General features: G+C 39.0%; 3 protein-coding genes across 3 annotated transcripts in view; 1 reads left to right on the top strand and 2 right to left on the bottom strand.

Moving 5' to 3' along the window:
• The window catches only part of LOC139739416 (uncharacterized), a 19,190-nt gene extending 1,388 nt beyond the window's left edge, over positions 1–17,802 (bottom strand). The window contains exons 1-3 of the mRNA XM_071650031.1: positions 17,437–17,802; positions 3,245–3,368; positions 1–70 (exon numbers count right to left, since the gene is read on the bottom strand). The exon at positions 1–70 is cut by the window's left edge and continues 1 nt beyond it. Of these exons, the coding sequence (XP_071506132.1) occupies positions 1–70; positions 3,245–3,368; positions 17,437–17,794 (552 nt within the window). The 5' untranslated portion in view covers positions 17,795–17,802. The remainder of the gene's footprint in view (positions 71–3,244; positions 3,369–17,436) is intronic.
• Positions 17,803–60,722: 42,920 nt separating this feature from the next.
• On the top strand, positions 60,723–115,720 carry LOC139739392 (uncharacterized). Its single transcript, XM_071650012.1, has 13 exons — positions 60,723–61,249; positions 85,591–85,642; positions 101,937–102,008; positions 102,810–102,845; positions 103,578–103,631; positions 107,625–107,711; positions 109,265–110,062; positions 110,649–111,119; positions 111,497–111,607; positions 111,847–111,975; positions 112,204–112,350; positions 114,612–114,784; positions 115,259–115,720. Exons 1-13 carry the CDS (start codon positions 60,782–60,784, stop codon positions 115,718–115,720), a joined length of 3,060 nt encoding a protein of 1,019 aa, XP_071506113.1. The 5' UTR covers positions 60,723–60,781.
• Positions 115,721–119,788: 4,068 nt separating this feature from the next.
• On the bottom strand, positions 119,789–123,072 carry LOC139739390 (ZP domain-containing protein-like). The gene is made up of 5 exons (XM_071650011.1): positions 122,917–123,072; positions 121,826–122,220; positions 121,385–121,481; positions 120,691–120,904; positions 119,789–119,973 (listed from the first exon to the last, which is right to left on the bottom strand). Exons 1-5 carry the CDS (start codon positions 123,070–123,072, stop codon positions 119,789–119,791), a joined length of 1,047 nt encoding a protein of 348 aa, XP_071506112.1.
• Between the last annotated feature and the right edge of the window lie 21,107 nt (positions 123,073–144,179).

Below are 144,179 nucleotides of genomic sequence, written 5' to 3'. Positions count from 1 at the left end.
TTGATGATGGTGGAGAAAGTCAACGATGTCCATTAGAGCTGTCGTATTCATGACGATGTCATGGACCGCACTAGGACAAAGAAAAAAAAACACAGTGCAATTCAAATCAGTCCGTGTTAATTTCACATTAAAGCAAAGCAGTAAAGCACGTCGCGGACATCCTTATAACGTATGCCCCCCCCCCAAAAAAAAAAAACCCAAAAAACAAAAACCATTACAAGGGGACCCTGCGCAACAATAACTTTTAAAAGGTGAATCAATCCAAACACAATTTCAAGGTCTGAAACTATAATTCATTACTAACAGAAAAACCCATCAGATTTGCTTCAGTGGTCAAAGAGAAATGAAGATCTTTGTAGAGCATATCCTTCCCTCCAAGTTCTGTCCATTGTGTTCACACATTTATATGCAGTTTCAACAGCATCCAAGTGCTAAACTTGCAAGATAAAGACCCACGACATGCTTTACGAAGATGCACATTTCTCTGTGACCACTTAACCAAATTTAATAGGGTTTTCTGCAAAATATAGGTAAGATATTATGTTTTCAGACCCTGAAGTAGCATATATAATAGACAGTTTAATCATATTGAAAGTTATCAATGCGGAAATCCGGGTGTAATTTTTTTGATTTTTTTTTTTGGTGGGGGGGGGGGGGGGGCATACTATAGACCCACTGGCGTAGCCGGGGGGGGGGGGGGGGGGGGGAGAGGGGTGGCGATGGGGGCGGTCGCCCCCCCCCCCCCCGAAGCTTTGGACCGAGGATTTGGGAGGCGGAAAAAAATTGCGTGTATACTGTATGTATGTACATGAAGCGGGTTTCCCTTTCAACCTTTCATCAAGCAAGACCATATATATTTTTTTTAATATTTCACTCAAAGTGTGCACCAGATCGTTAAATTTCAATTAAAGAAATGCAACATCTCTCGTGCTTGGGAGGGGGTATCCCCTCCCAAACCCTCCCCCTCTGCGCCCCTTTCTCTAGCCTTAGTACAATTTTTTAGCTTTACAAAAAAACAAAAATCTAAATAATTCTGAGTGCACAAGGCTTATCACTTGCGTTTCGAAAACTCAAAGTTCCCTCATGTATAAAGGGGGATATCCCCTTTTAATCAACCCTTTCCTCCCTCAGTTCCCCGGATCAGTTCTTTTTTTAAATAATTTCCGAAATATTTCATCAAATATGCGTATACGAGATATCTAAATTTCAACTTTAAAAAGGCAAAAGCTCCATCGTACGGGAAGGGTGGTGATAACACTCGCCCACGCCTTCTCCCTGCTCGCCCGCCTCCTCCCTCCTCCCCCCCCCCCCCATACATACAAGTAGACTGTGGCTACACTTTGAACATACACAGTTTTCAAAATATGCCATAAAATGTGTGCGCCAAAACGTTTAACTCCAATCATGAAAATACAGAATCTCATTCCACAGACTTGCGAAACTTCTCTGTTAGACAAATTTCCAGATATTATAACAAAAGTGTGCGCCATGATTGTTAAGCTCCCTTGAACATAGAAGAGGTATCTTGTCACCCTTCCATTGCTTGATACCCACTATAAACTTAGTACACTTTGGGGAATGGCAATATCCGAATTTTCCACAAAAAGTATGCTCCAGATCGCTTATTTCAATTCTAAAAACGCAAAAGCTTCGAGCGAGCGGGAGGGGGAATCCCCCTCCCACACCCTCCCCCGAAGCTCTACCTCACGAGACTTTATACAATCCGTCATACATACCGATGATGCACATATGGAATAAGAGCTATATTCCGCGATTTTAACACTTCCCCGAAAAAGCCCTATTTATTTCCATTATTGTTTGGCACTGAAAAAAAATTCTAAGTTACACCAAAATTTGCACCAGATCGCTGAATTTCAGGTCTGAAAATACAAAGTCACCTTCGTGTGGGAGGAGAAATGCACACCCTCGTGTACGTGCCTTTTCAGTTTGATTGCTTAGCAGACAGCGTACATGATATTCATTGTGAGAATTGATACAAGAAGTTTATTTAAATGATACTATTTTATAAGGGCAAATTGTTCAATGATAATCTACATCAAAATATATTGCTACCTTAAACAAGTGGGATTGTTTCAAGTCGATAAACACGAAAAGACATTCATCAAATTGCACCATTTGCAATATCAAAATGCAAAAAGTTCTCACCTCCCACACCCTCCCCTCCCCCTCGCTCTCTCCGCTTGCTCAGGCTCGGTTGCGTTCGTGATATTCAGTTTAAGAATTAATACAAGAAGTTTATTTTAATGATTGATACCATTTTATAAGCAACTGTTCAATGATAATCTACATCAATAAATATACTGCTACCTCAAACAGGTGGGACTGTTTCAAGTCGATATATCAGGCAAAAACATGCATCAAATTGCACCATTTAAGACAAAAAAAAAATGCAAAAAGTTCTCACCGTGGGAGGGGGGACACGCCCCTCCCACAACCTCCCCCCTCGCTCGCTCCGCTCACTCGGGTTCGGTCGCTTTCATGATATTCAGTGTAAGAATTAATACAAGAAGTTTATTTAAATGATACCATTTTCTAGGCAATTGTCAATAATGATTTAAATCATTACACTGCTACCTTAAACAAGTGGGACTGTTTCAAGTCGATATAACAGGCAAAGCATGCATCAAATTGCACCATTTGCAACATCTAAATGCAAAAAGTTCTCACCGTGGGAGGGGGGACACCCCCTCCTACACCCCCCCCCCCCCTCGCTCGCTCTGCTCGCTCGGGTTTGCATGGTCGCGTTCATGATTTCAGTGTGAGAATTAACACACGAAGTTTATTTAAATGATACCATTTTAAACCAAAATTGTTCAAAAATAATCTACATCAAAATGTGCAGCTCCCTTGAACAAGTGTGGGACTGTTTCAAGGCGATAAAACACGCAAAAACAGGCATCAAATTGCACCATTTACAACACCAAAATTCAAAAAGTTCTCACCGTGGGAGGGGGACACTCCCTCCCACACCCTCCTCCCCCCTCGCTCGCTTTGCTCCCTCGCAGACTAACCGCCGCCCCCCCCCCCCCGACCAAATCCTGGCTACGCCGTTGTATAGACCCTTACTTCAGTTCGCATGTAATCGTGTAACCGTACAGTCTACGACGATAATCGCCGCGTTACAATATCATGATTTTATCATAATGTCATGATGTTTTATGTGCACGAATTGTTATCATAGTTTAAAGACTGTTTTCATTTTTTTTTTCTGTTTGTCACATACCTGAAGACAAATACTGCGCAGCTGATCTTGTGACCTACGCAAGCGTCTTCCGCAGTAGGGTCCATTATATCTTCAGGCGAGTAAATGTCCCAGTTTACTTTAGCGCTGTATCCTTTCTTTCCATCTGAAAAACAAAAGCCGTAAGCTAGATAATTCAGAGTATAAGACCATCCAGCAGATATGAATGTAATCAATCGAAGTGCTGCGTAATTGTTCTGACTTATGGAATTGCAGTTGATTGCATGCTTGCTTTCATATTTATTTGTATTTCATTAGCTGGATTCATGGTAAAATTTCTTGTTCTCACCACAGTCCATGGATATTATTTTGTTTGGTAGACCACATTATTTTTGTTAGTTTGTAAAAGGGGATGGCTAGTAACTGATCAGCGGGAATCAGTGGGAATGCTGGGGGATGATTGTTCCAATCCTTGTGAGATTCATTTAAGAGTACATTATATATCTATTGTTGTGTGAAAATTATTTGCTTCAGAATGGTCTCATATTCAAGTAATGTGCAGTTTAATGTTTCCAGGTTAGCATGCGTGTACAGTGACGGGGCGATCGTTAACGATCGCCCTAGTCCCATGGCATGGCAATCAAAATGTCTTTTAGAGATCATCACGGATTATCATTTGACTCGGCTTGTAAGCTCTCCTACGAGGATTACCAAAAATACTGGAACTATTTTGGATTTGATCATGACGAAAAATGAAGATAAAGCTAATGATTGTGGAGTAATTAATACTCATATAAGTATGAGTGACCACTATATGGTTTATTTCTACCTGGGATAAAAAAATGAGTTCGCAATGCGAATCATTGTCACAATTATAAAGTTGTGCGTAATTATGAATATTTTGATGTGAATACCTACATCAATGACGTCAATCAGATCACATCGAAAAGATTGAAAGTTGCAAAGATGAAAATAGCGCGCATTGTTTCTTTGTATAGAAACTAGTCGAGGTGATTAAGAAGCACACCCCTCTCAAGATGACTCTATGGATGACATTACATCATTACATCAGATCTTATTCACAAGAGAAATTCAAAGAAGAAACTTGCAGTAAAAACAAAGTTAATAGACACTGATTGGCAGGAATACAAACGGCTGAGAAATCAAGTTAAAGATCCGCCAAGCAAAGGCTGATTACAGTCATAACGAAAAATGTAAAACTCTGCAAAAATAACAATCAACAAATTTGGAAGTCTTTTAAAACTCTCATGCCAAGCAAAGCAAGACAAAGACGGAGTAATTTCTATTGAAGGTGAAAATGGTCTAACCCACGACGGACAAGAAATTGCCAATGAATTTAATAATTTCTTCGTTGATATTGGAGTATCAATTCAACGGCAGGCATCACAGCATGCCAAAATCACCACGTCAACCGAAGAATATCAGAAGTTTGTTAAATGCAAGTTGGTAACATTTAGTCTAGAACCCGTGTGTGAACAAGATATTCGAGATACACTCAGCAAAAAAACAAAGAAAAGAAAAGTAAACACTTTTTAAAGTTTAGAATCTCATAGAATATTTGGCTGAAAGCTAACATATTATATACTATATAGATTGAAGGTAATTTAATTGGCTATCAACGTGGTAGGTCAACAAAAAGGGAAACTTAACGCACGAGTGAACACCATTGTTTTTCTCTTCCAGGGCACAAAAGTAAAAATTGTAAAACTTAACAAATTGTCATTCATGCGTGTGTGCTCTTCAATAGAACAATAAGAACAAGCAACAAATTTCACTCAAAAAGAAACATGAATTAAGTTGCAAAAACAAACCTTTGCTCTCTATGTTATATTTAAAGCCTAAAAGACCAAGTGAATGAAGGCTAGAAATAATGGAGGAAAATAAAGCATCTTATGTCAGATCTGAATTCAAATGAAATAAGACATGTAAGAGAAGAAGTAATAATTAACACAAATGGTACAAAGTTGAGCTTTTTTTTTCAAACTAGGAAATTGTAAATAATGTTTGGTTCTTGAAATTGTCACATGGATTTTAAATCACTAGTTTAAAAGAAATAAATGAAGAAATTCTGCTCATTTAACCATCTTTATAATATTTACTGATAACCAATTGAAATACCTTTGATATGATGTAATAATAATAATAACAATAATGATTGTATAGACATTTATAACGCGCAACATACCCACTCAATGATGCTCAAGGAGCTCACAATCAATGTTTAAATCCGACAATAATAACATATAAGTTCCAACGGCTGCAACATGTGCCTCCTCACAGAAAAGTAGCCCAAATGTGCAGTTTATCTTTCGCTTGAAGTCACTGACAGTGTCACAATCCTTCACGGAGTCCGGGAGTCTATCCCAAAGGCGGGGAGCTGCTGACATAAATGCTCTGTCTCCCCATGATCTTTTAGTTTTTGGGATGAGAAGACAAGAGGCCTGAAGAGGAGCGCAGTCCAGATCGAGATGGTTCTATATGGAGGCTGAGCAGAGATGAGATGTATTGTGGGGAAGAGAACTTCAGAGCCCCGTATGTGATGAGGAGGACCTTGTATAGGTGAGCCGTTGTTCGTCAAGAAGCCAATGGAGTTGTTGGAGGACTGGTGTGATGTGAGCAGATCTCCGTGAATACATCACCAGACGTGCAGCATTCTGAACACGTTGGAGCTTTTGTACTTGGCACTTGGGGAGGCCATACAGTAGAGCGTTGCAGCAATCTATGCGGGATGTGATGAATGCATGCACCAGCTGCTCAGCAGCCTTAAAGGGAAGATAAACCCCAACAGCAACGTGGATTGAGTGAAAGCAGCAACATTAGTAGAACACATCAGTGAAAGTTTGAAGAAAATCGGACAATTGATGCAAAAGTTATGAATTTTTAAAGTTTTGATGTTGGAACCGCTGGATGAGGAGACTACTAGAGGTTATGACGTATGAGTGGACAAAAATACCAAGAAAATATAAAGAAAATTCTGCAAAAATCAATTTTTCATGAAAATTACAAATTCCATCAACTTGATATTGACATATGTTAAGGGTAGCAATTATTCCCCCTGCTTTCTGAAAGCGGTTGGTCCATTGCTCTTTCATAATTCTAGAAAAGTGAATTTTTGTTGAATTTCCTTTATATTTTCTTTGTATTGTTGTCCACTCATACGTCATATCCTCTAGTAGTCTCCTCATCCAGCGGTTCCAACACCAAAACTTTAAAAATTCATAACTTTTGCATCGATTGTCCGATTTTCCTCAAACTTTCACTGTTGTGTTCTATTAATGTTGCTGCTTTCACTCAATCCACATTGTTCTTTGGGTTTACCTTCCCTTTAAGAGTCAGATACTTGCGGATAGCACGAAGATTTCGGAGGCTGTGAAAGCCAAGTCTCACAGTGTTACACACTTGCAAGTCCATTGTCATATTGGAGTCAAAGATTACTCCAAGATCACGAACCTTGTTCATATGGAAGATTGATACTGTCCCAATTTGAAGACTGGGAGTTCTGAACTTCGCAAGGTGCTGTTTTGATCCAAACATGATAAACTCAGTTTTCCATCATTGAGTTTCAGGTATAGCTCTCTTTCATTCAATTTCTAATGTCCCTGATGCAGGCCTCGACACGAGCAATCCAGCTATTCACTTCTGCTTGCAATGGTGGGCAGGAGAAGTATAATTGTCTGTCGTCTGAGTATACATGTGGTAATGGAGATTGTGCTGCATGATTATGCTGCACAGTGGAAAAAGTGTAAATATTTAAAAGTTGGGGGCCAAGGACCGATCCCTGAGGAACAGAAAAATCAAGATGAGCTGTCTTTGAAGTCGAATCACGAACACACACCATCTGTGATCTGTTTAAGAGGTAGGATAGTAACCACTGGAGAGCCAGTCCACCTATGCCAATGTGTTTGAGTCTTTTGAAGAGCACAGCGTGATCGACAGTGTCAAATGCACTACTCAGATCCAACAAGATAAGCCTAGTCACCTTAATTTCCACTGTCCATAGCGGTGAGAACGTCATTTTGCACTTTTAACAGGGCAGTCTCAATGCTTTTCTCTGTCGGCAGACTGGAAATCATCTTGAAGGTTATTGTCATTCAGATAAGCTTGCAGATGGATAGATGCATTGCGCTCAACAACCTTGGAGAGAAAGCTGAGATTTGCCACGGGACGGTACCTTGCCAAGTCCTGTTTGTCAAGCTATGCTTTTTTAAAGAGAGGTTAAACTAGGGCCTATTGCATTGATGCTGGAAAGTTAGCACTGCATAGAGACTTATTCACAATGTCTGTAATGTACGGCACAAAGTCATCAATATATGGATCAAATTCACATGACGATGACGATGAGCTCATGATGTTTGATATGTACAAATGTGTATATAAACTGTTTCCTGCTACACTTTATGAGAAATTCCCATTTGTCGACGATGTGTCGTCAAGGGTAACCTGTAGCACAGATAAACTCCTTTTAAGACTTCCAAAATGTAGTACAGCCTTTTATCAAAAATCCTTTGTTTATGCAGGCTCAGAAAACTGGAATAAGCTCCCCGAACCTGCTCGCTTTATAAATAGCATAGAATCATTTAAATACTACCTTAAACACACATAAAGGGGTTGCTTATCCCTGTCTCTGACCTATTGTCGAGCACCCACTTTTTGAGTATCTCATCACCTCTCTTCTCCCATCTCTTCTCTAAAGTACACGTGCTTCGGCCACAACATTGAAAGCAAGCAAACATTTTATCCCTGTAAGGAGCAGATGTTGCACAATGGAATGAACGGATTCTAAAATGTGTTGAGGGCAATTAAAAGCATTGCACTGACCACTAAGGGGACCCCTAGCTGTTCATAAGTCACCCTCATTTCCTCGCGTTAGAACAGCAGGATGAGTGGCAGCCGCCATACGCGATTTTGAATCATTTCCTCTCTTCTTTCTTGATGTTTCTACGTGCATTTATTTTGTTTTATCGTATTTCCAGATATTTTTAGATGTGCGTTCACTTCATTTTTATGTTTTACTGTATCACGTGTCCCGTTGTTAATCTGCCATGATTATTTATTTCTAAACAAATTGTTCTCTTATTGTTGGTGTTGTCACTGTTGTTGATGTTGTTGTTCATGTTCCATGGATTTTTAGGAAAACAGAGCCCTGAGGAAGACCGGCAGTTAGTCTATTTTAAATCTGTATGATTGTATAATATTATTTTATTTAAATACTTGATGTGTGTGACTACTTCATATCGTTTTGAAATGTATATGTCTATTCTATGCTGTTTATATATTTTATGCTGATCAGGCTACTCTGGATAAAGAATTGCAATAAATAAAATAAATAAATAAATAAAATGACCTTCTCGACCTCAGTAATAGATGCTGGGGAAAAGTCAGTCAATGCTGGAACAACTGGTGATTGACTGGACTGTCTTGACTGATGTTCCTTGTCAATGTCAGTACGGATCTTGGTAATTTTGTCGAAGAAAAACTGAGAAAATCTATCTGCCAGTATCTGGTCAGAAGAGGTATCCGGAAGAATGGCCTCATTCTTTCGATGCATCAGCGTGTCAACAATAGTGAAGAGACGTCGTTGATTCCCCGAGCACCCTGCAACACACTCTGAGTAGTATTTAGTTTTTGCATTTCGAATTGCAAGAGACACAAACTGACGCTGTTTGGTGTACAACTCACGGTCTGTATCACTCCTGGCCGGTACTTCTCCACATGCGTTCAATGGTTGATTTTCATAAAAATCTTCTATGAAACATATGACCTCGAAAAAGTGTTTACTTTCTTTTTTTTTGCTGAGTGTATATTGATGAATTTATCCGATAAAAAATCATGCGGTAGAGACAACCTACCTTTATCCTTATTAAAACCGGTGGTGGACACCATATTAAAACCCTTGGTTTACATACTCAAGGTTCCAATATAAGAATAAAATAGAAGAAAACGTGTACAGCTTTCCAATTATACGTATTTTGTATATTTGTATTTTCCCGAAGATTTATATCAGTATCTGTGTTACGAAAAAGTGATGGGCCTCGGGCTGGCCCTTTCATGTACAGGTATGCGATCTCCACATGCCTAACTTATGACTCTCTCAAACACGGGACTTCCAATGCAAGTTCTGCCTGCGATATTATAGGCCTAGATATATGAAAGGTGGTATTCGGGGTCAAGTGGCAACTATCATAGAGCTACAAAAACAAATCTGGATTTTTGTTTTTATTTTTTGAGAGTATGTATTATCACAATCTGACGAGTCTAATCAGGGTCTCCACTACTTATACATCAGTATACACTCACCGTAAAGAAATATTGTGAACCACCTTTTTAGTATGCAAATGGGCAGGAAAACTTTTTTTTTTGTTTTACCGAAATTTTATTCGGTAATCAAAACATAGCATACAGTTGAGTAAATGCAGATGATAGCACAGGAAAACAAATCGACTCATGTTTGGATTAATAACACATACACATTTCCTATTCAAACTTATGATGAAAGCGGAATATTATTTCTGAACTTTATTAGAATGTGATCTGGAACTTTAACATGACATTATGCAGGTCCCTATGTATGTGTATCATACACACATACAGAAGTGTACGAGTCAGGAGGCCCTGTCCTCACCCTAAAGTTCTTGACATCCCCCATTCCATGTGGCAGCAGGGTGCCATACTCCAGGATTTCAATAATGCTTCCATCGTACACCTTTATCAAAGGAAACATAATTGCCAGTCCTGTGACAACCATCGGGGCATATCACTTCTGTCCATAGCCGGAAAGATTCTTGCCAGAGTCCTTTTCAACCGCCTTATCTAGCACCTTGAACAGGGACACCTTCCCAAAAGTTAGCGCGGATTCCGCGCGGGCACGGGCAGAGGCACAATGGACATTATCTTTGCAGCAAGACAGCTTCAAGAGAAGTGCCAAGAACAGAACAGGGATCTCTACACCACCGTTGTTGATCTCACAAAGGCATTTGACACAGTCAGTAGAGAGGGTTTGTGGAAGATCTTGGCCAAGTGTGGATGTCCACAGCACTTCATTACTATGATATACGTCTGTTCCATGATGACATGATGGCCCGTGTATAGGATGATGGTGAAACATCAGAGGCCTTCCCAGTGACAAATGCTGTCAAGAAGGGCTGCGTACTAGCGCCAACATTCTTCAGCATCATGTTTCCTGCCATGCACACTGACGCCTTCCATGACTGTGAGGAAGAAATATCTGTCAGATACAGGAAAGATATGAACTCTTCAATCAGCGCCGACTGCAGGAAGTAACAAAGGTGAAAGAGACAGTCATTAGAGACCTTCTTTTTGCCGATGACTGTGCTCTCATTGCCTCTGGTAACAGTGCACAGGCAAGCAAGCGACTACTGACAGACTATATAGTTTTGGTCTTGTGACAACTTCGCGATTGGCCTCACCATCTGCACCAAGAGAACCAAAGTCATGTATCAACACTGCCCTGTCAAGCCGCAACCAAGCATCACAGTAAAATAGTGCAGTGCTCAATATGATGTTGTCAGGTTCACATACCACGGGCAGCACCCTTTTACGTCAGACCAACATTGACGTGGAAGTAAAGTGTAGAATCTCCAAGGCCAGCAGTGCTGTAAGAGTGCTATCTTTATGTGTCGGTAGCGTGGTGTGCACTCTTAACTATGTAGTATATGATGTCAAGCCACAGTCGAACATTAGTCCATGCAGGAGACAAGGTGGTAGTTCCAAGATATACAATTGTTTATTAAATATAATAATCAGGAATTCCAGAATGGTGCATAATATTAACGAGGGAATATTGTCGGTAGTATATATAAAGAATACTGTTCCACTCCTTCTTGGCACATGACCGAACAGAGTCGGGGCCGGAGTAAGATTGATTCCTCAACTCCAGAAGCATAAGATATATAGGGACATGGATAGAAGTTAAGAGATTAGTAGGAGAGGGTCTCTGATGTGAGGATTATAGGTTCATTGAACAGTACTGTGTAAGGGACTGACGGTGGGAATTGTAAACACAGTTAGTCTGAATTTACTTAAACTTGATTGAGGACAAAGGGAAGGATTAACTATTGAGTAGAGATTAACCAAAGTAATAAGAAAGATGGTTGGGTTCTGGATGGAAGTTTCATTGGAGGTTTGATGGTCTTGTTAATAAAAGGATATGAGACTATAAAGCTGGGAAGTGTACATAGGGTTTTGGATTGGACTGGTCGTATATTTAGACAGTATAATTGGGGCAGGAAATGGGGATAAATTCTTTACTTGGTCAATCAAGAGACACTTATAAATTACATGAGGTTTGTTCTGTTTTAAGGTATAAACTCCCTATTTCTCCATCTTACATTCGTCCAATCTTTCAAAAAGAAACGTCCTCGTTTCATAATTATATACTGCAATATTTAAAGAGTTCAAACGACTGACAAATGAAGAAATTCTAATACATTTACGGAGAGAAAAAAAATTATAAGAAAACACTGTTGACATGTAAACATAATAGAAATGATTGCTACACAAAACATAATCAAATTGAGTAGCATATTAATAATTAACAAATGAGTGAAATAATTAAAAAGAAGATTGATGTGTACATAAATCTTGCAGATGAGGTATAAAAAAAAATCACCAAAGAAACCTATTTTCCAGGGGACATATCATTGTCTTGAGAGGTGTAGGAAAAACAGCATGGCCTACACATAGCATAGTAACCAATACATACCGAGGTAACAATATACATTAAATTTAGAATTAACAAAAATTATATTACCGTACGTTAAAAAAATACTTAACATAAATGACAAAACTACAAACTAGAATACACTGATTGCATACATCTAGTCTTGTGCACAGCAAATATGTTGAAAAATGAACAATATAATCATTAAAAAAAAACACTTAAGAAGAGGAACAGACAGAGGAGGAAAGAGAATGAAGCAATTAGATTAAATGACCTAAATTATACAGAGTTGGTGTCTTTGAAATGCACCATGCAGGAAACTTGTAAATAATGATGTTGGTGAACAACATGTAAAAAGATATCTGGCATCAAGAGTAATTCAAATTGTGTAGATAATATTATGTATAAGAAAAAAGTTGGGCAAACTACAACCATACTTAACTAAAAAATTTATGCTAGAAAGTAAAAACACTTATTAATCATGTTAAAAAAAAATCTTTAAGAAATAAAACACAATACACATGCTAACAATGAAAAACCTAAATACCAAATAATGCTACAAATTTACATCAGAAGTTAAACCGACATTATTGTTGAGCAAGAAGCAGAAATCAGGATATAAAACGGTCAAGAAAGGGGCAATTGAACGTGACAGAGAGTGAGAAGGAGAAAAGGGAAAGTATGGACAATGCAGAAAAATGAATGAACAGCCATGTGGGACGGGGAGGAGTGAGCAAAATATCATTGAAGGTACAAAAAGAATGTATAAAATAGAGATGACATTAGAAACTAAGTTTCACTACTAAGAAATAGGAATTCAAGTGCCCACGAATCGGAAAGGATAAGGGAACTTGCCATAAATGCTCAATGAGGCGTAAATATAATGAGAATCTTGAAATTTGAAATTTGGAAGTAAAAGGAAAACAGGCTCATTATATCTTGTCGCAAATATGACATCATAAATTATGAGGGATCATAATCAGTTGGGAGATTAGGAAGCTGACTGCTGTGTGTCTGAAAACTATCGGTATGTACCACAGCGTGTGCATCGTAAAAGAGGTGCGATGAGGCAATGGACATGTGAGAGGGGACCACAGAGTCCAAATTCGTGAAGTGGCTGGGAGAGGGCCGAGGAGAGTGAGAATGGGCCAGAGATGGGGTCAGGGTCTGAAATGTGTGGGTCTGCGAGGAAACAGTACAGTGAGCTTGGAGAGGGGGTTGGTAGTCGGGCAAATCAGGAGGAGAAGAGGTGGAGAAAGGGGTGGAGCTGTCCGAATCAGTCCCAGTGGAAGATGATGTAGGGGCGTCGGAGTCAGAGTCAAGGGGATGAATGTCGCAGTCAATAGTAAGAGGGGAAAGTGGGCTAGAGGTTGGATGAGTGCATTTCAGAGATCGGATTGGAGTTGGGGGAGATGGGGATGAGGGGTGGGAAATCACTACACATGTTTGTGGCAGTGAGGGAGGCGGGAAAACTGAGGTGCGATATAAATTGCAGGCCTCACAGTGAGAGCAGAGGTCCGCAATGTCTTTGCGCATCCCATGCCAGTAGCAGAGCCCTTCGATAAGCTCAATTGTCTTGGCTGTACCGAAGTGGAGAGCTGACATGGAAGTATGCATGACAGACAGGACAGTAGGGATCACAGAATAGGGAATGACAACCTGTTCTATCATTATCCCAGAGGGATGTCTCTTCCGCCGAAACAACAGTCCATCACGAATTACGAAACGCTCAAATTGATGCCGGAACTTGAACAAGCATTCCTCGTAATGAGGGATGGCCGATTTGGGGGGTACATATCCAGAACGGATCCAGGCAGTAACCTGCCGGATGATGAGATTCTGGTGCTGAGCTTGATGAAGGCGTACACCATGTTCTAACAGAACACTAAAAAAGGAGGACAGGTTAGTAGGAGGTGCGGGAGGAGAGGGAGGAGATGAAATTGACGATGAATTGGCACATGTTGATGCCGATGACGGAAGTGAAGCTACTTCAATCGGTATAGCTGGTGATGGAGATGAGGGAGGGGATGGATTATGACCTCTGTCTATTGTTGAAGGGAAAGATGAAGATACAGGTAAATCGTCATGGCCACCTTTGTAATGACCACCAGGAGAAGGAGGTGGGGGTGGAGAAGAAAGCTTTCTCACACCGGGGGTATCATGTGGAGGTGGGGGTGGAGAATGAAGTCTGGTGGAGGTTGGTTGGGGTGACCGAGGAGGGAAGGAATCATCCCGAGAATATGATGTGTCATGAAATGATGGGGTACGAGGGCGATGGGAATGCTCACGATCTCGGGGACATGCATGAGACTGAGAGCCAGTGGTTCCAGATAAAACCCCAGGAGAGAGTGTATTAGGGCCATATCGATAATGACTTGAATCATCATAACGATGATCGTGACCATACCGACTGGTTGAAGAGATGGATTGGTTAGAGTAGTTAGAGTAATGATCAGGGGAAGGAGAACGCGAGTGATAGCGATGATGTCGGGAATAGGAAGAACTGTAGTCATGAGAAGGAGAACGAGGGCGATAGTGTGAACGAGAATGGGAGTAGGATGAATGGCGCTCCGGGGAGGGAGAACGGGAGTGATATGGGGAGCGATAGGAATGATAGGAGGGTGAATGGGGTCGAAAACTGTGAGATCGATCTCGAGAGTAATTATGATCCCGGGAAGAATACATTGTATTGAAAAAAGAAGTATGTGGAAAAGAAGGAATATCAATGTACAGAATCAATATAACCAAATGTCTAGAGTACCAATGAGGGGAAAACAGCCAACTAAAGATAAGAACACCAACTACAAATAAGACGGCAAAAAAAAAATATCTAAATGTTATTTACACAATGGTAACACAAAAATGTCAATAAGGCCACGTTACCTCAAGGAATTCAAGAGAAAAAAAATGTTACAATTATTACGTGTATCTACCAAAAAGTGTGTTGTCTAAATAAATTGATTCAGATTAACATATCATGGTTCAAAAAAATTCCAATATAATTTGAATGCAAACGAGGGGGTAGGAATGATAGTGTTCAGAGTCCAAAGTTGAAAAGGAAGTTAAATCAATCAGTGAACTTAGCTGCGACCATCAAGAACTGGAATTATTATGCAAGGATGTGGAGAATCTGGAGGACACGTGTAGAAGGAATCAGCATGGACGCCGTCTGCTAAAAGATATGGAGGTTATAGCGGAGATCCTGATCAGGTAGATCCGCCAATGAGCTGAAGACAGGCCGTGAGCGAGACAGAAGAAGATGATATAGGGTACAATGACATCAGATAGGATGAAGCATCTCACACCAGCACAGGATTCGATGACAAAGTAGATATAACTGGGCAGGCCACTAGCGATGGACGTTCCAAGAAAAAGAAGGGGACAGAGGTAGTGCAGGCATGAAGAATGTCAGAGGAACTGGTAGAGGAAGCGTGTAGGCAACCACAAAGCGCGTGCAGGCATCCACAAAGCAATATAGAAACTTGTATCCAGTCTAAGGACAGCAGGAACACACTAAGGATTCAGTTGTAGAGTCTTCCATGCAGAAACATACACTTGTAAGTCCGAGCGGTTGCGATGGCCACCAGTTTAAACCGCTGCTACCACTGTAAGAGTGCTATCTTTATGTGTCGGTAGCGTGGTGTGCACTCTTAACTATGTAGTATATGATGTCAAGCCACAGTCGAACATTAGTCCATGCAGGAGACAAGGTGGTAGTTCCAAGATATACAATTGTTTATTAAATATGATAATCAGGAATTCCAGAATGGTGCATAATATTACCGAGGGAATATTGTCGGTAGTATATATAAAGAATACTGTTCCACTCCTTCTTGGCACATGACCGAACAGAGTCGGGGCCGGAGTAAGATTGATTCCTCAACTCCAGAAGCATAAGATATATATGGACATGGATAGAAGTTAAGAGATTAGTAGGAGAGGGTCTCTGATGTGAGGATTATAGGTTCATTGAACAGTACTGTGTAAGGGACTGACGGTGGGAATTGTAAACACAGTTAGTCTGAATTTACTTAAACTTGATTGAGGACAAAGGGAAGGATTAACTATTGCGTAGAGATTAACCAAAGTAATAAGAAAGATGGTTGGGTTCTGAATGGAAGTTTCATTGGAGGTTTGATGGTCTTGTTAATAAAAGGATATGAGACTATAAAACTGGGAAGTGTACATAGGGTTTTGGATTGGACTGGTCGTATATTTAGACAGTATAATTGGGGCAGGAAATGGGGATAAATTCTTTACTTGGTCAATCAAGAGACACTTATAAATTACATGAGGTTTGTTCTGTTTTAAGGTACAAACTCCCTATTTCTCCATCTTACAGTGCCTCCGACAAAAACAAATGTCTGGGAGCAAAGGGGTATCAGCGCCTCAGCATTAAGCTCAAGGTGTACCAGGCATTACTCATCACTACACTTCTCTACGCCTGTGAAAACTGAACCATATACAGCAGACATGCCCGACAGCTGAACCACTTCCACACACCCTGTCTCCTCAGGGTTATGAAGATCATATGGCACGATCACACTTCCAATACAGAGATCGTCACCCATGACAATATGCTCAGCATTCACACCCCTTTAGGCACAGGCAAGATGAGCTGGACATGTCCTGCGCACGGATGACCAATTCAACACAATCCCAAGGACCTTTTGTACGGTGAACTAGCAGAAGGGAAGCGCCAAGTTGGTCGTCCCCCTGAAGGCCACCCTAAAGAGCTCCAAAATTCATGTCGGAACTTGGGAGGACCTTGCCTTACGCCAACCACTATGGCGCAGTCGAATAGCAGTGGTGTCAAGTCAGCCGAACAGCATCGCAAACCACAGCCGAAAATACCTAACCACCCATCGGCCCAAAGTGTGGAATCTGCTGCCGACAGTTCCGCGCTCAGTTTGGACTCATTAACCACCTCCGAATACAGCAGGCCAATCAAATCAAAAATGAGAGAAAAAGTCATGGTCCTCACCGATACCAATGGACGAACATCAACAACAACAACAACAACAACAACAACAACAACACACACACACACACACACACACACACACACATATATATATATATATACGAAAAGAAAAAAGTCTTTAATTCGATCACGGAATATTGAATTGTTTAATACGAGTAATCTGAATGATCTCCTTGAAAGTCTACTGAAAGGAAAACGCATCTGTCTCGTTTCTGTAGCCAAATTATCAGTTGCTTTCAGTAACATCCATCATGTCCATTGAATATCAAAAGGGAGGGAGAGGTTAACGAACAACAAGCAAACACATGCAGTACTAGATCATCGCACCATTATGTTCTTAATATAGGCCCTACATATCAATGATTAACTATGATGATGTCACGCGGAAGTGTTTCACGCATCACACCATAGTACAAAAATTTGAGGTGTTTCTTATGAATATAACAGAGAAAGAAAGAGAGAGAGAGAGAGAGCGAGGGAGAGAATGAGAGGAAGGGAGAAAGGGTTGGCAGTCTCGTAGGTATAGTATTCTTGTTCCTTGCTGCTTACCAAGTTGGTCGGCGATCTCAGCCATTGCTTGTTCGGTATTCGGATTGTCCAGCCCTCGGTTGTCAATAGCGAAGATGGACTTCGTCACGTCAGCGAGCTTACGATACATGGTGTGTCCTCCACCTTTTTCTTGGCCTGCAACCTGGAGCCACTTGCTCCGCCGCAGTCTACCCGTCGCGGCATACTTCAGGGAGTTTATCAGCGACGTCTTGCCACATCCCGTCCGCCCAAATAGCCCGATGAACATCTTCTCAGGAAACGAGATACGGTCTGGGCATGCGACACTGCTGCCTGGTGTGTAATTTTGCACCTCTTCTCGGAGTTCTTGAATTTCTTCTTTCTTAAGGCTGTCTGCCATGTTTTTATCAAAAGTGATGATTGCGGGAAAATGTCAATAGCAAGCGTATGGAGACTATAAAAGTCGATTAGCAGCTATGGGCCTAGAAGCAGTCTCTTCACAACGTTGGCTACAGGTTGGCTCTTGTCTATTCGTACTTCGCCAACTGACATCTGAGCCGTGACCCAGACTTTCCTACCTGCTAGACTTTTATATTGAAGCAGGAAAGCTCCAAGGGACTAATGATATAATTTCCAGTTTTACTCTTATATATCCCAAGAACAGTGATGTAACTTACGGCAGTCGGCCACTGTGTTCAAACGTTCATTATCACGTGACAGTGCTCCTTACGCAATGAAACAGTTTGGGATTTCCACAGCTCAAGGGTAAACTATTTCCCAATCCCATGCATCTTTTTTTCCCCTGTATTGTCAATTCTTCACCCAGTGACAGTGAAAGTAAAGCAAGGAAATGGGAATACCAGATGCACATTCTCCCTGTCACCCTTACTGCAGGTTGATAGGATTGGGCCGTAAAAGTATTCATAATAATATTCTCAACAAATAAATCACTATCATCTTCAAAGTAGCTATCAAATTCATAGATTGTCGAGTTGAAATGTCTTTTATCTCTTTACATATCCCCTACCCTTTCTATTCTTCGCACAAGACATGAAGTAAAGGAAAATTAAGTCAAATCAGTGATGACCACCTTTAACTAAGGAATGTTTGGGGGATTTTAGCTCCAAATTTAGTCTTATGTTCGATTAAACACAGAATCTTCAATCTCAGCTTGCATATTTAACTTTAACTTTATTCGCTTCCATGATTCCAAGAAATGCTAATACGAAGATCAGCCCTAGACTCGACTTTCGCTTTGTAGAGAGCCTACTTTATGGCTACTATCATGAAAAGAGCGGAAGTTGCATTTAAATGTCGCAACTTGACCTTAACCCGTTGAGGACGGTTATATTTTGCTACAACACGCATTTCCCATAGACACCTGCCCGAGTATACTCGGGACTCGTCCTCAACGGGTTAATGGGTATTCCCAGCATTCAAAAATTTCTTGGCAAGAGGCAATACAGGACTATTGTTACTGTTGGAACACTCATGTATTTCAAGCCTTAAATTTCGAAAGACAGAATTGCTGTAATCAGTTGCTGTCTCCAGGCATTTATCTACGCAATATCCCGACTTTGTTTGTCATTATCCTGGTTAGACGCCTCCCACAAAATACATATTTTCGCCTGCAAGTGGAAATACTGATAAAAATCCCAAGCAAGTATTTTTTCAAACGCATTACGTATATACAAATAAATAAAAATATATATATATGGATGAAAACGTTGAACGATGTACAATTGGCCATTTTCGGGCTTTGCGATATTCAAACCCTTGTAAAATTGTCACCTGTGGGTGTTTTTCATAGTTTTATGTATCATTTGGTAGGGGAGGGTTGTGCCTTTCAGAAAATATACACTTTGTATTGTTGTTACCGCATTTCCTTAAAAAATAATGCCTTAAAGCTGAACAAATTGACAAAAATACATATTTTATGAAAAAATCCCAGAATCAGACGTCGCAATTTTTGTTCTTATCCAATTCTACAGCTTTGTTTTTTCTTGTGAGTAAGCCCACATGCTCCAACTATTTAATCAAGTACTTCTGCCATGAACGTGTTTATTATTCATCTTATCAGGAACTTTTGAATTCACTCATGTCTGAAAAAGAACGTCTCTGAATGAATTATCTTTTCCTTGACGCAAAAACTCCAGGATGAATATGAAAACATGTAAGGCCATATTTATTTAGCGTATTATCCATACTACCATTCCATCAAAATTTGTGAGTGAGCTGTACAAAGTAATCGCGTGGTGGCTCATTAAAGCAAATTATACTGAATAGCCATCAGAGATGTTCGATTGGTTAATGGTGTCATTAATGAAAGTTGATTATGCTTGAGATAAAAACTGGTGATCAGTACGTCAGTGTGAGCCAGGCGATTATGATGATTGGCAACAAGAGCAACATACTGTCCATAAAAATGAGTTCTGGTTGAAAATCCAAATTGGCAAACGTCTCTGATCAAAGCGAATGTCTCTGATTGAAAATCTCTAAAGGGATATTCCCTCATCTGACACGTACACACTGCATGATACTTTATTTGCGCGCTTATAGTACGCACTGACGCGCCATCTTGGAATCGAGTCGGCATAATTCAACAACGGAAATGCCCACAAATCCTGAAAATGTGAGTAATAACAAAACCTTTCCTGGTGTTTGTGTCGATTTATAACAGTTATCATTCCGTAGATTTGCCAATTAGTATCATCTGTGAAATTATGTATTTTAACCTTTGGATTATAAATAAATTAAAGAAGGATGGACAGTAAATATGTAAGATTCTACATGAAGATCAAAGACCGCACGTCTCTGAGCAAAATGAAAAACGTCTCTGATAATTACTGTTTCATGAAATAAAGACATCCATTCTACAAATTATGAGAACATTAAAGTAAAATTAGGTCTGGATGGGTGCGGTTAGTATTATAGGAACAAGAAGAACAAAGTTTACACGGGCGTGTCATAATATTAAGAAAAATGAAGCTTCCTGAAAGATGTTGAAAATATGTAGAAGAGTTTCAAATGTAAGGTTTTCTGTTGATTGAGCAAGTGTAAACACATTGCCTGGACAGAAACTGTGTTTTATGACTAGTAATAGGTCAGTAGTCTATAATTATAATGTAGTAGTCACTTTGAATTACGTATTTTTTGTGAGAGAAGCAGAAATGTAAGAAAAACAGGATTAGGTCAGGGACGTTCTCTGAACAAATGAGATCTGTTCTCAAACCAATATTAATGACCCATCATGGCGAATTGCTGCCTACGTTTGTAGCACATAGGTTCCTCAATCCAAATATAATGCTAATATCTTGTAAAAATCAAACCCATTAAGTACTGATAAGCAAAGATGTTTACGTCAGAGACGTTATACGGGACGTTTTACATATTTTCAACTACTACAATTGGGAGTCGATCTTTCATTATTCCACAGTAGATGGCCCTCGTATACATACATTGTTCTAGGTAATTTGCGCAATCTAGAAACAATGTTGATTTTATAATTTTGATCAGAGACGTTCATTTTGTGCGTACATTGCTCCAGTGCATGGTAAGTTAACTTTAATATCATTTTTACTCTATTTTTTTTTCTTACAGCAAGATGGGAAGACCGGATGGATTGTAAACACTCCGAATATCCTGTTTAGGATCTTTAGTCTCAGTCATGTTCATGGAGCCTACAAGTTCCAGACCACGGCCGTGGTACTGGCAAGACCGGACGGATATCTGATTGGAGGACGAGTGCCATCTGTTTACACAATAATGACTTTCCCAACCCCGGTTTCAGGTGTCGCAAGCGACACAGTCGATACTATGCACTTATTGAGGACATTGAATACCAAATGAAGGAGAAATTCAGTTCAATGTTATAATGCCGACTCCGTTTTTAATGCACGTCACTACGTTTGCTTTTGAGCCTGTGAAATTTGAGGCTTTCGCTAAGAAGTAAAGGTTCAAATAATTTGCACCCAATTTGAAACAATGGCAGGACACACTTGAACCCTTAATTATGTTTAATTGCACCCTTACTTAACTGCCTTTTTGAATTTTTGCCAATTTCTGCAAATAAGGTTTTTGTACAGTGGATAAGAATATGCAAATGAGTGAGCTAACCATGTCATAACCTCTCCATTTTCCATTGATCGTGTACAAAAAATAACGAAAATTTAATGTTTCTGGCATTGAAATCTGAAACATAATGCTATTCGTGGTCGATTATATACCTTCGGAATAGTGTTCAGTTACATATATACCCGGATTTAAGCCTGGGGCATAATTATGTTTGAATGAAAAACTGGAAATTTCAAAATATTATGTTCAAATGTTATGGCAAGTAGTGAGGGGATGACATAGCACATAGGTTCCTCAATCCAAATATAATGCTAATGTCTTGTAAAAATCAAACCCATTAAGTACTGATAAGCAAAGATGTTTACGTCAGAGACGTTACGGGACGTTTTACATATTTTCAACTACTACAATTGGGAATCGATCTTTCATTATTCCACAGTAGATGGCCCTCGTATACATACATTGTTCTAGGTAATTTGCGCAATCTAGAAACAATGTTGATTTTATAATTTTGATCAGAGACGTTCATTTTGTGCGTACATTGCTCCAGTGCATGGTAAGTTAACTTTAATATCATTTTTACTCTATTTTTTTTTCTTACAGCAAGATGGGAAGACCGGATGGATTGTAAACACTCCGAATATCCTGTTTAGGATCTTTAGTCTCAGTCATGTTCATGGAGCCTACAAGTTCCAGACCACGGCCGTGGTACTGGCAAGACCGGACGGATATCTGATTGGAGGACGAGTGCCATCTGTTTACACAATAATGACTTTCCCAACCCCGGTTTCAGGTGTCGCAGGCGACACAGTCGATACTATGCACTTATTGAGGACATTGAATACCAAATGAAGGAGAAATTCAGTTCAATGTTATAATGCCGACTCCGTTTTTAATGCACGTCACTACGTTTGCTTTTGAGCCTGTGAAATTTGAGGCTTATACGCTAAGAAGTAAAGGTTCAAATAATTTGCACCCAATTTGAAACAATGGCAGGACACACTTGAACCCTTAATTATGTTTAATTGCACCCTTACTTAACTGCCTTTTTGAATTTTTGCCAATTTCTGCAAATAAGGTTTTTGTACAGTGGATAAGAATATGCAAATGAGTGAGCTAACCATGTCATAACCTCTCCATTTTCCATTGATCGTGTACAAAAAATAACGAAAATTTAATGTTTCTGGCATTGAAATCTGAAACATAATGCTATTCGTGGTCGATTATATACCTTCGGAATAGTGTTCAGTTACATATATACCCGGATTTAAGCCTGGGGCATAATTATGTTTGAATGAAAAACTGGAAATTTCAAAATATTATGTTCAAATGTTATGGCAAGTTGTGAGGGGATGACATGCTCATTTTGCCATTTGCAGATTCATAATGACCATTCAAAAACTGTTTACTGAAGAACTAGCGAAACTTCAAAATGTCACAACCTTCTCATTTTTGTGGAGCCCGTATGATTTTCTTTCTTATCAGCGAATAAATTTATACATTTGGGCTGAATTTCCCCTTGAATGAAGCTTTTTCCTTTGGAAGTAAGGTGAAATATTCTAGTGATATTTTTGAGGTTTGTAAGCCAAATACAGGAGAAAAGGAAAAATACTAACGTCTGTGATGAAACAAGAAAACGTCTATTAAGAATGTCCCTTACCTAGTTTCCACTATGAACACTATAATGCATCGCCTTTGAGTTGAAGGAAGAAGGATTAATAATCCCCTAACGATGTGACAGATAAAATGTGATGTCGTTATGTTATCATTGTCAACCTCTTGAAAAAGGTTTTCAGTTCACTTTTCGTCAACAAACAGTTGCTATACCATACTGTCGATATTCTTTTGAGTTTGGTGTTGTGGCAAGTGCATTACATTGTTTACAATTTATATCTGCCATAGTATGAAAAAAAGCGTAGCGAAATTTGATGCTTCTAGGATAAGCAAAGGTTAATTACAGCTTTCTGAGACGACATCATAACAGTGGCCCAGGTAAGGTCCCTAATGAAAATACAAACTGGCTTATACTCATACAATTATATTTTAGACTAAGGGGTCAAATTAAATTAGTATCAATAAATTTGTGTTTACCTTTTTTATAGATTTGGACTACAATTGAAAGCAAACATATACAAAATTAATAGCGTGTGGGCACACCTGCATATACACCTGAAGGTAAAATGCAAAGTAGTGGTCATCATAAACAAAAACAATTCTCGACATTTAGGCCTAGGTAAATGATTTCTCAATGAATGTGGAATGTCCAGTTGCGAGCATCTTTTAAAATAGGGAGTTTGATGTTTAATTTTAGTGATAACTTACAGCTGAAACGTCCCTGATGGAAAAGCAAATGTCTCTGATATAAATGAGTAATTAGGTAAAGTAGTTGAAATTGCAAATTTTTCAGGTAATTTTGTTGTCTGTCATTAAAAGGTGTTGTAAGATCTGAATGATATATCAAGAACAGGCTTGTTGTTGATTTTTGGTGCAGAAATCGAAATTCCTCTTACAATTTGGAGATTCGTAGTTATAATCAATTAGTATGAAAAATAATTCAAGGTGAAATTACCATTCTGAATTGTTGACAAAAGATTAAAAGACATGTGTTTAATAAAGGAAAATGTTGTTTGCTCACAAAACTCTTAAATATGGATCAAAGGACATCATTTGTATTGCCTATGTCTGAGGAACGTCTATGAGTGAAACCAGAACGTCTCTGATCAAAACATGGCTTACTTCCAGCGTCTGTATAGGGCTTTTATGGTGATTTGATCAAACGAAATGCACTAATTCATTATTAGTATCTACTGAACATTAACATTTAAACAAATGAGACCCCTGCTACATGTTTTGTTCAAATGAGATGAAAGTGAAGATAAGACTATGAAAATCTCTGCTTAAATGACAAAAACTCCACTTTGTCTTTAACTTCCATGTGTATTAGCTTTTGTAAACTTCACAGGAGGCAAACAATATTTTAGGAACAAATTAACACAGTCTTCGAAAGTATGAACAAGATTAAACTATCTTCATTTGAATGTTTTTTCACCGTTCATTTGAATTTTAACTAAAACGATGTTTATTTTAGTCAGAGACGTTCGCCATTATGTCACAGTTCTATTTAACCTTGAATAAAAACAACACCCTTGGAGATATCCCAGTATAATTGGGTTTACAAGAAAGCTGACAATAATGACATTTCACTGAGATGTATCTATATCAATGAGTCACATGTTTTAATTTTGACCCCTGATTTGCCCAATTGTACATCGTTCAACGTTTTCACCCATATATATATATATATACATATATATATATATATAATAGATATACATATATATATATATATATATATATATATATATATATAACAGCAATTAGTTTCTGCTCGGAGTCCAAGAAAGTATAGATTCACAACAATAGTTCAATAGGAAAACTCCGTGAGAGACGTAATTTTGACGAATTTTCGTCCATAGGGCTTTGTCAAGTCAATGGACGATTTTATTTGGAAAATAAAACCTGCCATTGACTTGACAAAGCCCTATGGAAGAAAATTCGTCAAAACTACGTCTATCACGGAGTTTTCATATTGAACTACTGTTGTGAATATATATATATATACGTGTGTATAGATATGTATAACGTGAAATTGTCGTGGCCACGTATGTGATAAGTGCTACATTGTGTGGTATAATCGTGTAAGGATGGAAGAGCCAGCGGAAGTTGCAGTTGTTCAGGGCATAATTGCATTATGCAAAAATATCTTCATCTTTTTTTTCATTGTTCGCTGATGCGAGAACACATGCAATTGCATATGCGGATTAATTCAAAACGGAAATATTACTACAACACATCAAAGAAGTGTTAGGAAAATCAGACTCTCCTTCTAAGTGTCATACATTTTGAAAGTTTTTAGCTAAATCTATGTTCTGTCACAGTTGGACGGAAAGGCAATCGAAAGATTTATATCTTGAACGGCTTGACCCAAATTTTTAAAACTTCACTGATGCGTTCTGACAATTTTTCTGCATTCACTAAATCTCCACATGTTTGGGTGAATTACCCCTTGCTACAATATCCAACATGAGAAACTGGTTCTTCTGATGTCACAGAGGCGTAACATTGAAACATGCTTTAATGCCATTACTTACCGTCAAGTATAGGATTTGAGGATGCCAATGTAGAAGTTACAATCGGATAAAATTCTGTAAATATTGTGTAAAGTGTTTAAAGCTTTGATTTAGAAATATAATGTAAAGGAACAAAGTGTGTGTTGCAAAATCCCATGTGTGCCAAAGGGGTCACCTTGTTTTTTTTTTTTGCAGCGGAAGAAGAAATAACCACTTGTGGGATTCCCAAGCTCGGCAATTTGCCAATTGGCTGATGACATTTCACCGACGTAAAAAGAAAGAAAGAAAGAAGAGGAAGAAGTGTGCCAGCTACCCTGCACACTAGCTCTTGCCCAGTTCGGGTTCAGTTCTATCTACAACGTTGAGTATGGAGCGTGGTCGAAGCTCGACTCACAGCGATCTTACAATCGGCTTTCTCTCCATATCGGCAGAAAAGGCCGTAGATCAATTCATTTCTAATGTCCAGAAGGCCAGACCAAACCTGGTGTGTACTTTTAGAAAACTGTCGTCGAATGATCTCCTCGGTGAAGACAAAAGCCATGAATCCTTTGAGGCTGTAGTGCTTATGCACTCCATCACACAGGGGAGGAACTCCATTACAGATGTCGCGGACGCAAGATACAATAAACTCCTGCCTCAACTAAAAAAAAACTTGGGTAAGTCGAATAGCGTACTGAAGAAAGAGAGAGAGAGAGAGAGAGAGAGAGAGAGGGAGGGTGGGAGGGAGAGAAGTACTTCACGCACGGTTCCACTGTATACAGCGTGTCCCAGAAAAAAAAACCGAAACCGGGTTTATATGCAACTTTTTACTATCGAAATCATACATTTTCTTTATGAGATATATATTAATGGAAAGATAAACCATTTTCTTTCATATGATTGATGTACAACTTGATGTTCATTGTTCATGCATGACTGAGTTAGAACAATGAACAGTGGTGCTGCCAAATTTTAATTTGCACGGGCAAAGGGCGATTTTAAGTGAATTTTTCAGACTTTTAACGTTACGTTTTCGAAAAACAAAGTTCATTAGCTAATATTCATAGTTTCTTCTTTCATATGAAACCTAACGCGTCAAATATGAATAACGCATGCTTGAGAAAAATTTGCATGAAAACATGCTTCATTTCTACCGATTCATACGGATAGTCGAAAAACAAGCATTCAGCTCTCTCGACTTAGCATTAGACAATGGACTCATCTGCACCATTGAATTCACACAAAACAACCGTAGTGCTACTGTGAATGTTGTTCGGGGGGGGGGGGGGTATTTAAAGAGAATGCTGTATGAGGCGGAAAGCCCTTTATTGTCATTTATTTAGAATAATCTATGAGACATAACAAAAATCATTGAAGACTAATATCGTGAGTATGCTCAGGCTGCACGCAGTCCAATGGCTATGCGAAATCAACGTGACAACAATGATACACATTTTGATGATTTTGTGCCCCAAACTTATTTCACTGTTTTCATTCCTCTCTACATTTCCCTCACACGTGGATATTCCTTCATCACTGACAGGGTTTTTAAGTTTTTTGAATGGGGAGGTGAAGTAAAAAGAGAGGGTACATCACTTTATTTATCACTGAACTTGCGCTTGTAACAATTCAAAGGTGCAAGTGCAGGGCAGAAAGTCGTCTATTTTTTTTTTTTTTTGGGGGGGGGGGGGGCGGCTCGGAAGGTTTTTTTCCCCAAATATTCCGCTGATGAACACCCTTTGTGCTGCAGTTAGCTGCATGGTCAGGCCAGCTCATGATCATGTGCAAATTTTACGACCCTATTCACAACCGAACCGTCAAAAAGCCCTGGTCACAACTCGGCGTGCGAAGGCCATTGTTATCTGCCAAGTTGGGCATGTCGGGAAAGCTAACTGGCTCCTTATTTACTATATATCTATCTAGATAAAATGGAAGCATATTTTCAAATTAAGTTTTCTCGAGCAGGCATTGATAATTTTTTATGCATGGGGTATCATATGAAAGGAAAAAGAATGGATATTAAGGCTATGATTCTTTTTTTTTTTTGAAAAAGATTGCTGAAAAAGTCTGAAAAACTCATTCAAAGTCGACATTTGCTCGTGCAAATGAAAATTTAGTAGCACTACTGTCTATTGTTCTGACTCAGTCATGCTAGAATATGGAACTAGAGAAGCACTCTGAGACTGCAGACCTCCGCCAAGCATGCAGCTCATTTCCACCCGCACTGATCTTGTTCTTCCACAGAGATCAGTGATTTCCACCCGTAAGTACTGCATTGTGTGCTGAAAGCCGCCAGATTTCCCCAATATAGAAGCCTTTGTTGCGTCATAAACCCTCAGCTGCACAGCGCACCTCGCCCTAGCAGAAACCTGGGGGGCGTTTCATCAACGAGTTCGTCGGGGGTTTTCACCGACGAATTTGCTATCAGCCAATCAGACGCAAGGATTTACACTGACAACTGTTAAAAGCTAATGAAATTCTTGGTCTGATTGGCTGATAGCAAATTCGTCGGTGAAAACTCCGACGAACTCGTTGATGAAACGCCCCCCAGAGCACGCACTTTAGTGCGCTCACGCAAACCTCAAATACGCACAGCCTGAACTCCCAAGTTCATTGACCTACCTGCCAAAATATCAAAAATCCTTCATAAATTCCCCCAAAATTCTCGGATCACTACCAAAAGTTAATCGTTTGTTACTTGTGTCATTCTCATCCTTTCCTGCAAGTTTCATCCCAATCCGTTAACTACTTTTTGGGTTATTTTGCGCACGGACAAACGAACGAACGAACTAACTAACAAACGAGTCAGACCGCAACGCGGCTGTTAAGGTTGAGCTCAAATCAAAAATTAATCGTACGCGCAGGTTTTTGCGCATGTCCTTCTCGGCACCTGAGATTCTGCGAGATATTCAGAGACGAAGTGCATGGTCGACGAGATTCACTTAGGGACGACATTGAGATCTACTCTCCGTGACTAATTGACATGATTTGTGAATATTTGATATAAATCACACCTTTTAATGCTTACATCATGTAAAATGAACTTATGATACCATATTATTGTCACTGCATCCTACTGACATTTTTAAAACGATCCTAAGACAGATTATGACAAGGCTTTCTATTTATTGATCACCCGACCCGTTCCAAGGTTGAATCACATATCCAACGTTCTAGAGAATCTTGTTATAATAGCACAGTAAGAACTGAATTGGTCCCTCGCTTAGAAAACTATAAAAATTGAAAGTCTCGTCGAGTAAAAATCGTGATGTGGCAATTTGAGATACATGCAGGATCATGCGCTCCCAGGGTATCATTAGTTAAATTACTCAGCGATGTATACAGTGGATTGATATGAAATAATTATTGTAATACACAATAGAGAGCCCCAAAGAACTTATTTGTGCAAAGTAACGATTAGATCTTTTATTATTGATTAATAATAAGCTTTTCATTAATGCAACAGTTACTGTATCTAGTTGAGTAAAGAAATCCAAGCCAAAGTTGAGCTGTCGATCAGAGTGGAGTGTTGTTCTTGTTGTTTACGTGGAGATCTTAGTTGCAGTTGCCTGAATGTGAGGAGCCCGAGCGGGTATACATACATTGTGCGCACGCACACACACACATAGGGTCCTACACTTTCATCTACACACAGAGTATTACTGTATGTACGGTACACGTTTACTGTCCTTCCGCGCCGTTCAACTCTCCACTCAGAGGGAATTAACCAATCAGAAACGCGTATTCGCGGCAAACTGAAATCTCGTCATAAATTAATTGTACAACGCAATGATTTATTCGATCACCTGACCCGTTCCAAGAATCAGTCCACATGAAGTCATTATATTTTCATAGTACGATATTTCCTCTTTCATTTCATAACTCTTCCATTTTGGTCCACGTTTATTTCATTGTTCTAATGTACCCCCTAAGAAAAATGGAAAATATGCAAATTTTATGTTTTATAATTTCCTTGTTCAGTATATTTTATATGTCACAACCTTTCAAGTGGTCGAATGTCATCAAAGTACAACTCTTCAGCTTTTTATCAATGTACAAATCATGTAGATTGGTAATGTCGTTTAGATTTACAGGGACTCTAAAAATGTGGTCTTCCAGCTCATTACGTATTCATGTCCGCGAGGTCCATGCATACGCGTACGATAAATGCGAAGGCTTTTCAGGGTGTTGCGGTCTGACTGAAACCAACGGTAACGAAAACATAACCTCCCCCCTTGGCGGAGGTAACAATGAGTTGTGCATCAAATGAAAGAAGAGAAGTGTATCTTTCAATCCATGTACAACTCAGAAAGCAAATATCTGATTATGATCGCAAAGATTTACAATGAAAACTCGGTTTCGTTTTGTCTGGGACACACTTTATAACCCTGCATGAGAATCTTTATTATTTCCCTTCCCTATCCTGATAGCAGAGACACGTCAGAATGACGTCTATTTCACGTCAGCGCTGTCGTCAGAAAAACGTCGTAAACTGTCGACAAAAATACGTAATTTCGCTCAAATGGAAGATGTAAAAAAGATGTCATATTTAGACGTCAGAAAGGCGTCGTAATATGTAGTCTTAACGACGTATATTAACAAAGATAATGGACATCATTAAACGTCTTAGACTGACGTCAAAATGTAACTTTGCTCAAATGGAAGACGTCAAAAAGACGTCATATTTGTGACGTCTGTCTGACGTTTAGGTGGTCATACAAAGACGCCTTAATGACGTTAAGATTACTACTTGAAAGACAAAATATCACGTCAGAATAACTTCATAAACCTGTCGTTTACACGTCAATTTTCGAACTTTTTTACGTGTATCGGTACAGAAAAAAGACGTCGTAAAGACGTCACTTTGACGAAAATAAACAAAAGAAAAAAACGTCAGTTTGACGAGGTATATTAATTACTATGTTAATTACACGATCTAACAAAGATGTGGGCATCTTTTGGTACGATCCTACGAATCTAACCTTCTACCCCTAAAGTCTTAAATCCTATTCCTATGCCTATGCCTACCACCTTTCCTAGTTACTGAACAGTTGTATCACGTTTCTATACGGTATAATTGAGCAAAAAGTTGTAATGCTTCATGACATGGTTACTAAACTATACCAAAATTTTGTGAGAACCCAGTTAGATATGAAAATATGTCTCCACAAGTCAAGGTTGAATTAGTTCGAATATTTAGATAAGAATAGAATGTACAATTTCTGACACAGTTTAAAGTTAAAAACAATATAAACACTGTAGTTATCAATGTTTTTTGCATATTAAATTTAATCTCATGAATATTCATTATCGATACAGCAACAAATCGTATGACGTCGTTATGACGTCGTTACGACCAGTCACAAGCATTAAGACTGGTAAAAATCACGTCATATCAATATAATTATGACAATTGATCTAACAACTGTAACATATTCAGTTTTAACTTTATAAATATTTTGATGTCTTTTTTCTATTTCGATTATTTTCCAAATCATAGATAGTCTCTTATGTTGTTAAAAAAAAAATCATTGCGATTCCATCATTCAAACTCGATTACAAATTGAGTATGTCGTTATTGTTTTCTAGCTGCGCATTATTTCAAACATCTTACCAAAAAGTACTATTTATTCTATTTAAAGGGGATGGCTAGTAACTGATCAGTGGGAATCAGTGGGAATCAGTGGGAATGCTGGAGGATGATGGTTCCAATCCTTGTGGGATTCATTTAAGAGTACATTATAGATCTATTATTGTGTGAAAATTATTTGCTTCAGAATGGTCTCATTTTCAAGATATGTGCAGTTTAATGTTTCCAGGTTAGCGTGCCTGGTCAGTGACGGGGCATTATTATTTGTTTTATTTAACGCCTGAAATAGATTCCCAGCTAACATTCGGACGTTTTCTGAACGTTTTTGAAACGTTCCAAATTCGTTATTTGGACGTTTTGTCAAAACATTTTCAGAACGTCTTTTTGTGGGAGGTTTACAACGTATTAAAAACGTTTCAAATGGACGTAATAAAACGTTTCTTAAACGTTTAACAAAACCAATAAAAAACCTTAAGGAATTTTTAAGGACCTGCAAAAAACCTTTGAAAACCGTCTAGAACGTTCAAAAAAAAAACCCTTAAGAATGTCTAAAAGGTCTTATGACCCGTTCCAGAACTTTTAGAGAACCTTTCGTATCTGTCTAGAGCGTCCAGAAAACCTTTTAAGAACGTCTAATGTTTATTATCTTTTGGATATTAAAAAAATATAGTTATGAGATTATACAGGCACAATTTGGGATTAATGTACCCTAATCCTAATCCTATCTAATCCTATCCTAACCTGTTCCTAATCTGTATCACATTCTTTTCTATACCAGCAAAATGTTGAGATGCATCCTTAATTTACATTATTTATGCAAAAATGCACATAAATCATCAAAAAAATATATATGTGCATCCAGCAGAAATACCTTATTTGGTAGAAGTAAGCTAAAGAGTATGTGGAAACAATTTCTGCAAAAAATGATTTCATACCTATGTAAATAAACATAAAATTTGCATAATTATGTACAATCTGCGTTTTTGGAAAGAATTTCTAATCTATTAAGAACTGCATCTTGTAGTACAAAGTTTGAACCTTGGATGGATGTTCTTTGGGTCAAAAGCAAATGATTCATCTAAAGGGAAAAACTGTCCCTATGCAAACAACCTGTTATTTGCATAATATGCATATCAATACCTATACATAGATAATCGGATAATCATGTGACAATGTCTTAAGTCGCTTTGAACTTAGTATCCAAAAGGTAGTAGAATAAGACAATATTCTCGCAACAAACCTCTTCAGTTGCTTGAAATGTTTCCATATTATTTGATTAACTTATACATTTTATGCATAGATTAATAATAAAATAAATAGGTATACAAGACGCGAAATTTCGAAACATATCGATATTTAAAACCATTTTTACTATCAAGTTTTCTTCATTGTATAAATGCTTTGCAGAGTGGGAAATATAGCAATCGATAGTGACACTCTTTAAATATGATGATGCAAATATCACATTAGGGCCTACACTGGAGCAGCACTGATATAGGCCTATGCAAATCAGAACAACATTGCTATTAAAGAAAAGGAACTTTTTTTCCTTTCAAACAGTACACAACTGAGATCATGATTAGAAAATCCTTACAAAATTACTACCATTGGGGAAAGTGTGAATTCTGATTTTCATTGTATTTTGTAGTCAGCCAAGCGAATAAGAGGCTTTTCACATCGAACTGATTATAAACTTGTGCAAACTATGAGGATGCAAGGATATCTGCACACATTAAGAACTTACAAGCTTGAGTTAGAAACAAAATCTGTTTCTGAAAAAAAAATCCCTCAGTATACTACGAGCTGCTATGGCATGGAAACTGTGCTAGTAAATTTATATACAATAACATCGTGAGAAGGCCATAATTTATGCAAAAATTGTCATGTGAAGAATATAGGAGATGTTATACTTCATGTCAAATGATCTTAGTCTCTGACTTAAATCAGTTCATTTCAACAATAAATCAAAGCAGAAATAATATGTTCATAGCCATAAGGGAGTATATTAGATGGCCTTTACATAGGATGTGATTTGGCGACAGATCGTCACATGCTACTGTTTGCGAGGACCGTAAATGTCATATTCTCCCTGGTTGTGATTATTTTCTCTTAGGATAATGTACTTCCCTGGCGGTCCAAAGAATTTTATATTCCACCACATACATGTACCAGCAAATATCTGTATAGATGATCATGACCTACATGGTCTTGGAAGATTTAACTGATTTTGTGTAAAGATGTCAGAGGTTAAAGAAAAAAATTGCTGATCTTACTTAAAAAACTGCTTGATTTATTGCCCCATCATACGTCATCCGTGGGCCAAGTTTGGTGATATTTGCTTAATTTGGCTTGAGTTATCGCGAAAACTGTTTCATGAGTCGACCTTGACCATTGACTTAAGTATATTCGGGTATTGAAATACACAGTATGCTAATTAGGTGGTATTTGCATAGAGAAATAGTCTTTTGATATTTCAACCATTTCCTTTTGACTAAAGGATATGCATACTACTTTGGTAGTTTTAATCATAGTGCTCCATAGTAAAGTCCCAAAATTGTCGCCACCGGCCAGCACTTCCGGTGACTTTAAACTATTTGTTTGTTTGCTTGTTTTATAGATACTTTATTTTCTGCAAATCAATATACATAAGTTACATAATCATGAACATGTGAGAAACATACAAAGTAGGCCTAAATTTAAAACAGAGTCGTTTGACTTGCATAAACAACGATATAAACGGAAATTAATGATATGATGTACAGTATAATGCATGCCTATGCAGCAGGGATTACAATAACAATTGTAGTTAAGAATCTATTTTGCAGAGGGCCGCCATTGTATGCATTGCTTGAAAAGATGGCCGGCCCGAGGAAAAAGTAGGGACGTACTAGATAAGTATCAATACAAATTCTGCTGCGAAGATAGCAGGGGAAAATAAACTCTGATGTGTGATGGTGGTGAATGTGCGTGCAAGTGCTTGAAGGTGCACAAGGGCAGATAGGCTGGAGTTTGGAATAACAGAATTGGTTTTCTGGAAGAGGGAACGATATGCCATGTTGCTATCGGGAGACCAACATTAGTCGTATAAATTATTTGTTTTTAGTTCGTTTTTGAAGTATACTGCAATAAAATGTGCTTCTTTAAGTTTGCTTTGAATGAAAACAAGGAGGCATACTGTTTCAACTCCTCAGGACGAGTGTTCCATGTATCCGGACCGTGATGTCTGATCGACTTTTGAGCAAGTAGAAGCTTTGGATTACTTAAATGAAAATCATGGGAACGACGGGTATCTAGGGTATGAATGAATATGGTCATTGGTTACTAGGGTATTATGAAAAAAAAATGGTAATAAATTTCGAGTGTGTTTATACATAAATATGGCAATTAGGTATAAATGTATATGGGCCTTTAGAGTTTTTAGGCGATAAAATATGGGATCAGTGTGAGCCAAAATTTGAATGTGTGCACATACGAAGAGCCTTTTTCTGGAGAAGAAAAATTGTGTTCAATTTAGTTTTGCTACTATTGCCCCATACAATATTGCAGTACATTACATATGGTAGAAATAAGGTGTTATATAACATTATCAAAATTTTATTCTCCTTAAACACCAGTTGCTTTAGATATTGCTGTTGTAATATTCTGGACATGAGTATTCCAAGTTTGATTGCTATCTAGGGTCACTCCTAGGAACTTGGTTGAATGTTTCTCAGCAATGATTGTATCATCAATAGAAATAATTTAAGAAAGTGTATAAAACTTGTCTTATCAATATTCAATGGAAGCTTGTTACTTCTAAACCATTTCGAGATGTTGCTTAATTCCATATTTAGTGTATCACAAGTGTTATAATGTCCTTCTGGGAATAAAAAAAAACCAAAAAAAAAAAAACACCAAAAAAACGTTGGTGTCGTCTGCAAATAAGATGAAGTTTAAACGAGGAGAGGAATTGATGATATCATTAACGTAAATTTTAAAAAGTAGGGGCCCGAGGATAGATCCCTAGACCCCTGAGGGACACCACATGACACGTTAGAATATGATGAGTGACTGGATTTAAATGCAACATATTGTTTTCGATGACTTAGATAACTTCTGAACCACGACAAAGTAATCCCTCTCACACAATAATTATGTAATTTTTCAATTAAAATGTCATGATCGATAGTGTCAAATGCTTTACTAAGATCCATAAAGACTCCAATTATGTGCTCCTTTTTAGTAAGCGCATCAATAATATTGTCGATCCACATATTGTTTACCCACAGTGAAACACGAGCGTAGTGGCTTTTCGGTGTGTAGTGCGCGTTAAGTGCGCACAGCGCCCCTTCCACTATAGAGTTCAGTGGTTCACACCCGGACACCGTCACCGCGGGCAAATTAGCGCGCTAATTCAGAAATAAAAAAAATATTACAATATATTGCAGGGAAAGTTGCAAGTTATGGCAAAGTCGATAGGGGAAGGTGCATTGTTAATCAATGATTGACAAATGATTTTATTGACAGAATCTTGGTTTGGAAGGTTTTTTGAGGGCTTATCCAAGTAATCTGATGAAAAATAGTAGAAATGTCATGATGAAATAAATGACCCAGATACACATAAATCTAGATAGGCCTACTCTTAGCCGGCGGGTTGATAACGTCTTGTTTGTTTGTTTTTTCACTTCCATCTGAGAAGATGGCTGGATAGCCCATGGTCTTCCATGGGTCCAGTTGGATGTGAGGTTGGACCACTTCACCGGGTTAAAAACCCTGCTCTTTGCGATGAATGAATGAAGCGGGATCTTTTACGTGCATGAGTTGTGACTCTCTCATACACGGGACCTCCATTTTATATCCTATCCGAGGGACAGAGTGTTTGCCTCTTGCTAGAGGGGACGGTATGCTTACACACAACATTGCTCAGTCCGGACTCGGGTTCGAACCCGGGCCCGTAGGATCGTGAGGCAGACGCGCTACCAACTGAGCCAGCTCACCGTTTACAGTGGACTCCCGTAATAACGAAGTCCTCGGGACCGGCAGTTTTTCTTTCGTTATATCGAAATTTCGATATAACCGAACAAATAAACAATTGAAATTACATAGAGTGGATAACGTTGAGGCATGATCTTTTACTTTGTTGTAAACGGAATTTCGTTATAACCCTGTTCGTTATAACGGGATTGCACTGTATAAAGTTTTGACGGACCATTATCAATTCCCCATGTAATTGACAACGAAAGCATTTTAGCAATCTAAACTGGTTAATCAGAGCACATGAACCAAAGACAAAGTGCTTGACAATTCAAAAGGAAAATAAACCTTAAATATGCAATCTATGTGGATTTAGTGAATGCAGAACGTGTGAAGAAAATCGGGCAATCCATTTAAAGTTAGGATTGCAAAAGTCTTGGTTAAATCCCTTCGGTGTCATCGCTGGATAAGGAGACTGCAACAATTCGTCACGTCACAGTAGGGTAAAGGTGCAGAGAAAAAATTAATGTAATAAAGGACATTCAACATCTTCACTTTTCTAATATAATGAGATGGCACATGACTTACCTCTTTCAGAAGGCAGAGGAATGATATCTGATTATCCTTAATGCATGTCACTAACAGGTCGAACGAACATATACGACTCAGAAGAAATTACATTTTATGGAATCCATGTATATTTGAGGTAAATTTCCTTTCAACCTTCTGTAAATTATGGTTATCTGGCATGGATTTTCCTTAACGTGGGATGTATTGTTCTGCTGCTTTTACTATTATTGTAAAAGTCTTAAATGAGTATCATTGGTTAATAGAGTAATATGATATCAAGCTGATGATAGCTCATTATTTGCAAAGTCTCACTCAAACACTTGAATCAAAATGAATCTTCTTACGCCCCCACCAAAAAAAACAGACAACAACAACAACAAAGAACAAACAAACACTAAAACGAACAAACAAAAATAAAAACTAACACAAACAGTGACAAGAACTGATTCAGGTAATTGCTTGCACTTAATCATTGCCTTGATTGCCCACGATTTTTTTTTTCAGAAGTAGGCCTACGTAATGTGCTTCAGGCTCCCGCCAATTCTCCTCCTCTACCATGCAGGATCCAACCGTGTAGGAGTCATCGTTCATTCCATACCAAGCTTTAACCCTGTAACCAAGGATGCTTTGATGATGATCTTCAGGCAGTCACAGCCGACAACCTTTGACTGCTCCGCCTGCGTCATCCAGTGTGGTGATCCAGCTCAGATGCCTGCAGGAGAATTCACCAGATTGACTGATTTTCTCGACAACATCAACGAACACTCTCTGCCTGTGCTTGAAGCATCCCCTGAGACCGTAAAGAAACACGAAGAAGTCTCACATCCCTTGGTCTTAAGCTGTCAGGGGACCAGAGATGGACTCGGTCAGGAAATGACGACGGATCAAGACAGCAGGATTAGGAGAGTTGAGCAGGATCGGCCTAAGACGGAGTCAGACGTGTCCTCAGATGGTGACAATCAAAGTTCAAGCCCCTCTTCTGCCATCGGGACTGAACAGGTTTCTCAGGCTGAGGTTACTTCAGAAGTCGCTGGTAGTTCACCTGTAGGTTCATCGTCACCTGTAGGTCCATTGTCAGCAGGACAGGATGAAAAGAAAGATATGCTCTTTTCACCTAGCTTTTCCAAAGAAAAGTCCACTCATCTGGTTGCCTTCATAGACGTGACATCTCCTCCACTTGGTAAATCTCTGGCAATCGAGCGGTATCTATCGGGGAGGACCATGATGTATTGTGAAGATCTAAAAATGGCCTCTCCGAACCGGCATTTGTTTGATATCTTCCTCGTACACATTGGGGTAATTCATGAATTTGACAGCTGGCTGAGGTCTACTATCACCAAAGAGCTGAAGAGTATGTATATTCTTATCATCATAACCATACTTCACTTACGATTGCTTAAGTTTAAATGGGCAAATAATCAGAGCTAATGTAGCCGTCATTCAAAATCCTTGTTCCCTGAATAAGTTGCATCCCGTTGGTCATATCATACTGACAACGGTAAATGCAGTATAATGTGACATTTCAGTAAAATTGTGAACATCTTCTTTTTGAAAAGCCAATAAATAAGTTTGTTAGTAATACGTATTATTTTTATTTTACTGTATTCTTTTTATTTTACTGTATTCTTTATGTAGTTTTTATGCAGGGCCCTTATGTAAATCATCTTTTTTTCAAACTGAAAGAGTTACCCTGTGAAATTTAAACGGAATAATTTAATAAATAAGTAAATAACATTCAGGGAAACAAGACAGTCCTCACACGTGGGTCCCAAATCCTTGCCCGAATTGTCCAAATTACCTTGCGTGCTGGAAAATCCATACACGCAACAAGCCCGCGAAATTTGCCCGGAAAGGTGTGACACGTTGACAGGGCCTAATAGTCCATGGGCCAAGACCCGAAAAATGCGTTATTGGTACCTTCCATTCGTACTTCCAGCTGGTGATGGAGTTGCGTGGCATCAGATCTCTCTTTCTTTCTTCTCACCCCCTTCTTTTGTCTCATTGACCTTCATTGTCCTGTCAATGTGTTCTTAATTTCTGCTACAATACTGCGTCTTTACATTATGTGACAATTGTTTCCGTGTCTGTGTGTGTTTTTTTTTGTGCCTGATTAACAACAATATTCTGGTAAACACCGCTAAAAAGAAAAACAAACAAAACAATGTACCGTTAAGTTCCAATATAAAAGGGATTATCTATACTGTTTTTATACTACCCTCTCAACAAATACATCAGTTTTAAACAAAAATCACTCTGTTCATTTACATTATTACTTATTGTAATGTATTGTAGTGTACCGGTACATTGTTTTTGCATTATCTTTCATTGTTGGATGGAAATAAAGTGACATTGGCGTGACATTAGCGTTTTCACCATAGCGTTTTCACCGGAAAATGATGAATAATTGAAAAATACGGCAATTTTTTTTTTTAGATAAAGTCATATACACTGTATCATAAGCTTTGGATATTCCCTTCGCCGTCTTGAATAAAGACTAAGCGCTGTGGACATCATAACCCTTTGGATATTTCCTTCGCTGCCTTGAATAAAGACTAAGCGCACCGCGTTTACAACAGAACACCTGTGGACATACAGAAGACAGTGCTCTTCTTTGTATAGCAGTTAGTCTCGATTCAGAAGTATGGGGATATAACAACGAGACCAAATTGGTTAAAAATTCATTTATTATGACTAAGCTACTCATTTGGAAATGCTATCATAGCTTGATAAGCATATCTATGCCCGACAAACAAAATGACACCAAAAAGGTTTTGCCACCTCAGATGGTACCAATATCTGGCCTGGCCCATGGACTATAAAGACTCAATAAACAAAGATTGAAATTCAAGCGGTACTACAACTTGTGCATACCGGTGTGGGATGGTTACACTGAACGATGAGCATCACTAGAAAGTTCTGAAATATAGAGTCATCAGAAGGATTTTTTTTTTATCTGTATGTTCTGCCTCTTTACCATAATTTTTATCTCAGTATATGACACGCATTATCAACAGCGTATGCAACAAACTTTTTCATCCACAAGCAAATGCATCCAGTAAATTTGTCATCGGGTAACGCGATAGAAAAATGGGTTTTTGGGAAGACAATTACCCATTCTATAGACCGATTCGAGTGACTGTTCATGGAAGTGCACCCTCTTATGGCGACGCCATAACTGGGGGCCATCCAGGCCGGGTCGGCAAGCGCCCTGCGCTGCGTGCGTGACAAGGGTGTCAGCGGCAGCCAGTGCTTTTACCACCCGGCGCCAGCCGGCCAGCTAGCTATCTCTGGCGCTGGCAGCGATCGACGCATCTGGCTTTGTGACAACTAGAGTCTACTTTTTTTTTTCGCTAGCTAATTAAAAAAAAAATTAAACAACTTATACCGACTATGAGCGAATGGGTAGATGACATACGGCTGTAGCCAAAACATGAATTTCAAGGTAAATATCGGTACGATCCGTGAGTGTTTGTAGACTCTATTTCTTTGGCGATGACTTGGGTACTCGCGTGTAAGCCCCATATATTCACATTTGTGTATAAGAGAATAAAAACCGCTGGGGAGAACTATGGCTAGGCGCAGGCAGACGTCTTGCTAGTAAGCCTAGACTGTTGAGAAGTTAACTGATATAATTAAATACAAATAATGAATAAGAATCTTGAGCTAGATATGGCGCTATAAATTGCAACCTATCAGTCAACTTAAACCTTTTTAGGCTTTTGCCTTTACTCGGGAGTCTCGGGCCAGCGGGGTAGAATCTGTCTAACGTTAGATCTTGTCTATATAGAATTCTAGGCAAGAGTCCAGACTAGATCTAAACCTATTGACTTCTAGAACCCTACATCCTATATCATTTTCGGTTGTCGATAACTTCAGGCAAGCCTAACTAAGTAAACCAAAAGGAATACAAATCTAGGCGTTTCTAGCCGTATAAACTTAATTTACGTTGCCTGATGTCAACAACCAAAACTACTGTTTTAGGTCTAAGTAACCTTGCATAACATCACGCTAACGCCTAATATTATGATCTACAAAAGTGATTTTCAAATCATACTTTCTTAATATTATTATGAAACGGATGTTTGCCACCATCCTTGGTTTAATATTTATAAGTATCACTTTATCAAAAATCAAATTCAGAGTTACAGGCAAAAATTGAATATGGTCAATTCAGTGCTGAACATTGAAGAAGTGAAAACAATATAAGAATTTAACGCATCTTGAAACATTTATTTAGCTGTAGTGTAGGCTGTAAAATGTTTGTCATAATAATATAGTATAGCCAGGAAGTGTATTCTAACTTTTGCAAGTAGTGCACCCAAGCATTAAAAAAAATAATAAATCAGTGAATTATCAAAATCTTTGATCTGAACTTGTCTTCTAAAATGGACAACATATTTTACGAATATGCAGTGAAAGCCTAATTAAATAGAAAATCTATTAGGCATAGTTTGTTTCGATATCTATGCATTTTTTATACCGTTGTATTTCATTTAATTGTCTCTAATTGTATATTTATCATGCGTCAGTGGTGTCTGAATTTCACACACTGCCGTGCAGCTTCCATAATATTTCCATTTTTTCTGTTATTTGTGCACCCAGCAACTGCACAATATGTTTTCCTGATCCTTCCTTTGAAGCTTTCATTGTAGATCAATATGTCTGAATCACTCAATTTGTCCAAAAGAAAAGCATTAAAAGCCGCTGAAAGACTTTAGCACAGTGAGTAGACAATCAAAATATTAGCGCGGCGGTAGCCGGTCGCGGCGCAGCGGCCGCACCCGGCTAACTATGCGCGATGGGTACGATAGGCTGCTTGAGCTGCAAGTGCAACTCGCTGGGTAGCTAGCTCGCTGGAAGCCCCCGTTGGCCCCCAGTTATGGCGACCTTTATAGCGCCGCTAGCGGCGGTAGGTGAATAGGTCATCGAAATTGAATCGGTCTATAAAACAGATGACACACATGTCTTTTCGTGCGTCAGTCGGAATATAGTGTGCATGTGGTAACTATGGAATTTACCCTAAACCCACTCGGCTTCGCCTCGTGGGTTAAACATTACATAGTTACCTTATGCACACAAATCCGGCTGACGCACTCAGACCTCTGCGTCATTTGTATATTGTGCAGAACATTGTTGCTATTGCAATAACGATATGATAACCAATAGTATAGCGGGCCACCGTATGATTATTAAAAAAGATACTTACAGATAATACTTTACCTACCTCCTGCAGGTTTCTTGGATGGCGTGAAGATCGATAACGTGTGTGCTTTACTTTCTGATGAATCCATGTCCCGGGGGTTGCCCTCGCAAGCCATCTTAGGTAAGCTTTATGTACTTCTCTCTATTGATATTTAAATCTAGATTTTCAAGATATTTCTTGTGGGATTGTCCACTCATGTCATCGCCAATATTTTGAGCAAGATCTCCAACATACGATGGATTTTTTTTTTTTTTAATTAATACATCTGCAATTTTAAGGAGGATATAGCGTGCACATACAAGACGGCTACGTACACCGATTTTTCAGGCGTGGTCGATCATTTTTTAGACAATGATTATTTTTTTGTTTTTCCATAACCTTTTATTGATTCCATTTTCAAAACAAATTCATGAAAAATCTAATGACATATTTTGCAAAATCCACGATTCAGCATAACACAATTATAATGAAATCAAGCTAAGCTGTACTTTCAGCAAGACAATACATTCATAAAGAATATACAATTCACCGAAAAAAATAACAACATGCACTGCTCACTTACTTTCGTTAAAGTCAAATCGAACTGTACTTTCAGCAAGACAGTAAATTCATAAAGAAAACAAACACTTAACACGTCATAAATCTATACAAACACTAAAGTGGAATCGATTTTCCCCTTTTATCAGCCCCCGGTTATAAACCAATACCCCCATCAAAACCATTCTTCCTAAATATACCTCCTCCCCTCCCAACTACCCTTCCCATCCCTTCCCCCTTCCCTGTGGACATCTGGCTTCGGGTCCTTCCATACTTGTCTTTATACTTTCAAATTTTCCCATTTACTGAAATGAATGGTGAAAGTTCCCCTCATTGATGCTGATTTCCTTTCCTCAAATCTATCCTCTAAAATATTATTTTATTTCATTATATGTATGCGGCTTTCCATATTCTCTACTTTTAAAAATCAAATATTTAACCAAAATTAAAAAATGATTTAACAATTGATGTTTTCCTATATTGCCCTCCTTCCTCCCGACAAGAATTTCTTCCCAAGTACAATATTTCAAATCAATATCATCTATCATTCTCTCACATAATTTCCAGATTAACTTCACATGCTCACAAGTGTAGAATAAATGTTTGTATGTTTCTTCTTTTTCACAAAAAGAGCATAAGTCTCTTGCAACAATACCGAGCCGGAAGAGATGGTGATTTGTATAAACAACACCATGCGCCAGTTTAAATTGAAACTATCGTAATCGGCTATAGTGTACTTTGTCTTGGCCTTAAAAATATGCTTTCTATCTCCTTAACAGAAAACCCACAATTTTGTTTAACTCTATCAAAAACCGGTACTGCACTTTCTTTTTCCTTAAGAAATTGCAAATACATTTGTTTTGATCTTAGATTGTTTATGTCAATTGTTTTCCCTCCTATAATGAAATCAGTTTCCAAAATATCTTCTTTTTTTATACGAAGGATGACCGATCAATTGTATCTCTCATATGCAACTAACAGTACAGTCATCTATCTGCTGACTGCATGTTCATTCATGGTGCATACTGCTTTCCATTCATGCCTACGTACTGTGAAAAAGATGACTACAAATCCATACACCCTTCATAATTTTGCAGAACTAAAGCAAAAATTCGGAGTGCGAGCATTTACCTACAGCCAGACAGCAACCAACATCAACATCAATGGCTTCACTGGAAAAAGCTTTGAAGAGTGGATACGAGGCTGCCCGGGGAGGAACAAGCAGGCCTCGAAAAGTCCCCAGCAGCAAGGGAATACATTTGTTCGATTTTGTACACAGTTGTTTGACTATTTATGATCATGAATCAGCCAGATCCTCTTTCTATAATATCATGCCTAGTGACAGGATAATGACGGTAATTATTCATGGAATAATCTTTATGGAACTCTCAGGCAGTTCTTTAATGCCCATTGACCCTCTTTTTCTTTAGTTGGTCAAAAAGGAGAACTTTTATCATACTGTTTCTCTGTTTTGCTTGGTGTAAATGGAAGAATTGGAATGGTTTTACCCTTTTCATTTAATGAAAATCAAAGCAAAACAAAAAGCAAACTAACTATACAGTTGTGGGTATTTCTGGGTATCTCTAAGACATTCCCTTGTATTAAAGCAGTCTTTGCGTATTGTTTTCCTTTCTATTCCTTCCCACTCCCCCTGGTATTTACACAACACGAGTACAATGCACCTTAAAATTTTAAATGAATAAATAGATAGATAAATGAACAGATAGATAGAAAGATAGATAAATAAATAGATAAATAATTGAGCAACTGCTCAAATGCGGGCAAATGGAGGTTTTCAGTGTATCTGTGTGTTGTATCTATTCGCACATCAACATTCAGTAACGCTGTTGATTGATGCATTACGTACTTTACTGGGTATCATGTTCATGCATGTACACCTACAAGTGCGCTTGCATGTTTCTATGTTCCACTTATTTGTTTCTCCTGGACCATGATACCGCAATATTTTTCTCTCCCTACAAACGCTGTACAAGCCTAATAGCTTTTTGATAGATTTCTATCACTGTAGTGAGTAACATTTAGCTTATCGCATGGGAAAGTTAAGTTCTCTTTGATTCCTCTGCATTACTATGTCTTATTCCCACGTATACCAAAGTATACCAAAGTAGGCTCAACATGCGAATCATGTTCTACTTCGGAAACGGAATGATAGCTCGGTCACAACAATGGTTCACATTTTTGTATAGTTTTTTTTTTCTTCTTCTTTTTAATCACATAGGCATACCCCGCTTATCTTGTTTGGTACCATTAAATCGCCTGGTTTAATCTTTTATCTGTTCTCCATTTCTTTTTCACAAACGCTGATTACTCTGGGCTTACAGCCAAACAAGCTTGCTTTCATGTAGATCCCGTCATACTTCTCTTTGTTCAACCCCATTTCGATTTCGACCAATTATCATCACAATTGCTGCGTTATTACCATGTATATTATTTGTTTTTGCATATTGTTGACTTGTAGTATTTCTGATGTTATATTCATAAATGAGAAGTATGAAAATAGATGAATTGACTTGAATTGAATTGAATTATTCAACGTCATAATATCAAACCTTCAGACTGTATGTATCAGGCATTAGCAGTAGCCCACTTACACTAGAACTGGTATCTCCATTATTTTGTAATTATCATGTTTACAACCGTTAGTTTGTTAATAATTACCGGTTTTGTTTAGAAAAAAGTTTTAATTTTGTTTCATATTCGTACACGAACGTGAAATTAATGTGAGTCTAAATGTAAACATGGAATGAATTTTGCAACACTATCGTCTAGTTCTGTAAGAAGATGCCCAAAGGAAAAGCGACATTTAGAGATTATATGCTATCGTGACTATGGTAGAGAATGCTCTGAAATCCTAATGACAGAAATCAGTGGGAAAAAGAACGTCATGATACGCTCAGTTAGAATTTTATGTGCATTCATTTTTTTTAAAATGGCAAAATTCACCTCTTGATCACAGTTTTATATGGGGCATATGCTAAGAAAATTGTTGTACAGTAGGAATTATTTCAATATAGGATGCATAATTATAGAGCCAGTAATGCGTAAATTCGTTATTCCTACACAAATTTGCATCCTGCAATAATGGTAATTAAGTCAAGTTAGCTACATTGTGCCAACGAGCGCTATTTCGGGCCGCTGAAATGTTTACGGGTGAAAACATGTATGTAAAGGCGGGTTCCCACCATACGATACAATTTAACTTTGTAAACAGGGACCTGGTCTATGAATAGCCAGGTTTTGAACCTGTATCTTACTTGTACCTTTAAATAGGTGGAGGTCTCGTAGATAAGAGGAACTCTATTTGCAAGAAATCTTTGCCTGTTATGCTGTCATTATCATTTTGAATTCTGTCATGTTTATGCGTTGGTTCTTTCATCATTGCCATGTTCAGAGATTGTCTGAGTAATCTTTCCAAAATGGCTTCTGATCAATGCTGATCATTGGACTTGTTGTGTTGAGTATAATGAAGATTTGAGAAATTTAGTACATTAAGGTATAACAACTCAATGTATTTTGTCAGAGACCTATCTTTCTGGCATTGTAAAGAGTAAGGTCGAGGTCGAGAAGAACGAGGCTTTGAAAATAGAAAGTTGGGATGGTTTTGGTATAAGCCAGTTCGTAATTAGCTCATGTACACATTGGTACAAATGACCTTTCTTTTTTCTCAGTTGGTTAGGCACTTCACTCGTTTTCAAAGCGACATAATGCATAAGCTTGCCCGACGTAACAATTTATGAAATTCATGTTCAAACAAAGAATGAGCTTGCGTTTAGAGCAGGTGATCAGAATACTCCATCAGTTGACAATTTAGCAGGCATCCATTTCATTGTTTTGTATTATATGCAATAACAGCCTATTTCCTTTTATACTGCGAAATACCATTCTTGCTGTCAGGTGGATGTGCTGGCAAGCGCCATTTAGATAAGGATCACATGAATAATCATCGCATCACAGATGCTTATCTCAGTGAATTTACAAACCAAAATGCCTGTTGGTACAAATGACCCTTTTCTGCTCATGCGCAAAGTGGAATTACGAACTGGTCTATTTGAGCCGTTGGTACCAACACATTAATAATAATAACAATAATTCACAACATTTATATAGCGCGTTATTACATAAAATGTCTCTAAGCGCTATGGGAAAAAGAAAACAATAGAAAGGGAAGAAGAGGAAAGAAAAGAGAGAAAGAAGAAGAAGGTACAGTTTCAGAAACGGTATAAGACATGAGACACAGTCATAATACTACTCAATAAACAAATACGTTTTTAACATGGATCTAAATTTGTCTACTGAGTCTGTTTGTTTCAAGCATTCAGGTGAACTGTTCCAGAGTTGAGGTGATGCTGATTGAAAAGCTCTAGAACCATAAGATTGTGTATTGACAGGAGGAGGTATTAAAAGTGATTTGTTGTTAGACCGCAAGTTCCGGGAGGGTAGGTATTCAGTTATCAACTGTTGAAGATAAACCAGTGCAATATTTCGCAAACATTTAAAAGTTAACAAAAGAATCTTGAAGTTTATTCGTTCGCGAATTCTTAACATATGCAGTTCTCTCAGTAGTGGGGTAACCGACTCACGTGAACGACGTTTAGCAATAAGCCTGGCAACTGAATTTTGAACTCTCTGCAGTTTGTTGATTTGCGCATCAGGCAGACCATACAAGAGACTGTTGCAAAAGTCAATGCGAGACATAACCAGTGCCTGAGCGAGTCTCTGGGTTGTCTTTTTCGTCAGAAATTGGCGGATGCTGCCAATTTTGTGTAGGGCAAATTAGGCTGATCTGCACACATTGTGCACATGAGTCTTCAAAGACAGATAGTGATCAAATATGACACCCAAGTTCCTTGCATCTGTGCAGCATTGTATAGTAGTATCATCTAAAGAAATCGTACTCATTGGGCTTGAAATCCTGTGCCTGCTTGTGAAATGTATACATTCTGTTTTGCTTTCATTTAGCTTCAAACCATTCTGTATGGACCAACTCTTAATATCCGAGACACATGCACTGAGTCTTTGTATAGCAGTAGACTAATGCTGCTTCTTGAAGACAAGGTAAATTTGAGTATCGTCTGCATAGGTCATACACCTTATGTCATGGTGCTTGATGACATCCTCTAATGGAGATGAGAAGAGTGTAAAGGCCAGTGGGCCAATCACAGACCCTTGGGGAACTCCGAAGTTTAATGGAGGAGGTTACTTGTAGTCCGGGTGCCAAAGCCACTTTTTGGGCCTAACCTTGTTTTACCGTCCACCCAATGTTTTTTGATGGTTTTGCCCTATTTCGAGGGTGCTGAATCCGAATCTGGATGATGCAACTCTTGCATCCTTGAGGGTTTTAAGATATTCAAGATGGCCGCCAAAATGGCCGCCCAAACCGGAAATTCCCATGTATTTCCTTCTAAATGGTGAGAAATTGAGAACAATTGATGGTTTTGCCCTATTTCGAGGACGCTGAATCCAAATCTAGACGAGATATGAAACTCGTCACGCTGACGAGTTAGGTGATACGCTTGGGGTCATCAGGTGTCGGTCATCTGTGATCGACAAAGAAAAGAATGTGATATAGGCACCTTGAAGTTATATTGAGCGTGCATGCAAAACCGTTTCTCTAACCACTCGGCCACGGGACATCCCCGGAAATGGTAAGGCAAAAAAGAAGTGTATAGATATTACAGGGGGAAAAAGTCAATGCCCACTCAACAATCGTGGCCGCGTGAACATGTATTGCATTGCTAGACGGAAAAGCGGCCTTGTAACGACTGAGGTCGCTATGCCATTTCTGGCAACTTGGGAAAAATACGTCCCGCAGACATAAAACCTATAATCGGCTGGTTTTGATACCTTGCCTTTAATCACAATTTTCAGTGTAATGACGTCATCAAATTACAAAACAATGACATCGTCTTGAAAGACAATTGTTCAAAGTACAACACCTCAGTCGTCGTCATTACATACTATGATCGGTTTGACAAAGTCAACCTGCAAAATTTGCTGCAGTCGAAGCAATGTGGTCTCCAACACACAAAAAAAGAGGGATATGGCGTGTGTGTGTGTCTGTGTGTGTGTATAGGTGCGTTTATATACGAACGTGATTTCTACATGGACGAATATGTAATACAAAATTGAAGAAAAAAAAACAGTAAAGTAGCTAAGTATTTTGTTTCGTGATCTTGTGGGGTTCGAACCCGCAACCTCACGTCTCTGAGACGTCGCCTTTAACTACTCGGCCACACGTCTCGACGGGAAAATATGAGGAACGTTATGGACTTGAAAGACAGTTGTTCAATGTATAACACATTCATCGTACGTTGTCAGTTTGCTATTGACATGACAATCTATCACACGAATATGAGGCAGGCATTAGTACCTGTATGAAATTATTATAGGCATGGTTATCAAATTGCCCTAAAATTTCCTTATAGTTGCCTTATTTTTACACACAGTTATGCTATCCCTTTAAACTCGTCACAGTTTAATTAGAATCATTAACATCATACATTAGTACCATATTCAATTCCATAGCTGATAACGTTTGCTAATCAATTAAGATTAATTGTCTAGAATGTGTCATATGGCCAACCTGTATACACACGTATATATACACACACAATGCTAAATGTATGTATCAAACATCTGTAACACAACTTTGAACTAACTGTAGGAAGTATCGCTGCACTTATCATCCATACTTTTTATCACTATCTGAAACTCCACAAAAACCACTAATTGACAAATAATCATCAATACAGAAGACTGAATACCTTTTTTACAATGTATAGCTTGTTACATGTATAAATCAGCACAAAGTAACCACGACTACATTGTGTTACTGAATTGATATGAACAAATTTCATTTTATTACAATATACTATATCAGTTTGAAAGCCCAGCCTGCAAAGTTTTGCAGCAGTCGAAGTAATGCAGTCTCCAACGCAAAACAAAGGTATACTGTGTGAGTGTGTGCGTATAGGTGTGTTTACATGCAAACGTGATTTCTACATGGACGAAGGTGTGGTACTCCATTGAAGAAAAAAAGTAAAAATAAAAATTATATTCTTTCGTGCTCTTGTGAGGATCGAACCCGTACGTGTGCAACCTCACGTTTCTAAGACGACGCCTCTAACCACTCGGCCATACGTCTCGACGAGAAAATTAGAGGAACGTAAACTTATGTACGTGAAAGATGAATCAGGAATCGTTTGGTCCGCATTCCATTCTCATTTTCAGTTTTAAATTGCAAAATTGTCAACCTCATGAGGAGATTTCAAAGAATAAAATGCATGATTACTGCAGCTTATTGTCACATCTACAACATACTTAAGTTTCAAAGGAAATGAAGCAAAATCAGCTGAGATAAAGGTGCTTAAACGTTGTCAAGTCAATGCATGGTTTCTAAAAAAATCACCTCCCATAGACATAACACGTAAACTTGTACGATTTTGCATCTTTACCTTTAAACACAATTTAAAGCTTGATGACGTCATCAAATTTCAAAACTATGACATGGACTTGAAAGGCAAATGTTCAAAGTACAACATATCTGAATTTGGGATAATATTTAGCTTAAACAACAGAGATACGAGCAAATGAATCTCAGAAACAGTACCTTAAAAAAATTAATTCCACTTTTTTGATTTCAGATGACGATGTGATGACGTCATAATGTTTTATGGAAATAATGATACTTGAAACGTTATGTCCAATTTATATGCTTTTGTAATATGCAATAAAAACATAGGGTAACCAGACGTTTTAAAGAGCTATGGCGAAATAAACAAAGACATGTTTTTTCACTATATTTGCACATAGACGCGCAGGCGAAATTTGAACTTTGACGCAAGTGCAATGCTTTGTTATTTGTCAGAAACGATCAGAAATCAATGGATATTGTTACTCAAAGTATCAGGAATCCAAATCAGTCAAAAAAAGTGCATTTTCATGTTACTGACGCGCTGTGCACGCGAAAACGCGCGGACGGACGCGCACGCGCAAAATCGTTTGAAACGCTTAAATTTGTCTGAAACTTCGAGATTTCCCATTGGAAAGTTGTTTTGAGCCTTTTAAAAGTTTGACGCGCGCTTACGCGTCCTAGATGACGTCCTAGGTAATTAGGATCAGAGAAAGAAAGATAGAACGTGACCTGAACTTTATGTCCACCGAAAATGATACAGAAATGACCTTTAGTTATGAAGTTATGATCGATCATGTAACATGGTCCGAAAATCACAAAATGGCGCCTAGATGACGTCATAGATATGTTACTGTCATGAAAACCTTATTGTGGCTAGATATTGTCATGAGACATGTTCCCTGAAAATGTCATGTTATTCCGTAATGTCATTCTTGAGATATTGATGACACAAAATTGTCCAGAAAGAAAGAAGAATAAAAAGAAATAAAGAGAGATTTTGACAATCACAATAGGTGATACGCTGATAGCGTATCACCTAATGATGCAAGTCTTGCATCCTTGAGGATTTTGAGATATTCAAGATGGCCGCCAAAATGGCCGCCCAAACCGGAAATTCCTATATATTCCCTTTTAAATGGTGAGAAATTGAAAACAATTGATGATTTTACCCTATTTCGATGGTGCTGAATCCGAATCTGGATGATGCAACTCTTGCATCCTTGAGGGTTTTGAGATATTCAAGATGGCAGCCAAAGTGGCCGCCGAAATGACCGCCAATTAAAACCAGAAATTCCGATGTATTTCCTTCTAAATGGTGAGAAATTGAAAACAGTTGATGGTTTTACCCTGTTTGGAGGGTGCTGAATCCGAATCTTGATGATGCAACTCCTGCATCCTTGAGGATTTTGAGATATTCAAGATGGCCACCAAAATGGCCGCCAAAACCGGAAATTCTCACGTATTTCATTCTCAATGGTGAGAAATTGAAAACAATTGATGGTTTTACTCTATTTTGAGGGTGCTGAATCCAAATCTGGATGATGCAACTCTTGCATCGTTGAGGATTTTGAGATATTCAAGATGGCCGCCAAAGTGGCCGCCCAAACCGGAAATTCCTATGTATTTCCTTTTAAATGGTGAGAAATTGAAAGCAATTGATGATTTTACCCTATTTCGATGGTGTTGAATCCGAATCTGGATGATGCAAATCTTGCAACCTTGAGGGTTTTGAGATATTCAAGATGGCCGCCAAAGTGGCCGCCGAAATGACCGCCGATTAAAACCAGAAATTCCGATGTATTTCCTTTGAAATGTTAAGAAATTGAAAACAATTGATGGTTTTACCCTGTTTGGAGGGTGCTGAATCCGAATCTTGATGATGCAACTCCTGCATCCTTGAGGATTTTGAGATATTCAAGATGGCCACCGAAATGGCCGCCAAAACCGGAAATTCTCACGTATTTCATTCTCAATGGTGAGAAATTGAAAATAATTGATGGTTTTACCCTATTTTGAGGGTGCTGAATCCAAATCTAGATGATGCAACTCTTGCATCGTTGAGAATTTTGAGATATTCAAGATGGCCGCCAAAATGGCCGCCCAAACCGGAAATTCCTATGTATTTCCTTTTAAATGGTGAGAAATTGAAAGCAATTGACGATTTTACCCTATTTCGATGGTGTTGAATCCTAATCTGGATGATGCAAATCTTGCAGCCTTGAGGGTTTTGAGATATTCAAGATGGCAGCCAAAGTGGCCGCCGAAATGACCGCCGATTAAAACCAGAAATTCCGATGTATTTCCTTTTAAATGGTAAGAAATTGAAAACAATTGATGGTTTTACCCTGTTTGGAGGGTGCTGAATCCGAATCTTGATGATGCATCTCCTGCATCCTTGAGGATTTGGAGATATTTAAAATGGCCGCCAAAATGGCCGCCAAAACCGGAAATTCTCACGTATTTCATTCTCAATGGTTTAAAATTGAGAACAATTGATGGTTCTATCCTATTCCGATTTCAAAATGGCCGCCAAAACCGGAAGTTTCCACGTATTCCAATTCTAATGTTTCGCAATTGAGAACAATTTTATTTATGATTCTACCCTATTTCGATCACTGTGCTGAATGCGAATCTGGACGATACCACCCTTGCATCATTGAGAGTTTGGAGATATTCAAGATAGCCGCCAAAATGCTCGCCAGAATGGTGAGAAATTGATAACAATTGATGGTTTTACCCTATTTCAGGTTTTCGTCAATGGCAAAATCTAAACCCAACCATACTCTGCTGATAAACGAACGCATATTGTACATCCCAGTTTGAACTTGCTGTACTGTGAAACCAGCTTTACCGGATATCTTGGAGTTTGTAAGATACAGCTGTGCCAGGAATGAATCCTGCAAGACTACAGATGCGGTTGAAAGTTTGAAAGATTACACTGTTTCATCTACATATCATGGATACGTTTTGAACACTAACAATCAGTGGACAAGACATACCCATCTCGATCAAATAGTGATAGTGATGTAGAGAAGTATACCGAGATTCCCAACATTACCTGTTTTAATCCATGAACAGTTTTAATCGTTTCATCCATGAACACTCACATTGGTTAATTGGTTTATATTGGTGGTCTTGATGACATTGTTGAAGACAAGAGTTGGACATTTTTATAGTTCTGCTTCAAATTTTTCTTCAATATGATGTAATATCATATATAATAAATGTGGCGACAAACCTCGTATCTACAAAATGTCACATGTTCAGGAGAGAAAAACAAAAACAAAAACAAAAAGCAAACAAACATGGCAGCCAAAGCACTATAACAAATGAGAGAACTTTTCCTTTGACATGCCATGGTAGCTTCATTTTTGGGGTAAGACAGCTAAGGTTTGGACAGGACATCATTAACTGATTATCTGACTGTTTATTCAAAAAAGTCATTTTCACTAAAATTTCAGATACAGGGTCTTGTCGACCAAGCGACGATATCATATATACACACGAGGGGATGGAAAAATCACAGGTAACTCGCAGTAAAAACAAACGAAAACATGTAAGGTATTAGTTGATAGTCCAGTACTTACGAATATCATAATCACGCAGAGTGCTTTTGAAATTACCCTTATATTGATATTATCTACTATAGTGGTCATGGATGCAACCATTTCTAGTGACGTAATCAGAATATGCCACAAGTTTCATAAGAGTACGCGGCGAGACTCATAAAAATACAAAAAAAATTTCGACACCAAATACCAGCAGGCCATAATTTGATATTACTCTTATAGCCAAAAAGGATTAACTTCACATCAGTCTGCAGAGCTCTTATTGGCTACCACAGGCATTACTTTATAACAACTGTGCATAAAAAATTCAGTCTTATCTTTGTGTTTGTACGTTTCAATATGATGTCAATATTATTTTTCTTTCCATTGCGTGTTAAAGTTCCGTTTGAGACATATCGGAATATCTCAGTATATTACAATACCATTGTGACAGTCATTTTGGATGCCATTAATTGTTGGCTGATTTGACAAATTTGCTCAACCGAGTTGAATTCAAGAATACGGATTATTGCTTTTAATCCCTCGTTTCACGTTATAGCACAATATTTTACAATTTATAAGAAAATATCAAGGAATTTTCGTTTATACAGGACATTTGTAAATATCTCAAAGCCTTCAGCATCCTCGAAATGGGGTGAGACCATCAATTTATTTTCAAATTTTCACCATTTAGAAAAAAAATATTAACATTGGAATTTCAATTTCTGCCAATTATTTTGGCGGTCATCGTGGACATCTGATAACCCTATAAGGAATGCAAAAATGGCAACAACAAAATGTCGAGGGTGCTGAATGGGGTCTCAAAAATTTCAATATTGACAGTTATTTTGGCGGTCATCTTGGAATTCTCAAAAACCCCAAAACACAAGAGTTGCATCAACCAGGTTCGGATTCAGCACCCTCAAAATAGGGTAAAACCACCAATTGTTTTCAATTTTACACCATTTAGAACGGATTAGGGGGCCTACATGGGAATTTCCGTTTTTGACGGCCATTTGGGGCCATTTTGGCGGCCATCTTTATCATCTCAAAACCATCAAGGATGCAAGAGCTGTATCCTGCAGCTTCAAATTCAGCAAACTCAAAATAGGGTAAAACCATCAATTTGTTTTCAATTTTACACCATTTAGAAGGAAAAAGGGGGTCTACATCTGAGTTTCCATTTTGGGCGGTCATTTTGGTTTCCATCTTTATTATCTCAATTAGAAACCCTTAAGGATATAAGAGTTTTATCAAGATTCTGATCCAGCACCCTCGAACTAGGGTAGAACCATCAACAGTTTTTCAATCTCTCACCATTTAGAAGGAAATACAGGGGAATTTTCGGTTTTGGCGGCCATTTTGGCGGCCATTTTGAATATCTCAGAACCCTTAACGATGCAAGAGTTGCATTATCCTGATTCGGATTCACCACTGTCGAAACAGCTTCGAACTATCAATTGTTTTCAATTACTCACCATTAAGAAGGAAATACATAGGAATTTCCGGTTTGGGCGGCCATTTTGGCGGCCATCTTGAATATCTCAAAATCCTCAAGGATGCAAGAGTCGCATCAGCCAGATTCGGATTCAGCACCCTTGAAATAGCTTAGAACTACCAATTGTTTTGAACTTCTCACCATTAAGAAGGAAATACATAGGAATTTCCGGGTTTTGGCGGCCATTTTGGCGGCCATCTTGAATATCTCAATATCCTCAAGGATGCAAGAGTCGCATCAGCCAGATTCGGATTCAGCACCCTCGATATAGGGTAAAACCATCAATTGTTTTCAATTTCCTCACCATTTAGAAGAAAATACATGGGAATTTCCGGTTTGGGCGGCCATTTTGGTGGCCATCTTGAATATCTCAAAACCCTCAAGGATGCAAAAGTTGCATCATGCAGATTCGGATTCAGCGTCCCCGATATAGGGTAAAACCGTCAAAAAAGATTGGGTGGACGGTAAAACAAGGTTCAGCCTTTGGCACCCAGACTATTGTGACTCAGAACCACCAACGACGACATACTGGGTTCTATTAGTAAGGTAGGAACGGAACCATTCTAGGGCAGTGTCACTAAGTCCAAATCTATCGTGCAAACGGCTAAGCAGGGCATCATGACTCACTGTGTCAAAGGCAGCCGAATAATCCAATAGCAGCAGAATTGCTTCTTCACCTTTATCTAGAGAGAGAGAAGAATATCGTTTGTGACTTTTAGCAGGGCAGGTTCACAACTGTGGTGTGACCGGTAGCCTGACTGCATCTCAGAGTAAAGATTGTGCTCAGACAGGTGATCTTGAAATTGAGACAACACGAGTCTCTCAGTAATCTTTCCGAGGAACTGAAGATTAGAGACCGGTCTATAGCTCTTAAGTTCATCCGGAGTAAGTTTAGATGACTTCAGGATCGGAGTTATATGAGCATGCTTCAGAGAATCAGGGAAATGACCATCCTTGAGGGAAGCGTTGACAATGGATATAATAACCGGAGTTAATTCATTGACACAGTTCTTTAGCAGCCAAGCAGGAATTGGATCAAGTCGACTGGAGGTTGATCGAGACTCTAATAATTTTCTGAACTTGGCTCTGCAGTATCGGTGAAAAAGCATGAAAACAGTGTCGAGTGCTTTGAAAACTGATGTGAGATAGATTATCCGAGGGTAATTTCTAAAATGACTTGACGAGGACATCGATCTTGTCGGTGAAGAAATCAGAAAACCGATCGGCAACAGATTCGTTTGGGTCGTTATCAGATGGGAGGACCTTTATTGGCACTGGCTGAAGTCAGACGATCAACCCTCTGGAAGAATTGATGAATGTCACAGTCGTCAAGCTGCTCGGAGTAGAACTCTCGCTTTGCCTTGGCAAGTTGCTTGCTGTAGAAATGACATTCATTCTTAAGGATCTGGCGATTGATTTCAGTTCGGGAGTGATGATATCTTCTCTCCAGTTGTCTTACTCTCTGCTTAATATGGCGAAGACCATCACTGAACCAAGGGGAATGCGGTCTTGAAGTTATACGTCTAGTGATCAGAGAGGCATGCTTCTCTAGAAGAGCTTGAAGTACCCTGTTGTACTGGAGAACAAGCTGATCAAGATCTGAGGCGGGTGACTCATAAAGTTCAGACTCAAGAATATCTGCCCGGAAAGCCTGGATGTCAATATGCCTAAGTTTTCGAAAACTAATATCAATTTTCGATGGATCCGGCTTCTTGATGTTAACATAACAGCTGACAGATGAGTGGTCAGATGGAAGAAACTGCGATGATTGAACTTGGGAAATGACATCATCGGAGGCTCTGGTAAGAATTAAGTCCAACGTATGGCCCTTCTGATGGGTAGGAAAGTCAACGTGCTGTGTAAAATTGGCTGATGATATCAAGTCCAGAAACAGAAGAGCTTCTCGATCTTTATCATCATTGACGTGAAAATTAAAATCACCACAGATTACAAGATGGTTGGATTCAGATGCCAGTTGTTCAAAAAATACTGCAAATTCATCCAAAAAGATGGATGAAGTTGATCTTCGGTTCTTTGTTCTCTGTGGCCTGTAAACTACAACCAGACGAAGAGGCTTTTGACATTTGGCAGAGATCAAAACATTGATGTATTCGAAAGATTGAAGTGTACCCACATTTTTTTCCGAGGACAGTGTAGCTTCGATGAAGGCATATGCCGACACCACCAAATGATCTCTTCTTTCGGGGTGAGTGAATAAACTGATGAGAAGGGAGGTCAGTGGAAAAATCAGACAGGGCTCGATCATCATGTGCGTCTCCTGTGAGCCATGTCTCAGTGAGTGCCAAGATATCCACATGTTGCGAGATTACCATGTCTGACACCATATGAATCTTGTTAAGAGATCTGGCATTCCAGAGAACCATCTGACAACGTCCGTAGCCTGGTGGTGGGACCTTTGGATCCTGGGAATGCTTGTTGGTAGTGTCAGCATGCTTACTTTTGTGTCTGCCTCCTTTACAGCCTCATATGGGTAGGGCGTCTTCTTGAGATCCCTAGTGTTTTAATGGTATCCCAAGTACCCAGGTCAATTCGTTGGATGCAATGTAGGTCAAAGAGTTCAGATCGGCCGTATGATACTCTTCGATCCAGACTCTGTATCCTGGGTACAATGGCCTGTGCAGAAAATGCTGAAGAAAGCCCATGATCCTTAGCGTTTTCACCAGGGCCTGGATTGGGATGTACATCACCAGCTTTTGTCAACTCAGTGCGAAATGTGCTGGTGGAGTTGCTGTAGTATAGAATCCTTTTCCCTGCATAGTGATGGCGGTGATGGTCATGGCTTCTATTCACTGTCCTGCCATGAATAGATGAAGAAGCATAGTCCACATTCAAGCTGATGGACAAACACAAAAGAACCATTGAAAGAAGGCTAATGGTGCAAGGCATTGCTGTCTTCAGTGTACAGTTGAGTGAACACCGATGTACTGCACAGAAGTAATGGCTCCAAGTCCCTGCAGTACTGTGACCAATACAGCCTAAAGCCAGACAAGTTGATTTCCAAAATATCACGTTCAAATGCAAAATCCCGGCACCAAAGTTGTCTAGCAGTGTCAGCAAACTAGTGAAATCAGACTGGCAACAGCCTTATAAAGATATTCCAGCTGAAACTGATAAGCAGAGCAAAAGTAGAGAGAGCTGTGGGAGGCAGCTGCTAGGCGCACTCACCACACTCACAAAAAAAAAAAAAAAAATGTTAGTACATGTTAGTAGTCATAATACGTTCTCTACCAGACACACCCTGATCGCGTATTGTTGTCATTTTTGTCCAATGCATCTTTGAATGACTCTTTTGATTTCCTTCACATCCTTTTCACTTCAGTTTTCTTATCAATGCTATCATTTTCAGTATCGTTGTTAATTTCCATTATAATTTTGCCTCAGAAAGTCGATGCGAATAGCAACATTCTGAATTTATCATTGTTGGTACAGACCTCCACTTTCCTGCTTCAACAGGGTGCCGTAATTTAGATGGCAGATGCCGTAATGCCACATTATGATACATTTACATCATATACTTATTAGATTTAAAGAAAATTGTCTGCAACTCGCAGAATCCGGGATTTTGTTCTGTTGATAACAGCCCACACAAGTCCTGTATACAAAACCCAAGGAGTCGATAGGTGCGATAAAAACTTCTCGTTGCAATCAATCTTCATGAGGTAGATGCAATGAAAGCATAGGATAAGAATTATTCAACTGAGGAAGTCATACAGGGCACTCCATTGGCCGCGGAACGTTGTATGAGTGTGTGTGCGGGAGGGACACCAGCCCCAAAGCCACCCCCCCCCCCCCGTGTCCTCGTAGTCGAAGGTGTCATCGCTACAGGGAATGTGTAGCTGTCAGATGTGTCAGAAATTTTGGCAAGATTGTCCAAATGAACAATGAGAAACAAGTGCATAGAGAAACTGAATACTTGGCTCTTGACATGTTATAATCAGTCATATTGTTCGTTCTCATATATGACATGATTCAGACATCCAACAGTTCATTAAAAAAAGTCTTAAAGTAAATCAGCAGGCAGTAATCACACCGGATATTAAAGGACAAGTCCACCTTCATATTATACATAAGTATTGAGAGAATGCAGCAATATTAGTAGAACACATCAGTGAAAGTTTGAGGAAAATTGGACAATCCGTTCAAAAGTTACAAATATTTTAAGTATCTGCACAGTCACTGCTGGAAGACAAGACTACTACAGTGTATGATGTCACATGCGTACAACTATATAAGGAAAATAAAAAGAAAATTTCACAAAACTTTACTTTTTGAATAAAGTGCACGTTTCTTCGACTTGCTACTGACGTATGTTAAGGGTAATATTATTCCCCCTGCCTTCTGAAAGAGAGAAGTCGAGTGTTCTTTTGTTATGCGAGAAACATGGAAATATTTTGAATTTTCTTTATTCTTCCTTTATATCGTTGTACTCATGTGACATCACAAGCTATAGTAGTCTTTTCATCCAGCCGTGACTGAGCAGAAACTTCAAAAATTCATAACTTTTTAACGGATTGTCCGATTTTGCTCAAACTCTCACTGATGTGTTCTACTAATATTGCTGCATTCACTCAACCCACATGTCTATGAAGGTGAACCTGTCCTTTAATTCGAAATGTAAACATGAGAATCGTCGCAACCATCCGTGCAAACGTCAGTCATCACTTTTTCCCCTCCCCTTCATCCCATTATTTCTTTCCATGGCACTCTCAAATTGCTTTCGATGAAGATTTTCTCTGATTACACGTGACGCTGCACTGCTATGTCATACTTAGTACGATGTACTACACTTTACAGCATAACTGTGACAGGGCTGGCGCAGTAAACAAATTTCATAACTTAATGACGAGTCGAACGTCTTCATGAAGAGGCGCCACCTACGACAGCAATTTTACACTCATGATCGTGGTGACTATAGGAAACGGCCACCCCAAGTCCGTATGAACGACAATACACATTGGCAATGAGTAAACAATCAAAAAGTCTCCAAATTCAAAACTGGAAAAGAATTATACAATAGCCGGCTATTAAGCATTAAAGCCTGATTGTCAAAAAGAAATATATGTGTTTCGTCTTCAAAAATGGACAAGCGATCTGAAGGTGTTACTTTAATATTTCAAATGATTTGAGCCTCTGGATTTCAATCATAGTATGGTCGTATCTAGCTATTCAAAGGTTTTTACTGATTTCAATATGAAAGCCATAAATATGTATTAGAGAACTATTCGGTTTGTTCTTATGATTTAAGCTTTCACATTGTTAACACAGAAGCCCCCAAATCTACGCTATCAATATCAGTGTAACACCAATGAAGCATCGATTAAAGAAATTATCGCCATGTCCCTCCCTGTCCTATATTTTCTTCCTCTTCCCTTCCTCTGTCAATACTCTTCGTCCCCCTACCCCTTCCCATTTCCGTTCCAATTCCCATCCTCTCTTTTCCCTCTCCAAGCCTTCCTTACCCCTCCCACTTTCCGCCGTCCAGTCTCCCTTCCCCTCCCCAGCCACCTTACCCCTTTCATCATCGTTTCCCTCCCTCATCACCCCACCCCTCACCTCCTCCAGCCCTCGCCCACCTCTCCCCCTCTAGCTTACCTTGTCCTCCAAACACTTCCCAATCCACGCCAATATTCACCCCTTCCCCAGTTTTCCCCACCCTCCATATACCTCTCCCTTCTTTTCCCTCTCCTCCCAATAGGTCGCTCCGCTTTGCATCCAGCGACCACTTAAAAAAAATGAGAAAGAGCTCATCTGTTTTTCAGAGTGCTGGTTCTGTCTTCCGTGGAACGCAGATCACTTTCAGAAACAGAGGTGTTGCCCAAGTCTCCTCCGCTGAAACCAAGTGATTCAGTATGGCGAAGGCCAGTCAGAATGTGTGTCCGTGTGCTCTTCATATCAAAATTCTCTACACTGCATTCGCTTTTCTTTGTCTATTTACAATGGCTATGTTCATGCTGGTTTTCGGCTATGTTTCCCATTTGCGCGACACCGAGAAATGCATCCCCGATGCTCCTGGCCGTGCACTTGTTCAGGGCACCGCTACCTTACACCAAAGTCTGCACGGCAGTGACGCCAAACACGACGCGATGCGTAATGGTACCGGAAATGCACGGCGCGCGATGGAAGGGCTGTTCGATACTGATGATATGTCAAAGAACTTTGATGGGAATAAAAGGATCATCGAACTCGCATTACGGAAGGACCACTCTCACCAAGAAAAGGAAGCTGGGAAGTCGGAGAACAGTCGTTCAAAAAGAGATGCCGGACGGTTGGAGGAAGGGAGAAGGCACGTTCTTGCCACTATTCCCATTTCTATACCGGTGAGTTTCTTCTATACGATATCTATCAGACCAGTATAAAGGTATGTATGAATATAGCAATTTTAGTTAAACTTTCCGGCAAAACTAAACTGGGTAATGATAAAAATCAAAATGGAAGAGCACTAGTGGTAAGCACTAAGATGCTATTTTAGCTAAAACAAAACATAGAGTACAGTTTGTAGTAAAATGAAATGAAATAAAATAAAATGCAATGAACGTACATTAAATTTCCTATACTATTATTGACATTGATTTACATTTCTAGATCGTCAGCGACCCCTCCAGTTCCTTCTGATATTCTTTCCACTACAGTTAAATAGGGACAAACTTTGCTTTCATTAGGGGTGGATTGGGATGTCCGTACAAATTTGGATTCACCTTTTCCCATAAGTTCCTTTCTTTCCATTCGAGTCTGTCTTGCTCTTTCTCTTTATTCCTGTTACATCTTTTAAAGTACGATCCATATCTGCCAATTTCATAAAGAACAATATCAAAGAATACAAAATGTTTCTAGAAATTTGAATAATCGTACAGTTTATCATGCTCCAATGTACAAAAACAAGGTTTTTATGTAAAAAGTAGACAGAAAAAAAGCTAAAAAAGAGAAGAGAATGTATAGTCTTGTTTTACGGAAAAGGTGAATGTGTCAGTACAACATCGCGAAGTACAGTCTTAGAACGATACCGAATGATTATAATATCATTATGCATAGGCCTATAATGAATGGTGAAAAAGAAAAGCATGTGAAAGAAAAAGAATATCGCGTGTAGTGTACAGTTTCCATCCTTTTCGACGGAAGACGGAAGACGGAACAGACGGAAGACCAAGAATGAGGTCATTCACCTCTGTCAAGTTCGACTAAGTTCTTTTACTATGCCAGATCTAGCTACTATACCTTCTGGGTGTTTGATTAAAAAAACAAAACAAAAAAAAACATTCAAACACTGGAACCTTTTTTTTTTCTCTCTCAAAAGATTATGTTAATAGGCGCAAAGAAAGGCAACACAGTCTAAGAATGTGTCCATTGAGTGTTCCATGTTATCCCATTCAGGTTGATTTTGTAAACTTGAGAGACGAATTGTGTTTACTGAGTGAGGCCAATCAAGAATATGCGTTTCCATGACAACGAGATAACGTGACAACCTGTATGATGATACTTTAACCATCTACCTACCTAAAACATCGGCTGGTGACAGCAAATGGGACGAGGCTTTACGTCGAATCATACGTATACCTATACAGAGCGTATAAAAAAGTAATCCAACTTTGGAGGGTTACCATTTCATAATTATCACCTATACGAAGAGCATAGTATTGGTTGTGAGAAAAGGGGAACTCTGGCTCTTTCCATTGATACCTAATTATGTTGACAATTTTCATGCATGACTGAACACATGAACTGTAAAGGCAACAAAGACAAATCAAATGACTTTTCCAAGTTTGTGTGTTATTGTGAAGGAACAAATGAATGCATGTCTCACTACATGGATGAGATCTGTTAATGGAAGTTGCCAAATAGGCTTGCAGCCTGTACGAATGCAAGTTTGTGTTTATAGTTTATGTTTATGGTTTGTCTTAAGGCTTTCTCCTTACATTGTATGGTCCATAACCTTTAACATGGTCATTTGTCCGATAACTTGGTCGCTCCCACATAGGTCAACCCACACAGTCCATTTTCTCTGTTCATATTCAACACACAACTCCCATTGACAACCACGTCTTGAATATGAAGACAGTAAATGGATTCATTCATTCATTCATTCATTCATTCATTCATTCATTCATTCATTCATTCATTCATTCATTTATTTTTCATTTCCAACAGAAACATATAAATATATTACAAAAATTGAATACAGTGCATAAATTTCATCATACAGAGTAAAGGATAAATTTACAGAAAACTTGTAGGTATAGGAAAATGTTGGAAATGGGGAGGAATGCTAAAAAGCTGAGCTTGTAGGCTGCATTCCCCCCACACGTAATACAAGAAATTGCTATGATCGATAGACTGATAAGCATTGAAAATGGATGAAACAAAGAAACTAAGACAAAAAGACCTATAACCTAACTTATCCGAAACAAAAACCCTGAACAAATCCCTATACACTAAGTCGCTGTCATGCCGGAAAAGAGAGGAGAGAAACAAAGTAGTATGTGTGTGTGTGTGTGTGTGAGTGTGTGTGTGTGTGTGTGTGTGTGTGTATGAGAGAGAGAGGGGGGAGAAAGCAGCTTAATGCGTGGAGTGAAGATAAAAGACAAAAAAAAAAATAGGACACGAGAGGATAATGGTTTTGCCTTAATGAGAATGGCCACGTCATCGGCAACATGGTCATGTTGAAGGTTATGAACCATAAAACGTTAGACATGTTAGAAGAAAACCTAAACGCGAATCTGCAGTCGTGCAGGCTGTCCGAATGATTTGACCACTTTCAATGGCAAATCATCCATGCAGTGAGACATTCATTGCTCGTTCACAATAACGCGCAAACTTGGAAAAAGTGAAATTTGTCATTGTTGTCTTTAAAGTTCATGACATTTGTCAACATGATTAGGTATCAATGGAAAGAGGAAGGGTTCTCCTTTCCTCATAACCAACATTGTGCTCTCCATAGCTGACAATTATAAAATAATAGGCCTCCAATGTTGGATTACCTTTTTTTTCTGATACGCATTGTATAGATCTTTCTTCATCGACAAGCTGTAGAACGTACTTAATGACCCAAATCCTATGCAATATATATTCATGCACATCACTGAGACAAGACATCAAAGATAAATGTATTCGATATTTGAGTTGGAAGAGAAAGAACAATAAGAAATTCAAAAATATAGGTAGGCAGTGGATTGTTGAAATTGAATATGTCTTTGCAGATATTGAAAACAATGTCAATCACATAATGCAAATTAGACAAGCCATGATGTCATCGGCTCACAACTCATCCATTTGTTTCGACATCGAAACATTATGAAATCCGATTTTTCATTTATATAAAAATTCAAAATACCCCAAACAAAAACCCCATCATAGAGATGAAATACAATTTGATGTGCAGGACATGATGTCCTCAAGCTCAAGTTAAAACAGAAAATCTCAGAAAAGGTTTGGGCACAAAGGAATTGGAGAGGCCATGATTTCACCGGCTCTTCTAACTTTCATGTTGTCGAGTCCACAACATTTATAATTATGAGCATAATTATGATATCGAAAACTCAAATGTTTATTTGTGGAATTTCTGTCGGCGGGATTGAAGTGTGTTGGAATAAATGCCTTGTCTTTAAATGATGAAATAAATGCTGCTCATGGAAAAGTGAAAAACTATGAGATGATAATTATTTATGACAACAGCGGCTAAATGAGGGGAGTGGGTTATAAGCACTCTTAAATGCAATGACCAACGGTGAACAGGAATTTCATATGGCAAGTTGGAATCTTTGTTGTTGTTTTTTTAACAAAGTGCGAACAAAATTAATCCTGTCATACCACACAATGTTGCTATACCAGTGAAATGCCAAGTTTCCAATTTGTTGGGAAGAATCACAATCCATCCAGGCGAAATTTTTGATTCAGATTTCATTCTGGGTAAATAGATTACAAATGTTCTTAACAAGTTATTCTAAAACTGTTGAAAAGAAAAAAAAAAGAAAACTCAGGTCGAGTTACACTTTCCTTTTTTCTCTGTCAGACAAACACTTTCTACCAAATAGTAAGTCATTGTTAATTCTATCAATATTGGCATCTGTAAAAGGCGAAGGAGTGAACGCACAGGGATACAAAATATAAGACGTACTTCCTCTAATGAAAAACAAAACAAAACATGAGAAAGACATCGTGTAGGAACATCCTAACAACCCCATCTCCCACTCCCTCTCTTTCACTCTCCCTCTCCCTCTTCCCTCCCACCCCCTCCTCTTTCTCTCTCTCTCGCTTCTTTCTTCCTCAATGAATGTTTTATGTTTCCGGTATGTGCCTACCGAAGTTGCCGTTATTCTCATCTCACCTTTGAACTTTATAACCCATCTCATCCGAACTCGGGTCATGAAGAAAGGACCGGCTTGTCTGGGTTAGGTTGTTAGGGAAACCACTCACAGGAAACAATCGCAGCTGAGGATAAAAAAAAAAGAAGTTGTGCACAGACGCTTGAAATAGTTTGAAAAAAAAAAAGAGAGATTTATCGAGGAACTATTTTCTGAAGACTGGTTCATGTTATCATCCAAGGGTACGACCTTGACTGTACACGTTGCTGAGTGAAATGTTTACCCACGATGCCAGCATAGTCAGAGTTCATAGCGACATCATCATGAGGTGTTGCAACTGGGGAATTACTAGTTGTTTTCAAAGGAAGTAACGTCTGTTGCGACACGGATTGTCGCCCCCGGCTCGGGGCGACAATCCGTGACGGAGTTGGCGGCACGGATTGTCGCCCCCGTCACGGATTGTCGTCTGGCGACAATCCGTGACGCTTGTGCAGTTCCCAGTTTTTGACCTCGAAGGCGACAATCCATGATGGCAAAAAATTTGTTGCGACACGGATTGTCGCCCCGTCAAGGATTGTCGCCCCGGGCTCGGGGTGGTTCCTCCGGTGTTAAGCTTTGGTGGGATGGGTATGACTGGTAAGTTATGCGTATGTGTGTGTGTGTGTGTGTGTGTGTGTGTGCGTGTGTGTGTGTTTGTTGTGAGCTGCATGATATGTGCTGTGTATGATATGTAGGTGCGTACAATAAGTGACTTGTGTATGAGTTTCCGTATTGTTGTGTGTGTGTGTGTGTGTGTGTGTGTGTTTGGAGTATAATAATACAATTATATGTAGAAACTGTGCATGTGTGGTGATTGTATAGTGGTAGTGGTTTGTTTGTCTGTGTGTATACGTGTGCCTGTATGCGTACGTGTGTATGTGGTATATAGTGACGTATGTGTATATCAAAGGGTATGTGATGGTGCGTGTTTGTGGGCGCAGTTTTGTGCCTGCATGAGTATCTGAGGGGTTTGGTGTTCGTGGGCTACGTAGGCCCTACGTATGTGTGTTGTGTGTGAGCGTTCGTGTGTCTACGTAAGGCCCCAGTCACATAATGCTCTGCGTCCGGCGTTACGTCCAAATAAGTCATTTTTTTTTTTTCTGCGGACACCCGTGGATCTCTTACTGTCACCAGAGCATTTTTACAAAACATACGGGAAAAAATATGCGGGCGATACGGAGAGATACGACCAAATGCGAATACTTGCGTCCACCTGCGGATATTCTTACGAATTGGCACGTAATTTTGTTCTTTCAACTTGCATAAACTTTCGAATAGTTCGGAACACTTGCGACTATTACGGAGAGTTGCGGATATTTTCGGATAGTTACAGATTGTTATAAATAATTATGTACAATATGACGATCCCTGCCAAGTCAATGTATTATGACAGCAAATTTATCACATATTGGACTGTCTTACATTGTACACTGGGGAAAACTGAAATTGAATTTACGTACAAGTTGTGAATAGTTTTCGCATTTCTTTAATTTGCTTTACAGTAATGAAAGATATATGAAATTTTGAACATGAAGTTTGAATTTTATTTGTGCAGCTCAAATATGGATAAACATCATAAATGTAAAGACTACATAACAAAATTATACCTCAAATAGAATACTATCTAGATAGATAAGTTAAACAGACTGAAGAAACTATTACTTACAGTCATGGAATAGACAAACTGTGGTTACGCTGTCATTGTGCAGCGATATTCGTGACTTTCTGGGTTATGTTAAGGAAATTGTTATAATAAAGCAAAGCCTATTACATTTCCAGAAAAAAACAACATTAGGACATTCGGACACCCCTCCCACACCCAAATACAATTTAAAAAAAAAAAGTAATATCCATGGAGCGTAAAGTGGGTAAGACTATATGGAAATACTAAATTCGTTCTCATTTTATATCGTTTATCGCTGTCCCACACCTTCCCGGCCAGAAAAGTGAAAAAAAAAAATGCTGTCACCTCATCCCCAACCCAAAAATTGCTTTCCGAGTTTCGAAAAATATACATTCAAATAGTACAAGGAAAAAATATTCAGCACCAATGGTCAAGCGATGTCATGCGTATATGGGTGCCACCTAAAATGACCATGTGGGAGAAATGTAGTAACTTGACTTTGCGGTTCTGCCTCTCCACCGCTCCGAGTGTGTTGTAGCATTCCTTCAGGTAAATGCGCTGCAGCTTGGCAACACGAGTTGTGTGGCTTCCCACGCGTCTCTGTGTTCCCATGCGAGTGGAAAACAGAAAACGTCGAAGGACGTAATCGTCTACAGCATCCCCTGTACAATTCCCTGTACCTAGAGGTTCGTTGATCCAAAAATGAAATTCGGAATAACGAACCTTCCAATAAGGAACCTCTGACTAAAGGGTGCTGTTCGTTATTCCGAAGGTTCGCTATTCCGAAGGTTCGTTGTTCCGAAGGGTCGTTAATCCGAAACACGCAAATTCCCTATACCTAGAAGTTCGGTAATCCGAACATGAAAAGGGGTTCGTTAATCCGAAAATTTGTGGCGTTATTCCGAAGGTTCGTTATTCCGAAGATCGGTTAATCCGAAAATGAAATTTGGAACAATGAACCTTCGGAAAAACGAATCTTTTAAATAAAGAGCCTTCGGAATAACGAACCTTCGGAATAACGAGCTGTAACCGGACTGAAGAGCCTTCAGAATAACGAACTTTTGCAATAACGAAATGTAACCCCCTCCCCACATACACACACACACACCCGAACCGATACCACATTCCTTCCTGATGAAACGACTTCCCAATGTTGACAGATAAGACATAATGGACCGTATGCAGAAAAGCAGCATCCGCCCGCACGCAAGCACCACTCCAAATTCATAAACAAATCCGCCAAAGAAACTCATCAAAGTCAAAGCTGCTGATAAAATCAATATCAACGTTTATGCCAGCAACAGCTTACTAGGTATCCCTCCCCAAGCGCAGCTAAAAAACACATACGCAAAAAGCTGACATTATAAACACATTCTTCCATCATACACACGCACACACACACGCACACACACACACACACACGCACAAACGGACACTAAATTATCATGTGCGCGCGCACATACACACTTCCTTGAAACCTCACCATGACTTTTTACGTGGCATGTTTGCATGGATGTAGCCATGTAAGTTATGTGTTATTATAGTATTTCAATGACTGTGTCCAGAACGATATTACCCAGCAAAATGTGCTTCGAGGGCGGGCGACAATCCGTGCCGCCAGCCCTCATCACGGATTGTCGCCAGACGACAATCCGTGACGGGGGCGACAATCCGTGTCGCAACAAACGTCACCGAGCGTGACAGTAGTCAATTCAGGGTGTGTTCATGTGCACATCTTTGTGATAGTGAGATTATGGAAGTACCAGTTATGTTTTACCCTCGGCAAAAAGAAAGGAAAAAAGTGAATGCTTTTTCAGTATATATTTTTCATAGAAGATTTTGATAAAAATCTTCTGTGTCATATAGGCCCTACTATGTCCGTATATGAAAGGTTATCTAATTGGCTAGCAATCTGGTAGGTTAATACAAAGAGATATTCTACGCATAAGTGAACACATTCGTCTTTGTCCTCCAAGGCAGGAAAGTGACCAAAAAAAACATTCATTTGCAAATGCCTTTCAAGATAGTAAATGATAACAAAAGACCAAACTAACCCAATCAGAGACATGAATGATTGACTAGTATAAGTTTTCTTTACCTTGTAATCTCTTCATATCCTCAAACAATAGGAAAGTTTAAAGTAAAGGGGGAAAATAATTCTCTGTCAACTCAATTTCAAATGTACGCAGCAAAAGTCTTAAAATGAACCGAACTTCTGTATTTCATTCTTTCAATTGAGAAATTTTAGAATTCATGAGACAAATTTAAAAACCAAGTACTATTTTTTATTTTCGTGATTTGAAATGACATGTCAAGTTTCTGCCATTTTTGTTAATATTGCCTCTTTTCTAATGTCATATGAATCTGGATTTGACAGAAGACATTCTCCATTATTTTTGCCTTTCTTTATCATTGAGGCTCCAAAGACATAATAGAGATAAGTGATATTTGCAAACAAAGTTCTTCTTGTGTTAAGTTTGTCGTATACATGTACCTGTTTTCACAGAAATAGTTATGCGTATATAGGGTACATGTAGTTTTTCTCTTTAAAAGGACCAAATCGTATTAAGCCTGGTTTGTCTTTCTTATATTCATTAAATGGAGGGTACGGTATTGGTGGAGATGAGAATTGGGCTTTTAACTTTAACAGAGCATACCATTTTAAGAGGTATTCAAAGTTTATTTGATGGAAATCGGGCTTGGAATGAAACATCCAAATACAAAGTTAAAAAAAGCGATCGTATTGAAATGTGGGTCCCACACTTTCTTATAATCGCTCTGTTTTGAATATCTCAGCCATTTCAAAACTAATTTTCATCAAATAAACGTTAAATTTCTCATGGAATTATATGCTCTTTCATATTTCATAACAGATTTCTTATTATCTCACTGTGAAATGTTAGAAACCAGAAATTAGGTCTCAACCAAAACTACACGATCCCTTTAAAGTTGAGCAAATTCAACACCCTCCACTCTCAAACAGATTCTACGTAATACATACTACATGTGACTACACTGTACACTATCATACTAATTGCTGTGTATACGCCTGTATTTATGAAAGCATAACAGTTTCCTTTTCTTAACATTTTGCCATTCATGTCATTAGCGTTTGGTTGATTTCAGCTGCACAACGACAAATGACGTATCATTAATGTATACACATATACCACACGCTATATACAGTATATCAAAACAGAAAAAACAAACAAACAAACTTGCCCATGACATGCGATAGTATTGGAACGTGCATGAGATGGGAAGTCGCAGTACATACAACATGGGTGATGTTCGTTACTCCGAAGGGTCGTTATTCCGAAACGCTCAAATTTCCTATACCCATAGATATTTGCTTTAAATTAAGAAATGAAGAAAAATTCATTTATCTGAACATTTGCGCATTATTCCAAAGATCAGTTTATCCAAGAATGAATTAAGGTTCGTTTAGCCGAAAATGGATTAACGTTTGTTCATCCGAAAACAAAGAAAAACATGCATAGTAAGGAACATTAGGGGAAACGAACCACATTTCATTTTGGTATTATGGAACTTTCGGAATAACAAACCTTATTTCAATTTCAGATTATAAAACAGACCTTCGGTTCTTTGAAAATACTCCACCTTATACAAGCAGTACAAAAAAAAAAAAAAAACGTATACACACATGATTATTCTAAGGTGCCCGGTCATTGCGCCATTACAAATTAAGAAGACACCTACTAGTAAATATGGTTGTTTGAAAAAATAAATAAATTGACAACAGTAACCTTTCCTCATACATCTACCTTTTGATATAAACAATGAATTAATTGCTTAATATCCCAGCTTTTGCACGCAACGAAATGGGATGCACACCCACTAGACTGACAAAATATGACAGCAGAGGACTTTTCTTTCATCGCTGGATTATAAGACTACAGCGGTTTGAGACGTCACTCCAGGACACGATACAAAAAAAAAAAAAGATTGTAAGGAGACTTTACGCCTTTGTTTTTTCATGAAAAAGACACATTCCCTTGTCAGAATACTAACACATCTGACTCTCATGGAAGACCAGCAAGTGCAGCCATCTTTTTGGATGGAAAAATGAAATACACAAACAAACATATAAACAACCGCACACATGTTCAGGTTATTTCATCCTCTTGATTTCTGGAAGAGGTAAGTCAAACGTCCTCTTTTATTTTGCTAAAAATATGAAAACTTTTTCTATGTTATTTTTTTTTTCATATTTTCTTCCTTGGTAAAGGGCTTTCCCTTTATGGTCATCATATTTTATTCATAACACCTGACTTTTTGATGATGTTACCATGTTTAAGTTATACATTCAAAGAATGAATGGGGCGGACCAAGAAATCGATATTGAAAGAAAAGAGAAATGACGCAGAGAAGGAGAAATTACAGAAATACTCGTAGTAGATTTGGAGAATCATTATAGACCTATGAGGAAGATGTTTCATTTGAAAATTTGAGTATAGTTTTCACACAACATTCTGACTTGTTTGTATCTCTCGACTCGATAACATATCATTGCCTATAATGGAGAACGATTTGGAAGAGAAAATCTTGTACAAAGTCGACAACAGTTGCCAATGATACATTTTCTGTTTAAGACCCAGTGGATACGTGTACAAATTTAAGTAAAATGTCTTATCAAACTTCATTCCTGCACGAGTTAAGGGTATGTGCAAACCTAAAAGAGACGGTGATAAGCAGTGGGTCAAGGTGACACGATGGTATCATCACTGGGAGGTGAGATGAACCTCCCTCCGTACCATCTTTTCAAAGGGAACGCACAAAGGGCATCTCTGTTTACGATTTGCCTCCAGCCACCCACCTTGCATGGAGGAAATACATCTAGTGCAATGTCTCGATAAAGAGTTTAACGTAAACAGTGATCGACTCGCCGTCGTGGTACTGATATACTTCACACAAGTACTCAGTAGTCGATATGTTAACGTTTCTACGACGGCCAAAATCACCACGTTCATGGCGTACACGGCCTTCCTTATTTTTTTATTTTTTTTTTTTTTTTACCCAGAGGGGGAAAACATCCCTACATCCGTATACATGTACATGTATATATTTTACTCCCAGTGTTCATAGACGTTTGTAATCTGGTTTATTTCAAATGACTTGTAAGCACATCGGCGTTTCTAAAGAGTTAAGAATTACGTTACATCATAACTCACATCCATTGATCTATTTTGAATGAGCATCGGAGAAACTAACTGTATAGTGAATCCATTATTTTCTCTTACCTTGCAAAGTGCTAAAAGAGTGTCAAGGTAGGCTTTCCTGAATGACCTTCTTGTTCTGACTTTGCAATGGAGTTCATTCAGTAAATAGAAGAAAACATGTATGAACTCCATTAAAACTTCTGCCATGATCACATCAATGTTGTTTTCCTGAAATAAGGATGATGAATTGCGGAAATTACATTAAATTGGCAACAAATAACACTAACACTTCAGCAGGTATACAATTCTCTGTGTCTTCAAATGACCGTTTTTATAAGTTACTTAGAGAAGATACGTCAACACTCGAATTATGCAGGGATGGGTGATGATAGAAATCTGTGTCCTAATTTGTCATTCCTTCTTTTTAGCAGCATTAGATACTTTGCAGAAAGAATATGTGTGCCCAGCCAGTGCGATATGTGGGGATAAAGCCAATTCTTTCGGTGACACTTCACATGCTGTTATCCTTAGCTAGTCAAGAGCCTGTAATTACCAAGTCTTTGATGGTCAATGGACAAACCAAAAGTGACATGATCATTGTGAAGATACATCCTTTATCCACATTTTCTCTAGTCTTCATTGGAGGAGGATGTATGCGAAAATGTGAAATGACACAGTTATTAATCTTGTCCGAATTCTACGCTCGTACATTCTTTTTATTCCTAAACAGATTACAGTAATTGTCTAGTTCCGAGATAAGCGTCCTGTGAACCTAAGCAACGGCTTAGGTTTACTTTTAACATTTGAAACCAATATTTTGTCCCCTTCTAAGATTCCGTGTCATGTTTTAACCTTTCAATTTCCATTAAAAATTGAACAGGAAAATCATACATAAAAAATTGTTCTCCCCTACTGGATTGATGATGGCTGTATTCTCGTTTATAGTAGTGCTGCGAAATCGTTTGGTGGCTAAGAAAATAAACTGAATTTGTTGTAAGAAATAATTAGCTGCTGTTCCTGTGAAATTATAAGTTCATGTACATTGTCATCGAATAAACGTCATGAAATGTCAATGACAAGAAAGAAACAAAGAGGTTAAATTCTTAGTTCAGCTCTGACAATGTATTTGACGTATCTTTTCCGCGTTTTTTGACCCAAATGTTCATCCTAAATTGAACCACGACCCTTGTTTTATAACATCTTTTCTCACAGTAACACAACTGTATATCCCTTTCTACTTCTTCTTTTTAAGTCACAATGCAGACCTCGTGTTATAGCTCCGCCCCTTCTCTCTTCCCACAAGCTGGTTATAGTGTTAGTTAGGTTAAGCATCCTCTACTCATCCGATATTTATTCGAGTCGTAAGGTGAGCAAACACGGAGTGGCTCCGGTAAATCCAACCACCATACTAGCGGATCCAATTAACATTCCCCAAACCAAAGGATGGTGCTCCTGGGATGAGGTAAAAACCAACACCCGGCGCAGAGTGCAGAGGACATTACGTGTGCAACACGTTTGCAGTGACGGAGGTTTGAACATGTTGAAGTTTGAGTGAGTACTGTTTTAGTTTGTCGAAGGGACGCAAGTTACATGCGCCAAAAGTAGTACTGTAATTGCTATAAATGAGCAATTGGGTATCCCATATGTTTGTATTGACATCTGTGCAATGTTCAGTGCTGACCTGTATCCGTCAGTAGGACGAGTGATTCGACTATCGCAAAAGAAAAAACAAAAAACTCCAGCATTAAAAGTACAGAAATCTAAAAACATTTATATCTCGGATTTTCTTGATTTGTCATGTGCTTCCCTTTGCTAGACAGAGTAAGTGCAAACGAGTACTACGAGATCTTTCTTCATTTCTTACAAGTTCGTTATTTTACCCCGTCTTCGTGTTCAGTGTAAGCTGATAATTTTTACACTGTCAGTAAATAAAGTAACTGCGCAATTTGGTTACATGGAGCTTGGTATTACGATAACTGGTAAGTAGACAAAATGATGTATACGATTCATATGTAATGTCATAATGCTTACGAGTTTTGGCGCTTTAATGATGAGATATATTAATGATCATATAATCATTAGTCGTGTTTTGTTACAATTGTAATGGTAAGTCGATTACGTATCGCTTTGTAGCAGTAAATAATAGATACAACAATGCAAATATGATTTTGCAAATTCACAAACCTATAAAATTTAGCTTCGTTGAAAGGCTTTCTCGCTCTGTCTCTTTTGGCGACAAAGAGGGAGATTGGAACTAAAGAATTTGGCATATAAACAGTTGCTTGAGATAAAAGACAGAGGTCTGCAAACTCGTATCCGAGCAATTACCCCCAGAGGGCAATTACCCTCCGGCTAAATACTGGTTGCTGGTTAGGTTAGAGTAACGATTAGGGTTAGGTTTAGGGTTAGGAGTTTGGGTTAGGGTTAGGGTTAGGGTTAGGGTTAGGGTTAGGGTTAGGTTCAGGATTAGGATTAGGGGCAGGGGAATTCGTAAGGGTCCGGGGTAATTGCCCAGGGGGTAATTGCCCTAGACCCCTTGAAACTTGAAAGAGATTGCAGGTCAAATAGGCTGGTGTTAGATGCGAGATTTCAAGACAGGGATGAATGCAGGTGGGTAAGGGCAAAGCAGAATTGTCAGAAATTTCTATCCCTGACATATAATCATCATGAATGTCAAAGGACGTGTCTGCAGTTGTCGATTGGAGATATAAAAAGATATAAATAAGAACATTTTAGGTATACTACATGGTCACTTCAAATTCGACAAATTGTTTTGCCATTCATGTGGCTTAGCGAACAAATTGCAAGAACGCCCTTTTGAGCCGGATCAGATTAGAGCTCATTATCAATGGACCAGTGTTTCCTATTGTTTCTTTGTTACAGTCAGATTATCAGTCATTACAGCACACACATGCACGCACGCACACACAAACAAAAACCCAGAACAACAACAACCACAACAAACCTACCCAGGGTAATCGTTCGTAACTTTAGCCTTCGAGGCATAAGACAAAAGATTTCCGCGACACATTGAAATCGTGTATGCAATATTCGTCTGTGTCTGAAGCCAAAGTTCTTGCCTCGAATGAAAACTAAAATGAAGACCCATACCAGGGAGGTGGAAGACCACCTCCCTGCCCATACCTACCTTACAAACTGTTACACAGATCCTCTCACTTCGTAAACTAATCGTGTGTTTTTTTTTTCGCGTTTTCTATTTCCTCTATCCCTTCATCTCTCTTTCTCGTGTTCATTTCTTCAGCTAAAGGGATATCACACGGAACGGCTGATGCTTGTAAACTTAGCGACTTTGGGATTTCGCCAGGGTTCGTAAAAGGTTGCAAAAGGTTCGTTAAAAGTTGCAAGAAAATTCGTAAACATATTTCCTTGTCGCAAACAGTTTTTCTTATCGCAAATAAATTTTGAACATTTTCAGAAAACAGTTGCAAGCGTGTGCAAGACAGTCTTTGCAAATGGTTTAAGACGGTTTCGCTGAAGTTCTTCTGCTTCGTCAAAATGCTACCGACACGTGACCGTAATCATGGTTACGGTATAAAATCTAGCCATTGAGAGAAATTTTGCTGTAGGTCAAGATCATGTAGTTGCTGCAGGAGCCTTTCATAATTAACCGAAGTCTGTTCTCTGCAGCAACCACTCTCTGGCCCAAACAGGATTTCTTTTCCTCGTACTTCGTCTTTTCTGTTATTTTTCCTCATCTTTTAGCAGCAGGAGCTAGGCAAAGCGGTTCTTCAAGGGCAGCACGGAGGACCGCTTCGTGGCAGAACTTCATTTCGGATTCTGGAAATCCATTTTGAAAATATTCTTCGATTATAGTCAGAAGAAATTGGAATGATGGGGAAGGTTTGCTCACCCTTTGTATGGGGTTGGGTCCATAGATTCGCTTGGGACTTTTCCAGGAGTTAGTAAAATTTCTTACAAGCAAATCTTACAAGCAGAAGTTCCCAAACGTTTACAATTTATAGTGGCAAATAGCTGCTTATCTCAGCAAAAACCGTCGCTAACATTTGATTACGGTCGCTAATAGTGGCCAACTGACTTTTGCATACACTTTCAGAAACATTCGCTCAAATTATGCTAGTTGTTGTTAAAAATCGCCAAAAGTCGCTTAATGTCTCTAATTTTCGCCAACATTCGTCAGAAAATTGGCGAATCCAAAATTCGCAACGTTCGTAAGCATTCGCCGCTCAGTGAGATATACCCCTTTAAGGGTACGTATAAGTATGTCCTGTGTAACTCTCTTTATAAAGTCAAACCATGATTTTGTTTGTGTAAATTAGATAAAACAAGACATTTTGCTGAAGCTGCATACAGCCAGGTTTAACATTCGGGAGCTAGAACTGCTGCGGGACACGTACAGGGTCAATAGAAATAGAGGTCCCGACTCAATTTTCCCCCGCAGCCCTCCGGAGCCTCGGAAGCGAGGAGTGAAGTCCACTCACTCGTAGCAGTCATGCATGAAGGGCACTGAACATGATCTCTACGCGTTGCCATGACGACGTGGAAGTTATGATACGTGGGTTTGTGACTGTGAATATGATGGGCAGGTTTTGGGACCAATATCAACATACCATACATAATTCAGATATGCTGAGAGAGGCCTTCTCCTGCATACCATCTGGTCTGCCATGGTCCACTACTAGTAACTGACTTTCCTTTCTCGGCTTTCTGATCTAACGCATTTTGTTAATACAGACCAGATCTAACATTCAAACTGGATCATAGTTAAAACATTTTGTCGTTCCTTTTAGACTTAACAACCCACAAATAAAATAAGTATTCAAGAACCGCGTACAACTAAGTGTCGTTCCTATCATGGCTCAACTGAAACCAACGTCGCACTCTCATTGTGAGCTACATCAAAGCTGTTACATCAATATCCATAATATCTGCTATTGAATATACACAATGTGTTTTATGACATCTATCCAAGAAGGAGGGGGAAGAGGCCAATTACACTGACATTTGGTGGTAAAATAGCATCTATTCGGACATCACTGTTAGCTTCTATTGTCATCAATATAACTTTTTTATGACATCTTGCAGCCTTCCGTATCTGCTTTTGCTCTATACAAACATTATCTGCACAGAGGAGCGTCGCTGTAACGGGTGCACGTCACGAGTCCGACAAGGCATCAGGCATTGCATATTCACCTTGCAGATATTTTTAATGAGTTTTTGGAGTGATCTCTCAGTGCAAGGAGCAACAGAGAGGGGATTTTCTTCATGTCTACTGCAACTTCACCAACCAACAAGGAAGTTCAGTCCCATGTGTAGGATACCATGTGTGTGTCATCTTTTTCCAAGCAGATGAAAATGGCGGGAAACTCCTCAGCACTCATCATGAAACTGTAAGCTACAACTTACCTCTCTGTCTCATTACTGATGAAGCGTGTTATTAGTGGAACAGCCCAGGCAATACATGGAAGCCTGGCTTATTGTCAGTACCGACTTTTTACTTGTCTGTTTAGACAATTCTTGTGAATTTTGGTGCTTTTTATTTTTCCTCTGACAAACCAGCCTTGACAACCACATGTCAGCTCTACTCTGGCAAGCAAGTTTGAGCCCCATAGACATGACTTACATATACCTGTAGTTACAGTTTAGTAGTGTCATCTTTTATCAGGTGATTCCATGATCCTTTCTTGAATACCTCACCGACTACCTCCCTCCATCAAGTGTATGTTACGTGGCTGCAATAATGATGGCCTTCATCGACAGATGTTGCTTGTTATTGATGCTATCAACATGTCTGAACTTCGTCCTTACATGTCAGCAATACCAGTGCAAACATGCAAACGGGTACATGTACAGTTCCTCATGGAAAAATATTCAAAACCCCAGCATGGAGTATCAGCAGAGTTACTGTTCAAAACAAGTGAACTCTTTTCTTCATGATGTTAAAGGAAATGTGTTCAGTCATCTGCTGAAGCAACGATCTGAGATATGCTTGTCATCCCAAGGTGCGCATGGTAAAGATCATGCTCTGCTGTACCTTAGCCTTCTTGTACTGGCTCTTTCTTCAGATGTAGAACTCAATCCTGGCCCCAAGGCAAAATATCCATGTCAGATATGTGAACGAGCCGTCACTTGGAAACAACGAGGGGTTGCCTGTGATTGTTGCCAGCAGTGGTACCATGTAGACTGTATGCACATGGCTACTCCCATTTACGAAGCCCTTGCTAACTCCAGTGTTTCCTGGCAATGTGTAGCATGTGGTATGCCCCAGTTTTCAACAAGCCTCTTTGACTCACACATTACAAATACGTGGAACAGTTTTGAAAGTTTACGCAGCATCTCTGAAGACAACTTAAATGAACCTGGCAGCCCTGGCCCTCCTAGAGCCAGTTCTTCACCTCTTCCACAAAGGCGTGCTGTGAAGAAGACTAATCTCTCAACCAGTGTAAAAATAGTTACAGTGAATTTCCAAAGTGTCAAAAATAAGAAAGAGGAAATTGCAAATTTGATAGATTCAACAGCACCAGGAATCATCATCGGAACAGAAACATGGCTCAACGACAGCATTCATACCTCCGAAATATTTCCCAGTACATATGACGTCTTCCGCAAGGATCGTGCTGATGGTTACGGAGGTGTACTTATAGCCATTAACAAGAGATACACTTGTGAGCACATACCAAGCAGATCGGAGTGTGAAGCTTTATTCACTGAGCTACCTCTCAGAGGAAACAAGACCCTCATAGTTGGAGCACTGTATCGACCTCCATCAAGCTCTCTTCAGTACACTGACGATCTCTGCAATGAAATTGAAAACCTTTGCAACAAGCATAAGAATGCTGTTTTTTGGCTCGGAGGTGACTTGAATCTCCCTGACATCAAATGGGACACCCAAGCAGTAGAGGGAAACCAATATACTCATGCTATCAGCAATCGCTTCCTTGAAATGATTGGCAACTGCGGTCTTCAGCAGATGGTCACTTTCCCAACCAGACACAAGACGACTCTTGATCTGTTCCTCTCAAACAGACCATCACTTGTGAATAGATGTACTGCCCACCCAGGAATCAGTGATCATGACATTGTTGTTGTAGACTCTGATGTCTCTCCAAAGAGAAGGAAACCTGTCAAGAGAAAATTACACCTCTGGAAAAATGCTGATCTCCGCAACATGAAAAATGACTGCGTCGTCTTTCAGAAGAACTTCATTGAGAATTTTTCTGTAACCAGTCCTGTTCCAGAGATGTGGTCCGAGATTAAACAGTTCCTTCTACAGCTTCTTGACAAACATGTCCCATCCAAGATGACATCCACCAGATTTAACCAACCCTGGATCACCACTTCTGTGAAGCGGCTCACCAGAAGGAAGAAACGCAGCTTCGTACGTGCAAGAAAATCCCAAAAGCAGAAGGACTTTCTGGAATACCTGAACTTAAAGAAACAAACCAGGATTGCCTGTAAGGAAGCATACAACAACTACCTTACTGACATTGTAAGTCCAGAATCCAAAAGTAATCCAAAGCGATTCTGGAGCTTCATCAATAGCAAACGTTGCGAACGTACTGGAGTAGCTCCTTTAAAATCTCCTGAAGGGATAACATACACAGATGGACATACCAAAGCTGAGATCCTGAATGACCAGTTCATTTCAGTGTTCAATAAGAATGAAAACCTACACAACATCAAGGACAAAGGCATCAGCCCTCATACTGCCATGGAAAATATCACTATCTCAGCAGCTGGTGTCCTTAAGCTCCTCTCTGGTCTACAGACTCACAAAGCCACAGGACCAGATGGACTACCAGCTAGACTGCTGAAAGAGCTTGCTTTGGAGCTGACTCCCATCTTCACAATCTTCTTCCAAGCATCACTGAACCAAGGTGAAATCCCAGAGGACTGGAGGAAAGCAAATGTAGCTCCTGTCTTTAAAAAAGGAGAAAGGAACAAGGCTGAGAACTATCGGCCGATCTCTCTGACCTCCATCTCATGCAAAGTGTTGGAACACATTGTCAGCAGTAGCATAATGAATCACCTTGAAGAGAAAAACATCTTATCAAACGCACAACATGGCTTCCGAAAAAAACGCTCCTGTGAGTCACAACTCATCTTGGCTATTCAAGATCTTGCTAAAGGGATTGATGACAAACAGCAACATGATGTATTACTGCTGGATTTCTCCAAGGCGTTTGATGTGGTCCCACACTCAAGACTTCTGTACAAACTGCACTTCTATGGCATTCAGGATAAAACCCATGACTGGATCTCTGCCTTCCTCCGCAATCGCACCCAACAAGTCACCCTGGAAGGAGTTTCATCAACCACAGGCCATGTAACTTCAGGCGTTCCACAAGGTAGTGTCCTTGGTCCCTTGCTATTTCTTCTATATGTCAATGACCTACCAGAATGCATATCTCCAGATACCACTGTACGCTTATTTGCAGATGACTGCATGTTGTACCGTAACATCAAGTCTGAGGCAGACACAGTCAAGTTACAACAGGATCTTGACTCATTACAGCAATGGGAGGAAGACTGGCTCATGCAATTCAACCCCAAGAAATGCCAAACTCTTCATGTAACCAAAAAGAGACGTCCGATAATCAAGTCCTATAACATCCATGGTCAGATCCTCGATCAAGCTGATACTGCAAAGTATCTTGGTGTCCATCTCACTCATAACTTGAACTGGAACCATCACATCAATGTCATAACAAAGAAAGCAAACTCAACCAGCGCCTTCTTACAACGCAATATCAGGTCATGTCCAAGAAACACAAAGGAGTTGTGCTACAAAGCACTGGTACGCCCCATAATGGAATATGCATGCACCGTTTGGGACCCGTTCACTCAAGACAATATACACAAGCTCGAGATGGTGCAACGTCGCTATGCTCGCTTCATCTGCAATGACTACAGACGAACAAGCAGTGTTGCAGCCATGCTCCACCAGTTACATTGGCCTACACTTCAAGAGCGCAGGGCTCAATTCAAGGTAGTAATGCTGTACCGCATCAAGTACTCACTCATTGACATACCCCCAGATATCATACACCCTTCTTCATCAACTTCACTCCGCGGACACTCTCACAAGCTCTTTATTCCATATGCACGAACTGTTAGCTACCAAAGGACATTCTTCCCAGACACAACCAGACTATGGAATGCTCTGCCCCAGGATACCTTCAACTGCACCACTTTAGCTCAGTTTAAGCAAGTGGTGCAGGATATTCAACTCCGCTAGAAGGGAATGGGATGTTTTTAGCTGCACTCTAGAAAATGTAGTCATTTTAACCTGCACTGTACATAAACACCTCCACACCATGCCTGCCAACAGTACGACAATACACCAAAGGTGGACTGTACTGAACAGGAAGAAGAAGAAGAAGAAGAAGGCATACAGCTCACCGTCGCGGTCAAACAGCCTACACGAGCTCGACACAACGCAAGTAAGGCCCGAGAGTCCGACAGTAGGCAAACAAGGCCAATGAGTCCGACACTCAACGAAAAAAAAAAGGCCCACGAGTCTGACACGAGCCAGACCGACATTACATCGCTGGGCTAAATATAAGCATTGTCGGTCTCCTTGGCCTTTCTTATCTAGTGTTGGACTCGTGGGCCTTAATTGTTTACCCAGTGTCGGACTCATCAGGGAGGTAGCACCTCCTTTGACTCGTGGACCTTATTTGCCTAGTGTTGAGCTCATGGGCTGCATGACTCATAGACTGTATGACTCGTGGGCTGTGTGACTCAAGGATTTGTTTGTTTGTTTGCCTGCCTTTTTTAATGTTGTGCTCGTGGGCCGTAGAAATCGTGAGTGTCGGCCTCGTGGGATATGACCCCGATTTAACACATCTATAATGATCAGGTTTGGTAAAAATAGTCGAATCGAGGTTAAATCAAAGATAATCTGTGTGGGGAAAATGAATTTCTTCTCCTGTCTCTGGAGGTACAGATACTCATTATGCAAGAGGAGCGGGGAAAACTCGCGCTGTGTCTCAGTATTGAGTAGCTGCAAGGAGACCTTATTCTATTGTACTTTGAGAAACGTACGATGATTGAGAACTTATGTAACTCCTATCATCGTGCATAAATTTACTCATGATTATGTTTATACACTATTTTACAGTGCATATATACCTATTATGATCACAGGGATACGTTGCATAGAGTTCTTATACTGTCAAAGGAGCGTACTGAGATCGTCAACTTTTGTACGCATATATAGTATGCACAGGCATAAGACCCGCTTGCTAACAATCTGAAGGGAAATGCACTGTATTAGGCTCTCCACTGAGACAGAGGCGCCAGCATTCGGATTACAGAGTAGATGATGCAGCTGCTGTAAAGCATTAGGAAATACACTGTACCAGTAATCAAGCACCTTTGCCAACAAGTCCACCAGGAGAGTCTACGGAACTTCGGACAGTGTTTGTTGGTGCTTTTCTTTATTGCCATCGAACAACGCAACAAGCGGGCAGGCAGCTTCGGATCACCAGAAATTAAGGTGTAAACTCGAATCCCTTTGAGTCGTGTCTTTTTACCTTAATCAACGCTGTAGAAGCCATGAATCTTACATGGCCACTTCCGACGCAGGGAACAATCTGATGTGTACTATTCATAAACAATCTGTCACTGTCAAACAATTTCCGCCAGAAAACGCTTGTCTTTCCCCAGAGGGAAACTATGAATTGCAACACTTCGTTTTTTTATGAAACAGGCCTCTTATTCAGACATTTTGCTTTGGGCTTACTACGTTTTATATCACAGGTGTGCTTGCTTGTGTGTGTGTGTGTGTGTGTGTGTGTGTGTGTGTGTGTATGTGTGTATGTGTGTGTGTGTGTGTTTGTGTGTGTGTGTTTGTGTGTGTGAGTGTGTGTGTGTTTACCTAGTAGATGCTGAATTCACGCACTTATATCTGGTTTTGGGGCTGGCAGAAAAAAAAAATGATGCTTCAGGCCTAAATTGTGTATACTCAATCACAGTATGGAAATCAAAGATGTTTCTTCGTACCTAAATTTGATACTAGTAGATGCAAAGCTTGTGCTATTTAATTAGCCTGCGGTATATACGTTACCCCTCCCGCTCTCTATGTGTCTGTCTGATATTACCTTTAGTAAACATGTATATAAATTATACATATTATAATCATATATATATATATATATATATATATGTATATATATACATATTATATATAAACACGATGTGCGTGTGTGTGATGTGTGTGTGTGTGTATGTGTGTGTGTGTGTGTGTGTGTGTATGTATGTATGTGTGTGTGACAGCGCAGTTAGGTGGCAGAGAGCGTGTTCAACATTTTGACGTCACAAAAATTAGGTCGATATTGCTAGCGAATGTCAGGTCTTTCGAAGATACACATTTTTTTTTCTCCCTCTCACTCTAGACCGCAAAAAGGTAGAAAGAAAATGAAGAATGATCAATCATCATACGCTTAATAAATCACAGTTATTATTATAATCTTCGTAGCAAAAAGTGTACAATTTTATCTTCCTCTGTTAAAATATCGATTTCGACAAAATAAAATAAAATCAATGAAGCTCCAGGTTCGTTTACAAGCTGTTCGTAAGTTGTGAATTTGTGATATTTCATTTGGATACTCCGATAAGCCGCTATTATACAGTAAAAAAAATGAATGCTGCAAGAAAACTATTCAGAAGCTATAGCTTGTTGATTAAAAAGGAGACCTCCAGATGATTCCGTGGCGCAATTATATACAAACATGAATCAATAAATGCAGTGCCTGGTACATGGACATGTCGCTCGAGAGAACTTCGTCAATCAACCAGTTTGTCAACCACTGTGATCCTTATACGTCACATCGCGTACACCTCACCCGGTATGATTATTTGAAATTTTGAAATGAAAGCGCAACTGGGTAAGCATTTTTATGAAACCACTGGACATTACCTTATATTCTGTATCGATAAAAACCTTGATAAACCCTAACCAAAGCATTATACAAAGTCATGCATCTTAAACGGATTGTCTATTTTTCCCCTAAAACGCCCCTTCAGTAAAGGCTCACTACATGTATTATTGCGCAATATCTAAGATGAACTTTTAAAGATCTTTTCATTGTATTTATCTTTTATTGAGCTTCATACACATTTCTATGTGCTCAAACTGGTTTTTGCCAAAAAAAAAGGTCCGCAATTCAGCCTATGTGCTGCTATGAATGAGTTAAACGCAGGCGGCGTCTTACTGTTCCGAAGTTGAGCATACATGGACACATGATAAAGGAAATGTTCCAGTTCGGCTCTGATCGTATAAACATTGTCTTATTCGTGAGGGCATCACCAATGAGCTAGCACCTCCTTGGTATAACTGCTGGTAGAATTTCTCGGGCTGCTACAGTAAAAAGCCGTACTTGCTCTGGGTATAATTGATCAGCTATTAACCAGGTTCAGAACCAACTCCGCGCGAAATTGAATATTCGATATCCGTATTATGTTCCTATTTCGGGACCGCATGACGCCAGCCTTAATGAAATAATTTTCCAAGCAATCAATTTAGATTTGAATTTAAATTTATCCTTCCAATATCTTGAAATACACTGAATTCATGGTTTTGGTGTAAGTTCCTCTTTAATATTTGCAGTTGCATTATGTCTAAAATTTCTTGAGCGAGTTAGTGCGCAACGTGGGTTCTCACATGTAGTTCATAATTATATCATGTATTTTAAAGTGAAATGTGAGGCATTGCTGTAAACAGTTCCTGCGGTAAACCTTAAATCTACCATATTCAAATACGACTGATGAAACACGAATGAACGTACAAAAACACACATACACACACGCATGCACACACACTCATACATACATGCATATTTATATCAAATCGATCAACACTTACATAAGGCCCATGATAATGATGATTATGATATAATAATTGGTTTTGCTGGCACAGTCACGAATTTGGAAAATGTATATAGTGTTGAAAAGTAACGTTTAAAACTTTGATAACACCAACAGGAGGCCCATAATAAACGGCAGCAGCGACTACTTTAGAATTGATTTCATCACTATTTCATCCTTTTAAGCATTTTGTTTGTTTGTTTGTTAGTTTGATTTATAATTGTCTTCAACATTTACTATTGTAGAGCTCTCTTTTCATGAATTCGTATCCATGAAAGAGTGTCTCCCTTTCTGAATCTCTCTCTCTCTCTCTCTCTCTCTCTCTCTCTCACTGTATGCTAACCTTTATAAGAGCAGAAGTGTCAGAGTGATCTATTGACAAGAAAACTATCCTGGCATTACATGTTTGTCCAAATGTCTTGGCAACTCTATATCAATCAATTTGTTGGCATCCTATGCACATATCCTGCGGGAGACGGACTTCTATTTCACAAGTGGTAATATCATATTGCCGAAGGGAAGACATCTCTCTTTCAGGCTGAACGTATCCATTTTCCTAAGTTCACACACAATTTGTAAGATCGTTAGCACAATAGACATGATGTAGTCCGACACCGTTTCAGATGTGTTTGTAATATTTTTCCTTTTTCTTTTCTGTCTATTTTGCCCAGCTCTCCTCCATTGCAAACGTGTGTAACTGGACGAATGAGGGATGCCCCAGTGGTAAGATGATCTTAAAATTCTTCGGGCCGTCGAGTGTTTGGGAGTGCATGTGTGTTCCCTGTGACTTAAAATGAAAAAGTCAGTAAATAAACTGAAAAGGTCGGTAATGACAAAGGTTAGTGAAGATAAAAGGACTTTTTTATCCACTTGTTTAATTGATTCATGTGTTTGATTTTAGTAGTGTAAAAAGTGCGATTGTTCTTCAAGGCGGTGAGTTGGCTCAGTCGGTAGCTCTTCTGCCTCACGATCCTAACAGTGCCTGAGGAGCCGGGTTCGAACCTTAGTCTGGACTGAGCAATGTTGTTTGTAATCATACCGTCCCCTCTATAGCAAGAGGCAAAACACTCTGTCCCTCGGATAGGACATAAAATGGAGGTCCCGTGTATGAGAGAGTCACAACTCATGCACGTAAAAGATTCCGCTTCATTCATTCATCACAAAGAGCAGGGTGTTTAACCCGGTGAAGTGGTCCCACCCCACATCCAACTGGACCCCATGGAAGACGAGCTTAGCATAGCTGAATATGAGCTATCAAGCCATCTTCTCAGATGGAAATGAACACATAAACAAACAAACAAACAAACAAACAAACAAACAAACAAACAAACAAACAAACAAACAAGGCTGCCTCTGAGCATTGTCAGTGCCACACAGTTTCCAGAAAGGCTTATGTAGGTTTTTGTAATGTATATGTAATAAAATGTAAACCAACTTTTATTGAACTTTCGTTTCCCCTATACGTCACCAATCAAAGAATATCAGTAAAACCAACATTGGCGATGCCTCATCCCGCCGTAATTACTATCTTTGTCCTGGCCTCCGTTATTGTTTAACGTCATATATTTATGTACGGGTGTGAAAATCCGACATCTTTGAGATATTATGGAAAGTTGGCTGACTTAGCATTTCGTTATTCAACGCCAAAATATAACGAGGTTTATATGGATTTGCATCTATCATAGTATCATTGGTAGGTAAAACTAAAGCATGATTTAATCAAGCTTCAAACGTTGTTTCCAAAATATCTTGTCATCCGCAGGTCCATAGAATGGTGTTGTCATAGACTTTGTACTAATATTCCACTTGCGAGAAAAATAGGGAATCGTTGAGCGAGTTCATCCTTAGCTTGACGGAAAAAAAAAATGACGTTCGGGATTTCGTGCGAGTCCTCCTGCGGGCGTTACCCTGAACAACGCATGGAGATCGCATTTATCTTTGGAACAAGACATCTCATTTTTCGGGAATTTACGCGTCACTGCCTGATTTCTATCGCCCAGTAAGAGGCCATCCTCTTCAAACCCAATTTGGAAATCTCTTCCATCCAAATTAGACGCTCTTATGGTACGTAGGTCGAGCGTCTTGATCCTCTGAACGGGGCTTATCTCCCAGCAATGCCTATTTCATTACCAGGTTAAGGCGTCGTGTCGAGTTGTATTACCAAACACGACTCGCAGCGAAACGGATGTACCGATGTGTGCGAAGGGGCTTTACCCATTTCACTCACATTATTCCTGCCTGCACGTATCTATCTTATCTTCTCCAAAGTACAGAGGGAAATGAATGAGCCTGGAAAGTGGGTGCAGATAAGGTTTGGCTCCGTTACGTCGATCGCAGTCAAGAAGCCCTAAACTTTGACTCTTGATATTAACGTGGAGTGAAATTAAAATCTGTGCCATGGTTCGTATTTCTTCGCGCTTTGTGGCGCGAGTGTGATAACACAACGTGGCATATTATTATTATTCACCTCTTATACAGTGTAGAGAATCACACAGATCCTGATGAGCGTCATGATTCTACATCGTTCGACGAATACGAATCGTCCACAAACTGGCCGATTTCGCATTATCGCGAGCGGTGGAGAGGTACATGGATTTTATTTCAAGCTTTTATAAGATAGTCCTATGATAATCATCATAATACCCCAGAATGTATGCCTATATTATATATATACACATACATGGATTTTATTTCAAGGTTTTGTAAGATAATCCTATGATAATCATTATAAAACCCCAGAATGTATGCGTATATGTATATATATATATATATATATATATATATATATATATATATATATATATATATATATATAATTTATATACATATATACCTGCACAAGTACCATAAGATTTGCTCATACAACAAATAAGAACTGTCCAATATGAAAAGAAAAATAGTGCTATTTTTTAAAGAAAGATGTTTAATTGCAGGGGTGTTTCTACACTCATTGACTGACTCTTTTTATGTAAAAATGAGAATGATCTGTAAATTTATGCATGAGTTGGCACACATTAAAAATAAGAATGGTCACATTTCAAAAGACACAAGAGTTATGTGGGATCAGGGGGGCTGTGAAATAACATTGTTAAAATTTTGTTTTTTAGTATTATAATCATTCACGTGCTGTTGTTGTCTTATTTTCAATTGGTTGATCCCCAAATACATTTCTGATACCTTTGTTTTTAAACTCTTTATAAAGTAAGCATAACTTTAAGGGGGAATGGCTGTATTTTATTGTCTTAAAATCGCAAAATGTCGTTCAGGTTATTGAAAGAAATGACATCAGATATTGCTATCATCATGGAACAGCATATGTGAACGTTATACGACTTAGTCGTTATTCGTTGTTGAGTATTACAAAGCACACTTTAAAGATAAAGCAAGACATACAAAGATATGCTATTAATATGACATGAAATTTCAATTATGCTTTATTTAGTGATTCAATTTGTCGATTTAAGCACAAAACTAAACTCGTTTCACGTCGTTTCACAGACTCCCCGAACTGACTCTTGTGACGTTTGAAACTTCATTATTTCATCTTTAGTGAGTACACATTTTTTTTTTCATGTTCCATATTCCACATTTCATATTCAGGTTTCATATTACATTTGATTTCGAAGTGAAATATGTTTAACACAGCAGTCAATTTTAGACATGATTTCACAAATGTACAAGGACACATATTATAATGATGTGTAATAGGAGGAACCTACTATAGCAAAAAGCAATGCTTGTAAGGTTTCGGTTCCAAAGTAATAATATAAGCGTTTAGTACAACATGCAAATTACGAAAATGATGAAACACATGCGAAATTCAATATGTCGAAATTATAATAAAAATGTACGGAATGTACAGAATAGTTTATAATGTTCATGATAAAACTCAAGGTTTCATAAAACTCAAGGTTTCAATGCTATATAAAGTTGCAATATTGATCAAGGAAATGTAGTCATCCGAGCGAGGCATCATTGCGAATAAGCACAGATTTATCAAATAATCACGGCAAGTAATTAAATATAGGATGTAAAAAAAAATAACTTTTAGATTTTGCTTAAAGGTTTTCAGCGCAACTTGTGATGCCACTTCCGGGTTTCTTCAAGACCTTGGCGCGCTCATACTTCAAGGTTTCGTTCTATTTCTAGTGCCATGCATTTCCGAGGTAAAAAAAAAAAGTGGGGGGGGGGGGCTGGCAAAGTGGTGACACCCTATGCATTCCTATTTATAGTACCTCCTTGGTAAGACTGCATGCTTCATCATCACGTAGGCAATTGGTAGGTCTGAACCTTTAAGCGTGAAATCAGACTGGAATTCCTCTTGGTACGCAACCCGTTAAGGTCAAGTGCTTGCAGCGTTTGTGATGCCACTTGCGATCTAAAGCTCAAGACGAACAGACGTGACGCGTGTATATGATACTTGGCTCCTTTCATTTTACTCATTTCTTTGTATGTGTGTCTGCTCTAGCTAATTGACAGCGCCTGCGAAAACCTGTGAGGGGAAGGGGCGTTTGTCGTTGGCGACTCGAAGAAGAACGAAATCCGATCGCAATTTCTTATCATGGCCCTCAAGCATACAATGGCCTGAAAACGTTTTGTAACGATCGGTCTCGATAGAATCCGACAAAATCTGACGAAAGCGTTCTCCCTCCCTCCCTCTCTCGCTCTTTCATCTCTCTTTCTTATGTGTGCGATATGTGTGTGTGTAAAGATTATATAGATGACACTGTATCTGAAACATTAAGGAGAAACAAACTCTCTCTTTGTATAAAGGTGACATCCACAGATATAGTGCCTATATCATGGTACCTCGCTTTCTCTTCGTCATTCCTGAATCATGTTCTCTTCGTTTATGGGTGATCACAGCTTTTCTTATTTCTCCATCGTTTTTGGTGCTCGGTACGTTAATTCTGCACTTCCTACTTATCTGTATATTCATCAGCCAAGAAAAAAAAAATGTTGCCATGGCCTTCTTCTTAAAATCAATAAATTCTGACATCGAGGAGGAGGCCACGCCTTTCCCTGAAGTGATGGACTGTTGTCAGTTGCCAGTCAAAGTACGGTTATCATGGCTCATACTTATAATTTTCTTACTATCTGTGGCACTGGCAGCAATTTTGACAGAAGCAACAACAATGATGACGAAGATTTGATATACATTTGGTATCATTTTAACACTATGCCGTTGATTCTGTTTCTATTTTAAACTGCACCTCTTTTTTTTTTTTGACGGTCGGCTTCTGTGAGAAAGCTTTGGTTCAAACATTGCAAAATTTTTCTTAAGAAAATGATACATCTCCCATTTTTCATATCAATCACAATCACCGTTACTGTGTGGTCCTCCACATTTATATGGATATCTCCAAGTGGAAACACTTTTTTCTTTCTGTTATCTAGACATCGTGTTAACAACCTCTCTCTGCCTTTTTATGATATCGAGAATTTTGAATATCAGAAGGATCTTCCTCGGTTTTTAGTCAAGCGAAGGACGTCGTCATGTGACTTGCAAATCGGGTTACAGGGAATTATTATATTTTTTAGTTTCCTTTGAGCGAGAATCTTGGCTTCACCACTTAGAAATTGGGTTACGGAGAGTCCGCACTAATGGTATCCGTCCATTCCATTTATTAGATCACGAATATTTGTGACAGATACTTTTAGATGCGTGTATTAACGTGACGATCGGAATCCCGCTGTGCAAAAGCTACCACCACTCACCATACACGCCAGATCACGCCAGTGAGCAGCTATACTTGCAAGCGCCACTAATGAGTAACTCTGATTCATATTTCTACCATGCAGCGCAGCTAATGAAAGTTTATTCCAGTGCACGCAAAGGTCCCTCAGTATGTACCTTTGACTAACTCACTCACCTAAAATATTGGATTTATTATTTCTAAAACAAGCAAACATCGCACATGTGTGCAAAGATGTGACGTTGACCTTTTCGAGTGTATCCATGCAATTATCTGGCCTCTGAAACATGTATGAAAACAATCATTGAGCCGTGCCAGCCTATACGAAAAGACGAAGAAATAACTTCTTCGTTGAAAACTAAATAATTCAGATTCCACGCTATTCGAGGAGTAGCATGGAATATAGATTGCTATTATGCGAAGAAAGAAAAATCACAGCATGCATGACCTTATATACATGATACTTTTTCTCTTCTTTATGGTTTGTTTTCCCTGTATACAGTTAGTCAAACTGCGAGAGGTTGTTAGCTCGCACGAATGCAAAAGCCTCTGTTTTGAATACTTAATGAAAGATAATTTCGTCGTCATTGGACCAGGGGTTATTGTAATATATTTAAGGGTATCAAACGATGTCAAGTCCCTTGATATTGATTTCATGAATGCTTAATTCACGAAACATATTAATCTGATAAACATTTCACCCTTTCATTTTTTACTTAATTGCCCCATTTTGCTTTTGTTTGCTGTTGATGTGTTTTTTTCATTTCTCGCTAATACCGCTTTCATCGTTATATATATATATATATATTTATATATATTTATATATATATATGTATATATATATATCATTATCATATATAGATAAGTAACAAAGCTGCAACAAAGTTCATGCTGTATTCACCAACGGTTTATTTCTTCACACAAATTTTCGGGCGTCTCGCCGCCCTTTCTCAAGTGTTGATACTGAGAGAACAATAACAAAATTAAGCCATAACAATATATTGCAACCGTGTTACCAAGGATGTGCGCTTTAACGCATCCATGCTAGGCATCCTAACACCCAGCGCGCATCCTGGCAACAGTACAATGTTACGTCATAATGAAATTACAATGAGTATAAAGCATACATGAAAAAACTTGGCACGACTGATACAGAAGTAATTCCTCTGAATACGCAGCTGCGGTGGTAATGTAAAAGCAGTGCATTATTTCTTTCAAAATTCAACATACACATAAATTAACTTTAATTCTAGTGTATAGATAATCTTTACATAATCTGAAATTATCATGATCAATATAAACATTCGATTTTTTTAAAATCAAACTGAATCGTCACACTGATGGTTATGCAAAATATGTGCAAGCAGTTTACCATTCCTTTCAAACTTCAGCATACACATACATTAACTTCCAAATTCTGGTGAGTAGATAGTCTTTAAATAATCTGAGACTATAGCATGAATATGAAATACGTGAAAAATCATATTTTTCTTCTTTTGATTAAATAGATACGTCACAATACGTCTCGGAGTGGAAAAAAAAACTGGTTCCAAGAAATAGTTAAAAGGAGCGTCAGCATTATATCACTCAAGCAATATAATGATAAGATCTATTGCAGCGGGGTAAACGGGAGAACATACAACAATAAGCGGCGCACCTACTTGTAAAAAGTGTAGTTCGTGAGCCATGATAGATCTATGTTCATGCCCTGTCCCTGGAAGCTTCGTGTGCGGATGATTGTTTTTAGTTCTTTCACGTGTCTTTCTTCAAATGCTTCCATGTCCTTGTATAAAATGCAACATTGCAGATCTGTTAGTGTGTGATTTGTTTTGTTGAAGTGTTGTGCGACTGGATGTTGTGTTTGACTTCTAATGATTGTGCTTTTGTGATTGTTGAAACGTTGTCTAAAATTTGTTGTTTCTCCGATGTAGACAGCCAGGGGACATTGCTTGCATGTAAGGCTGTATACTACATTCTTGCTGTTGCAGTCCCCTGACGTCGGATGGAGGGTGTGGCCGGAGCCAAGTGTGATATCTGTATCTGTGATTAGGTGAGCGCATATTTGACATCGTTTGTTTCCACATTTATGATTTCCAGTAGGATTGATTGTTCTGTTGACTCGAGATCGTGTAAGCAAACTCTTCAGGTTGCGTGGCTGTCGTTGTGCATGTAAGGGACGTGCTGTTAACTCGGGAGCTACCGATTGGACTTGTTTGAGAGTAGGCCATTCTTTCCTCACTTCCTTCATGAACTGTTGTGATGTGGGATGATATGTTGTTACAAAGACTTTGCGTGTGTGTGAGTCTTTGGTTTTCAGATTATCATGATGTAGTAAGGATGAGCGTCTTTTTGCTATCGCGCGGTCCCTACCTGCTTGCACAATGTCTAACGGGTACCCCGCTGCAACGAATTTTTGCCCCAGCTTCAAAGACGCATCCAGAAATTCCTTGTGATCAGAAATGATTCGTCTGTAGCGGAGCATTTGACTGTACACAATTGACCTCTTAATATGATTAGGATAGAAGCTGTTGTACTTAAGATACGTCTGTCTGTCTGTAGGTTTGTGGTAAACAGACGTGTTCAGCTTCCCTCCTTCTTTGCGGATAGTCACATCAAGAAAGTGTACTTCTGACCTAGAGCTGTCCATAGTAAATTTGATGTCGGGATGAACCATGTTGAGCTTGGAGTGGAACTCCGACAGCTGTTCGTCAGAATGGGGCCAAATGAGAAAAATGTCGTCAATGTAGCGGACGAACATGCTAGGTTTTAGAGTTTCTTTCGAGAGGAATTCTTCCTCGAGTACGGCCATAAAAATACTGGCATACGCTGGCGCAAATTTAGTACCCATGGCAGTACCCTGAGTTTGTAGAAAGCATTCATCATCAAATGTGAAGTAATTATGTTTCAAGATGAACTGGGCAAGACGACAAATGTCTTCTATGGGCATGTCAGAAGAAGGGTCGTGTTTGGTCAAAAATCTACGCAATGCATTAACCCCATCGGAGTGAGGAATGTTCGTGTACAGACTGACGACATCCAAAGTGACTAGAGTGCAATTTGGAGGAAGCTGACTGTTGTCGAGTCTATTAAGAAAATCATTGGTATCTTTTACATAGCTCTCGACGTTATGTAAGACCCCTTGTAGATACTTGTCAATGAAAGCTGACATCGGTTCAGTAAGTGAACCTACACTGGAAACAATTGGCCGTCCAGGCGGAATGATCTTATGTTCTCTCGATAACTCAGTAATTTCGGAAGTTTCCAAATCTTCAGCATTTTTGTCAGTGGCATTTGCTACCATCGTCGGAAGTTTATGGATCTTAGGTAATGTGTAAAATCTACTAGTTACCGGCTTACTTGGTACAAGTTGTTTCGCTTCTCTCTTATCGATGTGTTTCAGGTTATTACAAAGAGTCTCAGCTTCCTTCGTGAACAAGCTCGTAGGGTCACTGTCAAGCTTCTTGTAGAATCTAGTGTCGGACAGTTGTCTTTCCGCCTCGGTGATGTAGTCCGCTGTATCTTGGATGGTGACGGCTCCCCCTTTGTCAGCAGGCTTAATCGTGATGTCAGCGTTGTCACGCTGACATCACGATTAAGCCTGCTGACAATTAAGCCTGCTGATTAAGCCTCCTTCGTGAACAAGCTCGTAGGGTCACTGTCAAGCTTCTTGTAGAATCTAGTGTCGGACAGTTGTCTTTCCGCCTCGGTGATGTAGTCCGCTGTATCTTGGATGGTGACGGCTCCCCCTTTGTCAGCAGGCTTAATCGTGATGTCAGCGTTGTCACGCTGACATCACGATTAAGCCTGCTGACAATTAAGCCTGCTGATTAAGCCTAGGAGCTTGTTCACGAAGGAAGCTGAGACTCTTTGTAACAACCTGAAACACATCGATAAGAGAGAAGCGAAACAACTTGTACCAAGTAAGCCGGTAACTAGTAGATTTTACACATTACCTAAGATCCATAAACTTCCGACGATGGTAGCAAATGCCACTGACAAAAATGCTGAAGATTTGGAAACTTCCGAAATTACTGAGTTATCGAGAGAACATAAGATCATTCCGCCTGGACGGCCAATTGTTTCCAGTGTAGGTTCACTTACTGAACCGATGTCAGCTTTCATTGACAAGTATCTACAAGGGGTCTTACATAACGTCGAGAGCTATGTAAAAGATACCAATGATTTTCTTAATAGACTCGACAACAGTCAGCTTCCTCCAAATTGCACTCTAGTCACTTTGGATGTCGTCAGTCTGTACACGAACATTCCTCACTCCGATGGGGTTAATGCATTGCGTAGATTTTTGACCAAACACGACCCTTCTTCTGACATGCCCATAGAAGACATTTGTCGTCTTGCCCAGTTCATCTTGAAACATAATTACTTCACATTTGATGATGAATGCTTTCTACAAACTCAGGGTACTGCCATGGGTACTAAATTTGCGCCAGCGTATGCCAGTATTTTTATGGCCGTACTCGAGGAAGAATTCCTCTCGAAAGAAACTCTAAAACCTAGCATGTTCGTCCGCTACATTGACGACATTTTTCTCATTTGGCCCCATTCTGACGAACAGCTGTCGGAGTTCCACTCCAAGCTCAACATGGTTCATCCCGACATCAAATTTACTATGGACAGCTCTAGGTCAGAAGTACACTTTCTTGATGTGACTATCCGCAAAGAAGGAGGGAAGCTGAACACGTCTGTTTACCACAAACCTACAGACAGACAGACGTATCTTAAGTACAACAGCTTCCATCCTAATCATATTAAGAGGTCAATTGTGTACAGTCAAATGCTCCGCTACAGACGAATCATTTCTGATCACAAGGAATTTCTGGATGCGTCTTTGAAGCTGGGGCAAAAATTCGTTGCAGCGGGGTACCCGTTAGACATTGTGCAAGCAGGTAGGGACCGCGCGATAGCAAAAAGACGCTCATCCTTACTACATCATGATAATCTGAAACCCAAAGACTCACACACACGCAAAGTCTTTGTAACAACATATCATCCCACATCACAACAGTTCATGAAGGAAGTGAGGAAAGAATGGCCTACTCTCAAACAAGTCCAATCGGTAGCTCCCGAGTTAACAGCACGTCCCTTACATGCACAACGACAGCCACGCAACCTGAAGAGTTTGCTTACACGATCTCGAGTCAACAGAACAATCAATCCTACTGGAAATCATAAATGTGGAAACAAACGATGTCAAATATGCGCTCACCTAATCACAGATACAGATATCACACTTGGCTCCGGCCACACCCTCCATCCGACGTCAGGGGACTGCAACAGCAAGAATGTAGTATACAGCCTTACATGCAAGCAATGTCCCCTGGCTGTCTACATCGGAGAAACAACAAATTTTAGACAACGTTTCAACAATCACAAAAGCACAATCATTAGAAGTCAAACACAACATCCAGTCGCACAACACTTCAACAAAACAAATCACACACTAACAGATCTGCAATGTTGCATTTTATACAAGGACATGGAAGCATTTGAAGAAAGACACGTGAAAGAACTAAAAACAATCATCCGCACACGAAGCTTCCAGGGACAGGGCATGAACATAGATCTATCATGGCTCACGAACTACACTTTTTACAAGTAGGTGCGCCGCTTATTGTTGTATGTTCTCCCGTTTACCCCGCTGCAATAGATCTTATCATTATATTGCTTGAGTGATATAATGCTGACGCTCCTTTTAACTATTTCTTGGAACCAGTTTTTTTTTCCACTCCGAGACGTATTGTGACGTATCTATTTAATCAAAAGAAGAAAAATATGATTTTTCACGTATTTCATATTCATGCTATAGTCTCAGATTATTTAAAGACTATCTACTCACCAGAATTTGGAAGTTAATGTATGTGTATGCTGAAGTTTGAAAGGAATGGTAAACTGCTTGCACATATTTTGCATAACCATCAGTGTGACGATTCAGTTTGATTTTAAAAAATCGAATGTTTATATTGATCATGATAATTTCAGATTATGTAAAGATTATCTATACACTAGAATTAAAGTTAATTTATGTGTATGTTGAATTTTGAAAGAAATAATGCACTGCTTTTACATTACCACCGCAGCTGCGTATTCAGAGGAATTACTTCTGTATCAGTCGTGCCAAGTTTTTTCATGTATGCTTTATACTCATTGTAATTTCATTATGACGTAACATTGTACTGTTGCCAGGATGCGCGCTGGGTGTTAGGATGCCTAGCATGGATGCGTTAAAGCGCGCATCCTTGGTAACACGGTTGCAATATATTGTTATGGCTTAATTTTGTTATTGTTCTCTCAGTATCAACACTTGAGAAAGGGCGGCGAGACGCCCGAAAATTTGTGTGAAGAAATAAACCGTTGGTGAATACAGCATGAACTTTGTTGCAGCTTTGTTACTTATCTTTTTATCTTGCCAACACGTGGACTACCTTATCAACATTATCATATATATATATATATATATATATATTATATATATATAATTTATGTATGTATATATATATATATATATATATATATATATATATATATATATATATTTGTGTATATATATATTATATATACATGTATATATATATATATATATATATATATATATATATATATATCTTTTACAGAATATGAGAGAAAGCTAGTGGCCTTCATTCTCCCTCTAATTTTCGTCGAAATAACAACTGCCGAGCGGATGACAACATCCAGAATCAATTTTTTTTTCTTGCTCTGATAGACAAACCGTAAATCTCTCTAGACGTCAAATCGGTTCAAGGGGCATGACAGGAACCAAATAATTTTTGACCCTTATCATGACAATGGTTTCAGGAAATGATATATCAAGACCAGGATGATAAACTATTGTAGTCTCGCATCCAATCGTTAAATTTTTCCGTCAGCGTATTTAACCTCTAACGAGATTGAATTAAAAACTTGCTTGCATGAAGACTTGTAGTCTAAAATAATTACCGAATTGCGTCTTTTTATAAGATTTGTATTGATTTCATTCAGGTTAAGTTAAATTCATTTCGTCATTCATTAAAAAACAAAAAGAAGGCAACAGCAAAAAAGAGCCAAGATAGATACAACAATTAAGAGCACAGTTCAAATTCATGAAATTTGCCTTATTTACGTTGTGTAGGGCAATATGTTAATCAGTGGCAATAAAAGAGCTCAGTTCTGACAATCATTGGAAGGTTGATGTGGACCTTCAGGAAGCACGATGTCATGATCAAACGTCAGAGTAAGGTATGTTGCCCCCCCCCCTTGCTCTCGATATGGTCTGTCCTTAGAACAGAAGCATTAATAGGCATATGACAGGTAGACACATTTTCACGAATCCTAGCAGATGTTTGTTCGACTTATTAGATTCACTCTCTCATCCACCCCCCTGCTTGTACCCGCTTTCGCTGGAGTTGCACAGGTAGTGTTGTCTGGAAAATAACGTTATGAAATAGATATTGCTGGTGCAAGTGCACTATCATTGGGCCATTTTGTTTTTCTTTATGGAGAAGAAATAGTCAAACATTCCGTTGCTGGAGTGTCTTTCTTCATAGAACACTGAAGAAAGAGAGAGGGAGAGAGAAGGGGAGAGACTTCAAAACATGTAAAATGCTCTGTAAAGAATTATATTCCTCTTATCTTTTTGTTCTCACTTTTTTTTTAGCAGATGCTACCTTTCAGCCCAAGAATGTTTTCTCCTCACAAAGACATTTCTGTTTTCAGATTTTAAACACATTTTATATGAGCTGGCGCAGCGACATGAGATGTAGTCCCAAAACCGGTCACATACCTCTTCTTGAAGATATTGCCAACTTTTCGAGACCTTCACGTCTGCAATATACCAGGCCTGACTTGGGCATGTGTTTACGCTTGTAGTTGTCACACGGGAGTCGAATATATTGTCAAGAATGTTTTTAATCTGTTCATCTCCATGGTTTCGTCAGCCCTCAGAGTTTGAGCTTTAGTTTAGTATTTTCTTTTTTGTATAACCATTATGGTTCACTCGCTTCAGCCAATGGCTGTTCATATGTGAGTCATTGTAGTTAAAGGACAAGTCCACCTTCATATACATGTGGATTGAGTGAATGCAGCAATTTAATAGTAGAACACATCAGTGAAAGTTTGGGGGAAAATCGGACAATCCGTTCCAAAGTTATGAATTTTTAAAGTATCTGCGTAGTCACTGCTGGATGAGAAGACTACTATAGTGTATGATGTCATATGCGTACAGCCATATAAAGAAAATAAAAAGAGAATTTCACAAAAATGTACTTTTTGAATTAAGTGAACATTTCTTCGACTTGTTACTGACATATGTTAAGGGTAATATTATTCCCCCTGCCTTCTGAAAGAGAGAAGTCAAGTGTTCTTTTGGTATGCGAGAAAAGTGAGAATATATTGAATTTTCTTTATTCTTTCTTTATATCGTTGCACTCATGTGACATCACAAGCTATATTAGTCTTCTCATCCAGCCTTGAGTGAGCAGAAACTTCAAAACTTTATAACTTTTGAACGGATTGTCCGATTTTCCTCAAACTCTCAACGATGTGCTCTACTAATATTGCTGCATTCACTCAACCCACATGTCTGTGAAGGTGAACTTGTCCTTTAAAAAGTCATTCCTACAATGGTAGAGCAAACAAAACAAAACAAAAAACACACCCACACAAATACAGAATTACGTAACGAGCAAACAAAAAATGCCACCAATTATGAGTTAAGACTACTGAACGGAATAAAGTAAAGAGAAAAAATGATTATCGTATAGTTCAATACATAACATTAAATCAAGTATGATCCATTTATCATGTTTTTAAAAGCAGACAAAGAAATATTTCACTTTACATCATGTGGAAGACTGTCCCTTAGTTTGGCAACGCGATATTTTACACTTTGTTTCCTTCAAGTCTGTCCTCGGATATGGTACGTCTAATTTTGATATCGCTCTTCTCAGATTACAAGCAGATTGTTCAACTGGAAATAACTTTCGTACCCAGAAAGTCAGCTAATGAAGGTTATTCCTTAAAGGGAACGCAAACCAAAAGAGCAATGTGGATTGAGTAAAAATTGAAAATCGGACAATCGATGCAAAAGTTATGAATTTTTAAAGTTTTGTTGTTGGAACCGCTGGATGAGGAGACTACTAGAGGTTATGATGTATGAGTGGAAAACAATATAACGAAAATATAAAAGGAATTCCACGAAAATTCACATTTCTAGCAAAATGAAAGAGTACTTGACTATCCACTTTCAGAAAGCAGGGGGAATAAGTGCTACCCCTAACATATGTCAGTATTAAGTTGATGAAATGTGTAATTTTTATGAAAAATGATTTTTTGTTGAATTCCCTTTATATTTTCTTTATATTGTAGTCCACTCATACGTCATAACCTCTGGTAGTCTCCTTACCCAGCAGTTCCAACACCAAAACTTTTAAAATTCATAACTTTTGCATTGATTGCCCGATTTTCCTCAAACTTTCACTAATGTGTTCTACTGATGTTACTGCTTTCAGTCAATCCACATTGCTCTTTAGGTTTGCGTTCCCTTTTTAAGAATGTTTTTCTTCGCTGAATGTATGAATTGGCAGTATTAAGCCACTTATTTCAGAGCAAGTTAGAAAGCCTTCGAGTAAGATCAATCGGAATGTAAACCTAATTAAAACTGTGATGCGCAGAAGCTAAAGGGTGAATCGTTGCCGCCAACCACAGAGGTGGGAAGAATTCCCACCTCCCTGTGCCAACCGTAAAGAGAATGAACTTTGTTTGCTAATCACAAACACGACCGAAATATATATATATATTTTTTGGTAACGTCATTATTGGAGGAGCGAAGATTCATTGGCAGCTCAGTGCACCATGAGGGGGTTAATGTGGAACTAATTGCTTCTAATTGGGTTTAAATTAGATTGTTATGTAATAACTGTGATGAGTTAATACAGAAGCTCTCAAACCGTTAATTTTCTTGGACAGCCATGGTTAATCACCAGCTTTTCTCACACTCCATCTATTTAATCGCCATTTGTGCCTTCAACAGTACTACTCCATGGTCTAAATACAATGTATTCTTCATGACCTGCAGGAGGGAAGTGGTCAACGAGACCACTTAACTCCTTAAAGTGGAGTGTAGCCCAGAGCAGCTAATTAGAAGCCGTTTGTGGACACACAATTGACGTACACTTTGATTGACACAGATTTTAGCGGAGAAACCAAAGAATATAATCGTTAAAAGTCCCTCTCCAGCCACACATTCTTGGGTAAATATCTGGTGCAATTCTTTGGAAATCCATTCCACCTTTCCATATTTTTATTCATTTTTTTTTCTTCAGTTTCCGTTAAGTGTTGGGTCATGCGTGTGTATGGCTGAGTTCTCTTCATACCTGCACCGTGACCGTCGTTGTGCGGTCAGAGACATTCCTCGACGTCTTTGCTTGAATGTGTATATCGATGCACACTGCACGGGTACCCAACCACCCTGAGGTACCACCTCACTACCTGAGTTACTTGACGAATATGGGATATTGCGGCATTACTATAAAATTGTGAATACTTCAAAATTTGATTGTCAGGTCGGAAACAACTTATCTCCAGAAGCCTCCGAGGAAGATATGTAATTTTGGCGGAATATCAGGGTGTTTAGAGACAATCAGATTAACATTGAATTTAGATTACAATTTTATGAGGCAGGAACAGGGTAAATCATTGTATAAAGATTTGAATGAAACGAATGCTCGTCGTACATACGCAGCTGAACAAACAAGAACTTTGGAGCGGTTTCCTTACTTAATTCAAAACGTTACATGATCTGCGAAGAGGATACTGCATGGAGTTTAGGGATTCTGTATCATTACGTTTAACTGGAAAATAAGAGTCAAAGTTTAATAAATTATTTCTAGGTATCTACCATGTCTGTTAATTTAGTTACAAAATTAAGTCCACAAAAACTTGTCCAATGCATCATATTTATATATACGTGTATATATATGAAGCGAGCAGTTGATTTAAGTGCATGTTGGACAAAAAATGTTCTTACAATTAAGTTATATTCGCCTTACAAAAAAAAACAGTTTGCGTTTCGAATGAAATGATTGACAGTTCACTGAAAGATGCCAAAGGTTGCACTTTTCAGCTTTTGGCAAAGTTCAACGTGATGCAGAAATGCGACCGTCAGGTACTGCAGAGGAATGCCGAGGTCATTGCCATGAACCAAACGAGCGACTCGTAAACTTGTGATTGAATGTACACTGCAACTCGTAGCTGAACTTGTGCGGTAAATTGCAGACATAATTTTTTTTTTAATCTTCAAATTACAGGACCACAGGGTGAACCAGGACCACCGGGTCGACAAGGACTACCTGGACACAGGGGTCTTCCTGGACAAAAAGGTAAAGTTCAGCCCATCAAAACGGCATATTGTGTCCATCCATAATAGACTGGGACCTGTCAATTTTTTTTGGTCCTATCTTAGTTGGAGAATGCTAAGAGTTGCAATAATATTATGGTTCTAAACTGTACTCATTTAGCCTGCGCGTCTTTGCTTGATAAAAATAGAAAACAAAGCGAAGAAAAAAGGAACACTTTTCTCCAGTTAAGAACCGGACAGCGGCGAGTAATCATCGAACACTTGATTACTTTATGATTTTCTATGTGTGGTGTGAAACGAACTGAATATTATGATACAGGGAAAAAGGGGGAAAATTAACTCGCAAAGTAAAAATGTTTGGCGATGATGCCCGTATTTCTGACTTCGACAACATTGACCAGCCATTTCAAGCTGTTGCAAAGCTTTTCACAAACTTATGTCCTACCCAGGTTCATGGCTTTCCTTTCGATTCAACCAGCAGGGCTGTGAGTGTGACGTAAGCAAAGAACGTTCATCTCTGCGAACACCTCTTTAGAAATAATGAGCGTACCTGTTTCACGACCGCATTGGACAATCTGTACGTAGTAGGGTATCTATGATGTGAGCGTGCATTGTCATCATTTAACATTAATTTCTCTTCATTCATTTATTTTATATTCGCATTCATTCTCTGCAATTCAGCGTGTAGTCTCCCCGTGTCGTCACGATACTTACGCACGCACACACAAATCACACTTCTCACACTCAAATATATATATCTTTTAGCCACTTTATATTCCATATGTGATAATGATGTATTGTCTGTTTTGTTTCAAACCACCAGGTGAAACGGGTGCTAAAGGAAGAAGAGGCGAGAGAGGTTAGTAAGTGTACCACCTGCCTTTTTCACTGTTTAATATAACTTTTTCAATGCTCTGTTTGCAATGTGGTACGTCACTATCGGGTACAACGCATACTCCGTCTCAATTACACCATTGTCTTACCACTACCATTTTTTTTTTGGTTGTAAGAAAAAACACTAAAAAGTCTAACACTTTTGGCATGAGATTGCTATTCTATCGCATATCGCAACCTATATTTAGATTAAATGCTGTGATGTTTTAGCTTTGATAGTTCTATGGGTTTTCATGCAAAGCTGCCGACATTTCAAAGAAATTGCTGGGACACTTTCAAAACACAAGTTTAGTTTCTATAGATAAACTTGTATTTATGTGTCTTCTTGTGAGTTTGTTTCGATATATCAATACTCTTTATGAATATACTTGCAAGTCGTATAAAATTACTTGTCCTTTAAAGTACTTAGTCTTCCAATTTTGCTCCTAAATTCCTGCCAGATTCTAGCCAGATTCTAGCGGTTTTTGTCAACTTCATGAAACGTGCTTCCTTTCGTGTATGGAGTCTAATCCTATAGCCAAACAGCCAAAGTGACTAAAACGAACTATAATACTCTAACGACTCGGTCTATAAACATCACTCCCCGTCTCTCTTTTGTCGAAAAATTTGCCATTTTTTTCTTTTTTATTATCAACGGCTTCCTCAGTTTCTTGAGATTTCGTTTCATCAACTTTCCATACCTCTTCTTTTGCCGCAGGACCCATGGGCCATCCAGGTGCGCGTGGTGACAGCGGAGATCGAGGTGAAAAAGGTAAACGTGGCTTCAGTCTTGCGCTCAGAATCTTTTAAGAAATAGTGACTGTAGCAGAAGCTGCTATTATTACGGGCCCCAAGGGTCTTGCGCGAAATGTGTCTCCCGTCAGTGCGCTGTTCGTGCGGGTTCAACACGACCTGTTTGTATCGAACAATTACTACATGTAAAAAGCACTTGGAAGCAAGGAAGCTGTCTAAAAAGCAAACAAACAATGTACATTACGACAGTTATATATATGATTGCTTTTCAAACTTTTGCCAACAAGTGTTCCTGTTTCTGCTTTGTTCGTGTGTAGAAATGTAGAGGTAGCAAAAGAGGGCTGACGGTTTTGAAAGGTTTAGCGTGCGAAATATGTCATTGATGGCCTGGCTGTCTGAACTTCTTATCGCATTAGGATATTTTGAAACTGTCGCAGTAAGCCTACGTATTATCATGAAACACTTTTCCAAATCCATTGCATTCGAAAGCTCCAGTGCATCATAAAATGTCGTCCGTTGTCTGGTTTCGATGAAATAGAATATGTCTTGTCAAACAAAAGGCTCGCGTATAAGTGGAGATTTAGATCATTGGAATCAGACCGGGTGACAGGTTCCCTCATGGTATCGGGAACGAGCTGGAACTTCTGCCTACTCAGAGAATCATTTTGTCTTTTGGCAAACAAAAAATATACAATAGATGCGAAGGATCTTTTTGGTCACAATTCTTACTTTTGCTGTATTGACCTGATAACAAAGCTTAAATGCTCCAATAATATCAGACTTTGTTGCCGAAGGGAACAACCTCGTAATAATTATACTGACCGACAAAGCTCATCATAAAACAGTTTGGAACGAGGGGGTAAGGGATGATATCGCATCAACCAATGATGCCTGCAATATGTATCAATCAAAATTCAATTTATCGCACCAAACAAGGTACTTAATCGAATAATTAGATATCTCTGTACAAATTTGTACTAATTTGTGCCATTAAATTCCAGGTGTTTCTATTTCTTGTCATTTTAATCTGCTTTTCTCTTTCTCTTGGTCAATCTCACCTTCCCTATGCACAACCAGTATATACGTACATCATGTTCTCTCGCTCCCTACAAAAGCTGCGATGTGCAAAGGCCGTGTAAACGAGGGAATTGGTCAACTTTATTGGTGCCAGTTTATTCTGTTTTAGTTCTTACTGAAAGCAATTTGCTCTCCGGTGACGTCAGTGTTGTTCCAAAGGCACCAGACCTGCAAGCTGATATTCTTACGAAAATATACAACAAAAGTTGGCCTGTAGGCATTCTGGGTTTTTACTGATTGTGAAAACAGTTTTTTGTGTGACTTTCCTCCGCCATGACCCAGGTTTAAATGCAAACACTCCGCCATGTTTGCTGGAAGAATCCGTTCAACGACCAGGCGATCAGAAGCTCCTTACCTACATACCTGCGCTCCCTGGACACTCGTCTTCTCTTAATTTGGTTCAACAGCAATTCGCATGTTTGAATGAAAGCCTCTTAAAGTATCATTTTTTTTTTCTTCAGGAAAACGACACTCTACACATTGCAGTTTGAGTTTCTTCTTGTTGATCATGGGCGACACAAAAAACAGCCAAAAAATAAGATCAAAACAAGGGCCGAAAACAGAGTTACTTTCTAAATGATATGTTATTGTCGTGGTTTCTTACAGGCAGTATTCTACTACAAAGCGCTGTAGGCCTATCTAGAATCTTTACTTTCAGAGAAGGAAAAGTTCAACAGCGTGTGAGGTTTAGGAAAGAAATCGGTTTAATTCCTCGTTACCGAACAATACGAAGACCAGTACTGGGTACGTTAATTTTCCGGAACTCACAGTCTTCAGCTAGCAATTTACATATATCTTTCGCTGTCAAGTCAACATCCTTCAACCATTGTCAATGAAAATATCAAATTCAAATTCAAATTCAAATTCAAACTTTATTTTCACTTTTTCTTTCCAAAAGCATGTACAAGAAACAATATTATGAGTTTGACATGGGAGTAACAAAATATACATAACCAGACAGGATTAACAAAATGTTCATGTCTACGTGATCAGTACAAAAAAGATACATACATTCTATATGCACTCTGCGAAAAAAAAAATAAAGGCAGATATGAGTGACATACATTACTATGTGATGAATTAAAGCGTCTTGTGAAGAAGATGTATATTCGAAACCCAAAGTTTGGAATTTGAGTATACGTTTACTCCTGGTAAGTGAGGAAGACCAGATTCTGTCTTCTGTTCCCCCTGAACGCCTCATGACAAAAGACAACTCGTTGCTTATTACGGTACTTTTGTTTGTATATCGATGTGATAGATGGTCGGCTCCTGACACTTCTATTAGTCTTCATTGCAGGAGTTAATTCTTTTTTTTTAGAATTGTAGAAGCATTGTACGGTTGAAATCGGTTGACGATATTACTCTTTGTTGAACAGTGAGGATTGTTTTGTTTTGTTTTTGTTTCGACCGAGTGCTATGATTCAGTTCGACAATAGCCTTGCAGCTGGTTATTAAAGAAATCCAAATAGCAATGTGGATTGAGTGAAACCAGCGACTTTAGTAAAGCACATCAGTGAAAGTTTGAGGAAAATCGGACAATCGATTGAAAAGTTATGATTTTTTTTCAAAGTTTTGGTGTTGTAATGACTGGATAAGGAGACTACAAGAGTTCAAAAGAGAATTAAACACATTTTTTTTTTCCCCTGAAAATTTCACATTCCTTCAACTTGATACTGACATTCTTATGTTAAGGGTATTATAGTAATTGTTCCCCTTGCTTTCTGAAAGCGGTTAGTGAAGTGCTCTTTCATTACGCTAAAAAAGTGAAAACATGTTGAATTTTCTTTTATTTTCTGTATACTGTTGTCCACACATGATGTCATAAACTCAAATAGTCTCCTACAGTGATTCCAATATCAAAACTTTTAAGATTCGTAACTTTTGCATCGATTGTCCAATTTTCCTCAAACTTTTACTGGTGTGCTGTACTAATGTTGCTGCTTTCACTCACAATTCGCATTTCTCTTTGGGTTTTGGTTTTCTTCAAGGGTTAAGTATCACATAAGGAGAAGTCGATAGTGTTACAGATAGTTCGTTGGTTATGAATACGTTGTTCAATAAGTATGATTTATCCAAAATTTAGTGCACAGCAGAATCAAAGACACTTTTTTATATATTTATCTTTTTATCTGTTTTTACAATCGAAGAGTAATCATTGAATTAAAAAAAATAATCAAAATTATAGTAACGCTTACTGTGTTTGGACTTTTAAAAGGAATAACATAGGTATAGATCCTCAGAACTCTGTCTCTCTATAAAGCTTGTTTGCGTGATGTAAAGCATAACGATGAATGGTATACGCAAAATTAACTCTGTGATATCCGTGCGAGAAACCAGCCGCTCACACCTTCTGTTCATTATGGACTAATACTCATATTTTTTATTACCGAATATGTTTCCCACAAAGTTAAAGCATTTGGTTCAAGATACATTTCGACTTCCGTAAATTTAGCAACGTCAGAGTATAATAATTAGATGTAACTAACATAATATTATGTAACTAATTTGTTTTCCAGCTTTGTTCTTCGTAGGAAAGACTGATTCAAAAGCTGACTAAATGAGAAGATATTTTTTTCTTTTTTAAGATTCGTTCTCGGTTTACTGTCTTAAAACAACTTTTTTAGACAATAATCACTAGCAAAATTACTAAAATAAAATCACATAAATTGACGCAGAATCCTACTTTTGACCAAGGGAAGTCGAAGATTTGAATAAGGGCTCTGGATATGCTGGGTGCGTATTGTCACCCATCTATGCTCCAGTGAATACAAAAGATTATACCAGATTGGCGGCTAAGATGTGACAAGTATCATTTGCCTCGAGAAAGTCCACAGTAGTAGCCGAAAGATAGTCATATATTAAGGTTGGTTGAGGATCTACTGTTGTTGTTTTTGTTGTTGTGACATTCGTTTTATTTCTGATTACATTTTGACAGGAGACATGGGTCTACAAGGACCTCAGGGTCCACCCGGATCTCCCGGCCCGTCCGGGCCCAGCGGGGTGCACAACTGTTCATGTGCTGGTACGCCGATATTTTTTTCCGTTAAAATTTGCAGCATAACCCCACAGTCCATTCTCCTCTCCCCGCAATAAGGGGAAAAAAACGAAACAAATCACTGAATAACAACCGACATCGAAAACAAAAGCAAACTTTAACGTTGCAATTTTACCTGTCAAGGGTTTTCTATTTTTGTTCTAACGTTTCCATTTGTATTCGCCGGCTTATCTCGTCTGTGATAATAAACGTCGAGCTGTCGTCATGTCACACCATCTGAATCTAAACGGAGGGGGTAAAACTGCTGAAATTTTTTTCCCCTTCCACAGGGTTCCTTTATTGAATAATATCATACACACAAATATATACAAAAAGAGATATGTATGTACATGCAGATTTAACACATGATATTCTTGGCCATTCTAAATACAATAAGAACAGCAAACAGTTACAAAAATCAATTATAAATTGCAAATTCTTTTCAAAGTGTCAGAAAATTACCTGACAAATCATTTCATAAGAAAACACAATCAGAAACATTTAGTAAAATGTAACCACTTTTTCATAAATTTCTTTTCTTTCAGATTTGTTTTACATATATACTTTTCCATATCATAATAACTTTTTATCGCTGACATGATTTGTTCAAAAACTGGCAAACAATTTTTGCATTTGGCTGTAAAAATTTCTTTCCTTACCATAATCATAATGCAATTGAGGGCACTGTTATTACGTCCATAAAAACCAAATAGTTTATTTTGATTTGTAAGCTTAATATGAATAGCATTACGGGACAGCCAAAGCTCAAGTTTTGACCATATCTCGTTTGAATATATACAAGAACAAAATATATACAAAAACAATATATACAAAAACAAAACTGCTGAAAATTGCTTATCTAAGGGTGGCGAGTCAGTAGAGTACAAAGGAGTCAAAAGGGGGTCTGAGTTTTTGATCCTTTAGCTCAGGCCCTTTCTGATAGCATATATCTGAATTTGTCACATATAATCTCTACTTGTAGCACTGTTGGTTGACTAGACATTTTCTCAATATTGCTGAGTAAACCAAATACTGTTATTTGTACAATGTACTATCATGTGGATTCAATTATAATAAGACATCATAAGTATCTCTTCTTTTTGCCATTGTTCACGCAAGGAAAAATAAAGGAAAAACTTTCGAACCCTATACAATGATTACTACCATGGCAGAACTTATCATTGTATCCTTCCATTTTGACTGTAGTACTAAAGTTGTCGTTTTACGCTGATTGAAACTTTGTTCGAGATGATGATTCTCTTACGGGTGAAATGGAATATCATGTATGTCGATAATCATTGAATTTTTGTCTTATTTGACATGATAACACAAGCGAGCTTCTGTAATAAAAAATAAATAAATGAATATATATATATATACATATATATATATATATATATATATATATATCATGTGTTATGAGGAGGACAAGCTCATTAACACAGTCGGCACAGATACGCTTTCATCAAGCTTTTTATGTGACGATTGCAGTGTGTCATTGAGATCGGTCCTATTACAATGTATTATTGTTGTGTTTTCAGGACTAGAGCGAAGGGCATATACACCTGAACAGGAAAAGGGCCACGTCAGCCTGGGCGAGCTGGAAAAGAAGATGCGAAAACTGCTTCTCCAGTCAGCCATCTCTTGCACAGTGGTTGCCAATCATTCCTCCGAAGACACAAAGGTTCTAATTGATGACTGTAAGAAGTGTGGGAGGCAGAACACTCAGGTACCAGGGGATCCAGCATCATCTGAGCCCAAATTAGATGATGTTGATTTAAGATCTACCACGCAGTCTGATTTCGTCTTGCCTGGATCGAGGGGAGATCAATCCCGACTTGAACGGGATGGAGATGAATCAAGGGATGCTGCGAATCACGAGTACTCCAGACTGCATGATGACGGTAACTCGGGTATGAAACAGTTGCCCAACTTGAACGTTTCGAGAACCACCGACCGTCCACCTAACCACCAACACCGCCACCGCCACCATCATCATCGCAGTAATACTAACAACGCGAGAGGCCGTGGCTCACCGGACGACGTGGGGAAGATACAGATGAACGACTCCTTTTCGTCTGGAGGAATTTTACTCTCGGCTCCAACGGCTATGTCGGATGTCTCTCCAGGTATAACGGAGGAAGAGGAAGAGTTTATCCGTAGAGACCCAAATGATCTAAACATTGCTTCAATCTCCCAGTGGGGTGCCCTCAGCGCCGACAGTGAGGATGACACAACCGAAGAAACCAAGATGCATTTTACAAACGCGACGTCGAGACCCACGCAATTACTACACCGACTCTCTGGCGGGACTCATATGGAAAGCGACGAGCAAAGATGTAAGAAGCGTGTAGTTGAGGTGTATGATTGGCTCGAGTAGTCGACTAATCTGAGATCGCAATTATTGTGAGCATTATCACCACGATTTTTTAATACTCTTGTCATCTAACGAAAGGTGCAGTTCTAGTACATTTGCACCTGATCATCAATCAACTACCAAAATCTCATTAATCAAGACTAGATAGGTTTAACTACATCGAACATAATTTTCTTGTGCTTGCAGTAGTTCAAACACATGTGTAAAGAAAGCGGCATCAAAGTTAGATTCAACAATTTTATCTATATATTCCGTCGTCTTTCTTTGAAAGGCACGGTAGTCCCATCATAGCCACAAAGTTCTGCTTTACAAGGGAGTCATGCGTCAAACATAAATATGTTAGAAATAAGTTGACCTGGTTAAAAGGGTAAAAGGTGTCGGCTTAATATGTAGCTCCATAAGATAATGACACATAGATGAATCTAAAACGTTGGACCATGGAGGTAAAACACAACCAGAAGATACAATTGTATGATACTGCAAGTGAGAACATGATGTCTTGAAGTGTCACCATCTTAATCGTCCTTACTGCATTTACTTCCTTGCAGCAATCAATATATCCACGCTTCTTGAACGCCTCACCGAGTTGACTGCCAACAGAAGTATGGAATCCCTTATCAACCTCGTGCACATGTCCATTTCCTCCAGGGGCCATTGTGGGTGTCCCTGCCCGCCAGGACCGCGAGGCCGTCCTGGGCCGGCAGGGATACCTGGCCTAAAGGGTGACAAGGGTGACACTGGTGAGAATGGTCTGAAAGGTGCTGCTGGAAGACCAGGGCCACAAGGACGCAATGGGGCCCCGGGCACATCTGGGTTACCTGGGATGCGGGGGTTGAAAGGAGAGCCTGGAGAAATGGGACCTGAGGGTATGAAGGGAGATGACGGGGAGATGGGGCTAGTGGGGCCGATGGGTGAACAGGGCTTCATTGGACCCAAAGGACCAAAAGGAGAGTCCGGCGTCATGGGACCAAAAGGTTCGCCCGGTCCAACGGGACCGTTTGGGCCACGAGGAGAGCCTGGTAAAGAGTCTTATTCGTGAAATCATCAAGATATAAATAGATGTAATACATGTAATTCACTGATGTTTGTTGTTTCTTTGTTACTTATGAATGTATCATTGACAAGTCTATGATAATTATGAAACGTGAAAGAACAGCTGTCCCGACAACCCTTGTCACATGGAGAATACACTTAAATCCATTGCGTAGGCAACTTCTAATACATCAATAACTGTTCGTAGGGAACGAAATGTATAACTGAATCGTATTCTTCTTATACTCTTCTTTGTTGTTATTGTTGTTGTGGAAACAAGTACAGTGTAGTTTCCATGCGTTCTGCGTGTGCCACTCGTAACTTGGATAACAACAAAATCATCCTCATTTGTGTTTCCCGGTAGGAAGGATCGGCAAAACTGGCCCACGTGGCCCTCCTGGGGAACCATGCTCGCACGATTCACCCGGGGAACGGTTGACAGTCAATATGGGACAGGATGACCGGGGCAGAATCGGTAAGTGGTGAAACAAAGCCATGACAGCTTAACAAGTTGACGTGACTTCAGCATCGTTTTCAAAGAGAACTAATGGTGATTGGACAATGTATCGTGAACCTGTGAACACGTAGAGCTCTGTGATTTTTTTTTTTATTGTGGTCCACCTTTGTATTCACCTTTTCATGCTTGTGCATTACGCATTCCCAGTATAAATTTTCCCTAAACTAATATTTTCTCCTTTTCATATTTCTCGTTAGTACAAGGAACTACTGCTACACCGTCGGTGACCATGGGGATGCCACCTGCTGCAAGTCTTACGACAAAACCAACGATCATAGATCCAACGGAAAAGATGTTGAAAATCGACGAACCATTTGTGAAGTCACGTGAGTTCCCGTGATATCTGACGGCCGGCAACTGTTGCGGTGTTATACATTGTGCATTTTTTCGTATTGCCTGTAGAATGCAAGCATGCTAATATGACTATGTTACTTTGATTACGTATGTCAGTGGAACGTTGAGTTATGAATTTGTGTCATTGACTGCATGTGGTGCTTTCTTTTCCCCATATTGGTATGCTTCGATTTCGTAAAATGAGTACTTTTAATACACAGAATGCCACTTGACGCAAATATCAGAACCGAACGAGATCCATACGATGGTGCAGTTCTACGGGACATGGATGAAAGATACGTTTGTCAACACCACGCAACCGGACAAGATATGGGTAACCATGCACCACAAGGGAGCTGTAGTACTTGGTAAGTATATACACCGTTACTTATCAAAGAAATAGCTTGGTACTTATCACACCGAAAGGAAAGTTTTCACGATTGTCCGGTCAGTAAGGTTGTTAGGTAAGCGTAATGAACTGTATATACATTGTACGCCCACATGCCAACAAGAAGAATTTTCTAAATGGACAATAAATGAATCTGAATCTGAATCTGAACATAGCGTCATAATCATATGTGAGCTATGCGCATGCGTTTGATCATGCCCCGCCCAGTTTCACTTACTATCGACAACACGCTAAAGGTAATTTATAAGTCGGCAACCTGACTCCGTGTTATTCTTTTGAAACAGGAATGTCGAATGTTAGATTGTCAATTTATTATAAATTACTGCATTCATTTTTGAGGAGATTACAGAAAAATATCAGTGCATAGTTATTTCCTTTTCCTTATTTCACATTGACATCTCTGTTTATTTCGTGCTGATATTACACACATTTGGGCGAAAATAATATAGTTATACAACTACCTGGATTTGAATGGACAATCTTACCAGTTTACATGGGGTCTAAACGCAACTTAAAGTTTTGAGGGTACTTTCGAAAATATCGGCACATTTGATTTTGCTTCAACTTAACTGCAGAATCTTTTGTCTCATTTCACTACCTGCATCTCAGCCGGGGAAACTGAGATCGCAAATAATAAATGAATGATTTCCTTGGTATTGATTTAACTGCTTCCTTAATTTGCACTGAATATATTTTCTTTTGTTCTGCTGTTTAGCTATTCGTCGTACATGTCGTAAGCGAAGAGATAGGCATGCTTGCTCAGAAGACATAATTTACACAATAATCTACTTAATCTAGTCAATGTTCCCTGAGCATCTAACTTTGTGGAGTTGGCGTATTTCAAATTCTCCATCATTATTTTTATACGTCACGAATAACACTTTCTTAAACTTAACGTTCACCCCCCTTATTCAGCACCAAGGAATGCCAGTCCTGTTGTTCGTCTATCAATAGATTTATGATACAAGAGGAATATACATACACATGGGTTTGATTGTTGTTGCTGTATAGCATTTCGGAGATAAAGACCAAAGCAATCTGTCATAGATTTGAAATGGAAGGAAACCATGCCGCCCTTCCTTATCCCAGCGATTATCTCCGCACAAGATTCCATCTTAGACGCATGGTGGGCGTGTGTTTGACTCACCTTTCGACCCGCTGTGCCCCTTCACATTCCAAATCACACCACTCTAGGGAAATATAACATTTTGTAGGTTGCAATATTTTGCGACTTAAAACGTGAATGTCTATTATGTTTCGAAATACAGATTAACATTACAGTGCTTGTGTTGTGCGTTATCATTATAATCTAGTAACAATTCCTATAGCAAGATTGACATCACGTGTATTGCTAAGGACGTACACTCACAACCGTGAAATTGATGACTTTATGATGCAAATCTTATCATGAAAATGTTTGGTCGCCTGCTGGGAAATAACTTTTCAACCATATGCTCATGGACTTGTATATCAACAACTACACTTGGCAAAAAAACATATATATATTTAGTAAACTTCAAGTTGTTTCTGTACAGATGATCTGTTATCCATGACTTTAGACCTATATTGGTCTGTCTGTTTTTTTTTTTCTTATATCTCTCTTTCTCTCTACTTGATTTCTAAAATTTTCGTTGCATGAGTTTAAAGCCGCGCGGTAATGTTTTCTTTGTTAAAGAACACCGCGAATGTCATAGTCCTTTAAAGACGGTTTGAACAGAATGAACTCCCACATCACCGTCTGTCTCACTAATCTTTATGATTATGATGGTTTCTCCTTCTTCATTCTTCTTTTCCTCCTTGTCTGTTAGCTTTTCTGTGTCATTTCTATGTGTCAATTCTCTTTCGTCGTGTTCAGCTATAAGTTCGACCAGACCTTCTAAAAAAAAAGGTTAACAGCCCTTTCATTTCATGAAAATATCGTTGTAACATATATTTTACCAGAAAAAAATATTCTTCCCTCCGAAATGGGTACGAGGGCGTTTTAGCAGATAGACTCCATTTTTTTTTCTAAATGTGTGGTTTTTTTTTATCTGACAATACATGCGTCTTTTTTGTTTGTTTCACAAAATGGTCCGATATAAGAAAAAAAAAAAGAGAAGCTATATTAAGTTCTTAACAGAGCACAAAAACTTCACTGAGGTTACGACATCATATTAACGACGTGAAAAAGAGAAAAGGAAAATGATATTACAGCATACCGAATTCCATTTTTCTTGCTAGAATACAAAAGACTGGCTGATGTGAAAGCCAGTCGCCCGTTCGCCACCTTCTCTCTTCCCTTCCCATGGGACGGCAACGGCCACGTGGTCTACAACGGCTCGCTCTTCTACCACCAGCGAGACACAGCCTACATGGTCAAGTACAACCTGTTTAATGGTGTTGTTGCCACACGGGTAAGAAAACTACCCCACATCCCCACGACCCCCTCCCCTATACTGCGATGTAAACTTCGACTTCGACTTTGACTTCAACATAAATTTCGAACATTGGAAGTATTACTGTATAATATTTGCATTATCTGTCGCAAACGTCGAAACGCACGCATTTTCCAATAATGCTCCATATAGCATTCTGGATTGGTTGAAATACAGACATGACAGAGATAAAAGAAGACACGCACACACACGCACGCACAAAATCAAATTTGACTATTCCTTCGTCAAATCATAACAGAACATTTTGTCTTCATCATTCGTGAATATGAATCAAATTATGATAACGATGGCGATGATAATACATCGGTCTACCTGTAGGCCGATGAATTTTACATTCTTGTTGGTTACGCGTTTAAGTGTACATAAGTACAACTTGGTAAATTTCTGTGCGGCCAGTGATTATACTTCTGTGTTTTTTTGACACATTTGCAGAGGGTGATACCGAACTTAGGCTATCATCTAGAGGGGCCATTCCAGATGTCGTCAGGGCATACGAACGTCGATTTCTCTGTGGACCAAAACGGCCTCTGGGCGGTGTACCCACTCGCGCGCGGCGGACAAGTCGGGAAGCTTGCCGTCTCGAAGCTGGACCCAGACACCCTACAGATTATTACCACCGTGACAACAGATCACAACTTCCAGTCAACGGCAAATGCATTCATCATATGTGGTGTTCTCTACACCAGCAAAGGGCCGAACAGCCGACCGTCCAAGATCGATTTTGCATACGACCTACTGAGAGAAGTTGAGCTCCAGAATACGGGGTTGGTAGTCGCCAACAGGTACCGCAAGACAGTGATGCTATCATACAACCCACGGGATGGACTCCTGTATGGGTGGGATAAAGGTCGCATGGTCACTTTTCAGCTGCACTTTAATGAACAAGAACGCTGATCCCTACAAGAAAATTTGAACTGCACGGTGAAAAAATTTGGTAGTGGCGTCGTCATTTTATTAAAAGTGGAATGTACATGTAAATCATGCACTTTAATTGTTAAGGACGGATAAAGGTTTCCGAAGTTTGTGATGGATACCAATGTTGCCGAGCTGATGCTTTGTGAAGTTATGGACTAATGTAAAGAAAGCAAAGTTATCGCATCGTCAATAGACATGGACGTATACTGTAACTTTTTTTTTGGGGGGGGGGGGGGTGGGGGCTTAGGCTAAATTGCCCCATTAATCAGCAGCTGCTACCCTTATGCCATATCATTCTTATACGTCTACATCTCAATTTTCCGCATATTCCTCGTACGGAAGTAGAATTTAATAATCTATCTTGCAGCAGATCATGGTTGCCATATATTCGTATAATTATTGAAAAGTTTTGCAGCACTTCTTCGATCACTCGAGTTCTAGCTATCAGCGACGGGGGCGTCACTATCATAGAGGGACGCACAGTTCATTATATATTGACACATTCCCTCACGTCGGGTCTCTAACTGTGCCGTGTATTGAGTGGGAATTACAGTCAGCGGTCAAGGGCAAATGACTACAAACAGTGAGCATAATATGCATGCTTGCCTCGAAAGGGTTTTGAGACATTCTGTTACTAAACACTTGCCTGCATAAATCATTAATCTGTTCCTTTTGCCAAAAGGATTTCAGAAAAAAAAAGGTTATTTTTACTTGGCAGAAGGAGTCATCATTGCATGCGCGTACAGACACGATAGAAAGTGTTCCACTTGTTTTATTAATATAAGTCGCACACTTTTGAATGTTTGTCCAAAAACTGGTACCCTGCTATGGGTTGAACGGATCGGTTATTAGTTATTTTCAACGACATGATCTCAAACAAAGTCATGATGCAGCAAATTGAGATTATAGGAGTGAGTTTGTCATATCACCAATTGCTATACCCCCTCGGTGACTGAAAACAAGAGATACCTTCAATGAAATGATAACAATGAATCTTCTTATAGAGCAAATTCACTATGATTTCCCGTAGCAATTTGCAAATTGGGACTGGTTGTCCTGTGTTTACTCTATGGGTACATAATTATCAAATCATGACTTATCAAATTTGCGTCTGCCTCCTCAGTATTTAGGAGGAACATGATTTAATCGTGATTAACGCTTTGAAAATGAAACTTGGTGTGCTATGTGTTTACCCTTTAGAAATTTATCAAATCAAAGAGACGGAAATACGAAGATGTGAAAGCACATTGCTGGCAAATCATTTCTTCTGGTGTACATCACAAGCGGGACACCAAGAGTCATACAGCCCACGAGCCATACTGCCCACGAATCATACAGCTCATGAGTCATACAGCCCATGAGCTAGTCACTATGGTGGAAAATTCACACCTCGAGCTCTATGTCGATTAAAAAAAAAAGCTCACTAGCTACACTATACAGTCCACGAGCTTAACACAAGATGAAAAGACCCATGAGCTTGACATGAGGCAAGAAAGTCCAATAAACTCGATATTACACAGGAATGAGTTTGATATTCGTAGTTTCGAAGTAGTGGACCTTTTTTTTTCTCATGTAGTGTCGGTCTTGTGGGCCATATTTGCCATAGTTTGTGTCTATCTTAGGGTCCTGTTGCACTTGGTGTCTTGCTTGCTCGTAGGCTGTATGACCCGTGGGCTGTGTATGTCTCATGGATATAGGCCTACTCATAGATCGTATATGAGACGTATGACTCGTGGGTTTCTAGCTCGTAGAACGATATCTCGTTTCTTCTTCCAGCGGAGTTGTCAGCCAGTGCAGGTGGCACTGTGTAGTGCGTAGTTTAATCTTCTCAGAATTGCCATCGTAGAATCCTATTGACATTGCAGAGTAATGTCTCCTACGAGTCTGAAAGAGGTAACGTCTTGTAAGTCAATCGTGTGACTGGCATTGGGCAGTGACATAATTTATGTGATATTGCACATTACATTGCTGGCCTAAGGATCCTATCATTATGTAAGTATACTACTAGTAATCTGCACCGTGTCTTTGTTACGCACGTACTTTTTATCACAATAACTATCACTGCCCGGCTGTGTTCGATTTTTCATTTTTTGTATGTTCTCTTGAATAGACAGTACATGACATGTCAGCTGTCGTATAACCTGCAAACACTCTTCACATTTTTTGTTTCATGTATATACCTGATGTCACATGTAAAGCTGCTTCGTTCTCCAAATTGACAATGAGAAATTTACTCTTACGATAGAGTGTAAATATTTTGCAGTTTGGTCATGAATGTAATACTGCTGGCTAGTATCAGAATTCAGTATTCAGCATGGTGTATTCATACAGAGATAATGTAAAAAGAAAAGAAAGATAATGTGTAGACACGTTTGTTATTCTCTTAGCATAATGTGATAGAAGGTGTGTATGCTTGTATATGGTTTATCTCTAGGAGATAATAATATTCACAAATAAAATCGCCACAAAATTATTCTCAAAAGTTTTCACTTCGCTACGTGTTATCTGTGTCAGTCTTTATTTTTCTTTGCCTTTCTAAAGTTAGAAAACATGTATCGATTTTGTTGAATAAGTTATTTACCTGAGGTCACCCAAATCAACACATAGTGTTTTTTTTTTTGTGTGTGGGTATGTATGCATATATACTCAGTATATGCACATGATAGTATGTATGCATATATATGTGTGAATATGGTTACAGCTCGTTATTCCGAAGGTTCGCTATTCCGAAGGTTCGTAAGTCCGAAGGCTCTTTAGTCCGAGGATTCGTTATTCCGAAGGTTCATTGTTCCGAATTTCATTTTCAGATTAACGAATCTTCGGAATAAAGAACCTTCGGAATATCGCCACAAATGTTCGGATTAACGAACCCTTTTTCATTTTCGGATTAACGAACATCTAGGTATATAGGGAATTTGTGTGTTTCGGATTAACGACCCTTCGGAATAGCGAACCTTCGGAATAACGAACAACACCCGTATATATATATATATATATATATATATATATATATCTAATGGTATAATTTCAGGCGCGATTTCTCGGCACATTGCGGCTGATGAGGATACCTCTGACATTTCCAAGGAGGTATCACACACGCCCTTTGTCATTCTGGTGATAATATCCATTGCAAAGAATGAAGAAAACAGCAAGTTATCAAACTTTTAATAAACTGTGGTGATTCAAATTTTATTGTGCATTATCATTTCAATTAACACTTCCTTTTTAACTAAACATTCGTGGAGATCCTTAGTACAGGGAGGAAAATAGCCTTTGCAAGGTTATTCTCAGTAGCCAAATGTGAGTCCAGTGTGCTGCAGAACATCGTCAGCAAAGTGATTGGCTGCAACAACTAGCTGGGGATTAAACAACTTTTGCTGCTGTTTTATAAAGGGCAATCCTTCACGACTAGTGAGATGATTGCTGGCATTTCACCTGCTACAGAAATGTAACTTCTATTTCTACTCACGTATTTTTACATAAAAAGGTCACTGTCTACAGAACCGGTGAAGACTATATCTCTGTCTGTTATATTACCATTATTAAAACCACTGGTCACTCGTGGACTATCATATTTTTCCATTCGTATGTGTCGACAAATGTTGAATACAAACCGGGAAATTGAAAGTTTGCTACCTTTTTTTGTACAATCTACAATGCACTACAAAACATTAAAACGTAGCCTTTTACAAAAGTAGTTGGTTGAACAATTATACTTTATCTTTCTTACTGCTTTCCTTATGTTTCAAAGTAACACTTTTTTTCAAATAGAAATAAGCCGATGAAAACGACATTCTCTGATAGGGTATTATTGTACTTAGTTCGCGTTAGCAGGGAAAAAAAATGAGTGCACGCTTCTCAAAAATGACGACTTATCAATCCGTTACGTGAAATCAAAGGTGCATCATAGCATCAGAACAATCAGTAAAGACTATGGAGCGTTGCTGATACTAAAAGCATTCGTACCATATGTGTGCAAACCATGGATTGGAAATCTCGAGGAGAATTTTGAAAGCTCCTCCCCATTCTCTAAAATGCAATGGACGCTTAACATTTATGTTTGACGTCACGGTCCTCCAGAAGAAGTACTTCCGAGGAGTCTTTGCTGCGTCGAGGAGCAAGCAGAGGCGCCATCTTGTGTAGAACCACTGCAAAAGCAGCGAGCAGGATGAGGACAGTTGTTGCCAGGGCAACCGAAACCAACATCCACGGGTTGATGCGAAGAGAGGTCTCTGAGATAAAAGCAAAGCAAGCATGACGGACAATGACGGGCAATACTGATCATCTTGCTTTATTCATTTGCTGGTGTTACTTTGAAACTGTAGATTTGTGAAAAACATTGATGCGAAAACTTATTTAAGTTTCTTTGGATTCAGTTTTGGTTTACGAATTAATGAATGTTTGAATTAAGTCTGAAATATGGATTGCACTGATACTAGCACCCTCTTTTGCTCTTTTTATTCTCTTTCTCATTTCAGAGTTTCGTTATCTGTGTTCCATTATGTACATACAAAGTGAAAGGAGGTATGGCATCCTTTTTTTCACATATTTAAAATCTGCAGATGTGGTCGGTAATCTGGATTGTCATGTTTGAATAATGCCTCAATGTGAAATGTTCCTAAGCTTTCCATCAAAGAAATATAAAATGTCAATTTCATTAGTGTTAGTAGTCATGAGGTGGCTTTAATTTAGCAGTGCCGATGTCATGTATATTACGGTGTCCATACTGTCAAGCTAAGACTTTGCGTGACAGTACGGACACCGTAATATACATGACATCAGCACTGTTAAATTAAAGCCACCACATGACTCCTAACATTAATGAAATTCACACATTATTTTTATCATTGTCAAGCTTTGCATGACACTGATAAGATTATACAGCAAAAGTTTACCACAGTACCCGTATTTGAAAACAGAAACGAAAATGATACCACTATTCAGCATACCATTTGGAATTGGACGTCTGTGCTTGTCTTGTTCCCTTGGGCTACGTCTCAGTCTCACTGGTCCCTGTGTGACTCTCTTCTTGGCCAATCTGGGAGAGTGGATAATGTCACGTCTGTCGCGGTTCTGCAACGCTTTGAAACACTCGGGTTTGCACTCGGATGGCTCTTCCTCGCCGACGGCTGCGCACACCAGCAAGTCACAGTGGATGTACACCTGTGGATGGAGATATTTTATAAGGCATACGAGTTCTTGGCCGTCCTTGAAATAAATGTCACTGAACCTGAACCTGAACCTTTACACAAATATATTTATTCCATGTGTTATGTTCACACTTACGTTGGTTTTGAACAAAGGTGGTAGATGGAATATGGAGGAATATCGCAAGCCAACTATGCAGACTGGAACAGTATTATGCAGATGTAGTAGCAAATGCATCTTCATAGCAGCAGCACGACAACAGGGACAACCATCACCATCATCACAGCAGAACATCAGCAGCATAACAACGTTAGTCGTAACTATAACAAGTAAAACAACTATACAACAACAACATCCGGAAAAAGCAACGCAAACCTATGAACTTAAAATGTTAGATTAGTTTGCCCCCATTACATCTAGTTTGTCCCTTACATGTATGTCAAGTGTTCGTTGATAATTAAACGTTTTGTTTTTGTGGGGTTCTTTTGTCCTCACCCTGTTACCAAGTCCAACAAATCTGAACGCGCTCATCGTCACGCCGACAAAGTTGAGCTCGTCAGGCCACATGCTCACTGTGGAATCCACGGCACACCTGAGGTAATTATGAAAAAAAGAAAAAAAAAGTAGCTTTGGAGTAAAGAAAATATCCACGAATCCAAGAAAAATGTGTTACCCACAAGGCATGAATCATCATTAGTTCGAGTGTAAAACAAGTAAGTATTTGAAGCATTGAATTGCCTCTTAACTTTCAAAGTTTGTTAAGAGTTCCTCTCAGAGACACCCTTTAAGGTCGTTAATTATCAATACGGACACATTTTGCCAACCTGTACATACATGTAAAAGCTGGAATGATAACCTTTCTCTCAACACGTCTCGACAGAACATCATTATCATTTATCTGCCATTAGCAAGCACAACGCTTGAATTCATATTCACCCTTGTTGGATAATGGGGTATTTCTCGTCCTCGTATGAAGTAGATGGTGTCGCCACACAACTTCCAATACTGAGGTCCAGAGTGCCATCTTGGGAGGGGACAGAGGCACCGAAATATAGATCCTCATTAAGCTCTAAATCTATGGGATAATCCGTTTCGGCGTATTTTTCCATGAACCCTCCGTCCCTATAAAAGTCCAGCGAGAAGGCGTACATCCCAGCAGAGGACTGGTTCGAAGAAAGCCTGTAGTTGGATATCTGGTAGGAGCGCAGCCCGACGCGAGCCGAGCGGTTGTAGGAGCACTGAAAGGGTATGTATACCTCGGCCAAGCGAGTTACAAGATGCGATTTCTTCTCTACCACCACATTGCCGTATACTTCAACATTGTCTTCTTCCTGAAATTACAGGGATTAATAAGAGTGATAAGTGGTAATCAAATACCTCGTCTGTGGTATGGGCCATTTTCTCTGTTTAATGCAGTTATTTCTCCATTCAAATCTGGAAGGAGGTGCATTGCATCATTGCAGATGGCAATCACGATGATAAGTTGAACTAGTATGTTTTTTGATTCTTGTAAACAAATGACGTGTATCTAAATTTCATTTGGAAATGTAATAGTTACATTGTACTTAATTTGTTTATATGAATTTGTCATATCATATGCTTTGGCCGGAAATGAAATAAAAATGAAAATGAAATTGTAACGCGTTATGATTTAAAGTTAATATATAAAGTTATACGTACAAAGTTCAGAAGAATTGCCAGTGACTGAAGGAGGTGCCAGAGGAAGAAAAATAACATAATCTGAAACCATTACTGACATTCTTATACATCAAGACTTATACACTCTACTATTGCATCAAATTCGTATCTGATAACCAACTGGACAAAGGAAACACGCTTCTCTTCATTGGGAATCGAAAGAAGGATTAAGGTGATGCTGGCATCCAAGATCCATAGTGGTACTTCAAACATGTCGTCTCAAAACTTTTTTATTTCTTAATTACACCTCTCAAGAATAACAGACTAAAATTCCATCAATACGAGCAATGCAGTTTTGCTAATGGCTGTGAAAGGAGTAACTACCGTACCGAGATTGTGTTGTTGCAGTCCGTCAAGTTGGTTGCCACGGTGATGAACAAATTGTCCTCGGATATTTCACCAACACACGTCTCGTCACCCAGGAGATGAAGATCGTCACCTTGGATGACTCCACCAGCCAGAGCAATGGGGATCCTTACAACCATGCTGTGGTCATCGCACGTGAGGGTGATTCCGTCCGCTTGGAGATCAGGACAAAGAGATCGGTTAAACAACTTACACCGAAAGCTTCGATTATGATCTTATTTGCCCATCCCTACCGGAAAGAACACAGTGTCACACAGTATGAGAAATATAGAGTGAACGTCATGTGAACACAATGAGAACACCTTGTGAACACATTGTGAAATCTCTTCACACTGTTAGCAGGTTAGATTTGAGCTGTAACAATTTGAACACATTATGAATTATTATAAAATGGGTTCAAGAATGTAGCCAATTGGAAGCGCTGAAATGAGTCACGTGTGCGTGCATTAATTTCTCACTAACATGCTCGGCCTGACGTCACAATATTTACACTAGCAGTGCGCACTCAATCAGTTGTTACAAGTGCGTCGCGCGGTATATACGCGCTGTCAATCCTGTAAACAACTTCTAGTTCGGGCTGCCGGCCGGTCCTTCTTGTGTGCATAACATGTGTGGCGTACGTATACTCTTATACGTACAGTACTTATATTATGTGCGGGATTTCCGAGTGCGACGTGCGTAAATGTTTGGGACGAACATCGACGAGTGCTACATGTAGCTGACTGGTATTGACCCACAAAGGAACGTGAAAAATGCTAATAGTTTTCGACCCATGTTATAAAACAAATGATGCACAGGATTATTTATGGCGTTAGTGGAGATGCAGCTCACTCTCGGGTATTTACAATGTAGTGCATGTTTCACAATTTTAGATAACTCGAATGCGCTACATCTCCACTAACGCACTCTATCCTGTGCATCATTTGTATATCAATTCACAGTGTTACACAAAACATTACCATGTGAATCCTATGTGAAAACCAAACCACAGTGTGAAATCATCTCGAGCGTTTTCACACAGTCGACAATTGTGATCACACTGTGAACACACTGTGGGAATATTGTTCTTTCCAGTAGGGATGGCAGCCTATTTATTGTTACCAGTCGACCTTCCTGACGGCCCTGCCATTATTTGCTCCGATTCTTACACCTCGATCAGAGGGGGGACATAGTGAGCGAAACATTTGGTTTATGAATTCGAAGGTAGGATATCCTGAACATTCATGATAGCAATCATATTTGTTAAAGGACAAGTTCACCTTCATAAACATAAGGATTGAGAGAATGTAGCAATATTAGTAGAACACGTCATTGAAAGTTTGAGGAAAATCAGACAATCCGTTCAAAAGTTATGAATTTTTGAAGTTTTTGTGCAGTACCCGCTGGATGAGAAGACTACTGCAGTGTATGAATAACTTAGATGTCACATGCGTACAACAATATAAGGAAAATATAAAGAGAATTTCACAAAATTCCATCTTTTGAAAAAAGTACACATTCCCCTGACTCGTTACCGACAAATGTTATGGGTAATATTATTCCCCCTGCCTTTAGAAAAGGCAAGTCAAGTGCACTTTTATTATGCCAAAAAAAGTGAAAATATGTTGAATTTTCTTTTACATTTTCTTTATACTGTTGTACGCATATGACTCACAAGCTGTAGTAGTCTCCTCATCCAGCGGTTCCAACACAAAAATTTAAAAAAATTCATAACTTTTGCATCGATTGTGCAATTTTCCTCAAACTTTCACTGATGTGTTCTACTAATATTGTTGCATTTTCTCAATCCTTATGTTTATGAAGGTGAACTTGTCCTTTAATAGCAACTCACCATCACTCCTGGAGCCCCTGTTATCAGGTTCCCACCACATTACAATGATTTGATACGAAAGTTGTAATCATTCTCTTTCTTCTTCAGTCTAGTTCCAAAAAGGGGATATCTAGTGATTATTTGTGTGTAGGTCCACTGCAGACTTTCCAGGAGGTAACATCTTGCACCTGGCAGTGACTGATCTAATCTGCAAGTATGATTGCCGTCGCCATCACTGTTTCATGACAGCGTGTGTAATTTCGCAATCTCTAAAACAATTTCGCACTTCACCATTAGTGTCCAATTGTCAAGAAACTATATGATCCTTTTCAGTCTACTCCAAAAGAGCTGGCAACTAAGAAATGAAGCTCCTTTGTCAGAAGACACTACTGCCAGGCTGGGACTCGAACCTCACACGTGTGCATAAGCCCATCGTCTAAGCCACAAAAGCTCCTGCTTATCCATCAGAAAACATCACAGAAGGAACGAGCCTTAAAACCAATCTAGAAACGCTCTTACTTGGCTTCTTTGAAGAGGTTGTTACGATGGGCGTTGTCCCTCTTCCATCGGTCGTGGTATTTTGAGGTGATGTTTGGCTTGAAGGGGTTGTTACCATGGGCTTTGTCCCTCTTCTACTGGTTGTGGTATCATTAGGTGATGTTTGACTTGAAGGAGTTGTTACCATGGGCGTTGTCCCTCTTCCGCTGGTCGTGGTATTTTGAGGTGATGTTTGGCTCTCCCTAGTACCTATGTGAGAAAATACATTTTTAAACGTTTTGTCGTTGGTCTTGTCCGATGTAAACACGATTACAGTTCATTATACGGAAGGTTCGTGATTACGAACGTGCCGAAGATTTCTATGTCCGACAATTAAAAAGAAAATACTTGCGAAGATTCTACAGTCCGAAAATGAAATAAGGTTTGCCAGTCGAACTCTATTTTCATTTTCGGACCAACAAATATCTAGCTATATACGGAATTTGAGTGTTTCGAAATGACGAACTGTAGAAGGAACTAACCTCCCTTATATGTAATAACATTGCTCTGGGGTAAGCTGCACTGTTGGGAAAATACGTTTGGTGTACTTGATTTCTGGGATATTCAAAAGGCATTAGGAAGATCCCAATGTCAGACATTATTCAACTTTACTTTCTACCGAGTTGTACTCTGATGTTAAAACGCAAGCACAAATACATCGACTTACAAAATAGTGAGGTTTATGCGGCCACCGTAATATCTATGTTAATAAATATCAGCATGCTAATAAAGCTATCGCTGATTAGTTTATTTTATCGACACTTTTTTTCTTTGGTTTTCTAAATCAATATTGCATGTGGTAAATCCGGTCTCTCACAGATCTGCTCTCTCACAGACTTGCACATTTTGACTTAATTTTCAGATTAACACGGATAAAAAGACTCTGGTATAGCATGTATTACAATGCAGCATGGAATTTTCAAACTGGAAACACAACGTGTTTTAGATTGAACGCTGAACAGTTAAAAGATAACAATTACCGTTGTTCTTTTTTTTTTAATAGTCAAAGGCACAAACCAATTACAAGATAAAGATTAAGACTGTCCTTACTTGGCGGGTTTGAAACTGTTCGTGTTGTGACGGGCGGTGTCGTCCCTCTATCAGTTGTACCGCGTGGAGATACTGTCTGATAGTTACTGGTGCCTGTGGAACAGATTAAGTAGAGACATTTTGAAAATTAATCAAGGGATGAATAACATTCGCAGTCGTTTCATTGTGCTTTTCACAAAGCGTTCCAAAATTATTCACTTTTTCTCTCCGTATAGACGAAACAATTTGCCAAGCAATGGTTGAAATCTTGTCAGCATACATTTAACTTTGTTGTCAATCTCCCCCCCCCCCCCCTTCACTATAGTATATCATGCGTGTCTGCATGTACCCATAATAGGTGACATATTATAACGTTTCGATGTATTTAAAGTCCTCTCGTTGGTAAAATTCTAAAGAGAAAAAAAAAAACCTTGTTCCGAGAAAACAGACAAGAAAACTAGTCCATTATTAGTGCTGGTTGCAACTCATTTTGGTTAATTGTGTTTTTAAATTGAGAAACTCAAGAAAATAATTTAGTTGAACAGTTTCCTAACGAATCATGATACCATGGTAATGGTAACAAGATGTCAGCTGTATTTATGTGCCCAAAGATGCAAATTTGCTTCACCAATACATCAACATCCCATGAACATTCCGTAGGAATGGTGCCACACGAGTACAGTGTTAAACCCACACTGCATTATGGTGAAAGCCTTACCTGGGGAATTTGTCGATGTCGCCGCGGGTAACACTGTGCGAGAATGAAGGAAGCAAACTTGATCAATAGCGATCTCTGACAGTGATGTAAGGACACTTCTGTTTGTCGATAACGTTATTCGTAAGCGAAATAATTCTTGAATATACATAATTATGCTGACAAACTTACTATTTACAATTTCCTATTGGCAACCATAAACATGCTCTGTGTACAGTATTTTGCACTGGTAATACTGTTGTTGCAAACAAAAAAGTTTTGTTCAGGGTAGACTGCACAAAAATGCAGTAAGTGGTAGTTACTTTATTCTGGCCACTTATGAATTTCAAAATAAGACTTGCTTGTTGAAAGCGGTATGATAAGAATGTTTGGACTATACTGCATTCACGTTGTGATGGTATATGAAACTTTAAAGTAGTCAATCTTACTGAGGAAAAACTATGATTGAGACATTCTAGTTTCTAATAATCTTCCAGTTGACTTCTTTTCCTTCTCTTCTCCCTCTTCCAAAGATTACTTCTTTGTTGTTCTACCAGAGTTTCCTATATCCTCTTCTTCTTTTCCCAACTTCGACTAACTACATACTTGTATGATAAACTAATAGTGATACTGACATACACCAGCACTTCATGAATGCCATATACAACGACTATTATAAACAATGATGTTTTACTCTCAAAACTGATTCAGAATGCTTTATTTTAAATGAAACTGAATTATAATAAAATTATATTAAAAAGCAACTCCCTTTTGAAGTACTAGACCTGCAAGTCTGATGATAAGAGAGGTCCCGTGGTATCAGGCAGGACGCCCTCTTACCTTCGCAGGTACCAGTGGGCGTAGTGAAATCTCCGTTTGCTTGGCAAACTGACGTGACGTCACCACTTGGGTAATATCCCTCGTTGCACACATAGACTACATGCGAGCCGTAATAGTTTCCGTCAATGAGCACAGGCTCAGAATTGTTCACGTGAGGTATGTCCGATCCGCACGTTATCGCTTTGGGGAAAAGTAACCAAATAATGAAACAAACATTATTATCCTCCGCAGTGAAAAAAAAAATATATGTAATTGACACCTAGGACTCTGAATAGATGAACAAAAATTGACACTAAAGGCCGTGTCACACCTTTCCGGGCAAGCCTTGCATGCGACTTGCGAAGAATAATCTTTACTACCCGGAGATCCCCGCAGATGACCCGCACACGACAGTTCCTCGCACGTATCTCACCCGTAGTCGCCCGGAGGTGCGCACGCAGATCTTTTTACCCGCAACCCTGTTTAGGGCCTGTCACACCTTTCCGGGTAAGCTACGCGGGCTTTTTGCTTGTGGGGATTTTCCAATATACCGGACAATTTCTGAGGGCGGACGAGGATTTGGGCGAGTCAGTGCATGTGTAATACTTGATGGACGCGCTCTACTTAAGTTCTACTTGCGGGTATTCTGTGTGACCTGTGTGCCAGACGAGTGGGGGCTGACAACTCAGAGAAGGAATTCCTCTGAAGGAATGGCAGAAGTCCCACAGAATGTCATTATCTCGGCCGCATACGGAGACTGCGAAGTACGTACCTGCGTGGGAGTTGCCTTCGAGGTGCCGCCGCTAAGGGCCTCCTACTGGTGTTCTGCATGGACCTCTGCGGGCAATCCCCACGACTCACCCGGAAAAGGTTTTGGTCATGCTCAAAACTTGACTGCGGATAAATCGGACTTGCGTGCGCACCTCCGGGCAACTACGGGCGAGATACGCGCTAGGTACTGTCAGGTGCGGACCAACTGCGGAGAGCTCCGGGTAGCAAATTTGTTTCCCAGCAAGTCAACCCGCAAAACTTCCCCAGATACGGTATGACAAGGCCTTGAGCATGCTCCAAACTTGTTCCGAGTGAGCCGTGGGGGTTCGCTCGCAGAGGTACACGCAGAACACCAGTAGGAGACCCTTACCGGCAGCACTTCGCAGGCAACTCCAACGCAGGTACTTCGCAGTACCCGTAAGTCGTTCATAATAGAAAACGGATCGGTTTCAACAGCTCTCACGCAGGTCACACGGGATACACTCAATTAGAAGGTAAGTAGCGCGCGTCTAGCAGGTAAGGCACAAGTGCGAAACTCGCAAACATTCTTGTCCGCCCGGGGAAAATTCTCCTGCGAGCTGGAAAATCCCTACTCGCAACAAGCCCGCGTAGCTTGCCCGGAAATGTGAGACACGGCCTTTAACTAAACAAATACACCGACAAATTTTTGTCACAAATGTAGATGAGTGGCGAAATCCTTTTTGATCTTTAAGCACGCCAAAATGAAATCGACGAATATCTGTCACATACGCCCTATAAATAAACATCACTTCAATTAGAGCTCCTTCTCCCACCCTTTCGATGACATAAGACATGTAAGAGATGACACGAAAATACATATTACCCAGTTTTTGGTTGTTGTTGCTTATTCTCGAAGAGAGAGCAGGACTGATTACCCCCCCCCCCCCCACCACCACCACCACCACCTACAAATAGATAGATAGATAGATAGATAAATAGATAAATAGATAAATAAATAAATAAATACATAAATAAATAAATAAATAAATAGATATACAAATAACGTTAATGCACATTGACCAGTGGGGGTACATCCTCGTGGGCTCGTACTGTTCAACATATTAAACGAGTTGATTACAGCTTGACGAAATATTTTGCCATCCAAGTATTGTCCCCTGCATCCCATGAGAGAGTATCCTGAGAGGACACTCTCGAAGACGAACGCGCCCTCGCAGATGACAGAACTGTGGGATACATACGAGTACAAGTTGGTGCGGGAAGGTCGTAAGTTCCATCCTGCATGCATTCCAGTTGATCTTCCCCTATCAGATCGAAACCGACGTCACAAGAGAAGGTCAAGGTGGAACCAAACAGCCGATCCGGATGAGTTGAGGTATAACTTCCGTGTCGAGGGGTTCCAGGGTCACTACACTGGATAGGAACTCTGTTGACCGCTGGTACGATAGGGCCGTGAAGAATGGATAACGAAGTGTGCTATTTATTACTGACATTGACCTTGTTTTCTTTTATGAATTATGGCATGATATTGTTCCTGATCTTTCGAATCCAACACATCTTGCAATATTGTTTGGCTCAAATTGATTGTATCATCAGCTTCATCCATGTTAGTTAACAAATCTTTACGAACGGAAGAACAATGCAAGTAGGTCTATATAAAAATATGACACTATCTTGAGAACCTATACCATCTAACATCAATGAACATTGTCATAATCATAATTATGAGAGATAGCCGCTTTACAAACATTCTTCAATATATTTTAATCCTACGGTTAACATTTCAACTGCTATTACTATTTTCTTTTATTCATATTCCGATTGTGCAATTGACAAATATTTGACAGGATACAAGTCAAACGATGCACATTATTATGGTGATAACAACGGCAGTAAAAATTGTAAGATTGTCTCACGCAGAGAGTACTTCTAAGTGGGACTACCATTATCAACTCTGAATGGAAGAGCTAACTAATCCCATTCCCCTTTTCTTACGGTATTGGCAGATATGGCCGGGAGAATTGTCTGTTCTTTCACAATTCTCGTCGTTCCACAAATAGTTGAAATTAATGAGCAAGTCCACGCAGTGCTCACTGACTGAGCTTGGTTCGTCTGGGCCCCAAAATGTGTTGTTGCCAACAAGATCTGTCAAAATGCAATCGGGATTGAAAAACCTTATCATTTCTCTGTCATTGTCATGATCATTGTTTCTATTTTTGTGATCAATATTGCACAGAAACAGAGTATTTTAGATTTTATTTGATAGTCTATTGTGATCTTATCATTTTGTGGCATGTTTGATATTTGATACTCTGTAGGTTATGTTAAAACATGTATTTTACATCACAGATTGATATTTTGATATAATTCTTTCTTTTTTAAATATTTTTGATAATAATTTTCCGTTTCGAATTAAATCATTAAAGGAAATTATGACGTCCATCAGGTGTAACGTATTGTGTGGAAACATATGCATTCTGCCAAAGCTTGAACTTGCATGCCGACAGTACCTCCATCAGACCATATCCAGTCCCGTTGCGTTGACGTATCGCGGCTGCCCCCGATCCACCAGTTCGGTTCCGAGCCTGGATTAATCCCCTCGTTGAGGGCGTTGGCCGTGTCCACCAGTAGCTGCTGCTTCACCTGGTCTTCGATCCTCACCAGCCAGCCCCCGTTCCCCGAGCAAGAGTCCCTTGAGTTATACCAGCTATTTGCTTGCTCCACAAAGGCCATGCACCTGCCATCGAAGTACACCTGACTAGACCCACTGAACGCAGTCGGGCACGTTGTGTCTGCAGAGCCAAGGAATGGAATAAATACTCGTTAGGCTGGAATTGTCTTCTCGGAGAAATCAGGGGCCCGTTTCATAAAACTTGTGATTAGTGACGAGTTGTCATAACTGTTATATGCTACTGAAATCCCCGCATTTGATTGGCTGAGTGCAAATTTGTCACAGAAATATGGCAGTTGTCACTGATAACAAGTTTTATGAAACGGGGCCCAGGACTTGCGTTAGGAGTGAATTGGACATAAAAAAATCACAGGGATCGTTGAAAAAAAAAATATAGTGCTCGTGGGATTATAAAACGCGTCATGATGGTAATTACTTTAATGAAGATGTATGATGTACCCGGTATGGGGTTGTCAGAGGATAGTGCTAGTGCTTGGGTGATGATGTTCCCGTCACCCCTCTCCCTCCCCTTCCATTTTGACGAGTAAAACCTCTGACAGGAACTGATGGAAAGCGGTAATAGAAATGCTTTTTTTTTTCTTTTGATTTTTTTTCTTCAGATTTTCCTTTATTTCTCTTGGGTGTGTGAGTGTGTTGGTGTGTGGATATGTTGGGAAGGATGGAGGTGCTATAATAACCTGAGTCTGAACAGATTGGTATTCATTTTAGTACATTACCCAACTCACTTGCTAAACCTGTCAGCAAACCTACCAAACTCGCAGATGTAGTAGTTATTTCGTGGATTATCAGTGGAGAAGCACGACTCGTCATTCCAGGAGTAATTGTGTGCTGCTGAAGTCGAAATGTGACTGAAGCTGCTTAGCTGCAGACAAAATTCTTGGTCAGTCATGCTGTTTGGTTCTCCGGGAGCCCAGGAGAAGAACGAAATAACGTCTCCAGCTGTCATTAGATAAAAAAACAGGAAAAAACAGGGAAACAGTGAACAAATCATCCTAAGGAATCTAACGTAGGAGTTCATAGATTAAAATAGTTATCCAGCTACACGAGGGAAATTATAGTAGGACCATTCTTTCGTGTGTATCCACGCCATGTACTCATTACTGCCTGAAATCAAACAAAAACTAACTTATGACGAAGGAAAGAAAGGAAGGAAGATAGAAAAAGCAAGACCTGCGAAACTTCCATTGCGTTACACATTTACGACATGGTGGTGGAAGATCAATAATGTAGAAGGAATTATATACAATGTACTTTGCATGTACTTGTTATTTCAGGCCTTTGTGCACCAAGGGGTGATTGATATTTTGATAGTTGTATTTTCTATAATATTATGAGCTCCCTCGTGGAGACTTAATGAGCTCCTTTGCGGAGACGTCCATTATGAGCTCCCTTGTGGAGACGATAATAATGACCTCCCTCGTGGAGACATGGTATATTCAATATTCTTATTTAATATCGCTAAGATTTATAATGTTTGTTTTATGTTAGTATTATCTGGGGCAAATTATTTGTATAGGGCCCCAATTTTTTTTTTCTCTCTCTCTTCCTTTTTCTTTAAAACAACAACAGCACCCAGGGGAATGGTGGTGCGGCATTGAAAAGACAACATGATAAAGCAAATTTCTCCGAATCATACATTCTTGTGTTCCTCCCGAGTGATACGTTCTATCATGATGCTTCGGATAAGAGACATACTCACAGCCAACCCATCTCCAGCTGAATCCGTTCGACGCTCCTATCCAGTAGGACAAACCTGACTGGCTCTCCAGCAATCTGTCCTCAAGGAAGATCTGCACGTTCCGATCGGGAATGACGGCCAGCTTGCCGATGGGGGCGGCATTTCCACAAGCGTAGTTTGCAGCGCCCCAAGTACCGCGATTGTCGGAAGCCAGGAAACAAGTCCTATTGTTGTAGATCCAGCTTCCAGAAGGACATACTTCGGTACTACGAACATCAGCTGTATAGAGTAATGATACACTTTTGCAATATCTTACCATTAAAAAAAAAGAAATGATATCTATACATCATGTTTGTGCCATTTTTTAACGACGTTTCACCTTGTCAATGAATCTCGATTGTAATGACTTATACTGCCAGTCGTTCCATGTAAACATCCGTTTTACCTGACATTTCCATTACATTCATTTCCATTACTGTAGTTTTCACCCACGTCCCCTCCACATCTCCTTTCTTAAAACGGGCTTTCCATGAACGGAGCAAAACCCTGACTTTCATTTTCATCCGGCCAGTCGCAACGAAATTTGTTGTATTTAAATTTTCATTACTCTGACAGTCCCTTCGTATCATACGGCATTTTCGATTTTCAAAGAATACATAGGTACAAATATCTTAATTATCATAACCAGCACATTGAAATTCATATAGTATCTAATTGCTAAGAAAGTACTAAATGTACGCATTTAGAGTGAAAATCCTGACCATTTCCAAGTTCCCTCTAACAGAATATGAATCAGCTCAGGCGATTTTCCATTGTCGCATGCTTTCCAAAAAAGCGTTACCCATTCACAGCCACTACTGCAGACTAACAGTGGTGATGTAAAGGCGTCTTTAATGTGCTTGAAGATACACGATATTCTTTCTTTTAGTGTCAATTCAATGCATACTTTTGTTTCATAATTTAGATGAGTATTTTCTCCTTTCGTTTATTTAATGTATTGTCTATGAATGTGTATATTAAAAAAAAAGGTAAAAGGAGCAAATGGAACGAAACGGAAATCAGAATGATATCAATTCAAATGAATCCATGCTCACGTATACAAACAGGAGTATCGCCTGTCCATTCCCCGTCTTGGCCGCACGTCCTAGATGCCATCGAGTTTGACAAACGGTAGTTTACGTCACAGGAGAAAGTGATGACGTCAAGATATCTACGCCCACTTCCTTGAACTGATCCATGGTTCGGTTTGGCTGGCTCTGGACACTCGAGAGCTTCAGGAACAGAAAACAGATATTTGATATGGAGCGTATTGCAATGACTGCAAATGGACAATAAATAAAGTAATACACTATCTAAAGTATAAATACAAGTTCAAACTGCCAATGTTATAAAATCTTCCAACCACAATGATAACACAACAAACTTGTTTAAAAAGTCTGGAGGGATTTTAGTCGTACTGAAGACAGAGAATAATCACTTCACTATATAAAGTATGCAGAATAGATACACTGTATGTTCTATCAAAAAACTTTGCACCAGTTTGTCGTTGACTCAAGTTATTTTCATTCCAATATCCGTCCTTAGATTAAGATAATACATTATGAAGACATGATCATATCCCTTTCTCATCAATAGTTGTGATACCTTACAATGCCTGGGCTCCATTGCTATGATTACAGAGGCATATCTTCATTGACCTTCTGCATCATTCTTTTTATTATCAATTTGCTCGCCCATCAATTCAGGATAAAAATTTACGCTGCATCGGTATCTAAGCCATGAACAGATAATCTTCGAACTGCGATTTTCCTGCGTTATGGCCATAATCTTGTGTTTCGATGGTGTCGTATCATATCACACAAGCATATCATTAACGTATGTTATAAACAGATAGACTGCCAAAGCATGGGGTTAAATTCAGACGTTGTTAGATCTCGAGTCTCACCGTCACAGGACAAAACGTTCCCTGTCCAATTTCCCGAGGGAACATCACAGACCAGTACCGCTACACTCATTTCCTGAGGCAACTCGTAGCCCGGATCGCACTCGTAGATGGCGTAATACTCCGTTCCATTTTCCTGGCTAATGCGATGAGCGTTCGGAATCACAGGTGGCTCACTACAAGGGACTGCTTATACAACATACGATTTTGAATGTGGTAAGATACAATAAGATAATAAGGAAATGGACAGAGTAGAGTCTATGGAGAGATCGTAGAAACTCGAGTGATTTGGTCAAGCATGAAAGAATTTTTATCATCGAGAGGCCCACATTCTTCAATCATTTTATTTTCCTGTGGATCCCTCCTTTTTCGCGAAATGTATGAAGATGTTTCACTTTGATTACTTCAGTATATGTACTTATTATATACAGTGTATCGTTACTGTATAAGCTTCCAGTTATTGCTGTGTACTCTGTTCAATGCACATTGTCTTGTTTACATTATTTCTGCCACTAAAAAAAGGGAGTTTGTAGGAAAAAAAATGGAACCAAAGGCATACCTCCTTTTTTGTTGCACTTTTCTGCCATATCCTTGTGCGGCTCCAATTATTACTGGTATAGAAAAAAAAAAAAACTTTATGGCACACGAAGTCTTGATCTATGCAGTGAACTATTAGCTGTTTGAAAAAAAAATCAGTCATTTTCCTGCCATCCCTTTCATTCTTTCCTCCTTTCTACTGTTTATCTCCATAATTTCCCTTCTCATGCGTTTTTTCTTCTGTTCACTTTCTTCTGCATTATTTTTTTTTCTTCATCTGAATCATATCGATTTAATTATGGCTGAGTAACGGAATTAGAGGAAATGGTTCTCATTCGTCTATTAATTTTAAAATGTCACTAACGTTGACGCGTTTGGATACCAGGTTATTCTAATACCAGGAATTCGGATTCCCTTTTCTCTTCAACTTTTTTTTTTTCTACACAGGCTTAATTGTGCAAATAAAATAATAACGCTGTTACTTTGATCATCCACCTTTTATTGACAATAAATTGATCTGTTGTGAGCTGTTTTATTGCAGTTATCGTATCGCAGTATTGTCACTTTATGTTGGCGGCAGAAGATTTTTAGTACTTAAGAGAAGGCGCAAGTTTATTTGATTATCATAGTTTTGTATCCGGAATACCTATTATGTATTAATCTGTGTTCCATTTACATGAAGGCATGAACAAATAGAAAAAAAACCCACCAAAACTATCAAATAAAGACATTATGAGTATATTCCATCTCAGTCGTTGCCAGTTATTAACGAAACGACCAAATGAAAGAAATATGAAAAACATACTGTTCATATTATATACGAGGGTTGCATGGCCAGATTATAATCATGGCAATTAGTGGAATTGTGCTAAAGTTAAAGCAAGGGGTTAAACTGTTGCTTTTGTCGGCAATTCGAAAACAGCGTTAATAATAAGGTCTTCCTTCAGGTATCCATGAAGAGAGTAGCCTCGTCAGTGTTGCCACTGCTCTGTCAGAGGGTCCGGTCATTATCATTACCCCAGCGGTACCAGGTACCCATTTCGCGTCTTTCGATTGGGAGTCGTATCGGGTGTTTTATCCACTTTGCCACAGCGTCCCCACAATGAAGCAGCTATCAAGCACTTCGGCCGATATGACTTAAAGCATACTATTATAAAAAAAAGAATAGCTTAGAATTAAAATTTCCATTCTTAAGATACGCGCCTTCGGGTCTGACTTGTAGCAGGCTGTTTGATAGTAGCCTGATTTTACACACGTAAAATTTAACACACGTGGTCACGTAATATTGAGTCAAAAGTCAAATGCATACTGCTCACTTTATTTTATGGAGCAAAAAAAAAAAAAAAAAAAAAAAAGGGAACCATCACGTTCATACTTCATACTTTCAACACACAACAGCAACAACAACAAAATTTCGTAGTTCTCTCAATCTCAGAAGCTTGCAATGACTCGAGTGTTTGTTTTCCATTTGTACAAATATTAATTCTTCCAAAAACACGTATTCTGGGTGCCTCGTAATAAAATATTATTGTTTTGTAGACATACATACTTTGTCAACTTTTATTGATGTTGTCTCACGATCGGTATCAATTGACTTGGCACAATTTGTTAAGCGATTTTGAAATACATTGAGAACTAAAAAAGTTCAATTAACCTACCTTGTGCGAGTGCACCTGCTGAAAGGAAGAAGGGGAAAATAGGATATAAACCAATACATTCCTCAATCTCTAAACTATTGAATAACAGACAGAGTCTTACACACTGTCAATATTACGATCTTTCTACCATTGCTGCTTTTTTCTTTACTTTGGCAGAACAAAACAGTGTAGACCTACTCACCGTTAAATCTGTGACAAAAAAAGCAATTTCTTGATTTTTCAGCGGCTTCATTGGTGTCGAAAAGCGATAATGTATTTTTATAAATGAGCAGGAAGGCATACCTCCTTTTTGGTGAGTTTTCTGCCATATACTTGTGCGGCTCCAAATACTGGTATAAAGAAAGTATATGGCACACGAAGTCTTGATCTATGCAGTGAACTCTTAGCTGTTTGAAAAAAAAAAACACCAATCATTCATTTTCCTGCTTTCCTTTGTCTTATTCGAAAACAGCTATAATAATAATAAGGTATTCTTTATCCAGAATAGCCTCTTTAGTTTTGGCACTCCTCTACCAGAGGGTCTTACCATTATCATTACTATAGCTGTTTTCGAATAAGACAAAGGCAATAGCTTAACTCCTTGCTTTAACTTTAGCACAATTCCACAATTTGTCATGTTTATATTCTTGCCATTCAACCCTCGTATTATTATTACCATAGCGTTACCAGGTACCCATTTCGCGTCTTCTTATTGGGAGTTGGGTGTTTTATCCACTTTGCCACAGGGTCCCCACCCACACTCGAGCAGGTATCAAACAGTTCAGCCGATATGACTTCAAGCATGACATTTAGTATAGATTTGAATGGAAATTTCCATTCTTAAGATGCACGCCTTCGGGGCTGACTTGGAGCAGGCTGTTTGGTAGTAGCCTTATTTTACACACCGTTTGGTCACGCACTTATTTTGATATTGACTCAAAAGTCAAATGCATACTGCTCACTTTCTTTTTTTTTGTGGAGCCAAAAAAAAAGGAAAAAAAAAGAGAGAACCATCACGTTGAATTTGAACCTACTTTCATCACACAACAACAAAAAAATGTGTTAATAGTTCTCCCAATCTCAAAGACTTGAGTGTTTGTTTTTCATTTGTACAAATATTAATTCTTCCCAAAGCACGTATTACGGGCACCTCATAATAAAATATTATTGTTTTGTAGACGTGCAGCTTTCATACTTTGTCAATTTTTATTGATGTTGTCTCGCGATCAGTATCAATTGACTTGGCACATTTTGTTATGCGATATGGAAATACAATGAGAAGTAAAAGAATTCAGTTAACATACCTTGTGCGAGTGCACCTGTGGACAGGAAGAAGGGGGAAAATAGGATATAATGGCAATACATTCCTCAATCCAGTCTAAACTATTGAATAACAGACAGTCTTACACACTGGTCAATATTACGATCTTTCCATCTTCGTTGCTTTTTCTTTACTTTGGCAGAACAAGACTAGATCTGCTCACAGTTAAATCTATGACAAAAAGACAGTTCCTCGATTTTCAGCGGCTACATTGGCGTCGAAAAACGAAAATATATTTTTATAAATCAGCAGGAAAGGCTAGCTATAAATTGTATTGAATGAACCATCCGCTCAACATTATGACAGTGTCTCTTCCTGGTATATTTTCTGAATTGGTACCCGGTTGTCACATTGTATAAACAGAAACAGAAGTAATCATACTGTGACTGGGTGATCTAAATAAAATCACTTTTGAACATGCGAACATCACACGTGGATACCAAACTTACCCACAAAGTTATCGAATATGTGAAATGTCAAAGATAATTTGCAATAAACATTTTAGTCGAGTTATCATTTAAGGCCACACCACTGTAATGTCTCAAGATATTATGACTAAATGTAAGAAGTAAACCTTTACAACTACAATCTTCCATAAACTAAAAGTAACATGGAATATTATAGATATGCCACAGCTTATTAGAGTCTGAAAGTAGAACTAAAGAAAAGACAATAACTGTTTGACTATCAGATGCCGACATTTCCGTACACTTGCAATGATTTCTATGCAGGAATTCCGTCTCCGACTTCGGCCCAAACTTCACTAATTGTTATAATGGAAACAGAAAATTACCCTGGAGTCGCAAGTGATAATTACACTTAGTCTAAGCATTATCAATACAAACAATACAAAGCCCCCCAAAAGTATGATATAATGAGAAACCAATCAGAAGAATGCATTGATGTTGGACACTTACCTGTAGAAAGTAACAGAAAAAAGGCAAGATTTCCAACAACCATGATTCCTTGTTTTTCAATCTGTCGAGTTTTGAGTTATCGAGGACTGGCGTGTGTATAAACTATGTCCATCAAAGTAGCGATTTGGTGTCCTTTGGGCCTCATTACCGTTGCACCATTTACATATTCTCGCAATTTGTGTGGGTCTGTTCAGACGTCGTTTATTCAAATCGATACCAAGGAGATTTCACTTACACGAAAGAGGACACTGTCACATGAATGGCGAAATTATTATCATCTCACTATTGATTGAGTGAATATAATTTGTTTATGGTCCATTTGACATTATTTTGATAGTTCATTCACGAAAAAGTAGGAAACTTCATTTTATCGTGAGTTTATTTAAGATTTCGACTGAGAAGTTCGAAAATTCTGTTTCCACCGCGTTGGTCTCAAGACTTCAAGGTCAGTGTGAACGCATTTCGTTTATGACCTAAAAACTATATTCTCCCAATTTACTTTTGATAAGATTTTTTGGTAATGATATCAAAGTCCTCTTTGGCCATTTATCCACCACTGGAATGGACACATACACAAAATGCTCATACTCACAATACTGAAGCAACTCAATAAACAAATCCACTCCTACCCTACCATACCCTATACCCCAGAACTTGTTTAGATAAAAATCAATTCGGCACAGCGGTCCAGACGTACACCGTGTATGGAATTCTTTACCATCTCAGTCCCGTGCAATTCGCTGAATAATAATTGGTTCCTGTAAAAGATTCGTTAAACACATGCTTGTAATTGCCAAATATCAGTGACCTAATTCACATATTCAGAACATGAATTATTTTATTACTTGAAGCACCTTCATTCTATGTGTTACTCTGCCTTCTGTCGTAGGCATGCCATGGAATGTTTTCTCTATTTTCATGTACAGATGTAAGTAACTGGTGTGTACGTTGCTTCACCCAGCCGTTACCTGGCAACAGGGTGAATGCACCTGCAATAGTATTGTATTTGCACAGCGTATTATTGTACAGTGAACGAGGAGTCTTTCTATTTCTTTCTCTCCTTTTTTTTTTTTTGGTTTAATTATCGCTATCCATTTCTTCTTTGTTTTTCTGTCTTAGCATCACCTATGTACATGATGGTGTATGTTTTGTTGTATGAAATAGTTTGTTTTTGTTGTAGTTAAGTAAGTCGATAGGCCTAGTTGGTTAAAACTGTTTGTGCATGAGACCCCAATACTAAGCTCGGCTTACTGGGGATCCTCCTGTATGGTGCCTTGACTTTTTTCTTTTATTATGTCCCCGTTCTCTGTCACAATGATTTGCTTACCTTTCATGTGCAAAATGACAGCCATGAATTATTATGAACCACTGTGTATATTTCTGAAAGTGATCATAGTTGATTATTTGTACCATACGGAAACCATATAATGCAATGAAATGAAACTGAGGAACACTAACACATTTGTTCTGATAATCATTTCTGTATGCCTTCCTTTTTTCCAGTTGTAATTCTTGGAAATGTCATTTGGGTATCCACTGCCACTTGTTTGTACTCTGGTGTTTTGTCTTGTTTTTGTTTCTTTGTTTGTTAGGTAAAAAGGAGATGATACAACAATCTGCACCCACATGCAATGACATGACGTTGTCAAAAAAAAAAATAGAAGATTTGTCGATCCGAAAATAAAGTTTGATAAGATATTTAATTCCGAAGATTCATAAGCACGTGCTTTTCTGTTTAGGTTAAGGAAACTTTACTCATTTCCGAATTCACGTATCTTCGTTCCTAAGAAGCTTATTTCATCTTCATAAGTGTGAAGCTTCATTCTCGCCTTAATGAACTTTCGGAATAACGAAGTTATTTCATTTTCAGATTAATGCAACTTCGAAATAACGAACATCACCCGGTATCCCGATAGTCGTATATAGTGTCTTTGACATTTGGGGATGATGCTAGCTTATGTTGTAAAAATGTATGTCACGTGATCAATTCTACCATTAGTAAGAAAAATTGTTTTTATCAAAATGATCAACATACTTTCTGAATAAAAGAAACAAAGAGTAGGAGTAAACTGCATGCTTTATTTCCAATAGGCAAAAAACAAACGGAAAGACAATCAAACTCACTGTTAACATAATTCATGACTTAAAATGACGCCAATGAAATGAAAAGACTATAGCATCAGGCTGGCAGTTGTGGAAATGTAGGAGATGAGCTTAGACACTGCTATGACGTTTGTGTAAGAATAATATGTAAGATAGATGATAAACCCTGAATTTCGAACAACATTGATATATCGGTTTAATGTCAGTATAGTGAAGGTGTAGTCCAACGTTGTGCTGATTTTGTGCAATTAGTTATGTTTTGCTTTAATTGCTTTTGGTTGAAAATGAAACGAAATAATTCATTGAAATGGAATTAATGAATATTAATGAATAAATAACTTCGATTTTTCTCTCTTCTTCATGGGACTTGCAGAAAATTTAAATCTGCATATTCTCACAAGGCTGCAGCACCTATCTTTTGTGTGTGTGTGTGTGTGTGTGTGTGTGTGTGTGTGTGTGCGTGTGTGTGTTTAGGGGGCGGGGGTAGGATGGCCCTCATGCTCGTAAAGAATTGGTTTCATATTACTTTATATTCTTCTATTATTTACAACTCCCTCTGCTTACATTTACACTAACATAACTACTATACATGCACACACGTAGTCCATAATCACTAGTAACTCATTGGCAATAATGGCTTCTACGTTATATGACCGAGAATAAACTCGACCTTTGGCCAACAGTCTTGTAAACGCCCTCCAGTACAACATACTGCATATGTACCATAATTATTTGTCCCTGTTCCGCTTTGACGTCATCGGGTAATACGCAACATTATTGACGTTTCCCAGGTCAGTGTTTAGGGAACAATGCAGAAAAAGCAAAATAAGCTAATCTACAATAAAACCAATGACGAAGAAGAGATGAGAAGACACATGACAATCTAAAGGGATGGGATACTACTGGTTAAAACCTAGCTCCAGATTTCTAACTCTTTTGGTGAGATAATGAGAAACCTCTTATGAAATATGACAGAGCGTGTAATTCAAAGTGGCATTCAGCGTCTATTTGATGAAAGTTGGTTTTGAAATGGCTAAGATATTCAAAATAAAGCAATCCTAAAAGTTTGGACCCACTTTTTATTGGGATCGCTTTGCTATTTCTTTTAAATATCTCAGCCAATTCAAAACCGATTTACATCAAATAAACTTTGAATTCCTCTAAGAATGGTATGGCTTGTAACATTTCATAAGTGGTTCTTAGTATGGGGTAAAATATTAAAAGCTCAATCATCATCTCTACCAATACTATACCATCTGTTTAATCAGTCAAGCATTTTTCAAACCGACACTCTTTGATAACCGGATTAAACGTCTGGAAAGACTGGGGACTACACAGATATTGTAAACGGTGCGACAACTATTTAATCAAAGGGGCATCCCAGACGATATCTATAATTTCGCATAGTCATGAAATCAACAGTTCCATGTATAGATTTTTAGAATTTATTATGGTCTTTGAGCAGACAAACCAATACTCTGAAAAATCTTAAACAAATCACACTGAACAGTCTTGATTACATAGAGCCTCACGTATTTTAGAAATGTAGCACTGTAATTCCATTACAATACTGCTTGATTGACAAGTTCACCTGTGTAGAAAGTAAGCATAACTTCTTCTTTGGTTCTGTTTAATTGAGCCCCAACTAATGCATTCTTATGGTGAGGCTGCCATGTCATCATCCTTGTTCATTGCAATTTGTTATAAATTTTGAAAACATTCTCATTCCTCATCCCAATCACAATAAATTTTGAAACTCTGTACTCATTATAAGTAATTTATCGTTGTTCAAATGTAAAAATCATTCGTAGGTCTCCTTTAAAGCTATCAAGCTGTTTTGATATGATTATTTTCTGCCATTGTTGATACTGTTGATAATTATCCAAATCATGACTTATTAGGTAATAATATATGGGGCCCCTTCAAAACGAGTGAGACAGGAAATAGTTCCTAACAGATTATTTACAAACTATCACATATTATTGAAATAATAATTGTTTTGGATATAAACTCCAAATTTTATTGTCCAAGAATGGAAATTCATTTTGCCCAATTGATCGTGGGCCCGGCAGCCACTGAGCAGCGCCAGATCGACGTTACTCTAACCTTTTCAACTGTTGAACGGCAAACAAGGTAGCAGCAACTCAAATCTTTTAACGTCTTTTTGGTATGACGCGGCCGGGGTTTGAACCCACGACCTCCCGATTATGAGGGCAGCCGCTCTACTCACTGAGCCAACACATCGGTACATAAAAAGATAAATAAAAATTCAATAAATAAAAAAAAAAATCAAAACTGACACAAGCAACAACAACAACAACAACAAAATGAAATGTCCTGGCGACGTCAAGTCAATAGCTCTTAGTCGTCATTCCATTCCTGTAGAAGCTCGACGGATTCTTCCGTTTTCATGTTTGGTGTCTCCTTTCTTGTCGCAGTTGTTCTGAAGGTGACGACCGACGCCAACGAAGCAAGAAGGACCACGATGGTGATGGCCATCAGAATGGCAATCAGGACCAGAGGGTTAAAGACTTTATTCCTCTCGAGGTGGTCTGGTATCAGAGAGTTAGATACATTGGTAGACTTTATAATGAGATGCATTTATTACCCGACTGAAATTAACGAATCTACTATATTCACTTTGGAGAACTAACGAACCTTTCAAGTCAGTCTCTAATCAGTTCTACTTTTTTTTTTTTAAATTTCAGTTTCCATTAATGATATGTCTTGCACACCACATACGAGCCTTTTCCCCATCAG

The sequence above is a fragment of the Diadema antillarum genome, unplaced genomic scaffold, assembly GCF_040938485.1.
Source record: "Diadema antillarum isolate AM-2024a unplaced genomic scaffold, OU_Dant_1.0 seq00000798_RagTag, whole genome shotgun sequence".
Lineage (NCBI taxonomy): Eukaryota > Metazoa > Echinodermata > Echinoidea > Diadematoida > Diadematidae > Diadema > Diadema antillarum.
The sequence above is the reverse complement of the archived record's forward strand: the minus strand, read 5'-3'. Positions and strand labels throughout refer to the sequence as shown.

Coding starts and splice junctions, on each gene's coding strand:
- LOC139739392 (XM_071650012.1), top strand. CDS start 60,782: ATGGCGAAGGCCAGTCAGAATGTGTGTCCGTGTGCTCTTCATATCAAA. Junction 103,632..107,624: donor CGGAGATCGAGGTGAAAAAG/GTAAACGTGGCT, acceptor ACATTTTGACAG/GAGACATGGGTCTACAAGGA. Junction 112,351..114,611: donor CAAGGGAGCTGTAGTACTTG/GTAAGTATATAC, acceptor TTTTCTTGCTAG/AATACAAAAGACTGGCTGAT.
- LOC139739390 (XM_071650011.1), bottom strand. CDS start 123,072: ATGGTTGTAAGGATCCCCATTGCTCTGGCTGGTGGAGTCATCCAAGGT. Junction 122,221..122,916: donor ACTGCAACAACACAATCTCG/GTACGGTAGTTA, acceptor CTGTAATTTCAG/GAAGAAGACAATGTTGAAGT. Junction 119,974..120,690: donor CAGACGTCCAATTCCAAATG/GTATGCTGAATA, acceptor CTTTTATCTCAG/AGACCTCTCTTCGCATCAAC.